The 144,179-nt window shown below is 38.2% G+C and overlaps 3 protein-coding genes across 3 annotated transcripts; 2 read left to right on the top strand and 1 right to left on the bottom strand.

Moving 5' to 3' along the window:
* Positions 1-5,603: 5,603 nt before the first annotated feature.
* Positions 5,604-10,862, top strand: LOC137251779 (protein obstructor-E). Its single transcript, XM_067786593.1, has 3 exons — positions 5,604-5,676; positions 5,759-6,339; positions 10,619-10,862. Exons 1-3 carry the CDS (start codon positions 5,661-5,663, stop codon positions 10,841-10,843), a joined length of 822 nt encoding a protein of 273 aa, XP_067642694.1. The 5' UTR covers positions 5,604-5,660; the 3' UTR covers positions 10,844-10,862.
* A 24,598-nt stretch (positions 10,863-35,460) lies between these two features.
* LOC137251778 (putative uncharacterized protein DDB_G0277255) lies at positions 35,461-115,796 on the top strand. The gene is made up of 3 exons (XM_067786591.1): positions 35,461-36,021; positions 111,820-112,763; positions 115,109-115,796. The coding sequence occupies exons 2-3, from the start codon at positions 111,847-111,849 to the stop codon at positions 115,794-115,796; spliced, it is 1,605 nt and encodes a 534-aa protein (XP_067642692.1). The 5' UTR covers positions 35,461-36,021; positions 111,820-111,846.
* On the bottom strand, positions 64,540-69,201 carry LOC137254476 (collagenase-like). The gene is made up of 2 exons (XM_067792173.1): positions 68,923-69,201; positions 64,540-68,792 (listed from the first exon to the last, which is right to left on the bottom strand). The coding sequence occupies exons 1-2, from the start codon at positions 69,189-69,191 to the stop codon at positions 68,204-68,206; spliced, it is 858 nt and encodes a 285-aa protein (XP_067648274.1). The 5' UTR covers positions 69,192-69,201; the 3' UTR covers positions 64,540-68,203.
* Positions 115,797-144,179: the final 28,383 nt, after the last annotated feature.

The following is a 144,179-nucleotide window of genomic DNA, read 5'->3' on the forward strand; positions in this document are numbered from 1 at the left end:
TGGGCGTGGATTTAACCGATTTCGCCCATTTTCACAGAAAACAGTTAACGTCATAAAATCTATGCCCCTACCAAATTTCAAAAGGATTGGTAAATTTTTGTTCGACTTATGGCATTAAAAGTATCCTAGACAAATTGAATGAAAAAGGGCGGAACCACGCCCATTTTGAAATTTTCTTCTATTTTTGTATTTTGTTGCACCATATCATTACTGGAGTTGAATGTTGACATAATTTACTTATATACTGTAAAGATATTAAATTTTTTGTTAAAATTTTATTTAAAAAAAAAATTTTAAAGTGGGCGTGGTCCTTCTCCGATTTTGCTAATTTTTATTAAGCGTATATGTAGTAATAGGAGTAACGTTCCTGCATATTTCATCATGATATCTTCAACGACTGCCAAATTACAGCTTGCAAAAAATTTTAAATTACCTTCTTTTAAAAGTGGGCGGTGCCACTCCCATTGTCCAAAATTTTACTTATTTTCTATTCTGCGTCATAAGTTCAACCCACGTACCAAGTTTCATCGCTTTATCTGTCTTTGGTAATGAATTATCGCACTTTTTAGGTTTTTCGAAACTTTCGATATCGAAAAAGTGGGCGTGGTTATAGTCCGATATCGTTCATTTTAAATAGCGATCTGATATGAGTGCTCAGGAACCTACATACCAAATTTCATCAAGATACCTCAAAATTTACTCAAATTATCGTGTTAACGGGCGGACGGACGGACGGACATGGGCTCAATCAAATTTTTTTCGATCCTGATGATTTTGATATATGGAAGTCTATATCTATCTCGATTCCTTTATACCTGTACAACCAACCGTTATCCAATCAAACTTAATATACTCTGTGAGCTCTGCTCAACTGAGTATAAAAAAAATTTTTTTTGTTTTTTTGTGAAAGTTGGCGGATATAAATGTTTTTCGAAATGCCTATTTTTAGGCCCTTTTTAAAACTTTGATGGAAAAAATAAATAAATGTTAAAATATGTGCTCCGTCATATTAACAGTAGTTATTTGCGAAATATTCAGTTACCTAAATTCATAAAATCTACCTGCGTCCAGCTGCAACTTCACTTTTTACATCAAATAAAGTTAAACAACCTTGGGCATAAATACGCGCCTGGGCAGGTATATATAATTCAGTACGGCCGTAAGGTCGTTTTTGTTATTGGAACTTGTTTTGATTTTAATAAATTGAGTAGGTATATGAGGCTATCCTTCATACAATGCACATTATCATTCGTTTTTTGTAGATTAAGGAACTAAGTATTCTGTTTACTTGAAGTGGCTAGCTGAGAAAACTTTATTGGACGAAGAAACGCCTAGCACGTCAACCAATCCAACTAGAGGGAGACCAACAAAACCCATAGAAGAGTGTTCTACCTACGCAAGGAGAAGGAAGCTGTCTGATACCACAAAAGCTATGGCCACGACTCATCTTTCAGAAGCACTGGCTATTAAAAAAGGCAAAGAAAACGTGAAGTCTCATATAACAGAAGCAGTTGCGGTAGCAAGTCCAGTGCGACTGATGAGGATCAAAAACAGCATACCCACACCACCAAATGCGCTACCTAGGAAATACACTCCCGAAGAAGCTTTGGCGCTGTTTATAGATCTCGGTTTAACGAAGAAAAAATATATTATATTGCGTAAGTCATTACTGCAACGTAATGCCGATATTTTACCTGGATACAAAAAAATTACTCAAGCCAAGAAAGAAGCAGTTCCTCTAAGTCCCATACATCTACATGACTCTTTCAAAGTTTTACTGAAGAAAAGTTGAAAGCACTGCCAAAGGAGCTAGCATTGATAACTAAGTGGGGCTGTGATGGATCATCAGGACAAAGCGCATATAAACAAAGAATAAATGTAGACGATGATCCAATTAGAGATAGTAATATGTTTATGGCTTCTTTTGTTCCATTACAACTAAAAGATGAAGCTTCAGAATATTGGAAAAATCCACGTCCGTCATTAACTATATTGTGCCGCCCGATATTATTTAAATACGAGAAGGAGTCTTCGGAACTCATAAAAGCTACAGTGAGTGATATAAAAAATCAAATTGCCAAATTAGAACCAACAATAATTGAAATTGAAGAGGGGAATGTTATTACAATAAAGCATGATTTTCTTCTAACAATGGTCGATGGAAAAGTTTTGAACTTAATAACAAATACGACATCTAAAATGAAATGTCCAATTTGTAAGAAGAGCCAAAAGGACTTTGAAAATCTTGATGATTCAATAACTGACGAACTAAATTATGAGTATGGAATATCTCCTTTGCATGCTAGGATAAGACGTATGGAATTTGTTTTGAAGCTGGCTTATACACTACCACAACAAGGAGAAGCTTTCGACGATAACACAACATGTAAGGAGAAACAAAACAGGAGAAAAAAATAATTCAGGATGCATTCTGTAAAGAGATTGGACTTAGAGTTGACTGTCCGAAGTATGGATACGGAAATACAAATGATGGAAACTCCTCAAGAAGATTTTTTGAAAACGATGAAGTGACTGCTCGCATAACAGGAGTTGATAGAGATATTGTGAAAAGACTGGGAGTAATTTTATATATTTTAAACTGCCATGAACCAGTTAATGGACCCAAATTTGGAGAATATGCATCTAAAACTACAGAGTTTCTGCACCAAAAGTATCCTGAGAAGAAACTTACACCAACGGTACATAACATTTTAGCACATGGAAAAGATTTAAAAGGGTACCAGTGGTTACCATTAGGAGAATTGTCTGAAGAAGCTCAAGAATCTAAGAACAAGGACTACAAAAGATATAGATGTATGAACACCTGCAAAGTATCACGAGTTAGACAAAAAATACTTTTTCAACATGTTAGCTATCTCTTCTGATCCAGTCATATCATCTATGAGGTATGTAAGAGCACAAAAAGATCTTACAGATGCGTATAGCTCAGAAATGGTTGCTTTGTTAGATATATGTTCCAGTGACGATGACTATGTTAAGATAAAATACGTTTCTCATTTCTTTTCACAACAATGGAAAACAGATTTACTAATCAATTTTGTTACTTTATTGAAAAATAAGATATCTATGTACAAGTTAATTTTTTATTTAAAATAAAAGAATTAATTAATTTAGTAATTTATAAATATATACTTTTCGTTATTGCATTTCTCTAAAGTTTATCAAATTTATTTTTAAGCTTAGGCATTTCGCCTTCAAACAAGTATTAAATTTTTATAGAAATCAATACGTCTATCGAGTTTGGTACAAATTGGTAAAGCGGTTACTAAGATCAAACTTTTTAGCATAAATGGGCAGTGCCACTCCCCTTTTCCAAAATTCGTTGGCTGTTTAATCTTGAGCTCAAATAAAATTTCATTGAACCACTTTCAATAACTTTTAGTTATTAATAAAATACATATTTGGCGTGTAAATAAAAAAAAAAACATGTAAAATTTTACGATGAATTTTGAAGCACCTTGTTATTGTGGCACCAAAAACGGACATTTGAGTTTTATAAGAGTATTGCCATTTAAAAGAAACAATACGTCTATCGATTTTGGTAGGTATTGATTACGTGACTACTTAGATACAACTTATTATCAGCGGGCAGTGCCACGCTATCTTATCAAAATCATTATTTTATCTTATTTAATGCTTAAATACGTCATTATAAGACAAATATCATTTTATTTTTTTTATTTTTTACTAAAAACATTTTGTTTTTGCATTTTTCTAAAAATTTTCGAGTTTGACGAATTTTTTTGAAGCACCGTTTATCTGTGACATTCTGAGCTTTCACACAATAAAACTTCAAATAATTAGATTACATTTGCATTTAAAATTTTTAAAATATCTTCATTGGTTCAAAAGTTATGATTTTTGCAAAGAAAAAACTCAAAAGGCGCCACTGTGCGACGTTAGACTCACAAAGTTGCTTATATCACTAAACAGAATGACTTGAGGCTGAAGATGGGCATACTAGCCGGACAGTTGCTTATATCATTAAAGAGAATGACTTGAGGCTGAAGATGGGCATACTAGCTGGACACTGCCTTCTGGCGTCATATGCTTATAAGTTAGGCCACGACAGTGACAGAAGATGTAGGAAGTGCAAGCTGCAGGAAAAAACGCCTGAATACGTTCTGTGTTCGTGTCTTGCGCTCGCGAATTCAAGCCACTAGGGACGGCGGAGTTGCCAGATCTCGCAGTAGCAATCAAGCTAGGCCCTAAAAAACGTCTAGTATTTATCAAGAGGACGGAGTTATTCTATAACATATGTTCTAATGCCTATTTTACATATTTGACGAATATTAGCATCACTAAGCGGCGGCCGCCGTGATGTGATGGTAACGTGCTACCACACCGAAGATGCTCGGTTCTCGCCCCGGGCAAAGCAAAATCAAATTTTCAGAAACATTGTTTATCAATTAGAATACACTTTTTCTAAGCGGGGTCGCCCCTCGGCAGTGTTTGGCAAACACTCCGAGTGTATTTCTGCCATGAAAAGCTCTCAGCGAAAACTCATCTGCCTTGCAGATGCCGTTCGGGATCCGCATAAACCAAGTAGGTCCCGTCCCGCCAATTTGTAGGAAAAATTAAAAAGAAGCACGACGCAAAGAGAAAGAAGCTCTGCCTAAAATCTCTTCGAAGGTTATAGCGCCTTAAATTTTTTTTTAAGCTGATACTAAATAAATAATCCCGGGCAAAGCAACATCAAAAATTTTAGAAATAAGATTTTTCAATTAGAAGAAAATTTTTCTAAGCGGGGTCGCCCCTCGGCAGTGTTTGGCAAGCACTCCGGGTGTATTTCTGCCATGAAAAGCTCTTAGTGAAAACTCATCTGCTTTGCAGATGCCGTTCGGAGTCGGCATAAAACATGTAGGTCCCGTCCGGCCAATTTGTAGGGAAAATCAAGAGGAGCACGACGCAAATTGGAAGAGAAGCTCGGCCTTAGATCTCTTCGGAGGTTATCGCGCCTTACATTTATTTATTTTTTTAAATAAATAATCACACAACAACAATAAAGCAAGCTGCCACTCTTAGGTACATCCAATCAATCATCATTTACACACATACATACAAGGCAACGAAGAGATAACTCACACACAGATGTAGTCATCAGCCGAAGTTTTTACTCACACATACACACGCATATATGTAGCTCAATTACCAAGCAGGAGACACAGCAGTTATAGAAGGCGAAACGTCTAGACTTTGGTAGAAATATGCGAATGAAGTAACGTAGAGTATAAAAGCAGCGCAAGCTGAGTAGTCAATAATCAATGAAGTACTCTAATAAAGACCATTTTGCATTACTGAATATTGGAGTTATTTATTCAACAGTTTAGCGATTCGAACGTTATCAGAAGGTTTCAAATAAGCGGAATTTCCCTAAATTTGTTACAATATTCAGTTTGGTGAAGTCTTTATTGACCAGCCAGTTCAAAGTTACATTGCCCGTTCAGAAAACCTTGTTTGTAACTGCAATAGATTGAAACGGTTCTCCAAATTTGCGGAACCGTACATCACTAAAAAGTTGTATATTCTTTTTGTGTAGAACTATATAAGGGGCAAGCCTACTGAATGACTAGCCATTTCAATTATATCACAACGGCGAAAAATATACGAAAATCATATACAAACATACGTTTGTTTATATGTTACTAAAGAAAAGTAAGTAGAGTTTATAAAAAACAGTAGATATAAATTTATGTTTTTATTAACTAACAAAAAACTACCTTATTTCATTGCATAGTGATTTTTATACTAAGGACATTGCTAGCATCCACAATCCTGGCGAAGCTGCATGCCGTCACGAATGTGGTAAACATTTGTAATGGTGTTAGCGATAATATATTTCTACCATATGTCGGAAACTGTTCAAAATACTATATATGCTTGGGTGGTGAACCGATCTTACAAGAATGTGAACATGGTTTTCATTTTGATGCCAAAGATCAGAGTTGTACCTATCAGGCTGTGGCTAAATGTTTGCCAACTTGTTCGAATGCTCTATCGTCATTCTGTTACGATCGCACTTGCACAAAATATGTACTCTGTTATACTGGTATACCCGTTATACGTGAATGTATTGAAGGTCTGCAATATAATGCTCAAACTGATCGTTGTGATTTTCCACAATATGTCGATTGTGTAGATAATATGTGTACGATTTTTAATAATCCCAATAATATCACGTTCCTAACTAGTAAAGGAGCTTGTGATAAATATTATATTTGTATGGATGGCACCGCTTATGCACAGATCTGTTCGAAGGGCTTGCAGTTCAATACGATGTGCAACTGTTGTGATTTCCCCGAGAAAGTTAAGTGTAATGTAAGTTGCTCGAATATGTATTTAAGTTATTAAGTTTTTCTATTTTTTGGTTTATGATGTGTAAACTCACGGTATGGGAGAGTCCTTAATGAAACTGTAAGGTATAAAGTGTAAGCGTAGCCTTTGTAAGTGGTATGCTACATTAGGCATACATATACATGTGGATGTATAATGTAAATATAGGGGCTGTGTGTGGTATTGGTATGCTGTATGGAGTAAGATAGAATGTAAGCAAAAGTGATAGATAGATAGATAGATAATTAATTGAGGATCGCTCTGCGACCATTGGTCTATTGTGCCCTCAGCTGCTTCACAGCACCTCATCCAAGCCGACATCCCTGATGAAGCCTAGCAGTTCACCTGGCTTGATGGATTTGATAATGCTCTGGCCACGATGATCCCATAAACTTAGCCCTACGCCTTGAGATTGCGTCACACTCCAGGAGGATATGGTCTGCCGTCTCCGCTGATCGATCACAAAATCGGCATGTGTTGTTCGATATTATACCCAGCTTTTGCATGTGACTGTTCAGCCTACAGTGTCCTGTAAGAATGGCTGTAGGGATTCTTAGGTTATCTTTCGAGAGGCTTATTAATGCCCTATATAGAGTTGTGCTGTAACCCCCTAATAGTAACTTAGATTGTCTCAGGCCTGGCATATTGCGCCAGTGTTCTTCCCTCTTTTCCCTTTCTTCTACTAATAGATGCCCCCTAATTTCCTACGGGCCTACTGGTAGGAACGGCTCGGAACCAATAGGTCGCGTCGTTGCGGCCTCTCTGGCAAGGCTGCACGCCTGATCATTACCCTCAACTCACCTGTGGCCAGGAACCCAGGCCAGCATTAGTTCGTTGTGTGCTCCTAGTTGATTTAGCTTTTCAACGCACTCAAGGACCAGTGCTGATTTTATTTCAAACGCCGAGATTGCCTTGAGGGCGGCCTGACTGTCACTGAGTATGGCAACTGTTTCATTGGAGTATTTGCGCTGAAGGTTCAGGTCAGCGCACCGGCTTATGGCGAATACTTCCGCTTGAAAAATGCTCGGGTATGCTCCCAGGGGTATTGATATCTTGGCTCTGGGTGCCACGACTCCTCATCTAATCCCCTCTGGCGTCTTCGAGCCATCGGTATACCATACTATCCTATTTAGCTACTGAATGCTATCAATTCTCCTTTCCTCCCATGTACCCTTGTCTCCCAGTTGCACTTTATACCTTTTCTCATACACTATCTGCCTGATGATATCATCCCTCGGGAGTTGAGAGAGTGGGATCTTCTCTCTCAATTCCTCCATGTTCCGGGACGATATGACTTTACCTTTGTCCGAGCCCTCCTTGACGATATTCAGGAGGGTTCGCTTGGCTGACTGCTCTATCGATATATGCAGCGGGGTTAGATCTATCTATCGATCTATCTATCTAAGCAAAAGTGTAGTCACTTTCCTGTAGCGTAATGTGGGAACAATGCAAGTGGTAGAGCTGATATGAGCGAAATCAGACAGCAAATCAAGGCAAGATAAGACAAGGCGAGGCAAGACAAGATAAGACAAGGAAGGGAAAGAAAAGGAATGGAAAGAAAATGAAAAAATAAGAAAGAAAGGGAGGTAAAAGACAGCAAAAGTTTGTTATAGGTGAATTATCGACGAGGTATAGACGGGTTATGGATTTGTTATCGAAGCGTTATAAATTTGGTTTTGCTTATTAAGGTAACCAATGGGTCATAGATTTCATTACGACGAGTTTTAGGTTTGTTATCCAAAAAAATTCCGATTTTTTATCAAAAAGCTGTCGATATGTGGTCGTGATATTATCGATTGAATATGAATGTGTTACCGAAAATTCATGTTTGTTCATTAAAGCTCTCGATAATCTATCGGAAAGTTAGAGACATGTTATCGAAAAGTTAAAGTTGTTTTCGGCAATTTACGCGGAACAGCACTTCTTACAGCAACATTTATACTATCATAGAAGACTTCTATATTTTTGTGAACCTCTTCAGTTAAGACAATATCATTGACATTTGTTGGTAAGCTGTACAGTGCATTTTTGATTGTTCGGCGATAAATACTCCAACTTGTTTTACTGTAATCCATTTGTAAGCTTAGGCATAGTGTGTGGTATTGGCCTATGTATCATGTATGGATACCAAGAGAGTTTATAAGCATAGGCATAGTCAATTCAAGGTATGCGATAGAGTTGGCATGAGAGAAATCGTACACCGACTTAAGGCAAACACGTCCCCTACATATAAATTAAAGCCTCTGAGCACACACATTATTTTGATGCACGCAAGTGCACGAAGAAATGTATATACTGTTGTTTTGTTGGAAATAAGAGCCAGAGATTTAATGGAAAACATGTGCAAATATGTGACTTTTATTACTGATACACAAAGTGTTTACAAAAACAAAGCACATGGTTAGGTTTAACCCTTTCGCCCCTACTGGGACAATACGTCCCAGCGAACTTCAAATATGTGTATAACTTTTAATTTTTATCCAATTACGCATTGAAATAAGCCCAAAAAAACCTTGTGGCCTTCTTTGATGATCAGTAACCGCATTCCGTCATTATTGACATCAAAATTCCCGTTACGCAATATTTTGCACAGAAATGTCGGGAAATTTCATCAGTAACGCGTCTATCTGGTACCGTTTTTATTCGTAATATACCGCTTGATGTAAAGTGAATAAATATTATTCCTTCGAAATTGGAAAAAATTATAATGAAAAAAGTAAATTTTTTATATTTATAATTGCATTGGGACATATAATCCCAATAATGCATTTGTGTGGGATAATAATATCCCAATATTTGTTTATACCCTTAGATGTGTACAAATTTTTGGCCCTTTTGGTATTATTGGGACTTATTCGTCCCACATATAAATGTTAATAAATGTTATTGGGATTGTATATCCCAGGATAACGGTAAGGTTTCAGGTATGCCAAACATCTAATATTTTAGTCATATTACAGGATTAGCTGTCGTAGTGATGAAAACACCGCCCGATTTCGAAAAAAAAACTCAGGGGTGAAAGGGTTAATTTGAATGTTTGAATGTTTTTTCTTTTTAGGGTTTTGTTGGTTGTAACATTTTTGTACAATATTTGGTTAGGTTTATATGTTATAATAAAGTTCAAACAAATAAAATATAAAAAATAATTAAAATAAAATAAATGTAAGGCGCGATAACCTCCGAAGAGATCTAAGGCCGAGCTTCTCTTCCAATTTGCGTCGTGCTCCTCTTGATTTACCCTACAAATTGGCCGGACGGGACCTACATGATTTTATGCCGACTCCGAACGGCATCTGCAAGGCAGATGAGTTTTCACTGAGAGCTTTTCATGGCAGAAATACACCCGGAGCGCTTGCCAAACACTGCCGAGGGGCGACCCCGCTTAGAAAAATTTTATTCTAATTGAAAACCCTTATTTCTAAAATTTTTGATGTTGCTTTGCCCGGGGTTTGAACCCAGGGCATCCGGTGTGGTAGGCGGAGCACGCTACCATCACACCACGGTAAAATAAAGTAAAATAAAATAAATAAAATAAAATAGAATAAAATAAACTTAAAAAAAATATAATAAAACAAAATGATATAATGAATGAATTAAACAAAATTTTTTAAATTTAAAAAAAATTTACTAAAATGGAATAAAGCAAAATTGAATTAAGTTATATAAATTAAAATAAAATAAAACATAATTCAAATTAAGTTATATTGAAATAAACTAAATTTAATTAGTTTAATTTAATTTAACCCAAGTTAGATTAAATTAAGTTAAATTATATTAAACTGAATGAAATTAAATTAAAATAAACTGAATTAAATTTAGTTAAACAACATAAAACTAAACGAAATTAGTATAAACTAAATTAAATTTAATATAATCGATTTTTATCGAAAAAATATCAATATGTTTTCAGAAACTTTAAGGTTTGTTATTGGCATGTTCTCGGTTTGTTAACGTCATCGGTTTGTTATGAAACACATACTTTCAAAACTTCAATATAAAACCGATGACACATTTATAACTTGGTACTTACGTCATTTTTATTTTTTTAAATTTCCTGTTTTCGATTTTTTGTTGAGTTTTTGAAATTATTTTATACTTTCAGAGTTGAAATGTTTTTTTGTTTTTGTTTTAATTCTGCTATTTTTTAGCTTTAATACTTAAAATTTATTTATTTAGTTTGTGTTTTTTTTTTGAAGTTTTTAAGTTTCTAAAACTTGGTTCATATTTTTAAATATATTTATCTTAACCATTTTATTTTTGACAGATAACTTCCGCAGCCACGCGAAACATTATGCCATACTCGAAGGCGCCACCCAGACGCGCCGATATACGTTGCCCATCCGATGGTATTAATTTCAGTGCTCATTCAGATCCGGCAAAGTACTATTATTGCTTAAATGGTTCGGGTGTTGTACTACAGTGTACACCTGGGCTTGTTTATGATCCTAATACGACGACTTGTCGGTTGCCACAATATGTTTCGCAATAATTTGTTGAATAAAAAAGAATTTGATATGAAAATAGCTTTGAGTTCTTATAAAATGGAGCAAGTGTGCAAAAAAAGATAGATATGCAGTTAAATAAAAACCAATTAGAAACAAGTAAGGATGGTTAAGTTCGGGTGTAACCGAACATTACATACTCAGTTGAGAGCTATGGTGACAACATAAGGGAAAATAACCATGTAGGAAAATGAACCGAGGTTAACCCTGGAATGTGTTTGTATGACATGTGTATCAAATGAAAGGTATTAGAGAGTATTTTATGAGGGAGTGGGCCATAGTTCTATAGGTGGACGCCATTTAGGGATATCGCCATAAAGGTGGATCAGGGTTGATTCTAGAATTTGTTTGTACGATATGGGTATCAAATGAAAGGTGTTAATGAGTATTTTAAAAGGGAGTGATCCTTAGCTCCACAGATGGACGCCGTCTCGAGATATCGCTATAAAGGTGGACCAGGAGTGACCCTAGAATTTGTTTGTACGATATGGGTATCAAATGAAAGGGGTTAATGAGCATTTTAAAAGGGAGTAGCCCTTAGTTCTATAGGTCGACGCCTTTTCGAGATATCGCCATAAAGGTGGACCAGGGGTGACTCTAGAATGCGTTTGTACAATATGGGTATCAAACGAAAGGTGTTAATGAGTATTTCAAAAGGGCGTGGGGCTTAGTTCTATAGGTGGATGCCTTTTCCAGATATCGCCATAAAAATGGGCCAGGGGTGACTCAAGAATTTGTTTGTACGATATTGGTATCAAATGAAAGGGGTTAATGAGAATTTTAAAAGGGAGTGGGCCTTGGTTCTATAGGTGGACGCCTTTTCGAGATATCGCCATAAAGGTGGACCAGGGGTGACTCTAGAATGCGTTTGTACAATATGGGTATCAAACGAAAGGTGTTAATGTGTATTTTAAAAGGGCATGGGCCTTAGTTTTATAGGTGGACGCCTTTTCGAGATATCGCCATAAAGGTGGACCAGGGATGACTCTAGAATGTACAATATGGGTATCAAACGAAAGGTGTTAAGGAGTATTTCAAAAGGGCGTGGGGCTTAGTTCTATAGTTGGACGCCTTTTCGAGATATCGCCATAAAGGTGGACCAGGGGTGACTCTAGACTTTGTTTGTACGAAGTGGGTATCAAATGAAAGGTGTTAATGAGTCTTTTTAAAAGGGAGTGGGTCTTAGTTCTATAGGTGGTCGCCTTTTCGAGATATCGCCATAAAGGTGGACCAGGGGTGACTCTAGACTTTGTTTGTACGAAGTGGGTATCAAATGAAAGGTGTTAATGAGTCTTTTTAAAAGGGAGTGGGTCTTAGTTCTATAGGTGGTCGCCTTTTCGAGATATCGCCATAAAGGTGGACCAGGGGCGACTCTAGAATTTGTTTGTACGATATGGGTATCAAATGAATGGTGTTAATGTGTATTTTAAAAGGGAGTGATCCTTAGTTCCATAGGTGGACGCCGTTTCGAGATATCGCCATAAAGGAGGATTAGGGGTTACCCTAGAATTTGTTTGTACTATATGGGTATCATATGAAAGGGGTTAATGATAGTTTTAAAAGGGAGTGGGCCTTGGTTCTATAGGTGGACGCCTTTTCGAGATATCGCCATAAAGGTGGACCAGGGGTGACTCTAGAATGCGTTTGTACAATATGGGTATCAAACGAAAGGTGTTAATGAGTATTTTAAAAGGGCGTGGGCCTTAGTTCCATAGGTGGACGCCGTTTCGAGATATCGCCATAAAGGTGGACCAGGGGTGACTCTAGAATTTGTTTGTACGATATGGGTATCAAATGAAAGGCGTTAATGAGTATTTTAAAAGGGCGTGGGGCTTAGTTCTATAGGTGGGCGCCTTTTCGAGATATCGCCTTAAAGGTGAACCAGGGATGACTCTAGAATTTGTTTGTACGATATGGGTATCAAATGAATGGTGTTAATGTGTATTTGAAAAGGGAGTGATCCTTAGTTCAATAGGTGGACGCCGTTTCGAGATATCGCCATAAAGGTGGATCAGGGGTTACCCTAGAATTTGTTTGTACTATATGGCTATCAAATGAAAGGGGTTAATGAGAATTTTAAAAGGGAGTGGGCCTTGGTTCTATAGGTGGACGCCTTTTCGAGATATCGCCATAAAGGTGGACCAGGGGTGACTCTAGAATTTGTTTGTACGATATGGGTATCAAATGAAAGGGGTTAATGAGAATTTTAAAAGGGTGTGGGCCTTGGTTCTATAGGTGGACGCCTTTTCGAGATATCGTCATAAAGGTGGACCAGGGGTGACTCTAGAATGCATTTGTACAATATGGGTATCAAACGAAAGGTGTTAAGGAGTATTTCAAAAGGGCGTGGGGCTTAGTTCTATAGTTGGACGCCTTTTCGAGATATCGCCATAAAGGTGGGCCAGGGTTGACTCTAGACTTTGCTTGTACGAAATGGGTATCAAATGAAAGGTGTTAATGAGTCTTTTTAAAAGGGAGTGGGTCTTAGTTCTATAGGTGGTCGCCTTTTCGAGATATCGCCATAAAGGTGGACCAGGGGTGACTCTAGAATTTGTTTGTACGATATGGGTATCAAATTAAAGGGGTTAATGAGAATTTTAAAAGGGAGTGGGCCTTGGTTCTATAGGTGGACGCCTTTTCGAGATATCGCCATAAAGGTGGACCAGGGGTGACTCTAGAATGCATTTGTACAATATGGGTATCAAACGAAAGGTGTTAATGAGTATTTTAAAAGGGCGTGGGGCATAGTTCTATAGGTGGACGCCTTTTCGAGATATCGCCATAAAGGTGGACGAGGGGTGACTTTAGAATTTGTTTGTACGATATGGGTATCAAATGAAAGGGGTTAATGAGAATTTTAAAAGGGAGTGGGCCTTGGTTCTATAGGTGGACGCCTTTTCGAGATATCGCCATAAAGGTGGACCAGGGGTGACTCTAGAATGCATTTGGACAATATGGGTATCAAACGAAAGGTGTTAATGAGTATTTTAAAAGGGCGTGGGGCATAGTTCTATAGGTGGACGCCGTTTCGTAATATCGCCATAAAGGTGGATCAGGGGTGACCCTAGAATTTGTTTGTACTATATGGCTATCAAATGAAAGGGGTTAATGAGAATTTTAAAAGGGATTGAGCCTTGGTTCTATAGGTGGACGCCTTTTCGAGATATCGCCATAAAGGTGGACCAGGGTTGACTCTAGACTTTGCTTGTACGAAATGGGTATCAAATGAAAGGTGTTAATGAGTCTTTTTAAAAGGGAGTGGGTCTTAGTTCTATAGGTGGTCGCCTTTTCGAGATATCGCCATAAAGGTGGACCAGGGGTGACTCTAGAATTTGTTTGTACGATATGGGTATCAAATGAAAGGGGTTCATGAGAATTTTAAAAGGGTGTGGGCCTTGGTTCTATAGGTGGACGCCTTTTCGAGATATCGTCATAAAGGTGGACCAGGGGTGACTCTAGAATGCATTTGTACAATATGGGTATCAAACGAAAGGTGTTAAGGAGTATTTCAAAAGGGCGTGGGGCTTAGTTCTATAGTTGGACGCCTTTTCGAGATATCGCGATAAAGGTGGACCAGGGTTGACTCTAGACTTTGCTTGTACGAAATGGGTATCAAATGAAAGGTGTTAATGAGTCTTTTTAAAAGGGAGTGGGTCTTAGTTCTATAGGTGGTCGCCTTTTCGAGATATCGCCATAAAGGTGGATCAGGGGTGACTCTAGAATTTGTTTGTACGATATGGGTATCAAATTAAAGGGGTTAATGAGAATTTTAAAAGGGAGTGGGCCTTGGTGCTATAGGTGGACGCCTTTTCGAGATATCGCCATAAAGGTGGACCAGGGGTGACTCTAGAATGCATTTGTACAACATGGGTATCAAACGAAAGGTGTTAATGAGTATTTTAAAAGGGCGTGGGGCTTAGTTCTATAGGTGGTCGCCTTTTCGAGATATCGCCATAAAGGTGGACCAGAGGTGACTCTAGAATGCGTTTGTACAATATGGGTATCAAACGAAAGGTATTAATGAGTATTTTAAAAGGGCGTGGGCCTTAGTTCTATAGGTGGACGCCTTTTCGAGATATCGCCATAAAGGTGGACCAGGGGTGACTTTAGAATTTGTTTGTACGATATGGGTATCAAATGAATGGTGTTAATGTGTATTTGAAAAGGGAGTGAACCTTAGTTCCATAGGTGGACGCCGTTTCGAGATATCGCCATAAAGGTGGATCAGGGGTTACCCTAGAATTTGTTTGTACTATATGGCTATCAAATGAAAAGGGTTAATGAGAATTTTAAAAGGGAGTGGGCCTTGGTTCTATAGGTGGACGCCTTTTCGAGATATCGCCATAAAGGTGGACCAGGGGTGACTCTAGAATGCGTTTGTACAATATGGGTATCAAACGAAAGGTGTTAATGAGTATTTTAAAAGGGCGTGGGCCTTAGTTCCATAGGTAGACGCCGTTTCGAGATATCGCCATAAAGGTGGATTAGGGGTTACCCTAGAATTTGTTTATACTATATGGGTATCAAATGAAAGGGGTTAATGAGAATTTTAAAAGGGAGTGGGCCTTGGTTCTATAGGTGGACGCCTTTTCGAGATATCGCCATAAAGGTGGACCAGGGGTGACTCTAGAATGCATTTGTACAATATGGGTATCAAACGAAAGGTGTTAAGGAGTATTTCAAAAGGGCGTGGGGCTTAGTTCTATAGTTGGACGCCTTTTCGAGATATCGCCATAAAGGTGGACCAGGGTTGACTCTAGACTTTGCTTTTACGAAATGGGTTTCAAATGAAAGGTGTTAATGAGTCTTTTTAAAAGGGAGTGGGTCTTAGTTCTATAGGTGGTCGCCTTTTCGAGATATCGCCATAAAGGTGGACCAGGGGTGACTCTAGAATTTGTTTGTACGATATGGGTATCAAATTAAAGGGGTTAATGAGAATTTTAAAAGGGAGTGGGCCGTGGTTCTATAGGTGGACGCCTTTTAGGGATATCGCCATAAAGGTGGACCAGGGGTGACTCTAGAATGCGTTTGTACAATATGGGTATCAAACGAAAGGTGTTAATGAGTATTTTAAAAGGGCGTGGGCCTTAGTTCTATAGGTGGACGCCTTTTCTAGATATCGCCATAAAGGTGGACCAGGGGTGACTCTAGAATGCATTTGCACAATATGGGTATCAAGCGAAAGGTGTTAAGGAGTATTTCAAAAGGGCGTGGGGCTTAGTTCTATAGTTGGACGCCTTTTCGAGATATCGCCATAAAGGTGGACCAGGGGTGACTCTAGACTGTGCTTGTACGAAATGGGTATCAAATAAAATGTGTTAATGAGTCTTTTTAAAAGGGAGTGGGAATTAGTTCTATAGGTGGTCGCCTTTTCGAGATATCGCCATAAAGGTGGACCAGGGGTGACTCTAGAATATGTTTGTACGATATGGTTATCAAATGAAATGTGTTAATATGTATTTTAAAAGGGAGTGGTCCTTAGTTCCATAGGTGGACGCCGTTTCGTGATATCGCCATAAAGGTGGATCAGGGGTGACCCTAGAATTTGTTTGTACTATATGGGTAACAAATGAAAGGGGTTAATGAGAATTTTAAATGGGAGTGGGCCTTGGTTCTATAGGTGGACGCCTTTTCGAGATATCGCCATAAAGGTGGACCAGGGGTGACTAGAATGCGTTTGTACAACATGGGTATCAAACGAAAGGTGTTAATGAGTATTTCAAAAGGACGTGGGGCTTAGTTCTATAGTTGGACGCCTTTTCGAGATATCGCCATAAAGGTGGATCAGGGGTGACCCTAGAATTTGTTTGTACTATATGGGTATCAAATGAAAGGGGTTAATGAGAATTTTAAAAGGTTCTATAGGTGGACGCCTTTTCGAGATATCGCCATAAAGGTGGACCAGGGGTGACTCTAGAATGCGTTTGAACAATATGGGTTTCAAACGAAAGGTGTTAATGAGTACTTTAAAAGGGCGTGGGCCTTAGTTCTATAGGTGGACGCCTTTTCGAGATATCGCCATAAAGGTGGACCTGGGGTGACTCTAGAATGCATTTGTACAATATGGGTATCAAACGAAAGGTGTTAAGGAGTATTTCATAAGAGCGTGGGGCTTAGTTCTATAGTTGGACGCCTTTTCGAGATATCGCCATAAAGGTGGACCAGGGTTGACTCTAGACTTTGCTTGTACGAAATGGGTATCAAATGAAAGGTGTTAATGAGTCTTTTTAAAAGGGAGTGGGTCTTAGTTCTATAGGTGGTCGCCTTTTCGAGATATCGCCATAAAGGTGGACCAGGGGTGACTCTAGAATTTGTTTGTACGTATGGGTATCAAATGAAAGAGGTTAATGAGAATTTTAAAAGGGAGTGGGCCTTGGTTCTATAGGTGGACACCTTTTCGAGATCTCGCCATAAAGGTGGACCAGGGGTGACTCTAGAATGTGTTTGTACAATATGGGTATCAAACGAAAGGTGTTAATGAGTACTTTAAAAGGGCGCGGGCCTTAGTTCTATAGGTGGACGCCTTTTCGAGATATCGCCATAAAGGTGGACCTGGGGTGACTCTAGAATGCATTTGTACAATATGGGTATCAAACGAAAGGTTTTAAGGAGTATTTCATAAGGGCGTGGGGCTTAGTTCTGTAGTTGGACGCCTTTTCGAGATATCGCCATAAAGGTGGACCAGGTGTGACTCTAGAATTTGTTTGTACGATATGGGTATCAAATGAAAGGTGTTAATGAGTATTTTAAAAGGGCGTGGGGCTTAGTTCTATAGGTGGACGCCTTTTCGAGATATCGCCATAAAGGTGGGCCAGGGGTAACTCTAGAATGCGTTTGAACAATATGGGTTTCAAACGAAAGGTGTTAATGAGTATTTTAAAAGGGCGTGGGCCTTAGTTCTATAGGTGGACGCCTTTTCGAGATATCGCCATAAAGGTGGACCTGGGGTAACTCTAGAATGCATTTGTACAATATGGGTATCAAACGAAAGGTGTTAAGGAGTATTTCATAAGGGCGTGGGGCTAAGTTCTATATTTGGACGCCTTTTCGAGATATCGCCATAAAAGTGGACCAGGTGTGACTCTAGAATTTGTTTGTACGATATGGATATCAAATGAAAGGTGTTAGTGAGTATTTTAAAAGGGCGTGGGGCTTAGTTCTATAGGTGGAAGCCTTTTCGAGATATCGCCATAAAGGTGGACGAGGGGTGACTCTAGAATTTGTTTGTACGATATGAGTATCAAATGAAAGGGGTTAATGAGAATTTTAAAAGGGTGTGGGCCTTGGTTATATAGGTGGGCGCCTTTTCGAGATATCGCCATAAAGGTGGACCAGGGGTGACTCTAGAATGCGTTTGTACAATATGGGTATCAAACGAAAGGTGTTAATGAGTATTTTAAAAGGGCGTGGGCCTTAGTTCTATAGGTGGACGCCTTTTCGAGATATCGCCATAAAGGTGGACCAGGGGTGACTCTAGAATGCATTTGTACAATATGGGTATCAAACGAAAGGTGTCAAGGAGTATTTCAAAAGCGCGTGGGGCTTAGTTCTATAGTTGGACGCCTTTTCGAGATATCGACATAAAGGTGGACCAGGGTTGAGTCTAGACTTTGCTTGTACGAAATGGGTATCAAATGAAAGGTGCTAATGAGTCTTTTTAAAAGGGAGTGGGTCTTAGTTCCATAGGTGGACGCCGTTTCGAGATATCGCCATAAAGGTGGATCAGGGGTTACCCTAGAATTTGTTTGTACTATATGGCTATCAAATGAAAGGGGTTAATGAGAATTTTAAAAGGGAGTGGGCCTTGGTTCTATAGGTGGACGCCTTTTCGAGATATCGCCATAAAGGTGGACCAGGGGTGACTCTAGAATTTGTTTGTACGATATGGGTATCAAATGAAAGGGGTTAATGAGAATTTTAAAAGGGTGTGGGCCTTGGTTCTATAGGTGGACGCCTTTTCGAGATATCGTCATAAAGGTGGACCAGGGGTGACTCTAGAATGCATTTGTACAATATGGGTATCAAACGAAAGGTGTTAAGGAGTATTTCAAAAGGGCGTGGGGCTTAGTTCTATAGTTGGACGCCTTTTCGAGATATCGCCATAAAGGTGGACCAGGGTTGACTCTAGACTTTGCTTGTACGAAATGGGTATCAAATGAAAGGTGTTAATGAGTCTTTTTAAAAGGGAGTGGGTCTTAGTTCTATAGGTGGTCGCCTTTTCGAGATATCGCCATAAAGGTGGACCAGGGGTGACTCTAGAATTTGTTTGTACGATATGCGTATCAAATTAAAGGGGTTAATGAGAATTTTAAAAGGGAGTGGGCCTTGGTTCTATAGGTGGACGCCTTTTCGAGATATCGCCATAAAGGTGGACCAGGGGTGACTCTAGAATGCATTTGTACAATATGGGTATCAAACGAAAGGTGTTAATGAGTATTTTAAAAGGGCGTGGGGCATAGTTCTATAGGTGGACGCCTTTTCGAGATATCGCCATAAAGGTGGACGAGGGGTGACTTTAGAATTTGTTTGTACGATATGGGTAACAAATGAATGGTGTTAATGTGTATTTTAAAAGGGAGTGGGCCTTGGTTCTATAGGTGGACGCCTTTTCGAGATATCGCCACAAAGGTGGACCAGGGGTGACTCTAGAATTTGTTTGTACGATATGGGTATCAAATTAAAGGGGTTAATGAGAATTTTAAAAGGGAGTGGGCCTTGGTTCTATAGGTGGACGCCTTTTCGAGATATCGCCATAAAGGTGGACCAGGGGTGACTCTAGAATGCATTTGGACAATATGGGTATCAAACGAAAGGTGTTAATGAGTATTTTAAAAGGGCGTGGGGCATAGTTCTATAGGTGGACGCCGTTTCGTGATATCGCCATAAAGGTGGATCAGGGGTGACCCTAGAATTTGTTTGTACTATATGGCTATCAAATGAAAGGGGTTAATGAGAATTTTAAAAGGGATTGGGCCTTGGTTCTATAGGTGGACGCCTTTTCGAGATATCGCCATAAAGGTGGACCAGGGTTGACTCTAGACTTTGCTTGTACGAAATGGGTATCAAATGAAAGGTGTTAATGAGTCTTTTTAAAAGGGAGTGGGTCTTAGTTCTATAGGTGGTCGCCTTTTCGAGATATCGCCATAAAGGTGGACCAGGGGTGACTCTAGAATTTGTTTGTACGATATGGGTATCAAATGAAAGGGGTTCATGAGAATTTTAAAAGGGTGTGGGCCTTGGTTCTATAGGTGGACCCTTTTCGAGATATCGTCATAAAGGTGGACCAGGGGTGACTCTAGAATGCATTTGTACAATATGGGTATCAAACGAAAGGTGTTAAGGAGTATTTCAAAAGGGCGTGGGGCTTAGTTCTATAGTTGGACGCCTTTTCGAGATATCGCGATAAAGGTGGACCAGGGTTGACTCTAGACTTTGCTTGTACGAAATGGGTATCAAATGAAAGGTGTTAATGAGTCTTTTTAAAAGGGAGTGGGTCTTAGTTCTATAGGTGGTCGCCTTTTCGAGATATCGCCATAAAGGTGGATCAGGGGTGACTCTAGAATTTGTTTGTACGATATGGGTATCAAATTAAAGGGGTTAATGAGAATTTTAAAAGGGAGTGGGCCTTGGTGCTATAGGTGGACGCCTTTTCGAGATATCGCCATAAAGGTGGACCAGGGGTGACTCTAGAATGGATTTGTACAACATGGGTATCAAACGAAAGGTATTAATGAGTATTTTAAAAGGGCGTGGGGCTTAGTTCTATAGGTCGTCGCCTTTTCGAGATATCGCCATAAAGGTGGACCAGAGGTGACTCTAGAATGGGTTTGTACAATATGGGTATCAAACGAAAGGTATTAATGAGTATTTTAAAAGGGCGTGGGCCTTAGTTCTATAGGTGGACGCCTTTTCGAGATATCGCCATAAAGGTGGACCAGGGGTGACTTTAGAATTTGTTTGTACGATATGGGTATCAAATGAATGGTGTTAATGTGTATTTGAAAAGGGAGTGATCCTTAGTTCCATAGGTGGACGCCGTTTCGAGATATCGCCATAAAGGTGGATCAGGGGTTACCCTAGAATTTGTTTGTACTATATGGCTATCAAATGAAAAGGGTTAATGAGAATTTTAAAAGGGAGTGGGCCTTGGTTCTATAGGTGGACGCCTTTTCGAGATATCGCCATAAAGGTGGACCAGGGGTGACTCTAGAATGCGTTTGTACAATATGGGTATCAAACGAAAGGTGTTAATGAGTATTTTAAAAGGGCGTGGGCCTTAGTTCCATAGGTAGACGCCGTTTCGAGATATCGCCATAAAGGTGGATTAGGGGTTACCCTAGAATTTGTTTATACTATATGGGTATCAAATGAAAGGGGTTAATGAGAATTTTAAAAGGGAGTGAGCCTTGGTTCTATAGGTGGACGCCTTTTCGAGATATCGCCATAAAGGTGGACCAGGGGTGACTCTAGAATGCATTTGTACAATATGGGTATCAAACGAAAGGTGTTAAGGAGTATTTCAAAAGGGCGTGGGGCTTAGTTCTATAGTTGGACGCCTTTTCGAGATATCGCCATAAAGGTGGACCAGGGTTGACTCTAGACTTTGCTTTTACGAAATGGGTATCAAATGAAAGGTGTTAATGAGTCTTTTTAAAAGGGAGTGGGTCTTAGTTCTATAGGTGGTCGCCTTTTCGAGATATCGCCATAAAGGTGGACCAGGGGTGACTCTAGAATTTGTTTGTACGATATGGGTATCAAATTAAAGGGGTTAATGAGAATTTTAAAAGGGAGTGGGCCGTGGTTCTATAGGTGGACGCCTTTTAGGGATATCGCCATAAAGGTGGACCAGGGGTGACTCTAGAATGCGTTTGTACAATATGGGTATCAAACGAAAGGTGTTAATGAGTATTTTAAAAGGGCGTGGGCCTTAGTTCTATAGGTGGACGCCTTTTCTAGATATCGCCATAAAGGTGGGCCAGGGGTGACTCTAGAATGCATTTGCACAATATGGGTATCAAGCGAAAGGTGTTAAGGAGTATTTCAAAAGGGCGTGGGGCTTAGTTCTATAGTTGGACGCCTTTTCGAGATATCGCCATAAAGGTGGACCAGGGGTGACTCTAGACTGTGCTTGTACGAAATGGGTATCAAATAAAATGTGTTAATGAGTCTTTTTAAAAGGGAGTGGGAATTAGTTCTATAGGTGGTCGCCTTTTCGAGATATCGCCATAAAGGTGGACCAGGGGTGACTCTAGAATATGTTTGTACGATATGGGTATCAAATGAAATGTGTTAATATGTATTTTAAAAGGGAGTGGTCCTTAGTTCCATAGGTGGACGCCGTTTCGTGATATCGCCATAAAGGTGGATCAGGGGTGACCCTAGAATTTGTTTGTACTATATGGGTATCAAATGAAAGGGGTTAATGAGAATTTTAAATGGGAGTGGGCCTTGGTTCTATAGGTGGACGCCTTTTCGAGATATCGCCATAAAGGTGGACCAGGGGTGACTAGAATGCGTTTGTACAACATGGGTATCAAACGAAAGGTGTTAATGAGTATTTCAAAAGGACGTGGGGCTTAGTTCTATAGTTGGACGCCTTTTCGAGATATCGCCATAAAGGTGGACCAGGGGTGACCCTAGAATTTGTTTGTACGATATGGGTATCAAATGAAAGGTGTTAATGTGTATTTTAAAAGGGAGTGATCCTTAGTTCCATAGGTGGACGCCGTTTCGAGATATCGCCATAAAGGTGGATCAGGGGTGACCCTAGAATTTGTTTGTACTATATGGGTATCAAATGAAAGGGGTTAATGAGAATTTTAAAAGGTTCTATAGGTGGACGCCTTTTCGAGATATCGCCATAAAGGTGGACCAGGGGTGACTCTAGAATGCGTTTGAACAATATGGGTTTCAAACGAAAGGTGTTAATGAGTACTTTAAAAGGGCGTGGGCCTTAGTTCTATAGGTGGACGCCTTTTCGAGATATCGCCATAAAGGTGGACCTGGGGTGACTCTAGAATGCATTTGTACAATATGGGTATCAAACGAAAGGTGTTAAGGAGTATTTCATAAGAGCGTGGGGCTTAGTTCTATAGTTGGACGCCTTTTCGAGATATCGCCATAAAGGTGGACCAGGGTTGACTCTAGACTTTGCTTGTACGAAATGGGTATCAAATGAAAGGTGTTAATGAGTCTTTTTAAAAGGGAGTGGGTCTTAGTTCTATAGGTGGTCGCCTTTTCGAGATATCGCCATAAAGGTGGACCAGGGGTGACTCTAGAATTTGTTTGTACGTATAGGTATCAAATGAAAGGGGTTAATGAGAATTTTAAAAGGGAGTGGGCCTTGGTTCTATAGGTGGACACCTTTTCGAGATCTCGCCATAAAGGTGGACCAGGGGTGACTCTAGAATATGTTTGTACAATATGGGTATCAAACGAAAGGTGTTAATGAGTACTTTAAAAGGGCGCGGGCCTTAGTTCTATAGGTGGACGCCTTTTCGAGATATCGCCATAAAGGTGGACCTGGGGTGACTCTAGAATGCATTTGTACAATATGGGTATCAAGCGAAAGGTGTTAAGGAGTATTTCATAAGGGCGTGGGGCTAAGTTCTATATTTGGACGCCTTTTCGAGATATCGCCATAAAAGTGGACCAGGTGTGACTCTAGAATTTGTTTGTACGATATGGATATCAAATGAAAGGTGTTAGTGAGTATTTTAAAAGGGCGTGGGGCTTAGTTCTATAGGTGGAAGCCTTTTCGAGATATCGCCATAAAGGTGGACGAGGGGTGACTCTAGAATTTGTTTGTACGATATGAGTATCAAATGAAAGGGGTTAATGAGAATTTTAAAAGGGTGTGGGCCTTGGTTATATAGGTGGGCGCCTTTTCGAGATATCGCCATAAAGGTGGACCAGGGGTGACTCTAGAATGCGTTTGTACAATATGGGTATCAAACGAAAGGTGTTAATGAGTATTTTAAAAGGGCGTGGGCCTTAGTTCTATAGGTGGACGCCTTTTCGAGATATCGCCATAAAGGTGGACCAGGGGTGACTCTAGAATGCATTTGTACAATATGGGTATCAAACGAAAGGTGTCAAGGAGTATTTCAAAAGCGCGTGGGGCTTAGTTCTATAGTTGGACGCCTTTTCGAGATATCGCCATAAAGGTGGACCAGGGTTGAGTCTAGACTTTGCTTGTACGAAATGGGTATCAAATGAAAGGTGCTGATGAGTCTTTTTAAAAGGGAGTGGGTCTTAGTTCTATAGGTGGGCGCCTTTTCGAGATATCGCCATAAAGGTGGACCAGAGGTGACTCTAGAATTTGTTTGTACGATATGGGTATCAAACGAAAGGGGTTAACGAGAATTTTAAAAGGGAGTGGGCCTTGGTTATATAGGTGGACGCCTTTTCGAGATATCGCCATAAAGGTGGACCAGGGGTGACTCTAGAATACGTTTGTACAATATGGGTATCAAAAGAAAGGTGTTAATGAGTATTTTAAAAGGGTGTGGGCCTTAGTTCTATAGGTGGACGCCTTTTCTAGATATCACCATAAAGGTGGACCAGGAGTGACTCTAGAATGCATTTGTACAATATGGGTATCAAGCGAAAGGTGTTAAGGAGTATTTCAAAAGGGCGTGGGGCTTAGTTCTATAGTTGGACGCCTTTTCGAGATATCGCCATAAAGGTGGACCAGGGGTGACTCTAGGCTGTGCTTGTACGAAATGGGTATCAAATGAAATGTGTTAATGAGTCTTTTTAAAAGGGAGTGGGAATTAGTTCTATAGGTGGTCGCCTTTTGGAGATATCGCCATAAAGGTGGACCAGGGGTGACTCTAGAATATGTTTGTACGATATGGGTATCAAATGAAATGTGTTAATGTGTATTTTAAAAGGGAGTGATCCTTAGTTCCATAGGTGGACGCCGTTTCGAGATATCGCCATAAAGGTGGATCAGGGGTGACCCTAGAATTTGTTTGTACTATATGGGTATCAAATGAAAGGGGTTAATGAGAATTTTAAAAGGTTCTATAGGTGGACGCCTTTTCGAGATATCGCCATAAAGGTGGACCTGGGGTGACTCTAGAATGCATTTGTACAATATGGGTATCAAACGAAAGGTGTTAAGGAGTATTTCATAAGGGCGTGGGGCTTAGTTCTATAGTTGGACGCCTTTTCGAGATATCGCCATAAAGGTGGACCAGGGTTGACTCTAGACTTTGCTTGTACGAAATGGGTATCAAATGAAAGGTGTTAATGAGTCTTTTTAAAAGGGAGTAGGTCTTAGTTCTATAGGTGGTCGCCTTTTCGAGATATCGCCATAAAGGTGGACCAGGGGTGATTCTAGAATTTGTTTGTACGATATGGGTATCAAATGAAAAGGGTGTGGGCTTTGGTTCTATAGGTGGACGCCTTTTCGAGATATCGCCATAAAGGTGGACCAGGGGTGACTCTAGAATGTGTGTGTACAATATGGGTATCAAACGAAAGGTGTTAATGAGTATTTTAAAAGGGCGTGGCCCTTAGTTCTATAGGCGGACGCCTTTTCGAGATATCGCCATAAAGGTGGACGAGGGGTGACTCTAGAATTTGTTTGTACGATATGGGTATCAAATGAAAGGGGTTAATGAGAATTTTAAAAGGGTGTGGGCCTTGGTTCTATAGGTGGATGCCTTTTCGAGATATCGCCATAAAGGTGGACCAGGGGTGACTCTAGAATGCGTTTGTACAATATGGGTATCAAGCGAAAGGTGTTAAGGAGTATTTCAAAAGGGCGTGGGGCTTAGTTCTATAGTTGGACGCCTTTTCGAAATATCGCCATAAAGGTGGACCAGGGGTGACTCTAGAATGTGTTTGTACAATATGGGTATCAAATGAAAGGTGTTAATGAGTATTTTAAAAGGGCGTGGGGCTTAGTTCTATAGGTGGAAGCCTTTTCGAGATATCGCCATAAAGGTGGACCAGGGGTGACTTTAGAATGCGTTTGTACAATATGGGTATCAAACGAAAGGTGTTAATGAGTATTTTAAAGGGGCGTGGGCCTTAGTTCTATAGGTGGACGCCTTTTCGAAATATCGCCATAAAGGTGGACCAGGGGTGACTCTAGAATTTGTTTGTACGATATGGGTATCAAATTAAAGGGGTTAATGAGAATTTTAAAAGGGAGTGGGCCTTGGTTCTATAGGTGGACGCCTTTTCGGGATATCGCCATAAAGGTGGACCAGGGGTGACTCTAGAATGCGTTTGTACAATATGGGTATCAAACGAAAGGTGTTAATGAGTATTTTAAAAGGGCGTGGGCCTTAGTTCTATAGGTAGACGCCTTTTCGAGATATCGCCATAAAGGTGGACCAGGGGTGACTCTAGACTGTGCTTGTACGAAATGGGTATCAAATGAAAGGTGTTAATGTGCATTTTAAAAGGGAGTGATCCTTAGTTCCATAGGTGGACGCTGTTTCGAGATATCGCCATAAAGGTGGGTCAGGGGTGACCCTAGAATTTGTTTGTACTATATGGGTATCAAATGAAAGGGGTTAATGAGAATTTTAAAAGGGAGTGGGCCTTGGTTCTATAGGTGGACGCCTTTTCGAGATATAGCCATAAAGGTGGACCAGGGGTCTTTTTAAAAGGGAGTGGGTCTTAGTTCTATAGGTGGTCGCCTTTTCCAGATATCGCCATAAAGGTGGACCAGGGGTGACTCTAGAATGTGTTTGTACAATATGGGTATCAAACGAAAGGTGTTAATGAGTATTTTAAAAGGGCGTGGGCCTTAGTTCTATAGGTAGACGCCTTTTCGAGATATCGCCATAAAGGTGGACCAGGGGTGACTCTAGAATTTGTTTGTACGATATGGGTATCAAATTAAAGGGGTTAATGAGAATTTTAAAAGGGAGTGGGCCTTGGTTCTATAGGTGGACGCCTTTTCGGGATATCGCCATAAAGGTGGACCAGGGGTGACTCTAGAATGCGTTTGTACAATATGGGTATCAAACGAAAGGTGTTAATGAGTATTTTAAAAGGGCGTGGGTCTTAGTTCTATAGGTGGACGCCTTTTCGAGAAATCGTCATAAAGGTGGACCAGGGGTGACTCTAGAATGCATTTGTACAATATGGGTATCAAGCGAAAGGTGCTAAGGAGTATTTCAAAAGGGCGTGGGGCTTAGTTCTATAGTTGGACGCCTTTTCGAGATATCGCCATAAAGGTGGACCAGGGGTGACTCTAGACTGTGCTTGTACGAAATGGGTATCAAATGAAAGGTGTTAATGAGTCTTTTTAAAAGGGAGTGGGAATTAGTTCTATAGGTGGTCGCCTTTTCGAGATATCGCCATAAAGGTGGACCAGGGGTGATTCTAGAATTTGTTTGTACGATATGGGTATCAAATGAAATGTGTTAATGTGTATTTTAAAAGGGAGTGATCCCTAGTTCCATAGGTGGACGCCGTTTCGAGATATCGCCATAAAGGTGGATCAGGGGTGACCCTAGAAGTTGTTTGTACTATATGGGTATCAAATGAAAGGGGTTAATGAGAATTTTAAACGGGAGTGGGCCTCGGTTCTATAGGTGGACGCCTTTTCGAAACTTTAGAATTTGTTTGTACGATATGGGTATCAAATGAAAGGTGTTAATGAGTATTTTAAAAGGGCGTGGGCCTTAGTTCTATAGGTGGACGCCTTTTCGAGAAATCGTCATAAAGGTGGACCAGGGGTGACTCTAGAATGCATTTGTACAATATGGGTATCAAGCGAAAGGTGTTAAGGAGTATTTCAAAAGGGCGTGGGGCTTAGTTCTATAGTTGGACGCCTTTTCGAGATATCGCCATAAAGGTGGACCAGGGGTGACTCTAGACTGTGCTTGTACGAAATGGGTATCAAATGAAAGGTGTTAATGAGTCTTTTTAAAAGGGAGTGGGAATTAGTTCTATAGGTGGTCGCCTTTTCGAGATATCGCCATAAAGGTGGACCAGGGGTGACTCTAGAATTTGTTTGTACGATATGGGTATCAAATGAAATGTGTTAATGTGTATTTTAAAAGGGAGTGATCCTTAGTTCCATAGGTGGACGCCGTTTCGAGATATCGCCATAAAGGTGGATCAGGGGTGACCCTAGAAGTTGTTTGTACTATATGGGTATCAAATGAAAGGGGTTAATGAGAATTTTAAATGGGAGTGGGCCTCGGTTCTATAGGTGGACGCCTTTTCGAAACTTTAGAATTTGTTTTTACGATATGGGTATCAAATGAAAGGTGTTAATGAATATTTTAAAAGGACGTGGGGCTTAGTTCTATAGGTGGAAGCCTTTTCGAGATATCGCCATAAAGGTGGACGGGGGGTGACTCTAGAATTTGTTTGTATGATATGGGTATCAAATGAAAGGGGTTAATGAGAATTTTAAATGGGAGTGGGCCTCGGTTCTATAGGTGGACGCCTTTTCGAAACTTTAGAATTTGTTTGTACGATATGGGTATCAAATGAAAGGTGTTAATGAGTATTTTAAAAGGGCGTGGGGCTTAGTTCTACAGGTGGAAGCCTTTTCGAGATATCGCCATAAAGGTGGACGAGGGGTGACTCTAGAATTTGTTTGTACGATATGGGTATCAAATGAAAGCGGTTAATGAGAATTTTAAAAGGGTGTGGGCCTTGGTTATATAGGTGGACGCCTTTTCGAGATATCGCCATAAAGGTGGACCAGGGGTGACTCTAGAATGCGTTTGTACAATATGGGTATCAAACGAAAGGTGTTAATGAGTATTTTAAAAGGGCGTGGGCCTTAGTTCTATAGGTGGACGCCTTTTCGAGATATCGCCATAAAGGTGGACCAGGGGTGACTCTAGACTGTGCTTGTACGAAATGGGTATCAAATGAAATGGTTTAATGTGTATTTTAAAAGGGAGTGATCCTTAGTTCCATAGGTCGACGCCTTTTCGAGATATCGCCATAAGGTGGACCAGGGGTGACTCTAGAATGTGTTTGTACGATATGGGTATCAAATTAAAGGGTTTAATGAGAATTTTAAAAGGGAGTGGGCCTTGGTTCTATATATGGACGCCTTTTCGGGATATCGCCATAAAGGTGGACCAGGGGTGACTCTAGAATGCGTTTGTACAATATGGGTATCAAACGAAAGGTGTTAATGAGTATTTTAAAAGGGCGTGGGCCTTAGTTCTATAGGTGGACGCCTTTTCGAGAAATCGTCATAAAGGTGGACCAGGGGTGACTCTAGAATGCATTCGTACAATATGGGTATCAAGCGAAAGGTGTTAAGGAGTATTTCAAAAGGGCGTGGGGCTTAGTTCTATAGTTGGACGCCTTTTCGAGATATCGCCATAAAGGTGGACCAGGGGTGACTCTAGACTGTGCTTGTACGAAATGGGTATCAAATGAAAGGTGTTAATGAGTCTTTTTAAAAGGGGGTGAGAATTAGTTCTATAGGTGGTCGCCTTTTTGAGATATCGCCATAAAGGTGGGCCAGGGGTGACTCTAGAATGCGTTTGTACAAAATGGGTATCAAACGAAAAGTGTTAATGAGTATTTGTGTGTACTATATGGGTATCAAATGAAAGGGGTTAATGAGAATTTTAAAAGGGAGTGGGCCTTGGTTCTATAGGTGTACGCCTTTTCGAGATATCGCCATAAAGGTGGACCAGGGGTGACTCTAGAACGCGTTTGTACAATATGGGTATCAAACGAAAGGTGTTAATGAGTATTTTAAAAGGGCGTAGGCCTTAGTTCTATACGTGGACGCCTTTTCGAGATATCGCCATAAAGGTGGACCAGGGGTGACTCTAGAATGCATTTGTACAATATGGGTATCAAACGAAAGGTGTTAGAGTGTAGAATGTGTTTGTACGATATGGGTATCAAATTAAAGGTATTAATGAGGCTTTTAAAAGGAAGTGGTGGTAGTTGTATATGTGAAGGCGTTTTCCAGATATCGAGCAAAATGTGGACCAGGGTGACCCAGAACATCATCTGTTGGATACCTCTAATTTATTTATATATATAATACCACAAACAGTATTCCTGCCAACATTTCAAGGGTTTTTTATTTCGCCCTGCAGAACTTTTTCATTTTATTCTACTTAATAGTGGTAGGTGTAACACCCATTTTACAAAGTTTTTTTCTAAAGTTATATTTTCCGTCAATAAACCAATCCAGTTACCATGTTTCATCCCTTTTTTCGTGTGTGGTATAGAATTATGGCATTTTTTCATTTTTCGTAATTTTCAAAAAAGTGGGCGTGGCCATAGTCGGATTTCGGCCATTTTGTATACCAATACAAAGTGAGTTCAGATAAGTACGTGAACTGAGTTTAGTAAAGATATATCGGTTTTTGCTCAAGTTATCGTGTTAACGGCCAAGCGGAAGGACAGACGGCCGACTGTGTATAAAAACTGGGCGTGGCTTAAACCGATTTCGCCCCTTTTCACAGAAATAAGTTACCGTCCCAGAATCTAAGCCCCTACCAAATTTCACAAGGATTGGTAAATGTTTGTTCGACTTATGGCATTAAAAGTATCCTAGACAAATTAAATGAAAAAGGGCGGAGCCACGCCCATTTTGAAATTGTCTTTTATTTTTGCATTTTTTGCACCATATCATTACTGGAGTTGAATGATGACATAATTTACTTATATACTGTAAAGATATTAAATTTTTTGTTAAAATTTAACTTTAAAAAATTTTTTTTTAAAAGTGGGCGTGGTCGTATTCCGATTTTGCTAATTTTTATTAAGCATACATATAGTAATAGGGGTAACGTTCCTGCCAAATTTCATCATGATGTCTTGAACGACTGCCAAATTACAGCTTGCAAAATTTTAAATTACCTTCTTTTAAAAGTGGGCGGTGCCACGCCCATTGTCCAAAATTTTACTAATTTTCTATTCTGCGTCATAAGTTCAACTCACCTACCAAGTTTAATCGCTTTATCCGTCTTTGGTAATGAATTAGAGCACTTTTTCGGTTTTTCGAAATTTTCGATATCGAAAAAGTGGGCGTGGTTATAGTCCGATATTGTTCATTTTAAATAGCGATCTGAGATGAGTGCTCATCAAGATACCTCAAAATTTACTAAAGTTATCGTGTTAACGGACGGACGGACGGACATGGCTCAATAAAATTTTTTTTCGATCCTGATGATTTTGATAAATGGAAGTCTATATCTATCTCGATTCCTTTATACCTGTACAACCAACCGTTATCTAATCAAAGTTAATATACTCTGTGAGCTCTGCTCAACTGAGTATAAAAAATCCAATTTGAGATACAGGTTTCCTCAAACAAGTTCTGAAATAAGAAATTTTTGACCCGCCTGGCAAGATTATGCAATATTGCACTTGGCCGTAGATATGGGGTGAAGATATACATACATATTGTAACGAATTTGGTGCAGTTCCGCTTATTTGCAACCTTCTATTAACGTTCGAATCACTAAACTGTTGAATAAATAACTCCACTATTCAATAATGCAAAATGGCCTTTATTCAAGTACTTCACAATAACACTACTACTTCCTGACAGATAGCGTGCTTAAATCAACTCATTCTCGTGCCTCAGCTACCGCCGCTTTTTATACTTTTTGGTTTCCTCGTTGACATATTTCTAGGCGTTTCTATTTCTAGAATTTGCTACCAGCTATAACTTGTAGTTATGTGCACGATATAGCTTCTCATATGCGCGTGTATATGTCAGTGATACTTCCACAGATAATTTCCTACTTTTGGGAGCATCTGAGATAAGATATATGTATGTGTTTGTGCGCCTCTCTCCGCTGCGTGTACGTACATATATGTAGCCATAATGATTGGTTCGTTTATGTAGATACAAGTGACTGCCTGCTTTATTGTTGTTGTGACTTCATTTACTTAGCATCAGACTAGTGATGTGATAAAATTGGCAATCGTCAAAAAGTGTAGACATTTTTTTTTAAACCAGGCTTTATTTAAAGGTAAATGAAAAGAAACACAAATTTGGTACAAAAATTAAAAAAAAAATAATAAAATTTTCTACACTTTTTGACGATTGCCAATTTTTGGCGAAAATTTCGTATATTTGCCCCATGTACAAACATCAATAACTTTCCTTTCGTGAATATTCCAAGATGAGGCAATTGATGGTATACTACTGTGCTGTAGAGAAAAATTAACAAACGGTTATGAAATATTTGACGGTTACCCGGTTTCATATTTTTGCCGATATCTCTGAAACCGGGTTTCGGGTATCAACAAAATTTTACCTAAATATACCCCACATAGTTATGTACATCCTGATCAAATTTCAACACAATCGGTTAAGAATTTAAATAAGTAAAAAATTTGAGGTTTCCGGGTTTATATTATTATCAATATCTCCAAAACCGGATCTCCGGTATTAAAACTCTTTTTACCTAAATATACTTCGTTCACATATTTATATGTTTTTAAAGTTTCAAAAGAATCGGTAGAAAGGTGTTAAAATAAATGTGTTGCAAACTTTGCAATAAAAAATATTTGGCAGTTATTCGGTTTTATATTTTTACCGATATCTACAAAACCGGGTCTCGTGTATCAAAAAAGTTTTACATAGCAAACAGCTGCATATATCTCCATATTTTGTTAAAATTTCGATATAATCGGTACAGAAGTGTTGAAATAAATGTATATTTAACATTGCGACCTCAATTTATATATATTTTGCTCGATCTTTTGACTATATCTTTTTGAGGCATTATGTAAGACGAGTAACGGCGATGCACTATAGCTCCAATTTACCCCTCAATGTTCCTAACAAAAAGATATTTGCGTGATACCATGTTTCAAAAAAAAATTATTTTCTCCAAAAAACCAAAGTTTGGCGGATTTCCCCATATATTTGATATCTTATACAGCCGATTATTTGGATATTACGAATGGGATGAAGTTATTGTTCAGCCCCATTCATGAACGGCATGAAGTCCCGTTCTTACTTGTTTCATATCAATTCAGCATGACTTGCGTATTAATGTTATAGGAAGTCTGTTAGTTCAATCGTCTTGATCATGTTAAATTCATAATATTGCATAATGTTTACGTGACATGTGGGAGCAGTGGAACGGTTAATTCTATGTTGGAAAATAATAACCTGAAAAGTGTTAACAAAAAATGTTAATATAATACAAACATTTTTCTGGGTGAAGATATAAGTGCATCAAGAACCGATGTAGGTAGAGCTAAGTTATCAGTCAAAACGAACCAGGCATCTTCTGTTTTTATAAGCTGTTCTAGCTCTAGGTCGATTTGAACTATACCAATGATATTTGATTTATGGGCCATATAAAGCTAGACTTAATATGTTAGGAGAACAGAACAGTTCAAGGGGGTATGAACCATTTTATTAAGTGTCATAACTCTGTATCAATTTGGGTTAGAAAAATTATGCTTAGTTTATGGGCCACATAAAGCAAGGTCTAGCCCTGAAACTTTTTTCCTAAATCGGCATAACTCTGGGTAGTTTAGACGTCTATATGTATGCATGACTCATAACTTATATAGATTTTGGTATAATTGGTTATGAAAAAAGTCAGTTCTCTGGTTACTTACAGCGTGATTTCGGAATCATTCCGGGACCATAACTGGATAATTTCCAAGCTAGTACCGAATCTTCTCACGGGTTTCTCTTAGTTGTTTTGGGACTATTTCTGAATTGCAACCGTGGTTTTAGGGTAATTTTTGTACGCTTTCGGGATAATTTTCGGATTGTTTTCGGAATAATTTCGAGAATAGTTACAGATTACATCAGAATTATTTCGGTATTTTTTACGAGGTGGTGTTTGGAATTTTTCGGGATCATTTCTAGATTACTTTAGCAACACATTGGGACTCTTTGGGGATTATTTTAGAAAACTCTTCGAGACAATTTTAAGATATTTAGAACTATTCTGGTACCGGTTGTGCTCTAGATCTACTCGAAACTGTTTCCAGTCAGTTTTCGTAAGACTTTTGCCGAAACCATTTAGTGACTTTTTTGGAGTTAACTTCATAAAGTTTCGAGATCATTTTCGAGAGTATTTCAGAACTCTTTCCGACTGTTTCTTGCATGTTTTCAAAGTTGTTTTGAGGCTGTTCGAGAATCATATTTGAAGGACTGCTACGGAATATTTTCGTTTTGATTATTTTCGGAAATTTTTCAAGAAGTGTTTTGGACTAGTATTCGACCTTACCTTTTTAAGAAATCCAGTATATTCTTCTTTCTATGGATCATTGCGAGATTATTTCCGGACTTTTTCGCGTTTGCGTGCGTTATAATATTGGGATCTTTATGGGATTGTTTCAAGTTTATTTTCTGAACTGTCTGGAACTGTTTTCAGCATCATATCGGGGTATATTGCAATAGTTTTCTACGTATTTTCTTCGTGCTGACTGGGCCACGGATACAGGCTAGTTTTTCTTTAATTCTAACTGATATTGAACAAAGCTCAGTTTTTAAAACATTGCGTGAAATAGCGCATGCGCGGAAATTAAGCATATAAAAGCTGGGCAAGAAAGCGCTTTTACTTGATAACAATAATCATAAAGTCTAGCAAACATTTAGCACACGAAGCAGAAAATGCGAACAACAATAAAACAGCATCGCAACTATAATTCGTCGGTACATCGGATAAAAAATCGAGAAACATCGACATCGCCCACTCCTAACTATTTATAGAAAAAAACGCGCTTTGGAAATATGAATTGGGCATGAAACATGCCTCACCTTCTGTTTCGAAAAATGCTGGTGAAACTGAAGTTCATATGTACCTCTCGTCTCCTGTTACACCAACAAAAGCATATGGTATTGAAATTTGGGAGGATATGAAATCCGTGTTTCCAAAACTTGCGAAGATTGCAAGGATATACCTCCCCATCGTCGCCACATCTGTGCCAAGTAAACTGTCCTCAGAAGCTGCCGAAACCGTCACTCAGGATAGGAATAGGCTTTTAGGAAGTAGATTGTCAAAGCTTATTTTCCTAAACTCGATCTCAAAACTTTTTATGTAATTAAACAAGCAACATTTGTACCTGGGCATCACAATCATATTGATGAGTGCAATTAATGTTAAAGTTCCTTGAAGGAAATTCCTAAAAATACATATGTACATAAAAATTTTCCTATTTTATTAAGAATATGTGTGTTGTTTTTAAACCCATTGGCTTGTAAGTTTTGATAATTTTAAACCGACATTTGCGTAATACTAAAGGGATTTACCATTCAAACCATATTTTCCTCTAACGCGAGCTAGTATGGAAAAGCCCGTACTTTCAAAGTTAAAAAGAAATTTCTGGCAATACTTTATATAGGTGGTTTGATTTAAAATGAAAACATCGGAAAAACATCGATGTTTAGACCGATGTTTTTTAACATCGATGTTTTTTGGCGATGTTGCATCCCTAACTATAGCAGAAGCAGTAGCAGCATCAACAATGTACAACAACATACACGCATACATACATAGATGCTAAAATACCCACGCTAAGCTTTCAAGGAGAGTCAAAACAACGAGAAAAGATTTAGTCCTTTCGCTGATAGACGACCGACAGTAACGCGAGTAAGCTTAACAGAGTGAGATTCCACTAAGTAGTGTACAAAAGTGATACGCTTGGGAAAAAACATTTTTTTTTTCAATAACTAATTTCAAACTAAATACTTATTAAGGACAAAAAACTATATATATATAAAACCATTATTAGACTGACACCTAAGGTTAGATTGTATGCAATGTTGATTTTCATAAATTTTATGGCAATATTTAAATATCAAGTATGTAAAAGCCGAGAGAAATTTTCAAGGACTCGTCGGGACAATCGAAATACACACGCACACATATGCCAATTTGATTTTGCGTGAAAAGCGACCACCAACCAACAACAAAAGCAAACAGCGAGCGACACCCATTGCGTTCAAAATGGTGTTAAATAAAAGCAAAAAATAAATATAAACAAATGTGCTAAATATTTATTTGTGTGTATTTTTGCGTTCATCAAATCAAACAAACACCAAAGAGAAAACGACGACGACAAAGACGACCGAGTCAGTGTCAGAAAGAAATGTGGAATTTCTCAAAACAAAAAAGAAGAATGCATGAAAGTAATACAAAATAATTGGCAACGTGCTAAATAATTATTTAAAGGCAAAAGTTGTAGAAGACGTGAAAGTGTGATTAAAATAAGAGTGAGTACATACATATAATAACATATACAACAAATATGTTATTTAGAAACAAAAAAAAAACTAAGCCTGGTATAATTTAATACCTGTGTTTGGTATGAAGCCTGTCATCAAATACATATGAGATTTATGCTAAATAGTGCTGTGGCGTATGAGTAATATTTTGTATTTCAACAAGTAAGGAAGGTTAAGTTCGGGTGTAACCGAACATTACATACTCAGTTGAGAGCTATGGTGACAACATAAGGGAAAATAACCATGTAGGAAAATGAACCGAGGGAAACCCTGGAATGTGTATCAAATGAAAGGCATTAAAGAGAATTTTATAAGGGAGTGGGCCATAGTTCTATAGGTGAACGCCATTTAGGGATATAGCCATAAAGGTGGATCAGGGTTGACTCTAGAATGCGTTTGTACGATATGGGTATCAAATGAAAGGTGTTAATGAGTATTTTAAAAGAGAGTAATCCTTAGTTCCGTAGGTGGACGCCGTTTCGAGATATCGCCATAAAGGTGGAGCAGGGGTGACCCTAGAATTTGTTTGTACAATATGGGTATCAAAATAAAGGTGTTAATGAGTATTTTAAAAGGGAGTAATCCTTAGTTCCATAGGTGGACGCCGTTTCGAGATATCGCCATAAAGGTGGACCAGGGGTGACTCTAGAATGAGTTTGTACGATATGGGTATCAAATTAAAGGTATTAATGAGAGTTTTAAAAGGGAGTGGTGTGAAGGCGTTTTCCAGATATCGACCAAAATGTGGACCAGGGTGACCCAGAACATCATCTGTTGGATACCGCTAATTTATTTATATATGTAATACCTACCAAGATTTCAAGGGTTTTTTAATTCGCCCTGCAGAACTTTTCATTTTCTTCTACTTAATATGGTAGGTTTCACAACCATTTTATAAAGTTTTTTCTAAAGTTATATTTCGCGTCAATAAAACAATCCAATTACCTTACCATGTTTCATCCCTTTTTTCGTATTTGGTATAGAATTATGGCATTTTTTCATTTTTCGTAATTTTCGATATCGAAAAAGTGGGCGTGGTCATAGTCGGATTTCGTTCATTTTTCATACCAAGATAAAGTGAGTTCAAGTAAGCACGTGAACTAAGTTCATTAAAGATATGTCGATTTTTGCTCAAGTTATCGTGTTAACGGCCATGCGGAAGGACAGATGGACGACTGTGTATAAAAACTGGGCATGGCATCAACCGATTTCGCCCATTTTCACAGAAAACAGTTAACGTCATAAAATCTATGCCCCTACCAAATTTCAAAAGGATTTGTTAATTTTTGTTCGACTTATGGCGTTAAAAGTATCCTAGACAAATTAAATGAAAAAGGGCGGAGCCACGCCCATTTTGAAATTTTCTTTTATTTTTGTATTTTGTTGCACCATATCATTACTGGAGTTGAATGTTGACATAATTTACTTATATACTGTAAAGATATTAAATTTTTTGTTAAAATTTTACTTAAAAAAAATTTTTTTTTTTAAAGTGGGCGTGGTCCTTCTCCGATTTTGCTAATTTTTATTAAGCGTAAATATAGTAATAGAGGTAACGTTCCTGCCAAATTTCATCATGATATCTTCAACGACTGCCAAATTACATCTTGCAAAAGTTTTAAATTACCTTCTTTTAAAAGAGGGCGGTGCCACGCCCATTGTCCAAAATTTTACTAATTTTCTATTCTGCGTCATAAGTTCAACTCATCTACCAAGTTTCGTCGCTTTAGTTGTCTTTTGTAATGAATTATCGCACTTTTTCGGTTTTTCGAAATTTTCGATATCGAAAAAGTGGGCGTGGTTATAGTCCGATATCGTTCATTTTAAATAGCGATCTGAGATGAGTGCTCAGGAACCTACATACCAAATTTCATCAAGATACCTCAAAATTTACTCAAGTTATCGTGTTAACGGACGGACGGACGGACGGACGGACGGACATGGCTCAATCAAATTTTTTTTCGATCCTGATTATTTTGATATATGGAAGTCTATATCTATCTCGATTCCTTTATATATGTACAACCAACCGTTATCCAATCAAACTTAATATACTCTGTGAGCTCTGCTCAACTGAGTATAAAAATATGTTTTCCTAATTGAACCGAATTTAATGAAAAAAAGGCGTGAGCACCAAGTACGAGTGAAGTTCGATCGCTAAATATACAGGTGTACGTCTAGAAAACCAATGTTTTTAAGTTAATCAGAACTCACCTAGGGGTTGAAGTTAAGCCGCAATAGAGATAACTTTACGAGAAACAAGTAGTTTCGGGATTTTTTAGAAGAGCTTTGTCGGCTTCTTATTGTGAACAGCCGATACCGACAAGTTATTGTTTTACTATCGGTTTATTATTTATAGCGAACTATTATCTACGAGTTTTCAATTTATTTTCAGCTTACTTTCGTTTTCCTATCATCATGGTAATAATAATGTGATTTCCTTCTTGTTGGTTTCTTATCAGCTTTTTATCGAAGGGTTATACATGTGGTACTGATTTTTATTTCAATTGTTATAACAAACCGATGAGTTGCCGTAAACAAATCGATAATATGCCCGTAACCTCAGATAAGAAATCGATAACTTCTCGATAAAAAATTGATACATTTTTCATAACAAAATCGATAACTTCGATAGCACGCCGATAACAAATTGGTAGTACTCCGTTAAAGAAATCTATAAGTTTCTGAAAACAAAGAGATTTTCTTTAATTAGCGAGCTTTGCTCATATTGCTTTATACAATGGTTTTTGTAATTGATATTAGAGAAAAATTGTAAGTTTACAAACGGCGATGCTTACTAGCACATGTTTCTGAATTTCTGATGAAGAAGTGAAATTCAGAAACATGTCCTAGTAACCATCGCCGTTTGTAAACTTACAATTATTCTCTAATATCAATTACAAAGAGATTTTCTTTTGATGATATATCGATACATTTTCTGTAAGTAATCGATAACTTTGTGATAACAAATCGATAATCTTTCGATAATACTCCGATAAGAAATTGGTAACACTCCGATAACAAATCGATAACATATTGTAAACACATCGATAATTTTTCGATGATAAATCCAAAACTTTTCGATAACAAACAAATAAGTCGTCGATTAAAAATCGATTTGATTTAATTTAACTGAATTTATTCAAATGTAGTCTAATTTTATTTCATTAATTTAATTTAATTTCATCTAATTTAATTAAATGTAACCTAATTTAATTTCATTCAGTTTAATTTTATTTAATGTTGTTTTACTTTATGTTACTTTATTTTATTGGGATTTGTCTCATTTATTTCAATTTATTTTTAGTTTATTTTATTTTATTATTTTTTATTTTATTTTATTTTTATTTTTATTTTATTTTTTAATTTAATTTTTTTGTTTTGTTTTTTTAAATTTAATTTAATTTAATTTTATTATATTTTGTTTTATTTTATTTTATTTATATTTTGTTTGTCTTTACTTTATTATTTCATGTAAATCCAACCAAATAGTGTACAAATATATTACAACCAACAAAACCCCAAAAATTAACCAATTGCCACTAAAACCTGAATACCAAACCACTTGTTTTGTGTATCAGTAAAATAAGTTACGCTTATGTTTGTCATTATTTCGCTGGCTATTTATTTCCAACAAAAGATTAGTGCAAACATCTCTTCGTGCACTTGCATGCATAAAAATTGTGTATATCGACTGCTGAATTCAATATCACCCTATCTCCGCTACCAATTCGGAAACGCCCCATCTAAAAAAACTTTTGAATAACGCCCTATTTCAGAATTTTTTTCTGAAGCACCCTTTATCAGAATTTGGTTGAAGAACTCATATCTCAGAACATCTTTTTCATAAACGCTTCTGTTTATGTCAAAATGTATTGAATCAGTAGCAATAGAATGCTTTTGAAACAAATTCCAAATGAGGCTTTTTCCAGCCGAATTCTGAGATAGGGTATTTTCGAAACAAATTCTGAAAGAGCTCGTTATTCAAAAGTTTCCTGAGATAGGTGTAGGGTTATATTTATATTCAACTTTAAATGTACCTACTTTAAATAAATTGAATTTTTTTTCTTGTTAATTTTTATATTTCAATTTTGAAATGATTGTTTCAAAAATTTTCATTCAGATATAAATTTTTAAAACGAATTGTTAGCATACATTTAGGAGTTAATATTAAAAGATATTTTTTATATAAAAATAAATAGTGGCATATTTATTGCATACTACATTGGCGATCAGCCAGACCTTTTCTTAAAAAACCTACAGCAAGAAGAAAAATGCTCATCGTTAATTAAAACTAAGGATCACACTGATTTGTTGGAAGTACTTTTAGAAGTTCTATTGGAATGATCAAAAATCGAAGCTAAAACAATGCTGTCTTATGTTGCGAATAATGAAAGCGGAGAATCTGATATATCAATTTATTAAGTTATCGAGTATATTGAGCCAACTAATACAAGAGTTTATATGTGACAGTTTATTTTCGTTCCAAGCATTTGGCAACGGCAAATGATTCATCTATACAACAAGCTGAAATAAATGCAACCAAACAGGCATTAGAAAATTAGCGTGATTTATTCCCTCGATTGGATCATCAAAAATGTGTTATTGCAAAAGTATTTAAAAAGCAAAAATTAGATACAAACAATAAGCAGTGCGATTTTTAATAAGATCCTGTATATAATTAAAATAATTTAAAAATAAAATCTTAATTTAACCAAAATATTAATGATTCAAGGTTTATAGGATAAAAACAAAAACAATTGCTAAAAGATTAATTTAAAATAAAGAGTAGAAAATTTACAAATGCTCAGTGCAATTACTTGTTAATATTTTTTAGATACTGAACGCTGAATATATTAAAGCTAGAAAGCAACCAAGCAAATATTAAGCAATAACACCACAAAATCGTGTAAGAAAACAAGCAGCAACAAAAATAACTACAATAGAAAGCAGGAACAAATAACAACAAATATAATAGGAACAACAGCTCACTTGCGAGTGCAGAGAACGTGTGGAGAAGGAACTTAAGAATTTGTTATGAAATTTTGGATCTTCTGGACAAACATATTATTTCGAAATAGGTAAAAAATATTCAATTGCGACAAATATTTGGTGAGCTGTATCTAGCATTAATATTATTTATATGTATATGTATATGTATCAAAATAGATTAAACATTTTGGTTTTGTAAACGCTCCTTTCCGGACATTTTTATTTCTTCCTATAATATAATTTTTGTAATTATTTTTATTAACAATGTTTCATTCACGATAATACACGTACATCTACACCACGAAATCAATTAAATTATTCGCTTATTGATTTGGATAATGAAAACTATCAAAATGATTTACCAAATCCATATGCGAATCAAACTCACGAAATTTTTGCTACATCGGTAAAACTTCCCCAATTTTGGACTAATTGCCCTGAAGCATGGTTCATCCACGCTGAAATTCAATTTAGTCGAAAGAACATTACTCAGGAAGGAACAAAATATGAATATGGCATAACTGCAATTCCGCAGGATGTAATTATGACAATTCTTGATTTTATTCAAAATCCTCCTGAAGATGACAAATTTTCTGCATTAAAGAAAATTTTAATTGAACGGCACTCATTAAGTGAGAATGCCAAGTTAGATCGAGTGTTATCCGATTCAGAAATGGGAGATCGTAAACCTTTTGAGTTTTATCGGTCTCTAGTGCTACTCTCTGGAAACAATTTTAGCAAGGAAATTCTTAAAAAGCTTTGGATAAGGAAGTTGCCAAAAATTTTAAGTATTACTCTTGCTAGTTCGAATTCGACTGAAATAAGTGAATTAGTTAAATTAGCCGATAATATTTGGGAAGCTTATAATAAAAATGAAATAGCTTCAGTTAGTAATTTTCCAAATTCTAAAAGCGAAAATGCAATTATTTCAAATTTGGTTCAAACAACTAACATTATTTGTAAAAATTTTGAAAAATTATCATTAGAGATCAGCGAAATAAAAAATCAGATGAGTTAAAATCATTCAAGGTCCCGATCTTTTAGTAGGAATCGTTTTAGAAGTCCCTCTAGACATCGATCAAAATCTCGCGACAAACCAAATTATAAGTTCGATAATCAGGCTTTGAAGTGCGAACAACCATGCGCTTTTAAAAATAACAATAGTTCGTCAAACTAAAGTCATCCGTTGTTGCCGCGACAAACAACGGAAATTTAGACACCTTTACACGTCGCTTATTTATTTTTGATAAAACAAACAAATTGAATTTTTTAATAGATAGTGGAGCAGAAATTTCAGTGCTTCCGGTTCCAAAATCTTCATGTTCGAAAAAGCCATCAGATATTATTTTAACGGCAGCTGACGGTTCAACGATTTCGACATACGGTAAAAAACTTTTAAATATAAATTTAGGACTGCGTCGCGAATTTCCGTTCACGTTTTTAATAGCAGATAAAGCCAAACAAATTATTGGTGCTGATTTTCTGTGTAAATATGGTCTCTTAGTTGATGTTAAACGCAAATGCTTAGTAGATCCGGTAACAAGTCTTTCAGTTAACACAATTTCATGTGTTTGTAATGTTTCGCTACCAAAAGTTTTCACTGTTGATAACAAATTTACGAAGTTAGACATACAACAGTTCACAGACTAGTCACTGAAAGAAATTTGCCATTTTCCAAACCAAGCGTTTAGACCCTATTAAATTCAAAGTAGCTAAAACTGAATTCGATTTTTTAGTAAAGACAGGGATATGTAGGCCTTCTAATTCAGCGGTAGCATCTCCTTTGCATCTTGTACCCAAGAAGGAGTTAAATTACTGGCGTCCTTGTGGAGATTTTAGAAGAGTAAACGTTGTAACAGTCCCTGATCGTTATCCTTTGCCCCATGTTCATGACTTCAACATGAATCTCAGAAATAAGAAAGCATTTTCGGAGCTAGATTTGGTAAGAGCTTATCACCAAATTCCAATGGCAGAAGAGGATATCTATAAAACTGCAATCACTACGCCTTTTGGCATGTTTGAATTTGTACGAATGCCTTTCGGGCTTAGAAACTCCGCGCAAACTTTTCAACGATTTATTAATGAAGTATTTAATGATTTAGACATATATTGATGATCTCTTAGTGGCAAGCGAAAATGAGGTACAATATTTCAAAGATCTTCGTGTACTATTTCAGCGCCTCACGGAGTACGGTTTAAATATAAAACCAAGTAAATGTACTTTTGGCGTAACAAATGTTGACTTTTTAGGACATAATATTTCTGAAACGGGAATTAGGCCGCCGGAAGAAAAAGTTCTAGCCATTCGAAATTTTGATCGTCCAAAATCTATTACACAGGCACAAAAATTTATTGGTATGGTTAATTATTACCATCGATATATACCAAAATTAGCAGAGTTTACGACAGTTATCTATGATTTAATTAATAGAACAAATAAGAAGCGAGACAAGACTTTAATTTGGGACGATAAATCTAATAAAGCTTTCAAATGCATAAAAGAAAAGTTTAGATCTGCGATATTGTTAAATCATTTTAACAAAGATGCAAAACTTTCTTTAAATGTAGATGCATACAATACGGCAATAGGTGGTGTCATACATCAAACGTTTAGTAATAAATCAGAACCACTTGCATTCTTTTCAAAGAAATTGTCTCCATCCGAACTTAAATATAGTGCATTTGATAGGGAACTATTAGCTATTTATTTGAACATTAAACATTTTCGTTACCTTCTAGAAGGACGTCAATTTACGGTTTTCACAGATCACAATCCTCTAGTATTTCCTTTAATTCAAAAACAGAACGCAGTCCAAGACAAACTAGACATATGGAATTCATTGCACAGTTTACGAATGACATTAGGTATATTAAATGACAGGAAAATGTTGCGTTTGAAGTAGAAGCGATTAATAATTCCGACATTAATTTAAAAATTTTACAAAGTGAACAGCAACAAGACAATGAATTAGGCAAGGTAGGTAGGTTGAACTGGCCGGTCCATGAGGACCTCACATAGACTGATTGAGTCCGTAGTGTTACCAGAAGTTTGTTTTAACGACCAAACTGAAAAACCCTATCAAAAACCAGGACCTATGTTATAAAATAACTCCGTCCTCTTGGCAAATCCTAGAAGCTTCCTAGGACTTAAGCCACTTGCTGCTTGTAGATCTGACAGCTGTATCACTCCTAATATCTGGAGTCTTAGCCTGGCAAGTGCAGGGCACGAGCACAGAACGTGCTCGATCGTTTCCTCCTCCAACCCGCACTTCCTACACCTGCTATCACTGACCAAGCCTAATTTAAAGGCATGTGACGCCAGAAGGCAGTGTCCAGTCAGAATACCCGTCATGAGTCTACAGTCCTCTCTTTTTAATGATAGAAGCAACTGTGTTAGTCTAAGGTTGTAAGACCTACACATAATCTTCGACACTTTACAGCCCCGCGCTTGAACCCACGCCTTTTCTGCTTGGTCGATCATGTGCACCTCTCGCATTCGCTTAATATCGCCCAATCTAATTGGGACGTCTACGGAGCAAGCTTCAAGGGATGCGCCCTTTTTAGCTAATTCGTCCGCTTTTTCATTCCCATCTATTCCCATATGCCCTGGGACCCAATATAGATGTATGCTTCTCCCTGTCCCGATTCTCTCCAGAGACTGCTTACACTCTAACACGCATTTAGATGCTGTGCTATGCGAGATTATTGCCTTAATTGCTGCTTGACTGTCAATATAAAAGTTAACACGGTTGCAGCTTAAGCTATTCTCTTCCAGGGTTTCTACTGCTTTGGTTACGGCTAATATTTCCGCTTGGAAAACGCTACAGTAATTAGGCAAACTTACATCAGAAAAACATTTTTAAATTTGAAACTAATAAAAATTCCTGTTCTTAACTTTAATATATGGTGCGAAGTGTCAGGGGAAAATCCTAGGCCATTCATTCCAAACAATTTAATAAAATATTTGATATGTTACATCGGATTTCACATCCTGGTAGTAGAGCTACACGTCGTTTAATAGTTAAGAAATATTTTTGGCCGAAAATGAATAAAGACATCAATACTCGGTCCAAAGAATGTATAAGTTGTCAAAAATCGAAAGTATATCGTCATACACAATCTCCAGTTGTGAAAATTCCAATTCCAAAAACAAAGTTTGAACACATTCACTTAGATATTGTCGGACCCTGGCCTGTTTCAAAGGGATATCGTTACATACTAACTATAATTGATAGATTTACACGTTGGCGAGAGGCATTCGCGCTAAGAGATATTTCTGCAGTTACGGTTGTAAATAAATGTTTAAGGAATATATTCCACGTTTTGGGGTTCAATTGGAAATAACAACGGATCAGGGATCTCAGTTTACTTCAAACTTGTTTTTAGAATTAACGAAACTTCTTGGAAGTCATCAAATAACGACTTCTTCCTATCATCCCCAAGCTAATGGAATGATATAACGTTTCCATAGACAGCTTAAATCTTCAATAATGGCTAGGAATGGGTCCAGGGATTGGTATGAAGAGTTACCAATAGTGCTTATGGGTTTGCTACCGATTTTTAAGGAAGATATTTCGGCAACACCAGCTGAAATGGTTTATGGCCAAAATTTAAGATTACCTCGTGAATTATTTGTTTCAACTACAGAGAATGTAACTTCAGCGGATGTTTTAAGTAATTTGCGTGAACATTTTAAAAATTTTAAATCAAATTTGGAACATCATCAAAATTCTAGCGGTATGTTTGTTCCAAAATATTTAAAAGATTGTCATTTTGTTTTTGCACGTGTAATAAACAAACATTCCTTGTAGTATCCGTATTAAGGTCCTTATAAAGTTATTGAAAAAGATTTAAAATTGAGATAAATTATGAAATTAAATCTATTCCTATTGATCGTTTAAAACCAGCAATGATTGATAAAATACAGATACCTAAAACAAAATCAAAAAAGAAAGTTACTTTTAATTTATTTAACGTTAAATCTCCGGAAGGGGGAGTATTGTAGGGTTATATTTATATTCAACTTTAAATGTACCTACTTTAAATAAATTGAATTTTTGTTCTTGTTAATTTTTATATTTCAATTTTGAAATGATTGTTTCAAAAATTTTCATTCAGATATAAATTTTTAAAACGAATTGGTAGCATACATTTAGGAGTTAATATTAAAATATATTTTTTATATAAAAATAAATAGTGGTATATTTATTGCATACATAGGGCTTTTTTGAAAGGGATGCGATATAGGGTGATATTCCATTCAGCAATCGATATGCTCAGAGACTTTAATTTATATTGTGGGGAATATTAACATCACTATGCTGTTAGTAAATAATCACAACAACAAAAACAGCAAGTAGCCAAAACTATGTACATGTACACATTAAAGCAAGCAGCCACACTTATGTGCAAGGCAACAAAGAATATTCGATTCACATACATATGTGTATGTAGCCGGTAGCTAAGGACAGAAGTTGTTACTCACACAAACACATGCATATGGCTAGAAAAAGCATAAGCTACATGTATATAGCTAAATAACCAAGCATGAGATAAAAATGTTCTATAACACATGTTCGTGAAACTACTGGACCTTAGGAGAAATGGGCAAACGAGGTAACCGAGAGATAAAAGCAGCGCAAGCTCAGGAATCAGTAATCAGTTTGATTTAAACACGCTTTGTGAAGTACGTGATAGTTGCGAAGTACTACAAGTAGTCTAATAAAGACCATTTTGCAATACTGAATATTGAAGTAATTTATTCGACAGTTCACCGATTCGAACGTTAGCAGAAGTTGTATAATTATCAGAAATCCTCAAAATTCGTCAGAATTGGTGTCAGAAGTGGAACTGTTGAATAAATTGCGAAGATTTCGAATACAACTTAGACATGGCAAAGTTAAGTGAATTAAAGATCCACAACAGAAAAAGGAGTTGGAGACCCGTGGGTTGACTACAACCGGTAATAAAACCGAACTTCAAGCACGAATACGAGAGGTTATGGAATCGGAAGGCATTAATGTGAGCGAGTATGTCTTTCGTTCTGATGGGGACGAGATATTAACAAAATTGGAAGAGAAAAACGGAAGTCCAAATCCAGTCGCAAGCGGAGAATTTAATTCGATATTGGCTTTGTTAGGAAACACGTATAACAGAAAGTATAACATCTCAACTGGAAGAACGGAAGACATATATGACATCTCAGTTGGTTGAGCAGTTGAAAGCATAAGAGGCCCGCATATCCTCGCAGCTGGAAGCACAGGAGATAAGGGTATCATCGAAGCTGGAGGCACAGGATACGAAACTTTTAGTATTTGCCAAAGGGGCGGAGTTAATCGTTAGCATAAGTCCTGCTGCCTAAATGGGGTTTTCTGTTTGGTCGTCAAACAAATTCTGGTAACACTATGGACACTTTCAGTCTATGAGGGTCTTTATTGACCTGCCAGTTCAACCTAACCCAACCAGCGTCTAAGTCAGAAATTATGTTGTTTTTGCCGCTTTAACCGCTGGATAGCTGTTTGTGTGTGCACCTAGGGATGTTTTTGTTCTTCTTGTTTCGAACTTACCTAGTCAGTCTTAAAAGGTAAAGCTAAAGTCGTTGTTTTAAATCCCAAAACATTTCGGTATTAAGAATTCAAAATTTTTCAGGTATGGGGAAGGTTTTACCACATTCTAATTTTGTAAATGTAAATGTGTGCTCATCAATGATCTTTCTCAATAAGTTACTGCCATCAGAAGCTACAATTATGGAGACAAAAGATTTATGCGCTGAAAGCTTTTCTCAACTGAGGCAAAAAATAATCAAAGTAGGATATTCAGAACCCTGTAGCCTTGCAGGTCTGGAGCTAGGGATGAGAATTCTGATATCCGATGTAGCAGGGGCGATCCCAGTCTATACACATTATATGCCATTTCTACATGGGCCTGTTATTAGAGGTTGCGTTCAGCCACACGTTCCAAACTAAAGACCGTGAGAAATATCACGCCCTTGCGCTTACAACAAGGGCATCCATCCACACAGTGCAGACTTTAGGGTATACTTTTTCTCAATATCCCCAACATTATAAACCAAATGCCTTGAGAAAACTCCCCCGAAAGACTTGATAAGTGGCATGGTAAAAGACCATGAGAAATTGCTTGTCTTACTGGGTATCTTGCCAGTGCTCAAACCACTGGGAAATATTTTTGCCTTGTGAAATATGTGAAAATATACGTGTTTCTTTCCATATTTTTTGCATGTTTAAAACATTTATAAAAGTTCAAACTGGTGGCGTGGTCTTACTTACAAGTAAGGAAGGGACGGTTTTATTGTATGTATAATATATATATGATCGATATTAATGATTTTTTCAGACAATAACATATGCTGTATTTGTGAGCATCTGGGAAAATTTGAAGCTTTTAGCGCTTAAAATGAAGAAGCAATTTTGTTAAACCTCCTGTCTGAACAATCGGTTGTATGAGATATATATTATATATATGACCGATCTAACACATTGAAAAAAAAAAACAATGTCAGTTCCGACAAATGATTAATTGGTCACCCAAATATACCAGCTCACCAAATTTCATCGAAATATCTCAAAAATTGAGGGATTAGTTTGCGTTCAAATTGACAGACGGACGGACAGACAGACGGACATGGCTAAATTAACTCAGCTCGTCATTCTGATCATTTCGGTATACTTATTGGTGGGTCTATCGTGTAATTTTAAGTACATACAATTTTGAGATTCGTGACAAACTAAATATACCAATTCATTTTCATGAATGGTATAAAAACATGACAAAAAGTGGAGACAGTGTAGATTCAAATATAATATTAATAATGCCTTAACTCATGAAACATTCAATGTAGACATAATTTTAACAATTAATATCAGTCGTTTGAACTCGGGAAAATATTTATTTAAGAACAGCTGAAAATTAGACAACGGTACCTGGTAAAAATTTGCCTCTAACAAAAAATAAAACTTATAAAATTGAAATTTTTTCAATTCTGCGTCAAATTTTTTTAGATCTAATCTTTAAATTACTGTTAAGGTTTCTTTGTAAATATTTATGCTAGGTTTGAATATAGCAGACAATTATTTTCAAAACATATACATACATATGTACATTTATATGCACACAAAAAAATTTAGTGTAGTGTTAACACTTTTCGGAGAATTATCAAAACTTATTTGTATTCGTTGTATTGAGTAAGGGTAGATGTGAGCAGCAAGTCGCAGTGGTGTGGTGGTAGCGTTATTCGCCTTTCGCACCGAATATCCTGAGTTTAACTCCCGGCCGAGTCAAATTAAACGTTTTTTCTTTATTATTCTAGCATTCACGAAATTGTATATTTAGTTTGTCACGAATCTCAATATTGTAAGACCATAAAGGAGAAGAGATGGACCCACCAATAAGTATACCGAAATGATCAGGATGACGATCTAAGTTGATTTGAGATATCTTGATGAAATTTGTGAGCGGGTATGTATTTGTTGCCGATCAGACATTATATCATATATCCTCCATATAACCGATTTTTCAGAACAGAAACTTAACATTTTGGGGTATAAAAACGAAAAATAGATAAGATCCGATTCTAAAACCCACTCAATATGGTCACAAAATTTCATTAGAATCGACCGTTTCGAAGGAGTTCAACCAAAAACGCTGTGTCACGAGAATTCACACTGTTTTGGTTTTTATGTAGAACAACACCACAAAGTGCGGTTTTGAAACCAAAATTATTTTGTGTGTTTATATGTATATCTGTAGCTTCCCGGCATAACCGAAAAAAATCACTTAGAGCTGTTTTAGAGAAAACGAGCCTTCAAGTTTTTAAAGTGTTTTACAAGAGCTCCAAATTTTCATAACGTTTTTTTATAACATCACTGTTTGGGTTAAATAAATAAATGTAAGGCGCGATAACCTCCGAAGAGATCTAAGGCCGAGCTTCTCTTCCAATTTGCGTCGTGCTCCTCTTGATTTTCCCTACAAATTGGCCGGACGGGACCTACATGTTTTATGCCGACTCCGAACGGCATCTGCAAGGCAGATGAGTTTTCACTGAGAGCTTTTCATGGCAGAAATACACCCGGAGCGCTTGCCAAACACTGCCGAGGGGCGACCCCGCTTAGAAAAATTTTCTTCTAATTGAAAAATCTTATTTCTAAAATTTTGATGTTGCTTTGCCCGGGAGTTGAACCCAGGGCATACGGTGTGATAGGCGGAGCACGCTACCATCACACCACGGTGGCTGTTTGGGTTGCCAAAGTTAATATTAGAAAGAAAAAAATGGATGGTTGGGCATCATAGTGCAAATCGATATTTTCTGGAAAGGTTAGCATTTGCAGATATAATAAATAATAATAATTGGACGTTGTGGCAGCGTACTGCCCTCAAGTGGCTTAATGAAACCAGGCTAATCCTGATAATTTTTTTTTGCGAATTTTTGTCATTTAAATTTTTTCAGCTACAGCAGAAATATCACTAGAGAACGAGCTATCGAAAAAAATATCCGATTTATTCGGTAGCCACTATCGATTACTTAAGTCAACCGGGAAATCGGTAGTCTCAACAGACGATGTTGGCATTGCTCGTCCATTCATTGGTCTATTCGTCAGTCTATTTGTCCGTTGGGTCATCATCACACGTTTTTTTTTTCTATAACTGTTATTTAAAGAAATGTATTGTAATGAAATTCAACACACTGCTTTTTTTGACCGCGACTAATGAAAGAAAATATAATTCTGTGATAATTCAATACTTTTCGAGACATTTACGACATTTATAAGGCTACACTTCTAAATTTATATATGATCAACTTCATAAGGTTGACTTAAAAACTGTATTTAACTTTCTTGAAAAAAGTCATGGTGACGCCTACTAAAGCCACCCGAAAATCTTTGCATCTTCTTTAAAAACGGTTGAAGATGTTGTGATATTATTGACGAGTATAAAGGTCTTTACTTTTCAAAAGACAATTGCCCTAGACAAGGAGTGAGGCTCATCGACTTCGCTATATTCCGTAATATTTTCATATCCAGCTCAAAGTTAAACATTTAAAAATCCATAAAGTTACATGGCAGCCACCAGAATGAAAAATACGGCACAGGGTATTGTAAAAAAATTTTAAATTTTACCGGAAATTCGGCCAAAGACGGAAGGTTTCAAACCCGGGTTAAATTTTTGCCAGAACGAAAAGGGCGATCTGGCTACTAATGTTCAGGGAGTGCTCAGATTCTATAGGGAAGTCATATACGTCTTCTTAAATAGAGGCACCGTTCAGCACCTAGCGATGTTGATAATATTAAATCCGCTCTTCACAATAATTGCTACTGGAGCATTCCACGGTTGGTACGGGACAAATTGTACAATTTTTTTTCCTTTTTAAGTCTTAACTAAAGAAAAGCTATAACTTTTTCAGACAAAGCTTTTAGTACATTAGGGTTGCATAGTACATGTGCAAATAAAATTAGAAAACTGCTCTTGCAACCTTTGTATATGTGCGTGAAAAATAGCAAAAAGCATCCGTTTGTACGGGACACCAGTAAGTCAGGTGAAACTTCAACGAATTTATTAGTATTAACAAAAACCTAAAGCAAACATATTTGGTAGTAGTTGTAAAAAGGTTCGTTAAAATAACAAACAAAATTTAAAACCGTTTATACGAAAAAAAAAAAATAAAAAATGTTTAAAAATAAATTGTTTTTACGGGACACATGTGCACTTTTCAAATTCGAATTCCCGTACACTATATCTCGTAGTGTGCTCCACCTTCTCCAAAATCCTGGGCTCAACCCCGGGCTAAGCAACTTCAAAAATTCAGAAACAAACTTTCTTAATTAGAAAACTTTTTCTAAACGGAGTCGCCCCTCGGCAGTGATTTCGAGTGTATTTCACCAGTCCCACCAATTTCTAGGAGCACGACGTAAATTAGAAGAGAAACTATGCCTAAATTCTCTTCTGGAAATTTATTCCAGTTTACTATATTCACACTAGCAGACCCGGCAGACATTGTTCTGCCCTAAATTTGGTCTATCTGCATACGTTTTAATAAGCTTTTTCTGCCTAACTCTGCCCTCCACCCTCTTCACTGTTTCTTAATCCTTTTATTCACTCCTCCCCCCGTATTTTTCGCTTCATCTATCTTTATCTTCGTCTCACTCTATCTCTTTCTCAGTCTCCTTCTCCTTCCCTCTTTTCTCATATCTAAAGTTCTTCTCATTCTCCTTCATCCCTTATTGCCAGTCCAAGAGGGTGGTATCTATTTTGTTCCAGTCCCATTCCGAGTCCCAGTCCCACTCCGAGTCTCAGTCCCAGCCCGGCTCTGGTCTACTTCCCGGAAAAAAGGATCGTAAATACTAATATAGGTAAATTTATATACCAAATTTCAGGCAAATCGAATAGTACGTATGTAAATAGGTGGGTATTATTAATCCATGTCTTTGTTTCGGCTTCGCATGCATATTTATCAATATTGCCGGGTTGATGCGACTAAATCGAATATCACAATGAAAATTACTTTAAAGCTCTCAGCAACAGGTTTCATTTGATATCCATATTACACACACATTCTAGGGGTATCCGGGTCCACGTTTTGGCCTATATATCGAGACCATATTCACCAATAGGTATGAAAACTACCCTGTATAAAGCACTCATCAACAGCTTTCATTTGTTATCCATATTGTATAAACATATTCTAGGGGTACCCGGGTCCACGTTTTGGCCTATATCTCGAGACCCTAGTCACCCAGGGGTACGAAAAATTCCCCGTATCAAAGTACTCAAAAACAACTTCCATTTGATAGCCATATTGTACAAACACATCCCAGGATTACCTTAGCATAAAAAATATATTGAAGAATAAAATTTCCTTAGTGCACAAATATTGCCATATATGTACATGCAAAAATACCAAAAAATAAAACTTTTGTTTAAGAATTTTAAGGAAATGTTCAATATTTTTAAGGAAGGAGTGTTTTTCAAGAGATATTTGCATTTTTGTTCCCATTCGGAATGGGACTGGTGTTATTTATTCAACAGTTTAGCGATTTGAACGTTAGCAGAAGGTTGCAAATAACAGGAATTGCACTAAATTCGTTACAATTGGTGTCAGAGGAGGAATTGTTGAATAAATTCCGAAGACTTCGAATACATTTGGAAATGGCAAAGTGGAGTGAAGTGAAGATCCAGCAACTGAAGAAGGAGCTGGAGAGTCGTGGATTGAATACAACTGGTAATAAACTCGAACTTAAGGCACGACTACGAATGGCAATGGAATTACAGGGAATTAACGTGGAAGAGTATGTTTTTCCTCTTGATGGCGAGGAGACAACAAAAATTGAAGAGAATGATGAAATATCGCAGACAGTTACGAACACAGACTTGAACATGACATTGGCTACAATATCTGCACAAACATCGACAGTAACATCAATGTCGTCACAAATGTCATCTCAACCGGAAGAACAGAAGACATATATGGCATCTCAACTAGAATCCCAGGAGAACCGTATAACATCCAAGATGGAAGAACAGAACACATATATGGCATCCCAACTGGAATCGCAGGAGACACGCATAACATCAAAGATTGAAGCACAAGAAATGCGTATTTCAGAAAAGTCAACACAGATTACATCAAAGATGGAAACACAACTGCAAGAGCAAGAGGCACGCATAATAGTACAACTCGAAGCGCAAGAGGCGCATATATCATAAAAACTCGAAGCGCATATGGACGAGAAAAAAACGCAGTTTGAGGAAAAAATAGAAGCCGAGGTGGATGCTTTGAGAGGTTACAGGAGTTGCAATTAAATCGCCCAGCTGTTTCAGCAAGCAATACGAAGGTAAAAACTCCATCTTTTGACGGCTCTGTTCTTTTCCAGGTCTTTAAGCTACAGTTTGAGAAGACCGCAACAGTGAACAACTGGAATGCTGAAGATAAAGTTGCTGCATTGTTCGTAGCTTTAAAAGGACCAGCTGCGGAAATCTTACAGAGTACGAGCGGAACAACCACGAAATATTGATGAGCGCTTTAGACAGACGTTACGGAAGCGAGCATAGGAAACAGATCTACCAAATAGAATTGCAAAACCGCTACCAGAAATCTAACGAGAATTTGTAGGAGTTTGCTTCAGATATTGAAAGATTGACTCATCTTGCAAATGCGGACGCACCTGTGGAATACACTGAAGGGGTAAAGATTCAGAGTTTTATAAATGGCAATATGGGCCGTCGAAACAAAGCGAGTTACATACGCAAGCCCAAAGCAAACATTTGCTGAAACAGTATCCTATGCACTAACTCAGGAAACTGCCTAACTTTCGAGTAAGCCAGCGTACAAAGCTCATCGCGTGGAAGTGGAAAGGCCCGACTGGGTAGACACAATTTTAGAAGCATTAAAAGGAACGCAGCAGAAAAACGATGGTGCCGTCAAATGCTTTAAGTATGGAAAGCCAGAGCACATTTCACGTTATTGCAGTACCAATCCCAATTGGTCCAACAATGTGGTTGGCCGTAAACGCAGAGCTGAATGAGACGACCAAATCTCCAAATCTACTCAGTCGTTAAACTAAAGGGAGTCAGCCGCAAGGCTCCCTCAATTGAATGCCCCATAATCTCTATCTCTCAAATTGGAAGAAGGTCAAACAATCTTACTGTCGGAGGACATGTGGATGGAAAGGAACGTTTACTGACTGTAGATACGGGTGCATCTCATTCCATCATTCAAGCGGATTTAGTCAACAAGAAGATAAGACCATTGCGTACAGCCACTGGAGAAGACAGCACGGTTCTAGGAGAAGTAGCATGTGAAGTTGCAATTGGGAACGTCACGGTAGTACACAATTTTATGGTGGCAGGGATTGTTGATGAAATCATAATTGGAGTGGACTTATTAATCGACCAGGGTATCAAGATCGACATGCAAAGTAAGACGATGCGATATAAGAGCATGGATGTACAACTTAATTTCGGCTACGAGAGAGGCTACAGCAGTAAACGAGTGCTGGTGGAAGAGAGTCAGCAAATACCACCAAAATCCAAAGCATTTATCTGGGCAAAGGTTGATGGAGATTGTGGGACAAACAAATTGTGGGTTGTCGAAGCAGCAAACAAATCAGCACTGAACATACTTGTAGGAAAAACCCTGGCTATTTAATTTAATTTAATTTATTTGGATTAAAGTCGACACAGACACAATGCGGTCGACTACTAAGATATATAAAACATAAAATTGATGTTATAATTAAAAATATTTAAATTCAACCATACATAGGAAAGAAAGTACAAAATATCAGGGCAGACGTGACAGTATTGAATTATGCAACTCGGAAAACGAACATTCAAAACTGATGCAGTTATACAAGTTGTTGTAGTGCGAACACCAACTTCGCAGTGGATTATTTTTGGCAAAATTTTGCCGGCAAAGTGGTAAATAAAAAGGCACAAAGTGCCTGGACGTTCTACCAGGAACAGCAAAATTTAGTCGACTAACAAGATCAGATGAGTCGATCTCGCCCATAATGAGCTTGTGAATGAACAATACCCCGAGTAAAGTTCTTCGATTTTCTAAAGTTGGCAGATTTATAAGGAGAAGCCTATTTCTATATGGTGGCAAATGCACACTAGAATCCCAGTTAAGACCACGTAGTGCAAATATAATGAATTGCTTCTGTACTGACTCAATACGCTTTATAAAGTTTTGATACCCTGGGCACCAGACACACGAACAATACTCTAAGATTGGTCGTACCAACGATGTGTAGAGGGTCTTAGTCGGATACGGATCATTAAACTCCTTAGCCCATCGCTTCACAAAACCGAGTATACCCGTTGCTTTGCTTACCATTGATGAGATATGCGTATTAAAAGTCAGTTTAGGATCAAAAAGAACGCCTAGATCACTTACGACAGATATACGCTCCAAAGGCGTGCTGTTTAACGTATACGATGTCAAACTTGGCTTCACTCGGTGAAATGTCATTAGTTTACACTTCGAGCAATTCAAAACTAGTAAATTTGCAGTACACCAACATTGAAATGAGTCCAAGTCTGCCTGAAGAAACTCCACACGGGAAGACTCCGAAGGCAAGTATGAGTAACAAAGTTTAACATCATCTGCATACATAAGAGTTCGGGAATGTATGAGAGTTTGTGGTAAGTCATTTATAAACAAGGTAAAAAGTAACGGACCCAAATGACCACCCTGAGGCACACCAGACGTTACATCAAACAACCTAGAAAAGCTGTTTTTAAACAAAACTTGTTGAGTCCGATTCGCGAGATAGCTTTCGAGCCATGCAAGCAAATGCTTTGGAAATCCAAGTAAATCAAGTTTGTAAACTAAAAGCTCATGATTGACAGAGTCAAACGCTTTACTGAAGTCGGTATAGATCACATCCGTTTGCCTATTGTTTAAAAATCCATCCATTACAAAAGAAGTAAACTCTAGCAAGTTGGTAGTAGTTGATCTACGCGGCACAAACCCATGCTGGCAGGGCGATAATATGGAGCTACACATGTGTTGAAGTTGACATGTAATTATTCGCTCAAATGTTTTGGGAATAGCTGAAAGCTTAGCTATACCTCTATAGTTCTCGATACTAGACCTACTACCTTTTTTGTGTAAAGGTATAATAAATGATTTCTTCCAAATCAATGGAAAAGTGGCAGATTCCACAGATAATTGGAATAATTTATGTATCGGCTCAGATAAGTTAACTGCACAGTATTTGAGTACACAACTAGGAACACCATCTGGACCCGGAGAAAAAATCGGTTTCAAACCGAGAAGGCTTTGAAGAACAGTATTCTTATCAATTACTGGATTAGGAATGCAATTAAAACTTTCCAAGTTGTAGGAGTGTTGACCGGGTTGAAAACGTTTAGATGAGTAGGTCGACCTGAAGAATTCTGCAAATAATTCCGCAATATCATTATCAGAACTAGCGTTCTTGCAACCAAAAGAAAAAGTAGCTGGAAAACCAGATGTTTTCCTCTTGGAATTAACAAAACTGTAAAATCTTTTCGGATTGTTGAAAAATTGAAATTTACAACTGCTTAAGTACAATTTATAACATTGTTGGTTTAGACAATGAAAGTTGCAACGAGCAACCGAATATTTAGAAAAATCGGCAGACGATCCTGATCTCTTGAAACGTTTATAAAGCCTAGATTTAACATTATTGAGTCTAATAAGTTGTCTTGTGAACCAAGGTGGTTTACTTGTTCCAGCACTAACACATCGAAGGGGGACACAGCTATGACATAACAAGATGGACGTATTCCGGTAAGAGTACTCAATGAGTTCAAGTTACCATTCAATTTGACCAAAGGAGCTATTTTGGGAAGATGCCAAGAGGCTGAAGTAGTTATTAACTGTGAACAGCTCCAGGAACACATTTCATCTAGTAATACTGATCTTTCAAATGACATCACGGCATGGACGGAGGGGCTAGGAAGATTATCAGAGTAAGGTAAAGCAACTGCTCCTAAAGTACGCAAACATATTTGACCAGGATGGTTCCAAACCAGGACGCACCAATATTGTGAAACATCAAATTGACACTGGAGACGCGAGGCCGATACGTCAAGCTCCTCGTAGTGTTCCACTGGCGAAACGGGAAGTTGTGAGTCAAATCGTACAAGAAATGAGCGACAGCGGCGTGATCGAACCATCAGCTAGTCCACGGAGCTCACCTGTGGTACTTGTAAAGAAGAAGGATGGGAAAATGAGGTTTTGCATGGACTACCGCAAGTTGAACGACGTCACGAAAAAGGATAGCTACCCATTGCCAAGAGTTGACGACACTCTGGACTCGCTCTCTGGTACGAAATAGTTTTCCACACTGGACTTGAAAAGTGGCTACTGGCAAGTGGAGGTGAAGGAGGAAGACAAAGAAAAAACAGCCTTCAGCGTCGGAGATGGTCCTTGGCAATTTACAGTAATGTCCTTTGGAAAGGAAGTAAGTAAGTAACGACAGAAGGCATCTGTACTGCGAATGAAAATATAGAGGCAGTAAAGGATTGGCCAAGACAACTGAACCAGTATGAATTGAGAAGTTTCCTTGGGCTGTGCACATATTACCGCCGATTTGTGCCAAACTTTTCCAGCGTATCCCATTGCCTCCATGAGCTTACAAGAAAAAAAAGCTTTTGAATGGAAGAAGGAGCAAAAAGTGGCTTTCCAAACATTGAAGGAGCGTTTGTGAACTGCCTCAATGTTGGCATATCCGATTCCAGGAGCAACATTTATTATAGAAAGAGATGCGAGGGGATATGCTATAGGAGGCCTTTTATCTCAACTGGTCGATGGACAGGAGAAGGTAGTTGCATATTACAGCCGTTCGATTGCAAAACCAGAGAGGAATTATTGCGTTACCGGAAAGAGCTGTTGGCATTAGTAGAGTACATTAAACATTTACACAAATACCTCTACGGCCAGCGATTCCGCGTCAGGACGGGTCACGCAGCGTTGAAATGGCTTTTGCAGTTCCGTAATCCGTAAGGATAATTGGCACGATGGATTGAGCGACTACAAAGCTATGACTTTTCCATTGAGCATCGAAAAGGTAGTACCGAAGGAAATGCTGATGCAATGTCACGAAGACCATGTAGTTTGGAATGCAAGCACTGTTCAAAGGCCGAGGCTAAAGAAGACATTATAGATGTCCGGCTAATGACTATAACGTGTACTGAAGAATGGGACAAGGAACAACTAAGAAAGTGTCAGCTAGAAGATACAGATCTGTCACATGTTATGCAAGGGCTCGAACGAAACGAAAGACCAAACAGAGAGGATGGTCAATGCAAGAAGAAACTGACAGCTGTTCCCAGAAAGAGGATTCCTGACGTGCTCAGCGGGCTGCATAATGGTCCAAGTGGAGGTCATCTTAAATTACGAAGACCCTCGAGAAAATTAAGCAGAAATTCTATTGGGTTAGTCACCGAGTGGATTGCAAACTGCGAAGTTTGCAACAGAGCAAAAGGGCCCAAAACACGAAGTCATGCCCAGATAAAGCAGTATATTTCAGGCGCACCATTTGAAAGGATGTCGCAGGTCCATTTCCTACTAGCAACCACGGAAACAAATACGTACTGGTGGTTATGGATTATTTCAGTAAATGGCCAGAGGTATACCCAATCCCAAACCAAGAAGCGGAAACAGTAGCAGAAGTGGTTACAAACGATTGGGTTGCAAGGTATGGTGTACCAATGGAGTTACATTCTGACCAAGGCAGGAATTTTGAATCAGCTGTGATCCAAGAAATGTGTAAGAAGTTGGGCATTCGAAAAACACGGACAACTGCATTGCATTCTCAGTCTGATGGTATGGTGGAACATTTCAATAGAACATTGGAGGAGCATTTAAGGAAAGTAGTAGACAAGTACCATAAGGAGTGGGATACACACATATCATTATTCTTGATGGCTTACCGATCGGCGGTATATGAGACGACGGGCCAAACTCCCGCAAAGGTAATTTTTGGAAATGACCTTCCACTGTCAGCTGATTTGAAGTATGGGATAGATGCCGATGCGGAGAGAAATGTCAAGAAATCCACTGGTATCTTGGAAGAAGAGCTGAGAGAGATACACGATCTGCTAAGGCAACGAGCAAAGATTATGAGTGACAAGATGAAAGCCAGATACGATAAAGCAATTAATTCGGAAGGGTTTCAGGAAGGAGATTTGGTGCTGTTATACAACCCACAACGAAAAAAAGGTTTTTCCCCGAAATTGCAGTGTAATTGGGAAGGCCCATACAAAGTTGTAAAACGGATCAACGATGTAGTGTACCGCATACAAACCGTTGGCAAACTACGAACCAAAATGAAAGTAGTTCTATTGGAAAGCCTGGCAGCGTTTAGATCGAGAGATTTGTCTTATCGGGACGATCAGACATAGGTGGAGGGCAGTGTGACGAATATTAGCAACATTAAGGGATACCATCATCTCTAAGCCGATGCTAAACAGTGACTTGTATGCACATAATTAAATCAATCATTATGTCTACCCATATGTCCATATGAGCAGCGGAGAAGAGACGCACAAACACATGCATATATCTTATCTGAGATGCTCACAAAGGAGGCAATAATTTGTGCAAGTATCATTCACATATACACGCGCATATGAGAAGCTATAAACGTAGTTATAGCTGGTAATTTTATAGCTAATAACTAACTAGTGAATTCTAGATTAGAAAAGCCTAGAAATATGCAGCGAGGAAGCCAGACAGTATAAAAGGCGGCAATAGTAGGGACACGACAATCAGTTTGATTTAAGACGCTATCTGGCGAGAAATAGAAGTGTTATTTTATTTATTTATTTATTTATATTATATTTATTTATTTTAGTCTAATAAAGGTCATTTTGCATTATTGAATAGTGGAGTTATTTATTCAACAGTTTAGCGATTCGAACGTTAGCAGAAAGTTGCAAATAAGAGGAATTGCACGCATCCCGAAGTTAAATAACGCAGCGAATGCTATGTGTTGCCTCACTCAAAGCAATTTGCGCACACAGTTGACACCGAACAATCACACAAACGGATTTTTCGGTAAAAATGTTACTTTTTTTAAACAATTTGGCTGATATAACAAAGGAATCAAGTATTTTTTTTGATGCAGAACGAAGGTAAATATTTCAAAGTTTTACTGAAAAGTAGAATTTTTAAATCCATCCATCCGTTTATAAGTTATAGCTGTGTAAACAGTTTCCCACGCCCCTATAATATATACCTTCAAATTATATTAACTGTACCATCTCACGTAGCTAGGCTTTCAAACGTAAAAAACCGTTTTAAAATCGGAGCATTTTGTGTGAAGTTATGTTCGTACATGGCATTTAGCGACTTTCTTTTAAAAGATTTATAGACATAGATATAGATAGATAGAAGATAGATACATATTCCAGGTACAGGCTTAGTCCATGTACAGAAATAAAGTGTTAATTTTTTCAGCTAATTAATATGAAGGTATAATAAAAGGGTTGCTAAGGAGTTTTTGAAAACTATTGATTTTTCAGTTAAATTTTCTATACCATTTTTGTTTTTAATTTAAAAAATTACTATATTTTAATTATTCCACTTAAGTACACATTTAAAATATATTAGCAGTGAAAATTAATAAGGAGAGCAGTTCGAAAATCGGCGAAAATTAACGATTTTCCATGGAATGCCCCTTACTATTGACTTTGTCATTGTATTTCTAAGCAAGATTTTCATTCGCCACGTAAGCAAAATACGTTCAAGCATTAGCGGTCGTGGCTACCAATGTTTTAAAATATGAAATAAACACTCAAAAAAAATTAATTAACTCAAAAAAAACTTTTTCTGAAGATAAACATTGGAGGGATTTTTTGCAAGAGGCAAAGGCATTTTTGCTCCATTTATGATATGAATTTTTATAATAAACTAGAAAACCCGGCAGACGTTGTCCTGCCCTAAATTCGGCCAATCTGCATACATTTTAATAAGCTTTTTCCATCTAACTCTGCCCTCCCCCCTCTTCACTTTTTCCTAATCGTTTTATTCACACCTCCCACCATCTTTTTCGCTTCATCTATCTCCATCTTCGTCTCATTCTATCTTTTTCTCAATCTCCTTCTCTCAATTTCTTCTCATTCTTCTGCATCCCTTATTGCCTGTCCCAGAGGGTGGTATGTATTTTATTCCAGTCCCAGTCCCAGTCCCACTCCGAGTCTCAGTCCCAGTCCGTCTCTGGATAATATATTACTCTGTACTAAAGCACTCATCAATAGCTTTCATTTGATATCCATATTGTATAAACACTGCCTAGGCATTTACTGGACCACGTTTTGGCCTATATCTCGAGACCCTGTACGTCGATCGCAACCAAGCCTATGTAGTAACCACCGCGTGAGGTTTACGCAACTTGTGTGAAAGCTCACAGAGTATATTAACTTTGATTGGATAACGGTTGGTTGTACAGGTATAAAGGAATCGAGATAAATATAGACTTCCATATATCAAAATCATCAGTATCGAAAAAAAATTTGATTGAGCCATGTCCGTCCGTCCGTCTGTCCGTTAACATTATAACTTGAGTAAATTTTGAGGTATCTTGATGAAATTTGGAATGTAGGTTCCTGGGCACTCATCTCAGATCGCTGTTTAAAATGAACGAAATTGGACCATAACCACGTCCACTTTTTCGATATCGAAAATTTCGAAAAATCGAAAAGGTGCGATAATTCATTACCAAAGGTGGATAAAGGGATGAAACTTGGTAGGCGGGTTGAATTTATGACGCAGAATAGAAAACTAGTAAAATTTTGAACAATGGGCGTGGCACCGCCCACTTTTAAAAGAATGTAATTTCAAAGTTTTGCAAGCTGTAATTTGGCAGTCGTTGAAGATATCATGATGAAATTTGGCAGGAACGTTACTCCTATTACTATATGTGTACTAAATAAAAATTAGCAAAATCGGAGTACGAACACGCCCACTTTTAAAAAAAATTTTTTAAAGTAAAATTTTAACAAAAAATTGAATATCTTGTTGATGGTTAAACAAAATAAAAATATAAAAGAAAATTTCAAAATGGGCGTGGCTCCGCCCTTTTTCATTTAATTTGTCTAGAATACTTTTAATGCCATAAGTTAAACAAAAATTTACCAATTCTTCTGAAATTTGGTAGGGGCATAGATTCTATGACGATAACTGTTTTCTGTGAAAATGGGCGAACTTGGTTTAAGCCACGCCCAGTTTTTATACACAGTCGACCGTCTGTCCATAGGTTCGGCCATTAACATGATAACTTGAGCAAAAATCGATATATCTTTACAAAACTTAGTTGACGTACTTATCTGAATTCGCTTTATCTTGGTATAAAAAATGGCCGAAATCCGACTATGACTAGGCCCAATTTTTCGATATCGAAAATTACGAAAAATAAAAAAAATGCCATAATTCTATACCAAATATGAAAAAAAGGATGAAACATGGTAATTGGATTGGTTTATTGACGCAAAATATAACTTTAGAAAAAAGTTTGTAAAATGGGTGTGACAACTACCATATTAAATAGAAGAAAATGATGATGTTCTGGGTCACCCTGTTCCACATTTTGTTCGATATCTCGAAAACGCCTTCACATATATACTTAAGGGCCACTCCCTTTTAAAACTCTCATTAATACCTTTAATTTGATACCCATATCGTACAAACACTTTATAGAGTCACCCCTGGTCCACCTTTATGGCGTTATCTCGAAAAGGCGTACACCTATAGAACTAAGGCCCACTCCCTTTTAAAATACTCATTAACACCTTTCATTTGATACCCATATCGCACAAACACATTCTTGAGTCACCCCTGGTCCACCTTTATGGCGATATCTCGAAAAGGCGTCCACCTTTAAAACTAAGGCCCACACCCTTTTAAATAATCATTAACCCATTTCATTTGATACCCATACCGTACAAACGCATTCTTGAGTCATCCCTGGTCCACCTTTATGGCCATATCTCGAAAAGGCGTCCACCTATAGAATTATGGCTCACTCCCTTTTAAAATACTCTTTAATACCTTCCATTTGAAACCCATGTCATACAAACACATTCCAGGTTTACCCTAGGTTCACTTTCCTACATGGTGATTTTCCCTTTTTTGTCTCCAAAGCTCTCAGCTGAGTATGTAATGTTCGGTTACACCCGAACTTAGCCTTCCTTACTTGTTATATGTATATAGATTTTTATTTTTCACACTTCACTATAATATTAAAACGAAATGCAGATTTTCGTTGCTTTTGAAGTTCGGCTTAAAATTTGCACATGGAACAACTAAAGACTCTCCTGAATTAAAAAAAATGGCATAGTACCTCTAAATCGCGGGCCCCGTCAGATACATACCACCCTCTGGGACTAGCAATAAGATATGAAGAAGAATGAGAAAAACTTGAGAAAAGAGAAAAGAGAGAAGGAGACTGAGAAAGAGATAGAATCAGACGAAGGAGCAGTGAATACAAATATTAGAAAAAAGTGTAGAGGAGCGAGGGCAGAGTTAGACGAAAAAGCTTATTAAAATGTATGCAGATAGATATAATTTAGGGCAGAACAACGTCTGCCGGGTCTACTAGTTACGTATAAACAAATAAAAAAATTTGCAATAAAATAATATTGCGACTATAAACTATATATATACAGATATAACCTATTCTGTATTTCAAGTTAGATCAAACTACATACGGGGTGCAAAACAAATTCAAAATCGGTTCAGTAGTTTAGAAGTCCATCGCGGCCAAAAATTTGTGACACGTGTTTTTTATATATTAAGATAACCATTTAGTTGCAATAAAATATCTTCAGGTCATAAATGTGGAGCAGAGATTGAGTTACTTGAGTGCAGTTTATAAGGATATTTCCCAGGCGAAGCAGCCTAACCGCAATAGTAAAAAAATGTTATCTGTAAGCTTTATAGCGCAAGGAAAACCCTTTATTATTATTATTATTATTATTATTATTCTTTATTCGGTCTATGATAACAATATCTTACAGACTAGAAATGTACAAGAAATTACTTACTGACTAAATTGGCTGGAATTGAGTACTAGGAATAAAATGAAGTAATCCTATCGACGAACTGGGATCTCGGCTTTGCGAAATCGAGATCAAGCGGTTTGTAAATATTGTTAATTTCACTGACAGCCCTAGTAATGGGCGCGAGATAGTGGTAATTAGATTTAACTGTAGTAAGATGGAAAGGGTAGTGGGAACGTAGGATGCGATTTGGGACATTGAAGCAAAGTTGATCGAGCAGATTTACGCAATCAATTAAGCCATTAACAATGTCGAAAATAAACATTATCGAATGGATTGTGCGCCTACTAGAGAGAGATTTCAAGTTTATGAGCAAACACCGTGCAGTATAGGATGGAAAGGGATCGACGAAATGAAGTGGATAGAGAGCAAAGCGAGTAAAGCTACGCTGTACACGCTCGATTCCGTCCCAATGAGAACTATATAATGGCTTCCAGATAATTGAAGCGTACTCCAACTTAGACCGGACAAGACAAGTAAAAAGGGATTTTCTTGTATAGGGATCTTTAAAATCTTTCATATAACGATTCAAAAACCCAAATTCGAAAAGGCCTAACTGTATTCACATGACTGACAAATGTAAAACCAGAGTCAAACAGAACGCCTAGATCAGAAAATACCTCAACTGAGGACAGTTGAGTGTTAAGAATCGAGTAAGTTGAATTTATACGATTACGCCTACGCGACAAAGTTAAGTGAAAGCATTTTTGTATGTTAAGCAACCGCTTGTTTTTGAGACTCTAATCAGTAAGATTGTTGAGTTCATTTTGAAGCCGAAGCGCGTCAGCCACGCAGGTAACTCTAGAATACAATTTCAAGTCATCAGCATAGAGAAGAAATTGCGGGTGATTAAAGCAGGACCGGATATCATTGATAAACAGAACAAAAAGAAGTGGGCCTAGAATACTACCCTGCGGTACTCAGGAGGTTACCACAAAAGAGTAAGACGCAGTACCATCGATTTCTACAAACGTTGTTCTGTTCGTGAGATAGGATCGCAACCACAGAAGAAAGACTGAATGGAAACCAAGGAGCTCAAGCTTGTGTAATAAAATATCATGAGATACTTTATCGAGGACTTTAGAGAAATCGGTGTAAATGGTATCCATCTGAGGCGACAGACAGTACTCTGAAAAAACCGTAAGATTGATTACGGTGGAACGACAGACAAAACATGTTGGTTGGGATCAATAATTTCTTTAACTGCGAAGAATAACTTATCTTTTACAACCTTTTCAAAAAGTTTAGAGAAGGTGGTTAATTTTAAGATTGGACGGTAATTTTTGACATCAGTCTTGTTACCAGATTTGTGGATGGGTGTAATAGAGCTCACCTTCCATTTGTCGATGAAAATACCGGAGGAAAGGGAAAGGTTAATTGTCTGAGATAAAGGGACTAGGGATGAGCAGCATTTCTTAAGGAAAAAAGAGGTGAGGCTATCGGAATGATTTTTATAAGACAGTCTTAAAGCAGAGATACCATTCTGTATATCCAAGTCAGTGATGCAAATTTACAAACCACAAAACGCGTTGAAAATAAATTTCTTTCTAATTTTACAGAAGTAAGCTTTATAGCACTTTTTATTAAGTTCAAAATACTTATGACGCAGTTTAGTATAACGAACGTAATCCGAATGTAAACCAGTCTTATATAATTTAAAGTAACATGACTTTTTGTTATGCAAAGACTTTAGTTCTTTAGTGATCCAGGCTTGCATTGATTCATCGTATGAACAAATAGTTTGGGCACATACTTTTCATATAAAGTATGAATGATACCATTAAAATAGAAAATGTTCTAATTGACGTCCGCATTATGTTGAGTCCAAGTGGCCAAGTTATTTTAGAAGCTATTGCGCACTAAGTACACTCAGAGAAAAACGTCGTTCTAATATCCAGCACCACCGGACTTAATTCAAGCTCTTCATGTTCTTAATTTTTTGTTCTTGAAAAATGAACAATAAAAACCTTGTTCTTGAACTGACACCATTTTCATGAAAAGAGAACGGTTGGTCTTAAATTATGAACAAATGTTCTATTAATAAGAACGCATGGTCTTAAATTAAGTACAATGTTCTTAAATTAAATTCAAGAGGAAACGGTACAATTCGTGTGCACTACAATGTTAAATACAACATTTGGCACAAACTATCAAGCGGTTGTAGTGGCCTTGCGGCTATGATGTTGCGGTTATGATCGTGTGGCGCGAGTTCGATCACCGTCAAACTCTAAATTTTTTTAAAACAATTTGTTTATGTTCTACTTTTTTCACTCTTATTTTTCGTTCAGTTCCATTCACATATGCACAGGTAATTCTCAAACTTGTTATGAAATGTTTTAAGTATATATGCAAATTACGCCTTCAAATAAAAATAATTTCTCAACAAGAGAAATGTATGAAAGAATGCATATTGTAACGAATTTACTGCAAATCCTATTATAAGGTTGCAGCTTCTGCTAACTTCGTATCGCTAAACTGTTGAATAAATAACACCACTATTCAGTAATGCAAAATGGTCTTTATTAAAGTACTTCACAATAAATAACTCTACTATTGCTCGACAGATAGCGTGCTTAATCAAAACTGATCTCGTGCCTCTACTGTTGGTGCTTTTATACTCTGTGATTTCCTAGTTGTATCTTCTAGGCGCTTCCAGAATTTACTTAGTTACTGCTAAAAAATTATAACTACCACTAGGCCATCCTGCTGGTATTTGTTTTCATGCTTAATTCAGTTTTTCTCATTTCTACACTAACAACACAATTGAGACATTTTGTCTCTATATTAATTCGTGTGCCATGTAGATTTGCAGTTTCACCATGTGATTCACGGTTCGAATCCCGGTGAAACCTTTGACTACATTACAAAATTGCCTGATGATGATTACGTTGGCGGTTTTCAAAATGGTTCCATAGCAATATGCCAGTAAATATTTCATTCTTTTCAGTTTCTCTTAGAAAACATAATAATTGAAATTCAATTATTATTAGCCGGTGTTAAGCTCATGAATTCTTAAATATAAGTATAAACTGAACACACCATTAAACAAACATACATAAATTTAAATTTGTTTGTTATAAATAATTTTTATTTATGAAAAATAAATTATTAATAATAAAAATAAATGGGTACGTATTGAAAAAAATACTTTCCGCTCCCACCAAAGATCAAGCACGAACCGTTCTTGAATTGAGACCGAAAAATGCTAAATCGACCCCAAATCGTTCTCGAAGCGTGAGAACGAAAAATCCTAAATCAAGCCAAAGTAGTGAATGAGCACAGAAGTCATCAAACCACACATCAACAACAAACTGGTCATAAAATACGAACTTCCTGCTTGGAAAAACTGTTCTTAAAACAAGCCCATCGGTCACGAGTTAAGAAAAAATGTACTTAACAGACTTTTGTCAACGAATGTTTTTAATTTTGAACTTGTTACATTCGTTTTAAAACAATTTTTTTCTGAGTGTACTTCAATTTCGAGAAAAACGTGACTTTTTTGGTTATGCCGAAAAGCCAGGTATATATGCAAGAGTGCCGTGATGACTCAACCCTGTCAGATTAATTATTTTTTATAATTTGTACTTACAATTACTAATTTTGAGGTCAATATTTTTTAGAAACACAAACACTTTTTTTCATTAAGCCTAAGCCCCGTATTTTCTTGAATCCAATCCAAGTAGGAAGTGACACGAGTATGTCCAGCTGGTGAATCACTTTCACATCCTTTGTGTGAATAAAAAGATATAATACCAATTTGAAGCTTTGAAGCTGCTAACACCAATGGGCCTCCAGAATCACCAACACAAATTCCAATATGATTGATAGTGGAAGTACACATTTTTCCGGTATCGACCTTAGATGAACCATATTCTTCAGCACATACTTTGTTCGAGATCACTTTCAAATTGCCAAACTGTAAAACAGGAGAAAACGACTTGGATGTATCAGAGGTATAACCCCATCCAGAAGCCACTACAGTTTTATCAACGTAAGTGGGATAGCCTGAAGCACATTTTGGTAGGGAAACCGGCCGAATGGCATCTGAATATGTTACAGCTGGAATTTTTATCAAAGCTATATCATTTATAAGAGTTTTCATATCGAATGCGGTATGAACTTTAATGTCACATTTGTCCACCTCCAGGCGTGCGATGGGATCTAAGTGAGTGATGCTGCCTAAGTATACGGTCCCGCTAATAGCACTGTAATTGAAAGGATTGAAGATCTGATTGCGTATTGAAAGTACGTTGTTGGGTGATTAAATTATTAATTTTTCTTTTCGCCAATTCTCTCACACCATAAAACATACAGTACATATAATTCAAAACTTACTTTAAAGTACAATGAGCAGCCGTCAGCACCCATTCATTGCTTATTAGAGATCCACCACAAATGCGAACATTTTCACCATCAAATAACAACAAACCAGCTTGATAAGGAAATTCATTAACAGCAGCCGTTTGACCTTTTACTATACGTGGACTTACAGCTACCTTTTGCACCATATACCCCAAGCGTTCACGTTGTGTATTTCTAGGTTCCCGACTTTCAAGCGCCGAGGCGGTGCATAGTAGGAGTGACAAAGCTATCAACAATTTCATGTTGCTGCTATTCAAGCAAATTTAGACTGACTAAAGCCTAAGCTATTTTGGTTTATTTGTAGTATAGTTCAATAGCGTACTATGGGATAGTTTGCAATATTTTGTCATAGATTCATATATTTCGGCAATTCACAGTATATGGGTATTTGGCTGCGCAAAAAGCGAGATTTTTATTTTCTATCGATTACGGATACTTCGGATAGATTTTAACTTTTCACTTCAACTCCAAAGTTTCAATCGGTCAGGAAAGAACAGAACAGTGATCTTATTGTGGCGAATATTAGCATCACTATGCTGTAAGTAAATAATCACAACAACAACAACTAAATAAGTCTAAGTTCGGGTGGAACCGCATATTACATACACAGCTGTACACTTGAAATGCTGTTGTTGTTTGTTTTGTGTTTTATTTACTAAATAATCAGGTTTTTTGTGTTTGCCAAAATGTTATATATATAAAAAGTGGGCGTGGTTATCATCCGATTTCGGCCATTTTCAATACCAATCTATCCTGGATCCAGATAAGCTCGTGTACCAAATTTGGTGCATGTATCTGAATATTTCCTCAAGTTTTCGTATTACCGGACAGAATGTATTAACGGACAGAACGTATTAACGGACAAAATGTTATATATATAAAAAGTGGGCGTGGTTGTCATCCGATTTCGCTCATTTTCAATACCAATCTATTCTGGGTCCAGATAAGCTCGCGTACCAAATTTGGTGCATATATCTCAATATTTACTCAAGTTTTCGTATTAAAGAAATGACGGGCATGGCTCAATGAAATTTTTTTCCGATACTGATGGTTTTGATATATGGAAGTCTATATCTAGCTCGATTCCTTTATACCTGTACAACCAACCGTTATCCAATCAAAGTTATAATACCCTGTGTACAGTACAGCTGGGTATAATAAGCAAAAACACTTTCTTCTAGATTCCAGGAATTTGAACAATAAAAACCCTTCCTCATTTGAAATAAAGCAAGTTAGAGAACGGAAAATTTTTTCTTTTTTTATCACTCAACCCATTTAACCTTGAGTAAATTTTTGGTTAGAAGTGCCTAATTAAAATCTCAATGCCCTTAATGATGAAAAATACAAAATATTTACACAGCTTTTTAAAATGAGCGCTATTTATACACAGTTGGGTCGTGTGAATAAAATATAAGCAAAAACGTTTGCTTCTAGATTCCAGGATTTTGAACAATAAAAAAACTTGTTAATTTGAATTAAAGCATTTCATAGAACGGAAAGTTTTTATTTTTTTCATTCAACCCATTTAACTTGAGTAAATTTTTGGTTAGAAGTGGCTAATTAAAATCTCAATGCCCTTAATGATGAAATAAAAAGGTGATACAAAAATTTTAAGGACTACCTTTATATAAATGGACGAAAAAATAGAAGGCAATTTTTCCTTTAATACAGACATAGTCTTCTTGAATTTTGACTAAAAAACGTATTTATGTCTGCTTGTTTAATGGTGTGTTCAATTTATACTTATTATTAAGAATTCATGAGCTTAACACCGGCTTATAATAATTGAATATTCAATTACTATGTATTTTTCTTAAAAGAGAAACTGAAAAGAAGGAAAGAAACATTTACTGGCGTATTCCGATGGATCCATTTCCAGTAGATCCCTGTACTCGTCCCGACACGCTTCGCTTTCCGCGGTCTTTGCGAGCTTAAACATTTCTTTTACCTGTCTTCTTAGAAGACTCAGCTCATTGCTCCACCATGGCGGCATTGCTTTTCCTCTTAATCTTCTTAGAGGACAAGCTTTGTTATACGCAGTTAAAAGCGTCCTTGTTAGGAATTCAATCGACTCCTCCAGTTCCTCCACATTGGCAACCTCATTGGGTTGTCCCAGTTTTGTTTCTACATGTTTCTGGAATTTAGTCCAGTTCGTTGACCTAGGGTTTCTTACGGTTTCTCCCTTCTCTACCCTCTTTAGGGGGATGCTGAAGCTGATATACTCATGGTCGGAGAAGGATGGTCTATCAAGAACCATCCAATCATACCTCGATATATCACGCTCGGAGCTCAATGTAATATCCAGAACATTGCTGAATGTTGGACCAATGTATGTAGGGACATTTCCCCTGTTGGAGGGAAGAGAGATTCCACCCTCTCGTTCGTATTTGCTCCTCCCCACGCATTGTGGTGCGCATTTGCATCTGCGCCTATGACCAACCGCTCTTTCCGCCCTTCCTCCTGTACTAGCCTTTTGTACTCCATCGGTGGAACCTCCGCAGCATGGGCCATGTAGCAGGACGCCAGAATAAATACCTGCTTATTCTTTTGCTCAACGGCCACAGCTACGAGGTCCTCAGTGGTGTAATTAGGCAGCATATATGAATGCAGCTGTTTCCTTACCATTACTACAGCTCGCACCCGTCCTTCCGTTTGCGCGTAGTAAACGTCAAACCCGCGCGCGCTAAGTCCAGAAACCTTTCCTCCCGATGAGAGCCACTGCTCCTGAATCAGCGCCACGTCAAACGAACCCTCCTCAAGGGTTAGGAGGAGTTCGCTCGACGCCACTTTACTGTGTTGGAGGTTTATCTGTAGGACTCGCAGCACCATTGGGCTGTTTGTCCCCTCCAGCACCTTCGTCGTGACATCGTCGTCCTTCCCTTGCCCTTTTGGTTTAGAGTATTCGAGGCCCTCTTCATTCTCTCGTAACTGTTGTGCCGGGTGTGCGAGTCACAGCACCATTTGGCGGTTGGTCCTCTTCTAACACCTTCGTGGTGACGTCGGGGACATCCACCTGTCTTTTTCTCCTTAGGCTTTTGAGGCCCTTTTCGACTTCGCCCACCTCAAGCGTGGTCGGATTTTTATCTCCGGGGCTTTTTTCCTGAGTCGCATGTAAATTTTGCCAGTGCCAAAGGACATTTTACCAAGCTGCGTGTAAAAAATATCCTCCGCCTGCTTGTTTACTTGGAAGATATAGAACTGACCTTCCTCCGTAGGCCGAGATACAGTAAATACCTTCCAATCCTGTGTCGGTATGTTCGGATTCTGATTCTGCAGAAGTCGCAGTGTATCCCCCCACTTCATCACGCATGGTATCCATACCTTAAATTTTGGTACCGTGGGGATTTGCGCTTTATCCACCACCTCAAACCGCGCGTTCGTGCCTTGCCTTTGGAGGTTTGGAACCACTTCCTCCAGAAACCGCAAGCTCGCGATGTTGCGCACGCTATCATCGTCACACCATTACACCATCCCCCCAAATCAAAGGTTGGAAGGGGCTTACTTGGTTGTTCCCGCTTCATCTTAAGCAATACGCTAATAAGCACCCTTTCCACAGATATCCACCTTTCAGTAGCTATTTGTCCGAAAGGACTGCTACGATTAACCAGCGCCACAGTCAGTGACTGCTTTGCCATATCACTCATCTTCTCGGGCAAATCCGGAGTGTTAGTGTTATCTCCCTTTGGCACCTCCGAGAAAGCCGGAGTCTTAGCGTTAACTGCCTTTAGCACCTCCGAGAAAGTCGGAGTCTTAGCGTTATCTCCCTTTGGCTTATCTCCAACTTCCGTAGTTGGAACTTCCCTCTGACCCGCAGCTTTCGAGGTAGTTGCTACCTCGCTATTGGGGCCCATCTGTCTGACAGCTTTGGGCCCATTTGTCTTGTCTATGCGACTGCCCTGTCTCGCGTCTCTAGGACTGGGTCCTTTCCGCATCTTGAAAGCAGGCTTGTTGCCTTCCGCCGAACATTGCCTCTTCATTCTGCCATTCGACGCTTCTTCCTCCTCGTACCGGTTGCAGAACCGAGGGTTTCTCGCAGCAAACCCTTTGAACTACCATTGACCTACTTCTACCGCTTCATGGGCCCATTCCAAGCGCTCCATCTCCACTTCTGTTGGGTCGACCACTGGTCCCAAGCGTTGTACAATTCTTAGTGCTGCACGGTACTGCGAGAGAGCTCTTTTACTTCCTCTGCTCCGTACCCTTCTCCACTCTTCTACTCCGTTTTCATTTGTGTGCTTCTCCAACACGGAGTTTATTGAATCAGCACTACTCTCGCTCCCCGAGTCCGACGCATCGCTTAATGCGTATTTGTCGTCCTTGGATTGCGAGTCAGTCCTCCTCTTTACATCGTCCTTATTATAATCAGGTAATGAGTCGTTCATCTTGGTCGTACGACCACCTGCCCGACAAGGCGGGATCAGCGGTCCAGTATTATATACGGGGAAAGAACCGTCCGCCACAGCAGCGCCCTTACTGTGGTAAGGCCATAAATACTTCCCGAGGTGGCCCGGTATCGGGAAGGCTGCGTTCGAATACAGCCGAATTTATCCCCTGGCTGCAAATCGTCCAATAGGCACGGTCCGCATAACACCCTCGATTAGGGGGTTGGCAGTTCTTGGTTACTGACATTCCGCCGCCCTCCTATGATGCGAAACGGCGTAGATGTCAGTCCTAAACAGCTCCGCCTCATAGTAGGGCGCTATGGAGTTCGGCTAAGCCCCACACCAACGACAAGGTGCCTACCCTAGTGAGGGCACTACGCCACTAATTTCTTATTATATAAGCTTTATATTTTTATGAAAAGAACAAAGCGTACACTTAATTATCACTTGTTTCCAATCTGATTTTATGCTCTATCGTATACTATCACATAACCAGAGTTGGGAGAAGTGCAGTACATTTTGAGTAACAACACTGCTCGAACTTAAGTGGGATGACATAATCAAGATCTTGTTCAAAGTGTTAATGAGCTCTTAATTTGTAATGGATTAAAGCATATTTCTTATATTCGAAATGAATATGTTTTGGACGGAATTTTACGAATTTGGAAAATGAGTTTACGTCACACGGTGGGTATTTGGTAAATCTAGCTGGCCAAAATTAAAACAGCAGTTATTTCTGCTAAAAAACAAGTGGTTGTCTCACTTCAGTGTCATGAAAGGAAAAATTCAACAATAAATTCACTGTGTTCCACGCAGAATTACTATGGATCGAGCCCCGGTTTCGGAGGGACCAGTGGTCAATTCTTGGCATTACATGAGATATGTATGTCAATATGGGTATTAAACGAAAGGTATTCTACTCCGCATTTCTATTGACACTAAGTAGGTTTTCCACTTAGGGTTGCCGCCTCACCTTCTTTTTTATATTTCTTTGTAATCCCCTATCATCTCGGAAACAGCTTAACCGATTTGAATCAAAATTGGTACATCGATATAGTATTACATTTTGAGCATGTTTTCACAAGATTGTCTCCTCTTTTAATGAAAATAACACGATATATGCCAATAAGGGTATCCATCTCTTACAAAATTGATCACCACTCAAAAAATCGCGGGTATACGAAGCCGTTTTTGTTATTAAACTTTGAAATTACACGAGCTTATGTTTCGCCAAAAAATTACTGACATGATATGCCATGAAAAAGAGATATATCTCTTTGTTTGCAAGGTTTTTAAAAAATGTAATATTGAAAAGTGGTAGCATTGCAAGCAGAATAACTCAGTTAAAACATGCGGTATATAAAATCAAACAAATGAATTAAAAAGACATTTATTAAACCTCCTGTCTGAACAATCGGTTGTATGAAATATATATTATATATATGACCGATCTAACACATTTAAAAAAAACACAATGTATGCTTTGTATGTAAATATCCTGCGAAGCTTCAGTCTTCTAGCAGTTAAAAAGAGAAATAAATGACAAAAACCCCTGTTATTTGAAAAATCGGTTGTATGGGGGATATATGCTATAGTGGTCCGATCTAGTCAATTCCGACAAATGATTAATTGGTCACCCAAATATACCAGCTCACCAAATTTCATCGAGATATCTCAAAAATTTGGGGACTAATTGCGTTCAAACAGACAGACGGACGGGCAAAAATATAAAATATATAAAAAATATAAAATGAACTATAAAAACAGTATTATTTATGTACCTCTCTTGTACCTTTTATTTTTAGTTAAAAAAAAAAAATTTAAGGCGCGATAACCTCCGAAGAGATTTTAGGCCGTGCTTCTCTTCCAATTTGCGCCGTGCTCCTTTTTAATTTTTCCAACAAATTTTTTTAGTTTACTGTACCTTTTTCATAACTTTATTTAAGTTTGATTTGAAATAAATGTCAACACTTACATTGCAAAATATACATATACCTTTAGCTCTTTTTTTTCTACATTCTAGCCCCAAAGAAATATTTTTCCTAGCAACACTGCTCTCAACATCCAATCGTAATCAGGCCGTGTTTTTCCCAACTTCTCATTGAATGCCGCGTCACAATCAATTATTTCATATATAAATGTTGAATGCATCTTATGCATGATCAGTAGATTGCACGTATTTTTATGCAAAACGGCAGATTGAACGACACTAGTAGCGCCACCTGACATACAAAATTTGGCAATCTTCAACTTTTGCTACAGGTAAAGCATAAGAAAAATAATTGCATATTTGCTTTGCATTTGCCAAGTCTGAAGTACCTTTATATTTACAAACGCAACATCTTGGTTGATTGTGGCGATGTTAGTGGAATATATATATAAGATTGCGTTGAACGGATCTATATGAAAAAGTTCATGCTGACGCGGTCATAACGTATTTTAGTAGGAATTGGCAAATGACGCCTTAAAATATGCTTCTTAAAATGATTGTGACTCTCTAATTCATGTAACTCGGCGATTTTCAGTTTATGTTTATAAATTTGGCGACCTCGCAGCCCGTGATGTCATCGAATCGAGGAAAAAATGCCATGAAATTTTATCCTTTTGCCTTATTCGATTAAAAAAATCTTTCACTTTTTTCATCCACGGCCTCAGTGTGGTGATAGCGTGCTCCGCCTACTGCAACGAAGATCCTCAAGTTTTCAGCGACGAGGTCAACTTTCAACGAGGAGGTCAACGCAACTGGCTTTCATGGTAATATAAATTCTTCTCTAAAACAGGATATCAAAAAATAATTGTTTAAATATTCATGTTTTCATTTACTTATTTATTCAAACATGTAAATTTTGGTAGGAGGGTGGGGCCGTGTGTAGAAGTCCACGAAAGTGGGGAAAGCTTCTGACCGCCATTCACCTGGGAATGGCCAGAGCGATTCTTTTGCATGCGGTTCAAGCAGCTCACTACTGCCGGTCGCTTGCGGCCAAGTATCCTCTGGGTAGCCGCTAAACACCCGTTTAGCGGTGAGCTAATGTGAGAAGGCGACAACCTGGCTAGGCCACTCTGACATAATCGGTTTAAGGGCTAGCCGGGGGGAGATTTCATCGGCAGCGTCTGTACACCTCTAGGTGCGGCTGCAAGTGGGCGTCTGTCTTGGAGCAAGCGGCTCGCTATATAAACGTGCCAAGTAATATTTTCACCCCCGCTGAGCGGGTTGTGCGCTGGGCTTGGGACCCGCCACGTAAAACCATACTCCAATGAAATATAACAACAAGCCTCGGATAAATACACTCTCTATTGATGACGACCATGGCAAACGTTTGAAGGACAATGAATTGAGGGCATGCACCTGGAACGTCCGCTCCCTGAATGGGATTGGTGCAGATGCCCGGCTGGTTGATGTCCTCGTCAAAGCAAAATCTGACATCACCGCCATCCAAGAAATGCGTTGGACGAAGCAAGGAAGAAAGAAGATCAAAAATTGTGACATATATTGGAGTGGCCATGCGAATAAGCGCAGTTTCGGCGTCGGATTCGTGGTGGGAGAGAGACTTTGTCGCCAAGTGCTGGCGTTCACGCCTGTGGACGAGCGTCTCGCCGCTATTCGAATAAAAGCAAAATTTTTTAATATATCATTCATCTGCGCCCATGCGCCGACAGAGGAGAAAGACGATGAGGTGAAAGACACTTTTTATGAACAATTAGAACGCACATACGAGCGCTGCCCCCGTCATGATATAAAAGTCGTGCTTGGCGACTTTAACGCCAGGGTGGGCAAAGAAGGTGTTTTTGGCCCTACAGTCGGAAAGTTCAGCCTACACAATGAAACTTCTCCTAACGGACTGAGGCTGATTGACTTTGCCGGTGCTCGAAACATGGTCATATCAAGCACGAGGTTCATGCATAAAAAGATACATCAAGCTACATGGCTGTCTCCTGATCGAAATACTCGCAATCAGATCGATCACGTTGTGATAGACGGACGGCATGCCTCCAGTGTTTTAGATGTGCGAACGATCCGAGGACCTAACATCGATTCGGACCATTATCTCGTTGCAGCCAAAATACGCACCCGCCTCAACGCGGCTAAAAACAAGGAACAAAAAACACAAGGAAAGCTAGACGTCGAAAAGCTTCAATCACAACAGACTGCCAATGATTTCGCAACTCGACTCTCACACCTGCTCTCTGAGGGCACAACTCATCCTGAAGGAATACAGGAGCAGTGGGAGCATATCTCCAAAGCACTTCATACTGCCGCCGAGGAAAAAATTGGTTACCGGCGGCCACGAAAAAACAACTGGTATGATGAAGAATGCCGCGTTGCAACCGAAAGAAAAGACGCTGCCTACAGGGCTACGTTAAAGCGAGCGCGACAAGAGGAGTGTGTGAACGCTATCGTGAGTTGAAAAGGGAAGCGAGACGCCTTTTCAGGAAGAAAAAAGCAGAAGCAGAAAGGCGTGAGTGCGAGGAGCTTGAGCTGCTAGCCACCAGGAATAACGCCCGAAAATTCTACCAAAAAATACGGCGACAGACGGAAGGTTTTAAGACCGGGGCAAACTCCTGTAGGAATGAAAACGGCGACCTTGTAACTGATGTCCAGAGAGTGCTTAGATTATGGAGGGAAGACTTCTCTGCTCTCCTAAATGGAGGCAGCAATTCACCGCGCAGAGATGAAGAACCCGATCCCGCAATCGATGATGATGGAATATATGTCCCCCCGCCCGATTATGACGAAGTTAGAATAGCAATAACCAGATTGAAAAACAACAAGGCCGTGGGCGCTGATGGATTGCCTGCGGAGCTATTCAAGTTCGGCGGCGAGGAGTTGGTAAGGCGCATGCAGCAGCTTCTTAGCAAAATATGGGCGGACGAAAGCATGCCCGACGGTTGGAATCTAAGTGTTCTTTGCCCAGTCCACAAGAAGGGGGATACTGCAAAATGCACCAACTATCGTGGAATCAGCCTTCTTAATATCGCATATAAGGTCCTTTCAAGTGTATTGTGCGAAAGATTGAAGCCCACCGTGAACCGGCTGATTGGACCTTATCAGTGCGGCTTCAGACCTGGTAAATCTACCATCGACCAGATTTTCACAATGCGCCAAATCTTGGAAAAAACCCGTGAAAAGAGAATCGACACACATCACCTCTTCGTCGACTTTAAAGCCGCCTTCGACAGCACGAAAAGGAGCTGCCTATATGCCGCTATGTCTGAATTTGGTTTCCCCGCAAAACTTATACGGCTGTGCAAAATGACGTTAAGCAACACCATCAGCTCAGTCAGAATTGGGAAGGACCTCTCCGAGCCGTTCGAAACTAAACGAGGTTTCAGACAGGGTGACCCCCTATCGTGCGATTTCTTTAATTTGATGCTGGAGAAAATTATACTAGCTGCAGAACTTAACCGCACTGGAACAATATACTATAAAAGCGTGCAATTACTGGCATATGCTGATGACATTGATATCATCGGCCTAAACACCCGCGCTGTTAGTTCTGCTTACTCCAAGCTGGAAAAAGAAGCGGTAAAGATGGGTTTGATGGTGAATGAGGACAAAACGAAGTACCTGCTGTCATCGAGCAAAGAGTCAGCGCATATGCGCCTTGGCAACCACGCTACTGTTGGCAGCCATAATTTCGAAATAGTAAAAGACTTCGTTTATTTGGGAACCAGCATCAACATTAGCAACAACATCAGCACTGAAATCCAGCGAAGAATCAATCTTGCCAATAAATGCTACTTTGGACTAGGTAGGCAATTGAAAAGTAAAGTCCTCTCTCGGCGAACGAAAATCATACTCTACAAGTCACTTATCGTACCCGTCCTGCTATATGGGGCAGAAGCATGGACCATGACAACAGCAGATGAAGCAGCTTTGGGAGTGTTCGAGAGAAAAGTTCTTCGAAAGATTTATGGACCTCTACGCGTTGGCGATGGCGAGTACCGAAGAAGATTTAATGATGAGCTGTACGAGCTATACGCAGACATCAACATAGTCCAGCGAATTAAAACGCAGCGGCTGCGCTGGCTAGGCCATGTTATGCGAATGAAAGATGATGCTCCGGCCAAGAAAGTGTTTCTATCGGAACCCGCCTATGGAAGCAGAGGTAGAGGGCGGCCCCCACTCCGTTGGAAGGACCAGGTGGAAAACGATTTAAACTCCCTTGGTGTGACCAATTGGCGCCGGTTGGCGGAGCGAAGGAGCGACTGGTGCGCCTTGTTGGACGGCCATAACCGTTTAGACGGTTAAGCGCCAATTAAGTAAGTAAGTAAGTAAGTAAATTTTGGTATCCCCTTTTTCACGCTTCACAAACAATGAAATCATTATCCAAACATTGTCACCAGCTGTCATCCACTTATACGCAATGTAAATATTTGCAAATGCAAATATTAATACTCTTTATACTCAGTTGAGCAGAGCTCACAGAGTATATTAAGTTTGATTGGATAACGGTTGGTTGTACATATATAAAGGAATCGAGATAGATATAGACTTCCATATATCAAAATAATCAGGATCGAAAAAAAATTTGATTGAGCCATGTCCGTCCGTCCGTCCGTCCGTCCGTCCGTTAACACGATAACTTGAGTAAATTTTGAGGTATCTTGATGAAATTTGGTATGTAGGTTCCTGAGCACTCATCTCAGATCGCTATTTAAAATGAACGATATCGGACTATAACCACGCCCACTTTTTCGATATCGAAAATTTCGAAAAACCGAAAAAGTTCGATAATTCATTACAAAAGACCGATACAGCGACGAAGCTTGGTAGGTGAGTTGAACTTATGACGCAGAATAGAAAATTACTAAAATTTTGGACAATGGGCGTGGCACCGCCCACTTTTAAAAGAAGGTAATTTAAAATTTTGCAAGCTGTAATTTGGTAGTCGTTGAAGATATCATTATGAAATTTGGCAGGAACGTTACTCCTATTACTATATGTACGCTTAATAAAAATTAGCAAAATCGGAGAAGGACCACGCCCACTTTAAAAAAAAAAATTTTTTTTAAGTAAAATTTTAACAAAAAATTTAATATCTTTACAGTATATAAGTAAATTATGTCAACATTCAACTCCAGTAATGATATGGTGCAACAAAATACAAAAATAAAAGAAAATTTCAAAATGGGTGTGGCTCCGCCCTTTTTCATTTAATTTGTCTAGGATACTTTTAACGCCATAAGTCGAACAAAAATGAACCAATCCTTTTGAAATTTGGTAGGGGCATATATTTTATGACGTTAACTATTTTCTGTGAAAATGGGCGAAATCGGTTGATGCCACGCCCAGTTTTTATACACAGTCGTCCGTCTGTCCTTCCGCATGGCCGTTAACCCGATAACTTGAGCAAAAATCGACATATCTTTAATGAACTTAGTTCACGTGCTTACTTGAACTCACTTTATCTTGGTATGAAAAATGAACGAAATCCGACTATGACCACGCCCACTTTTTCGATATCGAAAATTACGAAAAATGAAAAAATGCCATAATTCTATACCAAATACGAAAAAAGGGATGAAACATGGTAAGGTAATTGGATTGTTTTATTGACGCGAAATATAACTTTAGAAAAAACTTAATAAAATGGTTGTGACACCTACCATATTAAGTAGAAGAAAATGAAAAAGTTCATTAACACCTTTCATTTGATACCCATATCGTACAAACACATTCTAGAGTCACCCCTGGTCCACCTTTGTGGCGATATCTCGAAACGGCGTCCACCTATGGAACTAAGGATTACTCCCTTTTAAAATACTCATTAACACCTTTCATTTGATACCCATATCGTACAAATGCATTATAGTCACCCCTGGTCCACCTTTATGGCGATATCTCGAAAAGGCGACCACCTATACAACAACCAAACTCCCTTTTAAAACCCTCATTAATACCTTTAATTTGATACCCATATCGTACAAACGCATTCTAGAGTCAACCCTGATCCACCTTTATGGCTATATCTCCAAATGGCGTCCACCTATAGAACTATGGCCCACTCCCTCATAAAATACTCTTTAATGCCTTTCATTTGATACACATGTCATACAAGCACATTCCAGGGTTTCGCTCGGTTCATTTTCCTACATGGTTGTTTTCCCTTATGCTGTCACCATACCCCTCAACTGAGTATGTAATGTTCGGTTACACCCGAACTTAACCTTCCTTACTTGTTTTTGTTTGTTATTGTATAATTTGGCAATTATTGTCAACAACACCAACTGACTCAAGTTTGACCTTATGAATGTACGTACATATATATGGTGTGTGTGTTTATATGCAAATATGTTAGGTTAGTTACCAAGGAGTGGGAAAAATAATTTCACTTGCAAAGTGTGCCAGCACCCTTAGCCAAAGCAAATGTCAAATTCTTCTTTTTATTTATGCGTTGCTTGCAACAAAAGTTGCAAGTTTGTAACGTTTTCATGTCAGATGGCGCCAGTGTCGCTCAATCTACCGTTCTCCATAAAAATACGTGCAATCTACTCATAATGCATAGGATTGAGTTAAACGCATCTATATGAAAAGCTGTTTATGTGACGGGGCTTTAAATAGAAGAGTAAAGGAAATTTACGCTATTTCACCCACGGGTGTATTTTGTGGGCGGTGACTGCTGAAATATCAGAGAATTTTTAGCCGATTTTATTCAATACGAGTTGCCCCTACGCATACCACATAACCGGATAGTGAGATATGAGAAGCGGCACTATCGTAGCAATCTTATAAACTCCACAATTCACTATCTTTTAAGATACCTAAACGGGTTCCAGGTACCGAAAAAATATTTCGTCATAGTTGGATTCTTGATATGTTATGATCGGAATCATTTAAAACAAGTAAGGAAGTCTAAGTTCGGGTTGAACCGAACATTACATACCCAGTTGTACATTTGAAATGCTGTTGTTGTTTGTTTTGTGTGCTGCGCAATAATACAAATACACGTGGTTCTATTCTGAACTAATTTTTCTTCGAGTTATAGCTCCCAAAACATAGAAAATTGTTTAGTCATAAAAGGGGCTGTGCCACGCCCATTTTTTAATTTGAAATTTCTCCTATTTATTGTTATAAATCCACTTGGGAAATGAAATACCATTAATATAAAGCTCTTTTTTGCAAAGATATAGCTTATTGTATTCGTCCACGACCCTTTCAAAAATCTTTCATATAAAAGTGGGTGTGGTCCTTAACCGATTTCGTTAATTTTTCTTCGTAGCATTCCTTACAGTAAAGGCAACCTTTCTGCCGAATTTTGTTGCGATAGGTTTAACGATTTTTGATTTATGATTAATAATATTTTTAAAATTGATTTTATCACAAGTGGGCGGTGTCGCCCACATTTTAAAATTTTTTTTTCAAATTCTTATCAAGAGACTCAATATCAGTCCACACGTTCAATTTCATCATTCTAGGTGTATTATTTACTAAATAATCAGGTTTTGTGTGTTTTCCAAAATGTTATAATATAAAAAGTGGGAGTGGTTATCATCCGATTTCGATCATTTTCAATACCAATCTATTCTGGGTCCAGATAAACTCGGGTACCAAATTTGGTGAATATAACTAAATATTTACTCAAGTTATCATGTTAACGGGCAGACGGACAGACAGACGGATGGACGGACGGACGGACATGGGGCTTAATCAATAATTTTTTTTTTTTTGATACTGATGATTCTCATATAAGGAAACCTACATATATCTATCTCGATTCCTTTACACCTGAAGAAGAAAAAATAAACCCGAACAAGGCAACTAATAGCTTACTTTTCCTGGTTATTCCAGCTTGAATATGAGTTAAGAAATCTGTGGAAGTAAGATACGCAATACAAAACAAAGTAGCTACAATTAAAATGATAACGTAATATTTAATAATATTATAAACCCACAATGGTTCTTCTTCCTTGCCTCTAGCGTTTAGATAACAGCCTGATTCCAAATTATCACCAGACTTCAGATCTAATAGACTCTGAAGAGAAAATCACGATCGTGGCCATATTTTGACATAGCAGAATAACTGCAATTGATTGACAGGTTTACGGTTTCGGTAAGCGTTGTAGAACTGCATTTCATCTGAACCAGAGATGTTTGCTACTTGAAATTAAAAAATTTGGAACGCATTGTGAAAGGTTTGACTCCTCATAGGTTCCAAGACAGCAACTTTATCGGAAGCTCATGCTAGTTGCATTTACCTTTAACAAGCAAATTTTGAAGGGTGAAAAGGCTTCCTTGTCATATGTATGTGCTATCTAGCGCCGATTTTATATATAGGTATTTCAATCGAAATTTTTATAACGTTGAGCAACTCCCTTTTGGCTCATTGTAAAACTGTGAGATCCTAGCGAAATCTTTGAATTCTGCAGACAGAAAAGTAATTGGTTCACAAGACTTCGAGCCCATGTTATAATTGTTAGGCCTCGATGCACTGCAACCTTTATTTAGATCTATTGTGCTTGACCTTTTAGCCTATTACTGTACGCGCACTTTTTTATGTAGATATTTAGATACCTCTTCAGGCTTTTTACTCCATATCACGAAATGATTAAGAGTCACGCCACCTATATGGGAGAGTCTCTGCTTTGCCAGAGTGAGGCATTCGCAGATAATGTGAACCGGCGTTTCATCCTCCAGCTCACGAAAGCAAAAATGAAAAATCGACTTAGGTGAAATCGTAGACTACAGTGTCACGTATAGTAAACTCAGTGAGAGTTCGCAGGTCCTAGGTAGATTGAGTTTAGCTGATACTCTCTTTGCTGGAGTGTCGTATGAACTTTGTTTTCCAGTAACTTATGGTTTCTCTAGTGTGTGCCCTTGTGAGTAAACATATGGCTTCTAGACCATATAATGCTGGTAAACCACCCTTCACGGCTAGGTAGTATGGCTGTTTATTGCCTTCATTTCCCTAATGCCCGGTAACGTATCCTAACAAAACCAAAAGTTACACGAGATTCTCAGCGCAGGGGCCATTTCTTCGCGCAATTGCAATATGGGATTTCCTATGAATTTTCTTACAAGCTTTATATGCTCTGCTATTTTTCCGGTCTTTAGCTCAGAAATATTTTGAAGTCTTAGCGCAGCAAGATTAACTTGTTTTCTATTCAATTAGGGAAGGGAGGTATTCTCCTACTAAGGCAGTAAGTTCATCAGCAGCAGAAGTCATCATCGCAGCCGTTATGCCAATACAAACTAGTCGATGTAGTTTACTTAATTTTACTATTGCTGTTCTCTACGTGGACTTCGGACATCGAACTGAGAAAGCATAGTTGATTATTGGCTTCACAACAGCATAAATTCCGGTATACTATTTTGAGAGATAGTCACCGTGTTTTGCCATAGAGTCAAGTGCAGGCGAATAAAACTCTTGTTGCTTTGTTCAAGGTAGCATCCAGATGATAATGATTCTGTCGAGTGTTACCCATAGGTATTTTGCTTCCATCGAAAATCTGATTTTGCTGCCATCTAGGAATGGTTCTGACATTGATAATATTCTCCTCAGTTTTGTTAGGATTGCTAGACAGTCATTTGGTATCACACCACCTTCCAATGATGCGCAGGGCTTATTGCATGTGATGGATATTGTTTCCTCGGGCATCCGTCGTGCATATTACCCTCAAATCCATTGGACTTCAGTAAGAAGGAGGCCATCTATGCCGATGGTCCACATGAAAGGAGTGCACTCTCTACCTTGAGGGCATCCCGTAGTGGCCACTAATAGCCCAGCTGTCCCTCCCAGCTCCAGACTGATTTTTCTTCGCTTTAGCAAGGGTAGCACCTAGAGAATAACCATTGGACTTATATCCCTGCCAATCATAACTTCAAATATTGAAAAAAATAATTTTGTGCGATGTTTCCATATCAATATTGGCCAAATCTTTCTTTTTTTTGTAACAAGTTGGTCATTTTAGAAGATCTTAGTATCAATAAGAAAATTCTGGTGGTTAGCTGTATTGTTTACTGACTTGTTTGGTGTCTTACTGCATGTTATTGGCCGTGTTGCCAGAAAAAAATTTCTTTGGGGCTAGTATCTAGAACAAAAGTGCTAGAAGGAGTTAAATTTCTTCAAGAAAATCCAAAACCCGTTGCAACAAGAGCTAAAAGTATATGTATATTTTTCAATGTAAGTTTTCACATTTATTTCAAATCAAACTTAAAGAAAGTTTTAAAAGAGGTACAGTCAACTAACAAAAAAAAAAAAAAAAAAAAAAAAAAAATAGGGTACAAGAGAGGTACATAAATAGTGCTGTTTTTATAGTTTGTTTTATATTTTTTAATAACAAAAATACGTTTTTTTAACTTTAGTTTTGCCATTTGGCGGTAAGGTATCGTTCACGGGAAAAAGTATTTTTCACATTACTACAATGACGGCACGGCTATAAAAATAAAAAAAATGTAAGGCGCGATAACCTCCGAAGAGATCTAAGGCCGAGCTTCTCTTCCAATTTGCGTCGTGCTCCTCTTGATTTTCCCTACAAATTGGCCGGACGGGACCTACATGTTTTATGCCGACTGCGAACGCCATCTGCAAGTCAGATGAGTTTTCACTGAGAGCTTTTCATGGCAGAAATACACCCGGAGCGCTTGCCAAAAACTGCGAGGGGCGACCCCGATTAGAAAAATCTTCTTCTAATTGAAAAACCTTATTTCTAAAAGTTTGATGTTGCTTTGCCCGGGGTGTGAACCTAGGGCATACGGTGTGTTAGGCGGAGCACGCTACCATCACACCACGGTGGCCGTCGACGGCACGGCTATAGGTTCACCAAAAATACGACTTGCCCAAATGTTTGCCGATTTAAATTTTTTAAAATTTTTTTATTAAATTTTTAACGTCTACGGGTGTACGAATCACCATTAAAATACACGAGTGCGATATTCAAATTTATGTTGGGACGAGATATGGATGAAGGGCCTTAGACTTCAAAATCTAAGATTTCGTCCTCAGAAGATGAATTATTATTATTGCTACACTCAAATATATTTTGCGTTCATTAATTTTAAGACATAGTTATTTATTTCAAAGTCATGCCAGCATTTATTCAGCCGTTTAAGACCACTTCTTATTAACAGAAGCGAATTCAACATAACTAAGCTGATTTTGTTTCTGTGTTTGCTTTTAATCAAACTCATGTTTGAAAACATTCTTTCAACTTCAGCATTACTTTGTGGCAGCACAAGAAATGTAAGCACAAAATCGACTAGCTTTTGGAACTGTACTGTTATACTCTTTAACATCAAACCAAAAACTTAATGTTGAAGTCCACTTCATTTGTAATCTCGTTATTTCATCAGTGCTATACTAGTTTTTATTTTTTTTTTCATTTGTGAAATAGTTTACAATTCTCAATGTGCTTTGAACCGAAAATAACTCTATTTTGCTAAGCGTTTTTATATTGTGCGGCAAGCATTGCCTTAATTACGCTATTAATTTAATTATGAAGTCGCGACATATATCACGTATCTTTCTTTCAATCAATTCGTCTATACATTTATCTACTTTTTTAATTCGTATATATTCTTGAAAGGTATAATCTAAATAAGGTACGGGAGATAAAAATGTATTATAATCTGAAGTTTGAGGGTCGAAACTCTCAGAAGGTGACACTATGCTGTTGCACAAAGTGGAAAGACCCTCATGATACAGTTTATCGATTAAAGTTTTTGTTATCAGTGAGTACCGAGTTGTCACATCATACATAACGAAACAAATAAAATAAAACTTCGACACACATAAAACACATTACAAATTTCACAATACGTATTGCCGAAATAGGTTTGGAGGCAAAATGGGGCACACATTTTAAAGAGGTACAGAAAAAGAGCTAGGGGCTAAACAGGAATTTTTGGAGCTAACGCAAAAAAAGGGCTAGATCTGGCTCCAAAACACCAAAATGGCAACACTGGTTATTGACATTTGATTTCTGTAATTTCGGCTATTCTAACCACATATGCACAAATATACCTAAGTACATATACATATGTGTATATGAATGTGTTTGTACCTAACAACAACGAAACAGCTGCCATTAGAGTACAAGCGCAATACCAAACCATTTAAGCTAAAGTATCAAGCACTTGGTGCTCATTGACCTTGCGATTGGGAATTCGGTTTTGTGTTCACTTTTTTGATTGTGTGCTTTTTCTTCTTAATAAGCATGCAACGACCTTTAACTATGATTCTAAGTCTAGTGAACCTGGAAGCGAGGGTGTATAGAAAAATTTTGTAAAATGAGCAGTTGGTGACTTTCTATTTACTACGCAATGAACTTTTTTGTTAACTCTTAGCCGTGCAGGGTCGTCGGCTCACATGCACATCTTCTATATCGCGACTCAGACAAAGAATTTTACAGTTACTAGACTCTTTTATTTAAGTTGGCCGCTATTAGTTGCTTCCGTTTGTGACACTAGCGCTTCTTTGTTCTATTGTGAAATTCAATCCAATTTTAACATTTCTTTGTCCTTTGGTAAAACTTGAAACTAAATTTAATGTAATACTGTTTTCACACAGGCGGCTTATTGAATAATAAAGGCAGTTTTCTACATTAAGACGTTTATTGAGCTCAATCTTCCCTACAAAATTCGAATCTATTATTATTTCATTAGTAGCTAATCGAATGCCTAATGAAGTCAAAAGCACAATGCAACTCTGTTGGCAGCGTTCCGCTTCCGTTTCCGTTTCTTAGTTTTTGGTGTGTTCAGTGCTTAAAAATGTCATTTGTCAAAGCAAATGTCATTGTCTGCATGGCGGAACGATACAAGGTGGCCGCATCGAACAGCTGATTATAACCTTATTTATTTGATTTGATACATCAACTACCGGCGCAGTACGATTTTGACATTTGTCCATCGAATTTACAAGTACATGAAATTTTGTTTGTTTGTAGGTATGTCACCATGCTCCCACCTTGTATCGTTCCGCCATGATTGTCTGTCTTATACTTCATACTAATCGAGCAGTTACTTCTGTGTGAAAGCAAAAAATTTACGATTTCATTAGCAGGTGAAATGAGATCATTAAGTTTCTGTGTGAAAACAGTATAAAGGAAACCTATATATCTGAATAATTTTAAATGACATTCGAGGCGATACACGTGTACACCGATGGTTCCAAGGCAATTGAAGGAGTATGGTCTGCGGTTTACTGCGCTGATACGAAAATAAACAGATGCTATAACTGCCGGATCACTAGAAGAGGTAGACGTAAGGCGGTGGAAACACTGCCATATGGAAAATCGTAGAACAACTGCTGATTAAAAATGGTTTTTTCAATGTCGCTACTGGCATGCTTTTTTTATTTTAATCAATAGTTTAAGCACCAAACTAGAGTACAATATCAAAAAATTATACATATATATTATATGAAATGATTTTACAACATCACAAACTTTATAGTTTTGACGGACGTCCATGTTAAGCCCGTTCCCTTCATCACTTTCAAATTGATTTTAATGTTTTACGTTACAGGAAAAGGTATGATGTGTTATATATTTCTCGTTTTTTGAAGAATATGAAACCACCATTAAATTTTTATACTCAGTTGAGCAGTTGAGCAGAGTATATTAACTTTGATTGGATAACGGTTGGTTGTACAGGTATAAAGGAATCGAGATAGATATAGACTTCCATATATCAAAATCATCAGTATCGAAAAAAAATTCGATTGAGCCATATCCGTCCGTCCGTCTGTCCGTCCGTCCGTCCGTCCGTCTGTCCGTTAACACGATAACTTGAGTAAATTTTGAGGTATCTTGATAAAATTTGGTATGTAGGTTCCTGGGCACTCATCTCAGATCGCTATTTAAAATGAACGATATCGGACAATAACCACGCCCACTTTTCCGATATCGAAAATTTCGAAAAATCGAAAAAGTGCGATAATTCATTACCAAATAAGGATTAAGCGATGAAACTAGGTAGGTAAGTTGAACTTATGATGCAGAATAGAAAACTAGTAAAATTTTGGACAATGGGCGTGACACCACCCACTTTTAAAAGAAGGTAATTTAGAAGTTTTGCAAGCTGTAATTTGTCAGTCGTTGAAGATATCATGATGAAATTTGGCAGGAACGTTACTCTTATTACCATATGTCTGCCTAATAAAAATTAGCAAAATCGGAGAACGACCACGCCCACTTTTAAAAAAAATTTTTTTTTAAATTGAAATTTTAAAAGAAAAGTTAATAACTTTACTGTATATAAGTAAATTATGTCAACATTAAACTCCAGTAATGATATGTTGCAACAAAATACAAAAATAAAAGAAAATTTCAAAATGGGTGTGGATACTTTTAATGCCATAAGTCGAAAAAAAATTTACCAATCCTTGTGAAATTTGGTAGAGGCTTAGATTCTAGGACGATAACTGTTTTTGGTGAAAAAGGGCGAAATCGGTTGAAGCCACGCCCAGTTTTTATACACAGTCGACCGTCTGTCCTTCCGCTCGGCCGTTAACACGATAACTTGAGCAAAAATCGATATATCTTTACTAAACTCAGTTCACGTACTTATCTGAACTCACTTTGTATTGGTGTAAAAAATGGCCTAAATCCGACCACGCCCACTTTTTCGATATCGAAAATTACGAAAAATGAAAAAAATGCCATAATTATATACCAAATACGAAAAAAGGGATGAAACATGGTAATTGTATTGGTCTATTGACGCAAAATATAGCTTTAGAAAAAAACTTGGTAAAATGGGTGTGACACCTACCATATTAAGTAGAAGAAAATGAAAAAGTTCTGCAGGGCGAAATAAATAACCCTTAAAATCTTGGCAGGTATTACATATATAAATAAATTGGGGTTATCCAACAGATGATGTTCTGGGTCACCCTGGTCCACATTTTGGTCGATATCTGGAAAACGCCTTCACATATACAACTACCACCACTCCCTTTTAAAACTCTCATTAACACCTTTAATTTGATACCCATATCGTACAAACTCATTCTAGAGTCACCCCTGGTCCACCTTTATGGCGATATCTCGAAAAGGGGTCCACCTATAAAACTAAGCCCCACGCCCTTAAAATACTCATTAACACCTTTCATTTGATACCCATATCGTACAAACAAAGTCTAGAGTCACCCCTGGTCCACCTTTATTGCGATACCTCTAAAAGGCGTCCACCTATAGAACTAAGGCCCACTCCCTTTTAAAATACTCATTAACTCCTTTCATTTGATACCCATATTGCACAAACGAACTCTAGAGTCACCCCTGGCCCACCTTTATGGCGATATCTCGAAACGGCGTCCACCTATGGAACTAAGGATTACTCCCTTTTAAAATACTCATTAACACCTTTCATTTGATACCCATATCGTACAAACAAATTCTAGAGTCAACCCTGATCCATCTTTATGGCGATATCCCTAACTGCCGTCCACCTATAGAACTTTGGCCCACTCCCTCATAAAATACTCTTTGATTCCTTTCATTTGATACACATGTCATACAAACACATTCCAGGGTTTCCCTCGGTTCATTTTCCTACATGGTTATTTTCCTTTATGTTGTCACCATAGCTCTCAACTGAGTATGTAATGTTCGGTTACACCCGAACTTAACCTTCCTTACTTGTTTTTATTTGATTATGTTTATGGATATTTAGGCTAGTATAAATAAATACATAAATGTAAGGCGCGATAACCTCCGAAGAGATCTAAGGCCGAGCTTCTCTTCCAATTTGCGTCGTGCTCCTCTTGATTTTCCCTACAAATTGGCCGGACGGTACCTACATGTTTTATGCCGACTCCGAGCGGCATCTGTAAGGCAGATGAGTTTTCACTGAGAGCTTTTCATGGCAGAAATACACCCGGAGCGCTTGCCAAACACTGCCGAGGAGCGACCCCGCTTAGAAAAATTTTCTTCTAATTGAAAAACATTATTTCTAAAATGTTCATGTTGCTTTGCCCGGGGTGTGAACCCAGGGCATACGGTGTGGTAGGCGGAGCACGCTACCATCACACCACGGTGGCCACGCATTAAATGTGAAGCGTGGGTAAACGTGGCCAACTGTCAAAATCCTCGATGAACTTAAAAAAAACTTTTTTTCACCATATTTTATTTTGCAGTTATTATAACATATTATTAACAAGTAAGGAAGGCTAAGTTCGGGTGTAACCGAACATTACATACTCAGTTGAGAGTTGTGGAGTCAAAGTAAAAAGAACCTAGGGTAACCCTGGAATGTGTTTGTATGACATGTGTATCATATGGAAGTGGGCCATAGTTCTATAGATGGACGCCATTTAGGGATATCGCCATAAAGGTGGACCAGGCCTGACTCTAGAATTTGTTTATACGATATGGGTATCAAATGAAATGTGTTAATGATAATATTAAAAGGGAGTGGGCCTAAGTTCTATAGGTGGACGCCTTTTCGAGATATCGCCATAAAGGTGGACCAGGCGTTACTCTAGAATTTATTTTGTACGATATGGGTATCAAATGAAAGGTATTAATGGGTTATTTAAAAGGGCGTGGGCCTAAGTTCTATAGATGGACGCCTTTTCACGATATTGCCATAAAGATGGACCAGGGGTGACTCTAGAATTTGTTTGTACGATATGAGTATCAAACTAAAGGTATTAATGAGGGTTTTAAAAGGGAGTGGTAGTTGTTGTATAGGTGGTCGCATTTTCGAGATATCGCCATAAAGGTGGACCAATGGTGACCCTAGAATTTGTTTGTGCAATATGGGTATCAAATGAAAGGAGTTAATGAGTATTTTAAAAGGGAGTGGGCCTTAGTTCTATAGGTGGACGCCTTTTAGAGGTATCGCAATAAAGGTGGACCAGGGGTGACTTTAGACTTTGTTTGTACGATATGGGTATCAAATGAAAGGTGTTAATGAGTATTTTTAAAAGGGAGTGGGCCTTCGTTCATGGGTGTTAGCCTTTTCGAGATATCGTCATAAAGGTGGACCAGGGGTGACTTTAGAATATGTTTGTACGATATGGGTATCAAATGAAAGGTGTTAATGAGTATTTTAAAAGGGCGTGGGGCTTAGTTCTATAGGTGGACGCCTTTTCGAGATATCGCCATAAAGGTGGACCAGGGGTGACTCTAGAATGAGTTTGTACGATATGGATATCAAATTAGAGGTATTAATGAGAGTTTTAAAAGGGAGTGGTATGAAGGCGTTTTCCAGATATCGACCAAAATGTGGACCAGGGACGACTGTGTATAAAAACTGGGCGTGGCATCAACCGATTTTTCAAAAGGATTGGTTAATTTTTGTTCGACTTATGGCGTTAAAAGTATCCTAGACAAATTAAATGAAAAAGGGCGGAGCCACGCCCATTTTGAAATTTTCTTTTATTTTTGTATTTTGTTGCATCATATCATTTTACTGGAGTTGAATGTTGACATAATTTACTTAAATACTGTAAAGATATTAAATATTTTGTTAAAATTTTATTAGCGAGCTTTGCTCATATTGCTTTATACAATGGTTTTTGTAATTGATATTAGAGAAAAATTGTAAGTTTACAAACGGCGATGGTTACTAAGACATGTTTCTGAATTTCACTTCTTCATCAGCTAGCTTTTCGGGAGCTGAGCGTTGAACTCGAATCTCCAACATTCATATCAGTGCAAGCCTTTAGCTGCTACGCCATATGAATGTTCCGTTGTTCGCTGTACAATTGGTCTCTAAGAGTTGCCTTTTTTGTTTGTATTCCTTTTGATCACCACAGGCACATACACTCTCTATGTGGTTTATTCCTAATGGTGTGGATATGATTTTTAGGCGCTTTTGAAAGCTTAGTAACATTTGTTGGGATTTTTACAGTATTTGTTTTTAATACTTCCGCTGTTACTATTATATCAACATGATCATATTTAATTAGCGAGCTTTGCTCATATTGCTTTATACAATGGTTTTTGTAATTGATATTAGAGAAAAATTGTAAGTTTACAAACGGCTCGCTCAGCTCCCAAAAAGCTAGCTGATGAAGAAGTGAAATTCAGAAACATGTCCTAGTAACCATCGCCGTTTGTAAACTTACAATTTTTCTCTAATATCAATTACAAGTTAAAATTTTACTTAAAAAAAATTTTTTTTTTAAAAGTGGGCGTGGCCCTTCTCCGATTTTGCTAATTTTTATTAAGCGTACATATAGTAATAGGAGTAACGTTCCTGCCAAATTTCATCATGATATCTTCAACGACTGCCAAATTACAGCTTGCAAAAATTTTAAATTACCTTCTTTTAAAAGTGGGCGGTGCCACGCCCATTGTCCAAAATTTTACTAATTTTCTATTCTGCGTCATAAGTTCAACTCATCTACCAAGTATCGTCGCTTTAGCTGTCTTTTGTAATGAATTATCGCACTTTTTCGGTTTTTCGAAATTTTCGATATCGAAAAAGTGGGCGTGGTTATAGTCCGATATCGTTCCTTTTAAATAGCGATCTGAGATGAGTGCTCAGGAAACTACATACCAAATTTCATCAAGATACCTCAAAATTTACTCAAGTTATCGTGTTAACGGACGGACGGACGGACATGGCTCAATCAAATTTTTTTTCGATCCTGATTATTTTGATATATGGAAGTCTATATCTATCTCGATTCCTTTATATATGTACAACCATCCGTTATCCAATCAAACTTAATATACTCTGTGAGCTCTGCTCAACTGAGTATAAACAAGTAAGGAAGGCTAAGTTAGGGTGTGACCGAACATTACATACTCAGTTGGGAGCTATGGAGACAAATTAAGGAAAATCTCCATGTAGGAAAATGAACCGAGGGTAACCCTGGAATGTGGTTGTATGAAATGTGTATCAAATGGAAGGTATTAAAGAGTATTTTAAGAGAGAGTAGGCCATTGTTCTATGGATGGACGCCATTTAGGGATATCGCCATAAAGGTGGACCAGGGCTGACTCTAGAATTTGTTTGTACGATATGGGTATCAAATGAAAGGTGTTACTGAGCATTTTAAGAGGGAGTGGGCCTTAGGTCTATCGGTGGACGCCTTTTCGAGATATCGCCATTAAGGTGGATCAGGGGTGACTCTAGAATGTGTTTGTACGATATGGGTATCAAATGAAAGATGGTAATGAGTATTTTAAAAGGGAATGGGCTTTAGTTCTATAGGTGAACGCCTTTTCGAGAAATCGCCATAAAGGTGGACCAGGGGTGACTCTAGAATATGTTTGTACGATATGGGTATCAAATGAAAGCTATTAATGAGTATTTTGAAAAGGAGTGATCCTTAGTTCCATAGGTGAACGCCGTTTCGAGATATCGCCATAAAGGTGGACCAGGGGTGTATCTAGAATGTGTTTGCACGATATAGGAATCAAATGAAAGGTGTTACTGAGCATTTTAAGAGGGAGTGGGCATTAGGGGTATAGGTGGACGCCTTTTCGAGATATCGCCATTAGGGTGGGCCAGGGGTGACTCTAGAATGTTTGTACGATATGGGTATCAAACGAAAAGTGTTACTGAGCATTTTAAGAGGGAGTGGGCATTAGGTCTATAGGTGGACGCCTTTTCGAAATGTCGCCATTAGGGTGGGCCAGGGGTGACTCTAGAATGTGTTTGTATGATATGGGTATCAAATGAAAGATGGTAATGAGTATTTTAAAAGGGAGTAATCCTTAGGTCTATAGGTGGACGCCTTTTCGAGATATCGCCATAGAGGTGGACCAAGGGTGACTCTAGAATGTTTGTACGATGTGGGTATCAAACGAAAGGTGTTACTGAGCATTTTAAGAGGGAGTGGGCATGAGGTCTATAGGTGGACGCCTTTTCGAGATATCATCATTAGGGTGGGCCAGAGGTGACTCTAGAATGTGTTTGTACGATATGGGTATCAAACAAAAGGTGTTACTGAGCATTTTAAGAGGGAGAGGGCATTAGGTCTATAGGTGGACGTATTTTCGAGATATTGCCAATAGGGTGGGCCAGGGGTGACTCTAGAATGTTTGTACGATATGGGTATCAAACGAAAGGTGTTACTGAGCATTTTAAGAGGGAGTGGGCATTAGGTCTATAGGTGGACGCCTTTTCGAGATATCGCCATTAGGGTGGGCCAGGGGTGACTCTAGAATGTGTTTGTACGATATGGGTATCAAATGAAAGGTGGTAATGGGTATTTTAAAAGGGAGTAATCCTTAGTTCTATAGGTGGACGCCTTTTCGAGATATCGCCATAAAGGTGGACCAAGGGTGACTCTAGAATGTTTGTACGATATGGGTATCAAACGAAAGGTGTTACTGAGCATTTTAAGAGGGAGTGGGCATTAGGTCTATAGGTGGTCGCCTTTTCGAGATATCGCCATTAGGGTGGGCCAGGGTGACTCTAGAATGTGTTTGTACGATATGGGTATCAAGTGAAAGGTGGTAATGAGTATTTTAAAAGGGAGTAATCCTTAGTTCTATAGGTGAACGCCTTTTCGAGATATCGCCATAAAGGTGGACCAAGGGTGACTCTAGAATGTTTGTACGATATGGGTATCAAACGAACGGTGTTACTGAGCATTTTAAAAGGGAGTGGGCATTAGGTCTATAGGTGGACGCCTTTTCGAGATATCGCCATTAGGGTGGGCCAGGGGTGACTCTAGAATGTTTGTACGGTATGGGTATCAAACGAAAGGTGTTACTGAGCATTTTAAGAGGGAGTGGGCATTAGGTCTATAGGTGGACGCCTTTTCGAGATATCGCCATTAGGGTGGGCCAGGGGTGACTCTAAAATGTTTGTACGATATGGGTATCAAACGAAAGGTGTTACTGAGCATTTTAAGAGGAGTGGACATTAGGTCTATAGGTGGACGCCTTTTCGAGATATCGCCATTAGGGTGGGCCAGGGGTGACTCTAGAATGTTTGTACGATATGGGTATCAAACGAAAGGTGTTACTGAGCATTTTAAGAGGGAGTGGGCACTAGGTCTATAGGTGGACGCCTTTTCGAGATATCGCCATTAGGGTGGGCCAGGGGTGACTCTAGAATGTGTTTGTACGATATGGATATCCAATTAAAGGTGTTAATGAGGGTTTTAAAAGCGGGTGGCCCTTAGATGTATGTATATGTGAAGGCGTTCTCGCGATATCGACCAAAATGTGGACCAGGTGATCCAGAAAATCATCTGTCGGGTACTGCTAATTTATTTATATATGCAATACCACTAACAGTATTCCTGCCAAGATTCCAAGGGCTGTTGATTTCGCCTTGGAGAACTTTTTCATTTTCTTCTACTTAATATGGTAGGTGTCACACCCATTTTACAAAGTTTTTTCCAAAGTTATATTTTGCGTCAATAAACCAATCCAGTTACCACGTTTCATCCCTTTTTTCGTATTTGGTATAGAATTATGGCATTTTTTTCATTTTTCGTAATTTTCGATATCGATAAAGTGGGCGTGGTTATTGTATTTCGGCCATTTTTTATACCAAGATATAGTGAGTTCAGATAAGTACGTGGGCTAAGTTTAGTAAAGATATATCGCTTTTTGCTCAAGTTATTGTGTTAACGGCCGAGCGGAAGGACAGACGGTGGACTGTGTATAAAAACTGGGCGTGGCTTCCACCGATTTCGCCCATTTTCACAGATAACAGTTACCGTCATAGAATCTATGCCCCTACCAAATTTGAGAAGGATTGGTAAATTTTTGTTCGACTTATGGGCGGAGCCACGCCCATTTTGAAATTTTCTTTTATTTTTGTATTTTGTTGCATCATATCATTACTGGAGTTGAATTTTGACTTAATTTACTTATATACAGTAAAGATATTAAATTTTTTGTTAAAATTTGAATAAAAAAAAATTTTTTTTTAAAAAGTGGGCGTGTTCTTCATCCAATTTTATTAATTTTTATTTAGCACATATATAGTAATAGAAGTAACGTTCCTGCCAAATTTCATCATGATATCTTCAACGACTGCCAAATTATAGCTTGCAAAACTTTTAAATTACCTTCTTGTAAAAGTGGGCGGTGCCACGCCCATTGTCCAAAATCTTACTAATTTTCTTTTCTGCGTCATAACGTCAACCCATCTACCAAGTTTCATCGCTTTAACCGCCTTTGGCAATGAATTACCGCATTTTTTAGGTTTTTCGAAATTTTCGATATCGAAAAAGTGGGCGTGGTTATAGTCCGATATCGTTCATTTTAAATAGCGATCTGAGATGAATGCCCAGGAATCTACATAGAAAATTTCATCAAGATACCTCAAAATTTACTCAAGTTATCGTGTTAACGGACAGACGGACGGACGGACGGACGGACATGGCTCAATCAAATTTTTTTTCGATACTGATGATTTTGATATATGGAAGTCTATATCTATCTCGATTCCTTTATACCTGTACAACCAACCGTTATCCAATCAAAGTTAATATACTCTGTGAGCTCTGCTCAACTGAGTATAAAAAGCTGCGGAAATTTGCGATTTTCGGAGTAACTAGTAAAAATGTGATAAAAGTCAGAAAACGAAAAGCCGCTCGCTATCTATTGGGGTTTTAAATGTTGTTGTTTACATCAATAGTTTGGGGTAAGTTTTGTAATTATACCTTTCATGAACATGAAATGGTATATTAACTTTGGTCCGATGTTTGTAACGTTGAGAAATATAGAAGATACACTCACCATTAAGTATACCGAATTGATCAGGGCGACGAACTGAGTTCATATAGCCATGTCCATCTGTCCGTCCGTCCGTCTGTCTGTTTGAACGCAAACTAGTCCCTCAAATTTTGAGATATCTCAATGAAATTTGGCACAAGGATGTATTTTTGTAGGTATTATATTAGACATTTGTCGGACCCGGTAGGATCGGACCGCTATAATATATATCTCCCATACAACCGATCGTTCACATAAGACGATTTTGGTTATTCCTGCCGCAATTTAGAAAGTATAAACATGAAACTTGGCGATATATATTCTAATATATCATAGAAGATATCCTGAAAAAATTACTTTGATCGGAGCTATATATAGTTATATCCCATACAACCGATCGTTTAGATAGAAAGATTTTTGGCCATTTCTTCCTTAATTTAGAAAGTATAAACGTGAAACTCGGTGATATATATTTCAATATATCACATAAGATTTTCTGAAAAAATCACTTTGATCGGAGCTATATATAGTATATATCCCATACAACCGATCGTTCAGATAGAAAGATTTTTGGCAATTTCTCCCTTAATTTCCAGTATAAAAACGTTAAACTCGGTGATATTTATTCTAATATGTCATAGAAGATTTCATGTAAAAATCATTTCGATCGGAGCTATATATAGTATATATCCCATACAACCGACCATTCAGATCGAAAGATTTTTGACAATTTCTCCCTTAATCTAATATATAAAATTCTTCTGTCACGGTTTTAGAGGCTGAAGTCCTCCGAAACGGCTGAACCGATTATCATGAAATTTTGTGAGCATATTGAGTAGGTCTGAGAATCGGCCAACGTCTACCCTTTTTTCGCTACGTGCCTAGGGTTGAGATCAAAACGTGGACCCGGGTACCCCTAGAATGTGTTTATACAATATGAATACCAAATTAAAGCTGTTGATCAGTGCTATAGCACAGGATAATTTTCGTACCCCCGGGTGACTAGGGTCTCGAGATATAGGCCAAAACGTAGACCCGGGTACCCCTAGAATGTGTTTATACAATATGGATATCAAATGAAAACTATTGATGAGTGCTATAGTACAGGATAATTTTCATACAACTAGGAGGATAGTGTCTCGAGATATAGCCCAAAACGTGGACCCGGGTACCCCTAGAATGTGTTTATACAATATGGATATCAAATGGAAACTATTGATGAGTGCTATAGTATAGGATAATTTTCATAAAACTGGGAGGCTAGGGTCTCGAGATATAGCCCAAAACGTGGAAAAGGGTACCCCTAGAATATGTTTATACAATATGGTTATCGAATGAAAGCTGTTGAGTGCTATAGTACAGGATAATTTTCATACAATTGGGAGGCTAGGCTCTCGAGATATAGCCCAAAACGTGGACCCGGGTGCCCCTAGAATGTGTTTATACAATATGTATATCAAATGAAAACTATTGATGAGTGCTATAGTTCAGGATAATTTTCATACAACTGGGCGGCTAGGGTCTCGAGATATAGCCCAAAACGTGGAAAAGGGTACCCCAAGAATGTGTTTATACAATATGGATATCAAATGAAAACTATTGATGAGTGCTATAGTACAGGATAATTTTCATACAACTGGGAGGCTAGGCTCTCGAGATATACCCCAAAACGCGAACCCGGGTGCCCCTAGAATGTGTTAATACAATATGGATATCAAATGAAAACTATTGATGAGTGCTATAGTACAGGATAATTTTCATACAACTGGGAGGCTAGGGTCTCGAGATATAGCCCAAAGCGTGGACCCGGGTACCCCTAGAATGTCTTTATACAATATGGATATCAAATGAAAACTATTGATGAGTGCTATAGTACAGGATAATTTTCATACAACTGGGGAGCTAGGCTCTCGAGATATAGCCCAAAACGTGAACCCGGGTGCGCCTAGAATGTGTTTATACAATATGGATATCAAATGAAAACTATTAATGAGTGCTATAGTACAGGATAATTTTCATACAACTGGGAGGCTAGGGTCTCGAGATATAGCCCAAAACGTGGAAAAGGGCACCCCTAGAATGTGTTTGTACAATATGGTTATCGAATGAAAGCTGTTGATGAGTGCTATAGTACAGGATAATTTTCATACATTTGGGAGGCTAGGGTCTCGAGATATAGCCCAAAACGTGGACCCGGGTACACCTAGAATGTGTTTATACAATATGGATATCAAATGAAAACTATTGATGAGTGCTATAGTACAGGATAATTTTCATACAACTGGGAGGCTAGGGTCTCGAGATATAGCCCAAAACGTGGAAAAGGGCACCCCTAGAATGTGTTTATACAATATGGTTATCGAATGAAAGCTGTTGATGAGTGCTATAGTACAGGATAATTTTCATACAATTGGGAGCCTAGGACCTCGAGATATAGCCTAAAACTTGGACCCGGGTACCCCTAGAATGTGTTTATACAATATGGATATCAAATGAAAACTATTGATGAGTGCTATAGTACAGTATAATTTTCATACAATTGGGAGGCTAGGCTCTGGAGATATAGCCCAAAACGTGGACCCGGGTGCCCCTAGAATGTGTTTATACAATATGGATATCAAATGAAAACTATTGATGAGTGCTATAGTACAGGATAATTTTCATACAACTGGGAGGCTAGGGTCTCGAGATATAGCCCAAAACCTGGAAAAGGGTACCCCTAGAATGTGTTTATACAATATGGATATCAAATGAAAACTATTGATGAGTGCTATAGCACAGGATAATTTTCATACAACTGAGAGGCTAGGGTCTCGAGATATAGCCCAAAACGTGGACCTGGATATACCTAGAATGTGTTTTTACATTATGGATATCGAATTGAAGCTGTTGATGTATGCTTTAGTACAGAGTAAGTTTTACACCGCTGAGTGACCACGGTCTCGAGATACAGGTCAAAACATGGACCCGGATACACCTAGAATGAGTTTTTATATTATGGGTATCAAATTGAAGCTGTTGATGTGTGCTATAATACAGAGTAAGTTTTACACCGCTGAGTGACTAGGGTCTCGAGATATAGGATAAAACATGGACCCTGATACCCCTAAAATGTGTGTGTATTATGGATATCAAATAAAAGATGTTGCTGAGAGCTCTAAAGTTCATTGTGATATTCGATGTAATCGCATCAACCTGGCAAAACTGATAAATATGCATGCGAAGCCGAAAAAAAGACAAGAATTAATAATACCCACATACCTATTTACATACGTCCTATTCGATTTGCCTGAAATTTCGTATATAAATTTACCTACAAATAGATTTACGATGCTTTTTTCCGGGAAGTATACCAGAGACGGTCTGGGACTGGGATTATGACTAGGAATGGGACTGAGACAGAGACTTGGAGTGGAACTGGGACGTAGACTCGGAATGGGACTGGAACAAAATACATACCACCCTCTGGGACTGGCAATAAGAGATGAAGAAGAAGGAGAAAAACTTGAGAGAAGAGAAAAGAGAGTACACTGAGAAAGAGATAGAATGAGACGAAGATGGAGATGAAGCGAAAAAGAAGGAGGGAGGAGTGAATAAAAAGACTAGGAAAAAGTGTAGAGGGGTAGGGCAGAGTTAGACGGAAAAAGCTTATTAAAATGTATGCAGATAGACCAAATTTAGGGCAGAACAACGTCTGCCGGGTTTGCTAGTTTCCAATATAAAAACGTTAAACTTGGTGATATTTATTCTAATATATCATAGAAGATTTCCTGAAAAAATCACTTTGATCGGAGCTATATGTATATAGTATATACCTATCCCATATAACCGATCGTTCAGATAGAAAGATTTTTGGTCATTTCTCCCTTAGTTTCCAATATAAAAACGTGAAACTTGGTGATATATATTCTAATATACCACACAAGATTTCCTACAAAAATCCAGCATTATCAGTGATTTGCACCAGATGGCGCAACACTGAATGAATATAGTTGGTAAAAGGAATAGAAGTAGCAAATTTGCCAGTAAAACAAACCACCGCTGTATAGCTAAATGGTTAGCGCAGCGTGCCTAAAGCGTACTGATGATGAAGGCTTAGCACCCTTCGAAATGGATCTATCTGCGCAGCTATGGCAGGTTGTCTGAAAAATTTTCTACTTACTATTCCAAAAACAAAATACAATTTTTCAAATTTAGAAAAATTAAAAAATAACAATAACTATCATTAGAAAAAAAATTATTTTTCTGGCCTTGAGCTCGAATCGAACCTTGAATCATAGAAGATTTCCTGTAAAAATCATTTCGATCGGAGCTATATATAATATATATCCCATTCAACCGATCGTTCAGATAAGGGGGCTTTTTGCCAATTTTTATTTTATATTTATCTTAAAAATCGTTAAGGTATGTAGATCTGTTCACTATATATTTTTTATTTTATACATCCGATTATTCGGAGATTACGAGCGGGATAAGATTATTGTTCAGCCCCATTTATGAAAGGTATGAAGTCTTCGGCACAGCCGAACACAGTCCCGTCCTTACTTGTTTTTCATTGATATTAGGACGTTTGTCTTTTTTGCACTCATGTAGCGTGTGAAACTACTAATAAACAAGTTGCCCACCAGAGAACAGCGATGAATGATTCTTCTTTCTTATCAATAAAAATCCCAATTTTCTCGAGTGAGCGTGAGGGTTGAATACAGGTTTAAACAATAAAAAAAGTAAAGCATTATCTTTTCAAACATCATAACAAAAACAATAAATGCAGTTTTGCCAAAATTTTTGAATTTCAGTGGACGGAAATATATTATTACTATGTATTATTCCTATTATTTATCAATAAAATTCCAGTTCTCCCGTGTGACATTGAGCGTTGAATCCTATTTTAAACAATAACAAGTAAAGAAGGTTAAGTTCGGGTGTAACCGAACATTACATACTCAGTTGAGAGCTATGGTGACAACATAAGGGAAAATAACCATGTAGGAAAATGAACCGAGGGAAACCCTGGAATGTGTTTGTATGACATGTCTATCAAATGAAAGGCACTAAAGAGTATTTTATGAGGGAGTGGGCCATAGTTCAATAGGTGGACACCATTTAGGGATATCGCCATAAAGGTGGATCAGGGTTGACTCTAGAATTTGTTTGCACGATATGGGTATCAAATGAAAGGTGTTAATGAGTATTTTAAAAGGGAGTAATCCTTAGTTCCATAGGTGAACGCCGTTTCGAGATATCGCCATAAAGGTGGACCAGGGCTGACCCTAGAATTTGTTTGTACAATATGGATATCAAAAGAAAGGTGTTAATGAGTATTTTAAAGGAAGTGATCCTTAGTTCCATAGGTGGACGCCGTTTCGAAATATCGCCATAAAGGTGGACCAGGGGTGACTCTAGAATGTGTTTGTACGATATGGGTATAAAATTAAAGGAATTAATGAGGGTTTTAAAAGGGAGTGGTGGTAGTTGTATAGGTGGTCGCCTTTTCGAGATATCGCCATAAAGGTGGACCAGGGGTGACTCTAGAATGCGTTTGTATAATATGGGTATCAAAAGAAAGGTGCTAATGAGTATTTTAAAAGGGAGTGGATCTTAGTTCTATAGGTGGACGCCTTTTCGAGGTATTGCAACTTAGACTTTGTTTGTACGATATGGGTATCAAATGAAAGGTGTTAATGAGTATTTTTAAAAGGGAGTGGGTCTTCGTTCTATAGGTGCTCGCTTTTTCGAGATATCGCCATAAAGGTGGACCAGGGGTGACTCTAGGATATGTTTGTACGATATGGGTGTCAAATGAAAGGAGTTAATGAGTATTTTAAAAGGGCGTGGGGCTTAGTTCTATAGGTGGACACCTTTTCGAGATATCACCATAAAGGTGGGCCAGGGGTGACTCTAGAATGTGTTTGTACGATATTGGTATCAAATTCAAGGTATTGATGAGAGTTTTAAAAGGGAGTGGTGGTAGTTGTATATGTGAAGGCGTTTTCCAGATATCGACCAAAATGTGGACCAGGGTGACCCAGAGCATCATCTGTTGGATACCGCTAATTTATTTATATATGTAATACCTGCCAAGGTTTCAAGGGTTTTTTATTTCGCACTGCAGAACTTTTTCATTTTCTTCTACTTAATATGGTAGGTGTCACAGCCATTTTACAAAGTTTTTTCTAAGGTTATATTTCGCGTCAATAAACCAATCCAATTACCATGTTTCATCCCTTTTTTAGTATTTGGTATAGAATTATGGCATTTCTTCATTTTTCGTAATTTTCGATGTCGATATCGTCGGATTTCGTTCATTTTTTATGCCAAGATAAAGTGAGTTCAGATAAGTACGTGAACTAAGTTTAGTAAAGATATGTCGATTTTTGCTCAAGTTATCGTGTTAAGGGCCATGCGGAAGGACAGACGGACGACTGTGTATAAAAACTGGGCGTGGCTTCAACCGATTTCGTCCATTTTTACAGAAAACAAGTAACGTCATAAAATCTATGCCCCTACCAAATTTCAAAAGGATTGGTAAATGTTTGTTCGACTTATGGCATTAAAAGTATCCTAGACAAATTAAATGAAAAAGGGGGGAGCCACGCCCATTTTGAAATTTTCTTTTATTTTTGTATTTTGTTGCACCATATCATTAGTGGAGTTGAACGTTGACATAATTTACTTATATACTGTAAAGATATTAAATTGTTTGTTAAAATGTTACTTTAAAAAAAAAATTTTTTAAAAGTGGGCGTGGTCCTTCTCCGATTTTGCTAATTTTTATTAAGCATACATATAGTAATAGGAGTAACGTTCTTGCCAAATTTCATCATTATATCTTCAACGACTGCCAAATTACAGCTTGCAAAATTTTAAATTACCTTCTTTTAAAAGTGGGCGGCGACACGCCCATTGTCCAAAATTTTACTAATTTTCCATTCTACGTCATAAGTTCAACCCACCTACCAAGTTTCATCGCTTTATCTGTCTTTGGTAATGAATTATCGCACTTTTTCGGTTTTTCGAAATTTTCGATATCGAAAAGGTGGGCGTTGTTATAGTCCGATAGCGTTCATTTTAAATAGTAATCTGAGATGGGTGCTCAGGAACCTACATACCAAATTTCATCAAGATACCTCAAAATTTACTCAAGTTATCTTGTTAACGGACGGATGGACGGACGGACATGGCTCAATCAAATTTTTTTCGATCCTGATTATTTTGATATATGGAAGTCTATATCTATCTCGATTCCTTTATACCTGTACTACCAACCGTTATCCAATCAAACTTAATATACTCTGTGAGCTCTGCTCAACTGAGTATAAAAAGGTAAAGCATTAAGTGCAGTTTTGCATAATATATGTACTTGCAATTCGAAACTTTGTGGGCGGATAATACATTAAACGAATAATTTTTAGTTTTTTAAAGGTAGACTGAATGAGTGTGAAGTATGTGCATGGGACATTTGGTTTCTACCTACTTGCGCAAGAAACTTAGGCATATGTTTAGGAGTACTTATATGTACGAATAAAAATAACTACGTCTTTTGTAGCCCCTTCAAAATGTCTACTTTCAAGGGTTTTAAACGTGAAATAATACTTTCGTATATCGAAGGAGGAAAATCATTGGAGGCATTATCAGCAGTTGTAAAAGAAAATTATCATGTATCTGAAGACAACTTATGTTTCATCCTCAGTGATTTTCAAAGACATATTATTCCTACTTTTAATAAACGATGGATAGAAGCTTCACGGAAAAATGATACATTTTTAATAAAAAACAGCAATTGGCTAGAATCAAAGTATTCAGTAACTTTACCGAACTCTGAAGACGTTCCAACCGACTCCACACCATCTACTCCTTCTAAAAAACGTCGGAGACCATGCTATCTTATCCATATTTGTCAGAATCCAGTAAAAGAAGAAAAACTACAATGCTACTTAATGACCATGCTCTGCTGAAATTACAGGAGTGGATATAAATTTGAATAAAAGACTACATAATTCTGTAAGCTCTTTCATCGGGTGTAATGATAAAAGCTGAAAAATTTGGCAGTTATGCTATGGATACTGCCAGGATCTATGTGAGCAATTATGAATGGTACTACATGCCATCTTCACAAAATTTTGATTAATGGAGAAAGTGTCATAAAGCAGTACTTCTATCAACTTTTGGAAGATGCACAAGAGTCCCGTATTAAAGATTATAAAAAATTTCGTCTACATCATGCTAGAAAATGCTCAAGATCCGCTACAAACCAGGACATATTTCATACTCCTCTTTATACTTCAGATCCTTACATAACCAGCATTAGAAAACTGTATACTAAAAACGTGAAGGAACTTGATGAAGACACCTTAAATCTTTTGAAAGTGAATGAATTAATTTTAGACCCCGAAGTTCATCAAGTATAAATAACAGTACCTGGGCGACCGAGCTTTGCTCGGAAATCTTCGCGTATGCCGCATAACATACTTTGTTCTACATGTCTTCATTAATCAAACCCTATGTTTTTTATATGTACATATATTATATATTTTGATTTCCTTAAAAATAGGTAGCAAACTACCATGGTGAGATATCTTTTTGCTATGGTGAGAAATCTTTCTAATATTAATATGTGAGAAATTGCAAATTATTCATTTCATATTTGCCAAAAATATGCATTTAAATATATTTTGCTAGAATTTGCCACGCTGCCTTGATATTGCATTTCAAATTTATTAGCGTGTGTGAAATTAAGAAAATTAAGTCGAATCATGTGAAGATTTTTAACTTTAATGTTCTCCTTTAAAGCTTTAATAGAATATGAGTAAGTAGAGTACTATTTCGTCTAACTACCCCAACCCTAAATGGCAACCCTACTCAAGAATGTCCCTATTGCAACGCTGAGTGTAATACCTTTCGTTTGATATCCATATCGGCATATCTCATGCAATTGTTTTGAATTTCGAATAGGTGGCAACCGTAAATGGCAACCCTACTCAAGAACGTCTCTATTGTAATGCGGAGTGAAATACCTTTCGTTTGATACCCATATCGGCATATTTCATGCAATTTTTTTTTTTAATTTCATATAGGTGGCAACCCTAAATGGCAGCCCTACTCAAAAATGTACCTCTTGTAATGCGGAGTGAAATACCTTTCGTTTGATACCCATATCGGTATATCTCATGCAATTTTTTTTAATTTCGAATAGGTGGCAACCGTAAATGGCAACCCTACTCAAGAATGTCCCTATTGCAATGCGGAGTGAAATACCTTTCCTTTGATACCCATATCGGCATATATCTGCAATTTTTCTTAATTTCGAATAAGTGACAACCCTAAATGGCAACCCTACTCAAAAATGTCCCTATTGTAATGCGGCGTGAAATAGCTTTCGTTTCATACCCATATCGGTATATCTCATGCAATTTTTTTTAAATTTCGAATAGGTGGCAACCCTACTCAATAATGTCCCTATTGTAATGCGGAGTGAAATACCTTTCGTTTGATACCTATATCGGCATATCTAATGCAATTTTTTTTTAAATTCGAATAGGTGGCAACCCTAAATGGCAACCCTACTCAAGAATGTTTCTATTGTAATGCGGAGTGAAATACCTTTCGTTTGATACCCATATAGGTATATCTCATGCAATTTTTTTTTAATTTCGAATAGGTGGCAACCTTGTGAAACATTCTGAGTGGCAACACCTAGGTAGAAAGTCTTAGAAGGTGATACATTATCTCTGTGCCAAATTTTATTTAAATCGGTTGAGCCGTTCCCGAGATCGTTCGGCTATACAAACAAACAAGAACTGCTCGTTTAAAGTTATAATAAACATATATGTACAATAACAATAGTAAATATTACAATTAATTATGTAAGTAATTTTTTTCAATTTGAATCACCATTTTTTATGTTTTTATTATTTAAATTTATTTTTATTTTGATGTACTATTTGATATTTGGTTTTTGTAGGCATTAAAATAATAGTATTCATTTAAAAAAAATAAATATTGGATATTTTTAATAATTTTGAATTTCTTTTATTTTTTAAGGTATGGTTTTAAATTAAATCATAATAAATTACATTCCATTTGAAGCCATATACCCTATTCTATACTTGTATAAAATTTTAGAACATAATATTCAGAAATAAAAAAGTTATTGATATTTAATCAGAAACTGACCTTTATTTTCCATAGTGCGCTGGAGAAAAATCGCTTATACTGCAGCCGCGTAAATTTATACATTGACAGTCAAGCAGCAATTATGGCAATAATCTCCCATAGCACATTATCTTAAAGTGTGTTAGAGTGTAAGCAATACAGAGATATATGTACATCCTTATTGGGTCCCTGGGCATGTGGGAATAGATGAAAATGACAAATCGGATGAGCTAGCTAAACAGGGTGAATCCTTCAAAGCTCGTACCGTGGACCTCCCAATCAGCTTGGGGGATTGACTGGGAAAGGCGTGGAACCAATTGCGGGGCTGCAAATGTCGAAAATCATGTGCAGGTCATACAACCTTAGACTAAAAGGTTGCTTTTATCACTGAAAGGAGAGGACTGTAGGCTCATGATGGGTATTCTGACTGGACACTGCCATTTGGCGTAACATGCTTTTAAAGTAGGCCTTTTCAATGATAGAAGATGTAGAAAGTGCGGGTTGAAGCTGGAAACAATCGAGCACGTTTTGTGGTTGTTATTGTTGTTGTAGCGATAAGGTTATCGATGTGATGGTCCTTTGCCGGATACAGATCAGGTACGCTCCGGTAACACAGCACCATTAAAGTGCTAGCCCGACTATCTCGGGAACGATTTATATGGCCACATTAAACCTTCAGGCCATCCCTCCCTCTCCACCACCAAGTTCCATGAGGAGCTTGGGATCGCCAGAGCCTCGACTGTTAGTGAAACAGGATTCGCCGCGGATAGGTGAGGTTGACAATTGGGTTTCGAGAAGCTATATACTGCGCTGGCAGCCTGAAAGGGTTGCGCTACACAGCCCCTTGAATCTGGTATTTTAGTCGCCTCTTACGCCAGGCATACCTACCGCGGGTATATTCTGACCCCCTAACCCGCTTGGGACACGTTTTGTGGTCGTGCCCTACAGTCCCAGACTATGACTCCAGCTGTTTGCAGTGGCACAGCTATCAAATCTAAAAGTAGTATGTAAAAGACGGAGTTATTTTATTACATATGTAGGTTCTTGTTTCTGATACGGGTTTTCTGTTTGGTTGTTGATCAACCTTCTGGTAACACTATGGACTCATTCAGTCTAAGGGAGGTCATCACGGCCTGCTAGTTCAACTTAACCTAACCAAAACGAAACCTTAGCAAGGCTCCGGCCAATTCTGGAGCAGGATTTTGGACAATTACATAATGCTGTATGTCCTACTTTTAAAATTATAATTTGCGAGGATGGCCACCACCCCTAATTATTCTATTTATGTAAACTATAACTCTTTTGCTGACATCTCAGCACAATTATTTTCTGGATAAAAATACGAGAAATTTCAAGATTTCCTAATCTTTCAAGTATGTATCTAAAGGTATTTTACTCGAATTTATTAACTCTATTGAGCTAATCTACTGAAATGATACAATTACAACCAACATTTCCCTATTATATAGACACATCTTGGAACCAAGGCTATAAGTCCGGGCTCAAGTCCGGTTAATAAATATCATGGCAATGCCTAAACCAGGCATGCTTAACGAACGAAACGAAGTGACTTCGTTTCGTTTATTAGCGTTGATTATCGTAACGAAATGATATCGTTTCGTTCGTTAAGCATGCCTGGCCTAAACATTCTCAACGTTTCCTGAAGAAATAAATTCCGAGAAAAGGCAACAAGTAAGGACGGAAATGGAGCTGAGCAATAATCTTATCCCATTCGTAATATCCAAATATCGGCTGTATGAGATGTGAGTTATATAAAGAGAAAAGATGGATATAAGCATGACTATCTTATCTGAACAATAAAATAAAAATTTTCATAAATGTAATACTATGTTCAAACAGAAAAATAAATTGAGGAAATTTCGATTTGAATTGAGTGCTGTTCATACAACTCGATTTAGCTTACACATTAGTAATTTGATAGCTGGTTGGCTCATCTCTACAGCAAGAACATACCTTTGTTCAGACTGTCAAAATGAACACGCACATTATTAGGCGAATGAAATGGAATGAAAACATAAAACTTTGAAATTTTTGTGTGTTGTAAGAAAATGTGTTCAATGTTTTGGTTTCATTTTGAGTTTGCCATCTTCTTTTGACAATCCCTACTCCAGTGAAAAGAAAGACATAAAATCAGCTGATGAGATGAGCCAACCACATAGTTCAGCCATGCGTAACTGACGTTAAAATATACTCAATAAACACACTTTACAATGTTGCATTTGCAGTTTGAAACAATTTATTACGCAATTTTTTTTAAATTGGCAATTTATTATTACAATTTATTATATGACAAATTGCGTAATAAATTGCCCAAATAGTATAAATTGCCAATTTGGTGTGTGTTTGAACCTAGTATAAGGCGCGATAACCTCCGAAAAGATTTTAAGCCGAGCTTCTTTTCCTAATTGCGCCGTGCTACTTTTGATTATTTCTGCAAATTTGCGGGACAGGACCTACATGTTTTATGCCGACTACGAATTCGGTGTGGTAGGCGGACTACGCTACCACGGCAGCCGCAGTTTTAGATGTTGCCGTAGGTAATGCACAGCCGTATATTTTGTTCGTGTACTGTGTTAATATACTACACCAGCTTGCAAATACAATGAAGCTAGACCAATTGTACAAAATCTTGAACACTCCGTAAACCTTTTAATAGTCATTCAATTAAAAAAATACTTCTACAGAACATGGAAAATGGAATTGAATTTTCGCCCGGGAGTTTTTTAAAGTAGAAGAAAGTAGTAGGTGTTCTTGTTGTCAGAAAAACTTCATTCATATGACGAAAAATCAAGTCCAGACTGGTAAAAATTTTTTTAGCATAGTACAGGTTTACAAGTATGATATGTATGAGAGGGAAACAATTCCTTTCACGAAGTGTCAAAATTACCAGGGTTGCTGTCGTGGAAAGCGACACAGGGAAACAAAAAAGGGAGCGGAATATCAGATATGGGTTGCTGTGATGGTAAATTTTTTTGAACGAATTTAGCATGAAAATCTAGTGCACCTATATGGGTCCTACAGAAAATTATACAAAAGTCTTGAATTGGGGTATCTGAGGACGCGTAGTTATTCCAATATTAAGAATACAAACACAGGTGCTAAGTTTTTCTGCCCGTTAAAAAGTTCTACGTGAAAAACAGTTTGAAACCGAGGTCGACTGCAATAACCCGTCCAAAAATGTAAAGAGAAATGAAAAGACGCGTTTTGTCTTGTTATCAATAGTCCAAAGGCGAAAAAGTATTCGAATTATTGGAAGCGAGGCAAAAACGCGTCTATTAATACTTCCCCCAACGGTTTTGGTCATGTTTTAACAATCGTCCCCGGTAATAAAGTATCACAATTTGTTAATTAAAATTGTCCACAACATATGCATTTTAAAGAGAGATGTAATTAAGTGCTCGTTTAAAAGTAAATAAGGATATTTCTTTGTAATTTGACAATAAAAATTTTACGCAGTTTTCGTTAGCTGCTACTACACTTTTCTTGGGCCTAAGAAGTACAACAATGCCAAATAGCTTCCACAAAAAAAACGAAAGAGAACAAGCATTTTATCAGGTGAGCGTGGCTGTGTATGTGCGTTCTGCTACATATCCTACTTGTAGACCTGTACTATGTTTTTTAGGTGTTCCCCTGAGAACGGTAGCATTTGTTCCTTGCTGCTATCACGGATACTCTTTTATATATATATATAATAGGTTCGACTCCAGCTTTTTTCTTTTTCTTTTCCCTTTTTCAGACATCCTAAGCAATCAGTGATCTTGAAATGCATTTTTGGATCGACAAACGCTCTCAACAATGCGGGTTCGGAAGATCACGCGTGGCAGCTTCGCTTTCAAGTGCTGGTGGATCCGGAGTGGGGCTTAGTTTCGGACACCCGCCACGTCGTATAAGTAGCAGCAGCGCTAGTAAATCGAGTAGTAGAAACACATTGCCGGATTGCCATCACAGCAATGCAGCTGGTAGCAGCGGCAGCAGAAGTCACCAATATCAGCTTCAAAATCATCAGCAGCAACAGCATCAGCAAGTTCACAATAACAACAACTTTAATATTGGCCATCAGAATCATGAACAAGCACATGCTCACAGTAGCAGCCCAAGCAATTGTACCAGTAACAGCAACATCGTCAACGCTGGAGCAACACCATCTGCCACCTCGGTGACTTTAAATAATAACCCCCACCATAATGCTTATCTGCAAGCGCATCATCACGCCAATGCTACGCTACAAAACCAACATGCTTCTGGCAATACAAATATAATGAACAATAACAATTCTACTATTTCTTCTACGTCCACGGCAATGTCAGGTGATGCGCGCGTTATTATGCCGACATCTCATAACTTCAATCAACGTGGTGCTGCATTGCTACAAAATAGTGTTGGCACATCAAATGCACCACTCTATCAACAGGATCATATCAATCAATGCTACGACATGCGCAGCTATCATCATCCTCAGTTTGGTAACATGTCGGTGCGACATTATCAACATCCAAGTAGGAATTACAACGGTCCAACGCACGCCACTGCAAACTCCGCCACTCAATCTTATCGCGGTGGTGGTGTTGCCAGCCAAAGCAGTACAAGAACAATAGTTGGCTCTACAAGTGCTGCTCCATCTGTGCCCACAATGCAACATATGGATCAAATGGCATATCGACAAACACATGGTTATAGTGGGTAAGAGAGAACATACATATGTACATTGGTACTATAAAATTTTGAACTAATTGAAAGAATAACACGACGAATTAGAGCCATCAATTCGCTATAAAGTAATTCACCACAAATACTTTTATTACACAACATTCGCGATACGCCTATTTTGTAACTTTCAGTTGTTGTCGTAATCGGATATGAAGCCAATAAACATACATATGTATCTGTCGTGGATTGGAAAATTTGATGTTCAAAGATCCAAAATATTTTTAATTGATTACAGCAATATTTATTAGTTCTGTATCCGATTCCGACACAAATTGGATTCCATGACATCCGTGTGTAAATTTGCCTTTTTACAAATTATTCCTCAAAACTTTGTACTTTTTTCAAACCTTATAAGAACATTATATTTCGTTGTAGTGGTCGTGCAGTGTCATCCTCGGCTCGACTGTAATTTGTAGGGCTTTTTTGGTTGAGCAGAAAATTTACATAGGCCTCAAGCTTGGCTTTGTGCTTCCTTCTAGCATTTTGGCGGAGTTGGGAGATGCAATGCTTCCCTGACCTGCAGTCAGGGTGGTGGATTTGCACTCCTAACAGGAATCAGTGAATTCATATTGAAGTTTAGAAACTGACGTGGTGCCATATAAAAACCAAATTACTATTGATTTTGTGCCTGGCGTGGTGCCATTTAAAAATCAAATTAATATTGATTTTGTGCCTAGCGTAGTGCCATTTAATAACCAAAAAAATTAACATTTCGAGAAATAGCGGAACTTAAATATTGTTGAATAACGGAGCTATTGCGAATAACGGAGGAACATGTGGAATGAAACGACAATGTAGAAATACCATTTTGATTTTGTACCTAGCGCTATGGTCATAGAACCCTGCCATTAATCCCAAATCTCAAAAAAAAAAAAAAAAAAAAAAATATGCACATTATTGTTTGTATATAACGCAATCTAAGCCCCATTGTGCAACATTCTTTTGAAGTGGGTTAGTACCATTTTCCACTCCTGTATAAAAACAACACACATATTAGTTTTTTTCTGACCACACATTTTCAAATCTGTTTTTATACTCAGTTGGGCAGAGCTCACAGAGTATATTAATTTTTTTAAAATACTCATTAATACCTTTCTTTTGATACCCATATTGTACAAACAAATTCTAGGGTCACCCCTGGTCCACCTTTATGGCGATATCTCGAAACGGCGTCTACGTATGGAGCTAAGGATTACTCCCTTTTAAAATACTCATTAACACCTTTCATTTGATACCCATATCGTACAAACGCATTCTAGAGTCAACCCTAATCCACCTTTATGGCTATATCCCTAAATGGCGTCCACCTATAGAACTATGGCCCACTCCCTCATAAAATACTCTTTAATGCCTTTCATTTGATACAAACACATGTCATACAAACACATTCCAGGGTTTCCCTCGGTTCATTTTCCTACATGGTTATTTTTCCTTATGTTGTCACCATAGCTCTCAACTGAGTATGTAATGTTCGGTTACACCCGAACTTAACCTTCCTTACTTGTTACTTATTATAAGTGTCCTAAAAAGCGCTTAAAAATAGAGCTTACGATTTCTTCTCGAACACAAGCGAGATTTGCGAGACCCGAGAAATCGAGAACTCGTAAATCTCGCGAGCTTCTCGACATAAACTTAGTTCCTGTATGGACAGTATTTATACACGTGGTTTTTTTTACTTGTGAATTTTTTTTATTATATTGCTAACGAGACATCGAGAACACGGCTTATCGCGAGATTCTCGAAATAGTCGTAATATTCGCAAGCTTCTCGACTTTGAATTCAGTCGCTGCATTGGCCGTATTCTATACATTTCGGTGTTTTTTAGTTGTGGTTTTATGGAAATTTTTGCTTGTGCTCAAGAAGAAATCGTACGCTCTATATAAAACAGCCATTGAATCGATTAAATTGAATGTCGAGAAGCTCGCGAGTATTACGAGTATTTCGAGATTCGAGAATCTCGCGAGAATTGAAAGTCGAGAAGCTCGCGAGTCTTACGGGAAATTCGAGATTCGAGAATCTCGCGAGAAGGCGAGACTCGCGCGAAATCTCTTCTTGAACAAGTTCGGGAAATCGTACGCTCTACTTAAAACAATATATGTATACAAAAAAAAAGAAGAAAAATAGCATATTTTAACTTTAATATTACTTAAACTTACAGGGATGAGTTACCTAGCACAGATTTCAAACCTTACGCTGATATTCGTCGAGGATATTCTCTTTACTCGATGTTCCCTGAAGATACATACATAAATATTCCACTTCTGAACATATGAATTTATTTCACTTCTGACATTTTTTAATATTATTTATTTTTTCAGTCATTCCGCAGCTACTCAATCAAATGAATCCATCATGGGTGCATCTGCACCTCTTTGCACTAATACCACAAACACGACAAGTTATGCTGTGGCTAATACAGCGCATCGGTATAGCTCAGCTGCTACAAATATGCGCACGAGCAATATGACTATGGATGCTGGTAGTGGCGATGCGCAACTTTTACCATCACATCTAAAATGCGGCATGTGTGCATCACTAGTATTGGCTTCAGTATTTGTGGCAGGTGCAAAATTTTATTTAGATCATCAAGGTACTGGTTTGGAAGTCTTAATTTTTTGCGCTTTCTCTGCCACATTTTTCTTGGCCGCTTGTACTGTATCGCTTTGCCGCATACCAAAGGGTTTATTGCCGGGTGGACGCAATGTTGTATTGGGTGCACAGCATCATGTTGATGCCGTGAGCACAATGCACTGTACACGTGCTCCTTACGGCAGGCGCGACATTGTAAGCGGAGATGGTGGTGGAGGTGATTTGGTAGGCGCCGATGATATACATGGTGCACCATTGTGTGGTCAATTACAGCTAATTGAAGATTCGGCGAGTGCTGGACCACCACCATATCATATAGCAATCTATTTTCCGGAGACAGAGAACAGTAGCAAGAGCAAAGAAACACCAAATGATGATGAATCACCGCCGCCGTCCTATGATAAAATACTTATATAAACTTATGGAATGTATGTACTAAGTATTATAAGCAAATGTAATCTAAGTATAGAAGAGACGAGTGTATTTGGCCTAAAAAATCTAATATGACGGTGTCATACATTAACAACTCAAGTTATTATAAGAGCAATTGGGCTTAAGCTATAACAATTGTCAGTATCTGCCAGCCAGAATAGATCAAAGTCACATAATTTTCATTTGTATCACATTCCGAGAGTGCACTATTTCAAGTATTTCATGATAAGTCTTCCCAGCATGGATCTGAAACTAACATGATTTGTGTGTAGCTAGAATGTACTGAAATTAACTTATTATTTGCTAAGACGTCCATGCGATCTCTAAGCTTTTAATGCTTCCAAGAAGATTAGCATTTATTAAAATCTAACATTAATTTTGAGCTTTGGTCATTGTCAGAGGCCGGCGTTGTTTTCACACGCAGTCATTGCACTAAGTATTTTATAAATGTGGATGAAAGCGCGGCATCTAAATCACAAGGAAGAAAAACGCTCAAGATATGGTCAACAAAATTTCATTTGTCAAATAGCATCCACATCATCAAGAAAACTCATAAGCTTACTGCTACCTTTTTCTAGAGATTTTATATAAAACGTGAACAGGTGAGCCCTGGTTTCGCCAAGAAATATATATGTACATATATGCATGGCTCAATTCTATGGTTGGCTCATCTCATCAGCTGATTTTATTTGTTTCATTTCACTGGTATAGGGATTGTCAAAGGGAGATGGAAAACGCAAAATATAACCAACACATTGACAATTATTTACTGCCGACGTGCCCAATTTATTATAACAAAATAGTTTCACATCACTTTAAGTTATTTCTTTAATAAATGCATCTAATTAAGCGCATTATTTTCACACAACACACAAGAATTGCAAAGTTTTATGTTTTCTCTCCATTCCATTCGCCTAACACCAACACCCAGATTTTGACAATCTGAACAAAGGTATTTTGTTGTTGTAGAGATGAGCTAACCATATAGTCGAACCATGTATGTATGTATATGCATCTCATTCCCCGAGTTCCAATGGACAGTGGTCCAGGTACCGATACAGCGCGAAGATATTACTGTATTTATGAGTTTTTTAAATTAAATTTCTAAAAACCGCTCACGAGAAATTGCGTATATATTTTTAGTGTAAAAAATAGTAGGAGCCAAGTAATATATATATTTCCTCCATCTCTCTGTTCTTTTTTTCTTTGAAACGGCGTCACTTCTTTGCAAAGACATGAAAGTCAAATTCAGCATTGCATTAAAAGATAATGTAACGAATTTCGGGGAATTCCGCTTATTCGAAACCTTCTACTAACGTTCGAATCGGTAAACTGTTGAACAGATCACTTCAATATTCAGTATTACAAACTGGTCTTTATTTAGATTACTTTGGGAGTAGTACTTCACAATTATACTTCACAACCCATAGCGTGTTTAAATCAAAACTGATTAGGTATTACTCAGCTTGCACTGTTTTTAAACGGTTTTATTTATCTTGACTTGACAGGCAGGCCGCACGGCCGCATGCACGGCCGTTGTGAACGAATTTTGTAACTGAAATTTAAGTAACTTCCCGATAAGCTACAAGCCTGAAACTTGGAATATAGTTCAGAACCCGATGACAATGCAATAATAGGAAAAAAATCGCCGCTAGGTGGCGCAAGGATCGAGATATTCACAAAAATCGTATTTGTGGTCCGATTTGGCTCATATTTGGAACACATAATAGATACAAGAATAGAAAGCGACCTATGAAAAAAAAATCTCCCCTAGGTGGCGCAAGGATCGATATATTCACAAAAATCGTATTTGTGGTCCGATTTGGTTCATATTTGGACACATAATACATACAAAAATAAAAAGCGACCTATGAAAAAAAATCGATGCTAGGTGGCGCAAGGATCGAGATATTCACAAAAATCGTATTTGTGGTCCGATTTGGCTCATATTTGGAACACATAATAGATACAAGAATAGAAAGCGACCTATGAAAAAAATCTCCCCTAGGTGGCGCAAGGATCGATATATTCACAAAAATCGTATTTGTGGTCCGATTTGGCTCATATTTGGACACATAATACATACAAAAATAAAAAGCGACCTATACAAAAAATCGCTGCTAGATGGCGCAAGGATCGAGAAATTCACAAAAATCGTATTTGTGGTCCGATTTGGCTCATATTTGGAACACATAATACATACAAGAATAGAAAGCGACCTATGAAAAAATCGCCGCTAGGTGGCACAAACATCGAGATATTAAAAAGTCGTATTTGTGGTCCGATTTGGTCCATATTTGGAACAAATAATACATACATGAATAGAAAGCGACCTATGATGTCCGATTTGGCTCATATTTGGAACAAATATTACATACAGTCCGGTAGAAGTGACATCAAAATATTTTGGAGTTGGAGGAGGGACAAGCATGCGTGGCGCAGAGTCGAGAAAAGTCTTTGGAAGGATTATGTATTGAGAACTTAGATTGTAACAAATTGTCAGGAAGGATTCCTTGTAGTAATGAGTCACTAAATGAACTAAATAGAATGAGAAATAAGAGACAATTAAATAAAGACTAAAAACTTGAAAATAAAATAATAAAAAAAAAAAATTTAAGTTAAACGGTTTTATTGAAAACAATACTTACATGAAGTAATAGTAATACTAAATGCTAGAAAATAATTAGGTAGATCCTAGGTATTAGTCATCACACTCCTCATCAATCTAGGGCATTGATCAGGCAATTAAATAAAAGCGTTGGACGCGTCAAATTTCTATTAATAGTCATATATAAGACCAACTGAACCGTAATCAGGTTATGCTACGCCTTACATTTTTAGAAATTTCACGCGCCCAACGGTTTTATTTAATTGTCTGATCAACGCCCTAGATTGACGAGGAGTGTGATGACTAATACCTAGGACCTACCTAATTATTTCCTAGCTTTTAGTATTATTATTATTTCATGTAAGTATTGTTTTCAATAAAACCGTTTAACTTAAACACTTTTTTTAAATTATTTTAATGTACTCTCCGTTTCCTCGTTCACTCATTTCTCCTAAGGTCTAGTAATTTCGCGAACAGTTGTATCTCATGCCTGGTTAGTTACCAGCTATATACATGTATATCTATAGTCCACGCCTCTCTCATAGTCATGTGCGTGTGTATGCGTGAGTAACTACTTTGTGTGTGAGATATCTCTCCGTCGCCTTCTACATAAGAGTGCCTGCTTTATTGTTGTGGTGCATTTATTTAGTAGCAGCTTAGTGATGCTAATATTCGTCACATTATATTTCAAAATTAACATATTCGAATGAAAATTTACTTAATACCCATATGAGAAAAGTAGTGTCATATAGGTATAAGTTAAAGAAAATACACTAATACGGGAAAAAAATACTTCTGCTCAGAAATAATTGCAAATTTCATTCAAAAAACTCATAAATACAGGCGTTGTTATCCTTGGTATTTAAACGACTACATTCTTCCAAGGTCGTTGTTCAAATATTGAGACGCACATATACTTCTTGGCAAAACAGACCCCTGTGTACGTTTGCTGAAAAAAAGTTTTGCGGGGAAACCAAATTCATACATAGCGGCATATAGGCAGCTCCTCTTCGTGCTGTCGAAGGCGGATTTAAAATCGACGAAGAGGTGATGTGTGTCGATTCTTTTTTCGCGGGTTTTTTCCCAGATTTGGCGCATTGTGAAAATCTGGTCAATGGTACATTTACCAGTTCTGAAGCCGCACTGATAAGGTCCATTCAGTTGATTCACGGTGGGCTTCAATCTTTCGCACAATACACTTGACAGGACCTTATATGCGATATTAAGAAGGCTGATTCAGCGATAGTTGGTGCAGTCTTGTGAACTGGGCAAAGAACACTTAGATTCCAATCGTCGGGCATGCACTCGTCCGCCCATATTTTGCGAAGAAGCTGCTGAATGCGCCGTACAAACTCCTCGCCGCCGTATTTGAATAGCTCCGCAGGCAATCCATCAGCGCCCGCGGCCTTGTTGTTTTTCAATCTGGTTATTGCTATTCTGACTTCCTCGTAATCAGGTGGGGTACATTTATTCCATCATCATCGATTGCGGGATCGGGTTCGTCATCTTTAAATCGGTAAATCGTTGTCTCCATTTAGGAGAGCAGAGAAGTGTTCCCTACATAATCTAAGTACTCTCTGGACATCAGTTACAAGGCCGCCGTTTTCGTTCTTACAGGAGTTTGCCCTGATCTTAAAACCTTCCGTCTGTTGCCGAATTCAGCTAATAGAGGAGCCAATATGTCCAGGCGTGAGTTCCCTAGTTGTTATTGACCAACACTGACTGACCGAAAAAAGCAACTATATAAACAGTCTAAGCACCTTCATGTCATATTTCTCTACTTACTTTCAATTATCTATATTATTACACTATGAAAACTTAAAAATTACACATAAAATCGTCGAAGCATGTTAACTTTGTGTTGGTTGTAGATTAAAAATCCTTCTATTGATGGCATTTTTTTCGAAGCATTTCGATTTAGAATTATCATTCTATCAATTCAACATACTTCTACTTCTTGTAGCTTCATCGCGAATAATTCCTTTCTTTAGAAAGTGCAAGTCGTATAAGAATCATTTCATCATTTCGCTCAAAAAAGCATCTCTTTTATCCGTACACCTTTTTTCCATTCCGGAAGTACTTGCAAGAAACGTCAGATAGCATACGCTGCTTTGTCGAACACTCGGTTTTAAATGGAGAGCCTCATAGGACTCGTGCGCTTGTCGCACGCGTTCAAAAATTCTTGCTCCACTACGACTATCCTAAAGCATGGTTATCATTTTGAAATGCAAACAAAATATTTGAAATAAAGATTTTATTTTTTTTTTTTGCGTGAAGTCTTAAATATGACTGGTTTGCCGAATAAAGTCGTCGTTCTCGATGGTCGAGGCCGTTGCCCGTTTGGAGTCCGTGATCCTTATCACTTCCTTGCTTCCTCTCGGAGCTTCTACCAAGCTACGAGGTATGATTCCACAGAAAACTAAAAATGTTCGAGCAGCTCTTACTCGCCTCCGCGTTTTCGATGGCATTCCTCCATACGATAAACGTTGATGTTTTTGTGTAGCAATTGCTATGCTACGGCTTCGATTTTTGAATAAGTTTTAAGACAAGTTGTATTAAATGAGGAGATTTCCAGGAAATATGTGATTCAAGAGTTAAGAAGAGCCTGGTAATTAGGAGAAAAAAGCGAGATCAAGTCTTCCTTCACCTAGTTCTCACAACTCAGTGACGGTCCCCCCTTCCTACGGTTCCAAATGCGGGTGTCGTTAGAACCACTTTCTTGGTCGAAGCGTCTTCGTTCATTCGAATAACATGACAATTCAATGATGATATTAAATCACCAGCATGCGCCACAAATTGTGCGCTCTTATGATACATAGTACCATCAAGTTTTAATCCTCTTACTATAATTATGTTCTCCAACATTAGGTTAAAGAAGTCGTATGATAGTGAGTTGCCTTGTCTGAAGCCCCGTTTGTTATCGAATGGTTCGCAGAAGGTGCTTCCTAGTCTATACTCCAATGGCAAAGTTGTATTAGCTTTGCAGGTAACTAAAGATAAGACATAGAAGCGTACAAATAATTCCACTCGCTGTGTCAAACGCTGCTTCAAATCGACAAAATGAAAGTTCCTGTCTATTATCTTATAGTGAGCCTTCTCCACGGTCTGACGCCTCGTGAAAAGCCGTTTGATAGTAGATTTTCCAGGTATGAAGCCGTACTTTAAGGGTCCAATCTGTTCTTTGACTTTAAACCTCAGTCTTTTTCTCAAAAGACTAGAAACTTATATGAGGTATTAAGTAGGCGAACACCTCGACTGTCTCTTACACTTAAACAGCTCGGCGGGCTACTTTCGCTATTTTTTAGCTGAGATATTGCTTTTTTCACTTTGTCGCACTCGGAAAGCGGCGGAAAGTGGCGGAAAGTATATTCTTGCATCAATGACTTGGGTATCGGGCTAGTCGTGACCCTGGGTGGCTAGTTATGAGAGCGGCTCCCAATATACATATGTAACTTAAGCACATGGTTACCGACGTACAAAGTCGCCGTTATCATTCCTGCAGTAATCTGCCCCGGTATCCTCTCAATTGATCGTTCAGATGTCGGAAGACTGACCGCGGATTTGACAAATCCAGCATTCCGCCCTTTCATGGTACTTCTGCATATAACATGAATATTGTAACAACTGATCTTTGGATTAAAAAGCGGCATGTCCTGGATGTGAACTGTCTCCACATGAGCCAAACCATCTCTTCCATTGTAATGTGAGACCAGTGCCCCTATAAAGCACGAATGCGTCCGTTGCTTCCCTTCTCTTAAGAAAATTTTACGAAATAAATTCATTAGTCTACTAGACAACTTGTACTTTGATAATCGTGTTTCGCATTGTTTCTAGATCTGTAAGCGTGTCGTCAACGTTGCTTGATGAAAAATACGAGTACGATACGATGACGGGATCACTCGAAAGCGGCGTACATATTTGTACATATGTATTTACTTTTTTATATGTATAAAAGTACTGCAAAAGTCATAAACTTTTCTTTCACATAATTTGTATGAAACACAATTTTATATTTCAAAACTTACACTTACATCATCCTGAGCCAGATTCTCTTTATTAAAAACATAATTCTTCGTGCTGTTGATATAACCTAGTACTCGATACCTGTACTCATTTCAAAGGATCGCAGAAAGTCAACTATATCAAAAATGTATCGATGGAAAGCACTCAATACTCAAAGTAGCAATTACCTCGTAACCATGGAAACGAGAACAACTCTTGCCAACAAGTGCTACTTTAGACTGAGTAAGCAACTGAAAAGTAAAGTCCTCTCTCGAAGAACAGAAGCCACGCTATGTAAGCCTCTCGTGATACCTGTCCTGATATATGGAATCATGGACGATGTCAGGAGATAATGGATGATTCTTGGGGTGTTCGAAAGAAAAGTTCTCAAGAAGATTTATGGACCTGTACGTGATGCCGAGGAACTGTATATACCGAAGGTAGTTTAATGATGAGCTGTATGTGCTTTGCGTTCTTAGATATAAACATAGTGCAAGGAAAGCAGCACGTAATGCTAAGCGACTGGGTAAGGACGCTCCGGCTCAGAAATTACTCCGATCGGTGCGCGTATTTGGAAGCAGAGGACTTTTGGATTGGATTTTTATGTAACGGCCAAAATCGCCTAAGTGGTTAAGCGACAATTAATGACGATTTTTTCACGAGAAGTAAAAATTCCCCAATTATTTTTTCTGGAAGCTAATTTATGAACGGAATGTAATATTTTTTGGGTAATTTTTATATGGGAACTCAAAATTGCCAAGTGTATCAAATCTTAAAATAAAATTTGGTAGGAGTTGTCAAAGCAAAATTTGCAAAAATATAGGGGGCTTTATTCGACATGAGTAATCGGCACCTCGATACTGTGCCCTTGTACTCGACACCGAATAAGGTACTTGTAAGAGGTAATCGACTACGAAAAATACTAGGTATTTAAGCAAAATACTCGAGTATTTTTTACTCGTAGTGTCTCGAGCGGAACAACACTGGTCCTTAAAGTAGTTAAATATACTTATATTCGAAATATCATGCCAAAATTACCTAACTGATAACCTAATGATTATTTATATAAATTCATAATCTACAACTAAACATAAATACTTTAGTGCTGTGACATATTCTTATGTCAATTCGGAATGTCACATTCTATATACAGTCTTATATGTATGAATACGCACTATGTATAAACTCAATATTTTTATACACATTTTTTATTCAAACTTAAGCCCTAAAAAATAATCTACTGAATCTATCAATATATTTATACTTTCATATATTATATGTGCTCAAATTGTATACTTAAGTATTTGTAAGTTTATCAAAAGAACATTTTAATAAGAAAATGAATTATGTAAAGGAAATATAAATAGAATTAAACAAATATCTAATAATAGCTTTAAGTTTACTTTTAGCTCAACCACATGTAAGATATAAAATTAAATTTAAAGACTAAGGCTACGCAAAGCAGACATACATTAATAAATACATTAAATGTATTTTAAACAAGTAAGGTAGGCTAAGTTCGGGTGTAACCGAACATTACATACTCAGTTGAGAGCTATGGAGCAAAATAAAGGAAAGTCACCATGTAGGAAAATGAACCTAGGGTAACCCTGGAATGTGTTTGTATGACATGTGTATCAAATGGAAGGTATTAAAGAGTATTTTAAGAGGGAGTGGACCATAGTTCTATAGGTGGACACCATTTAAGGATATCGCCATAAAGGTGGACCAGGGCTGACTCTAAAATTTGTTTGTACGATATGGGTATCAAATGAAACGTGTTAATGAGTATTTTAAAAGGGAGTGGGCCTTAGTTCTATAGGTGGACACCTTTTCGAGATATGGCCATAAAGGTGGACCAGGGGTGACTCAAGAATTTGTTTGTACGATATGGGTATCAAATGAAAGGTGTTAATGAGTTTTTATAAGGGCGTGGGCCTTAGTTCTATATGTGGACGCCTTTTCGGGATATCGCCATAAAGGTGGACCAGGGGTGACTCTAGAAGGCGTTTGTACAATATGGGTATCAAACAAAAGGTGTTAATGAGTACTTTAAAAGGTAATGGGCCTTAGTTCTATGGGTGGACGCCTTTTCGAGATATCGCCATAAAGGTGGACCAAGGGTCACTCTAGAATTTGTTTGTACGATATGGTTATCAAACGAAAGGTGTCACTGAGCATTTTAAGAGGGAGTGGGCATGAGGTCTATAGGTGGACGCCTTTTCGAGATATCGTCATTAGGGTGGGCCAGGGCTGACTCTAGAATGTGTTTGTACGATATGGGTATCAAACGAAAGGTGTTACTGAGCATTTTAAGAGGGAGTGGGCATTAGGTCTATAGGTGGACGCCTTTTCGAGATATCGCCATTAGGGTGGGCCAGGGGTGACTCTAGAATGTGTTTGTACGATATGGGTATCAAATGAAAGGTGGTAGTGAGTATTTTAAAAGGGAGTAATCCTTAGTTATATAGGTGGACGCCTTTTCGAGATATCGCCATAAAGGTGGACCAAGGGTGACTCTAGAATGTTTGTACGATATGGGTATCAAACGAAAGGTGTTACTGAGCATTTTAAGAGGGAGTGGGCATTAGGTCTATAGGTGGACTCCTTTTCGAGATATCGCCATTAGGGTGGGCGAGGGTGACTCTAGAATGTGTTTGTACGATATGGGTATCAAATGAAAGGTGGTAATGAGTAATTTAAAAGGGAGTAATCCTTAGTTCTATAGGTGGACGCCTTTTCGAGATATCGCCATAAAGGTGGACCAAGGGTGACCCTAGAATGTTTGTACGATATGGGTATCAAACGAAAGGTGTTACTGAGCATTTTAAGAGGGAGTGGGCATTAGGTCTATATGTGGACGCCTTTTGGAGATATCGCCATTAGGGTGGGCCAGGGGTGACTCTAGAATGTTTGTACGATATGGGTATCAAACGAAAGGCGTTACTGAGCATTTTAAGAGGGAGTGGGCATTAGGTCTATAGGTGGACGCCTTTTCGAGATATCGCCATTAGGGTGGGCCAGGGGTGACTCTAGAATGTTTGTACGATATGGGTATCAAACGAAAGGTGTTACTGAGCATTTTAAGAGGGAGTGGACAATAGGTCTATAGGTGGACGCCTTTTCGAGATTTCGCCATTAGGGTGGGCCAGGGGTGACTCTAGAATGTTTGTACGATATGGGTATCAAACGAAAGGTGTTACTAAGCATTTTAAGAGGGAGTGGGCATTAGATCTATAGGTGGACGCCTTTTCGAGATATTGCCATTAGGGTGGGCCAGGGGTGACTCTAGAATGTGTTTGTACGATATGGATATCAAATTAAAGGTATTAATGAGGGTTTTAAAAGCGAGTGGCCCTTAGATGTATATGTGAAGACGTTCTCGCGATATCGACCAAAATGTGGACCAGGTGATCCAGAAAATCATCTGTCGGGTACTCCTAATTTATTTATATATGCAATACCACTAACAGTATTCCTGCCAAGATTCCAAGGGCTGTTGATTTCGCCTTGTAGAACTTTTTCATTTTCTTCTACTTAATATGGTAGGTTTCACACCCATTTTACAAAGTTTTTTCCAAAGTTATATTTTGCGTCAATAAACCAATCCAGTTACCATGTTTCATCCCTTTTTTCGTATTTGGTATAGAATTATGGCATTTTTTTCATTTTTCGTAATTTTCGATATCGATAAAGTGGGCGTGGTTATGGTCGGATTTCGGCCATTTTTTATACCAAGATAAAGTGAGTTCAGATAAGTACGTGGACTAAGTTTAGTAAAGATATATCGGTTTTTGCTCAAGTTATTGTGTTAACGGCCGAGCGGAAGGACAGACGGTGGACTGTGTATAAAAACTGGGCGTGGATTCCACCGATTTCGCCCATTTTTACAGAGAACAGTTAACGTCATAGAATATATGCCCCTACCAAATTTGAGAAGGATTGGTAAATTTTTGTTCGACTTATGGCATTAAAAGTATTCTAGACAAACTAAATGAAAATGGGCGGAGCCACGCCCATTTTGAAATTTTCTTTTTTTTTGTATTTTGTTGCAATTTTGACTTAATTTACTTATATACAGTAAAGATATTAAATTTTTTGTTAAAATTTGAATTAAAAAAATTTTTTTTTTTAAAAGTGGGCGTGTTCTTCATCCAATTTTGCTAATTTTTATTTAGCACATATATAGTAATAGTAGTAACGTTCCTGCCAAATTTCATCATAATATCTTCAACGACTGCCAAATTACAGCTTGCAAAACTTTTAAATTACCTTCTTGTAAAAGTGGGCGGTGCCACGCCCATTGTCCAAAATCTTACTAATTTTCTATTCTGCGGCATAACGTCAACCCATCTACCAAGTTTCATCGCTTTAACCGCCTTTGGCAATGAATTATCGCATTTTTTCGGTTTTTCGAAATTTTCGATATCGAAAAAGTGGGCGTAGTTATAGTCTGATATCGTTCATTTTAAATGGCAATCTGAGATGAGTGCCCAGGAATCTACATACCAAATTTCATCAAGATACCTCAAAATTTACTCAAGTTATCGTGTTAACGGGCAGACGGACGGACGGACGGACGGACGGACGGACATGGCTCAATCAAATTTGTTTTCGATACTGATGATTTTGATATATGGAAGTCTATATCTATCTCGATTCCTTTATACCTGTATAACCAACCGTTATCCAATCAAAGTTAATATACTCTGTGAGCTCTGCTCAACTGAGTATAATAACGGATCTTAATAAAATTGGGTACACAAATTTTCCCTACAGCAAGAAATGTTTCTAGAAAAAATGGACGAGATCGGTTAAAGGCCACGCCCACTTTTATATAAAAGATTTTTAAAAGGGTCGTAGACGAAAATAATAAGCTATATCTTAGAGAAAAAAGCTTTGTATCAATAGAACTTTACTTTCTAAATTGAATTATAACATTTAATTGGAAAACAGTTAAATTAGAAAAAATTTTTTGTCTAAGCAATTTTCAATGTTTCGGGAGCCACAATTCGAAGAAAAGTTTACATATCGGAACAAAATTGGGTACACATATTTTCCTTATAGCAGAAAATATTTCTAGTAAAAATGGACGGGATCGGTTAAAGACCAAGGCAACGTAGATATAAAACAGGTTTAAAAGGGTCGTAGACTAGAATAATAACGTATAACTTAGCAAAAAATAGTTTTGAATCAATAATATTTCACTTATCAAGTTTTATTGTAAGAGGAAATTGGGAGACATTTTTTTTAAACGGGCGGTGCCACGTGTTATGTAGAAAAGTAATTTACCTGAAATGAAATGTGCAATTGAAGCTCACGCTGAGTATATAATGTTCGGTTGCACCCGAACTTAGACACCTTCCCTTTTTAAATCTAATCTTTGTAAGAGTACTAGTTTTAAGTAAAATATATATCATATACATTACACCTGGGGATGAAATGATATTAGTAAATACATCCGTACTATTGATCCGGTACCAAGAAAATTTGTAGTCGATACTGAGTAGGTATCGGAATAAAGTTTTTGTATAGAAACACTATTTATTTAAGTTAAAAAATAATTTACCCCGGACCGCTTTAAACCCGCGGTCGCTCTTTTAAGCAGAAATCTGGGTTAGCCCAACACCGGCTACGCGAACCCTTGTATTTCTCCACGGAACACCTTTCTGCATAGGAATAAAATCATAAAAAATACAATAGCCACATGAAATCTTATGTTTTTAACAAATATCTTTTTACAGACGAACAATTTTTGATTTCCGCCTAGGGGGTATTGATACCAATGCTAAAATCAGTAATACCTGTCCCAACATTTTTGAATGTGTTTAGCTGTCAATCCTGTTGTAAATTGTGTTTTATAAAAAAGTACCGATATAAATAACAATCAACACTTTCATTCCCATACGTATACTATGTCCAAACAGAAAAATAAATTGAGACAATTTCCATTTAAATTGAGTGGTGTTCATACAACTCAATTTAGCTTACACAATAGTAAATTGATAGATGGTTGGCTCATCTCTACAGCAACAACATTCAGACTTTTAAAATGTGCGTGTTGGTATTAGGCGAATGGAATGCAATCAAGACATACAATTTTGAAATTTTTGTGTGTTGTATGAAAATGTGTGCATTTCTGGTTTCATTTTGAGTTGCCATCCTCTTTTGACAATCCCTACTCCAGTGACATGAAAAAATAAAATCAGCTCATGAGATGAGTCAGCCATATAGTTAAGCCATACGTATCTGACGTTTAAATCTACTCAATAAACACACTTTGTAAGGTTGCATTTGCAGTTTGAAACAATTTATTACGCAATTTTTTTTAAATTGGCAATTTATTATATGATAAATTGCGTAGTAAATTGCCCAAATGGTATAAATTGCCAATTTGGTGTGTGTTTGTACATAGTATTAATAAGTATCGATGCTTCTTACAAATACAAGTATCTATACTTTCATAGTACCTTTTTTATCCCTGATTACATCGCAACAAATAGAACTAAAATTTCGCCACAGGCGAACGTCACACGATGACGCAATGCTGTCAATTCTGGATCAGGACCCCTATTAATGGATTTCAAAATGTCTAGATACTTTGCGATACGGACCACAAACGTTTAGCAAGAACGTGTTGACAGCATTGCTTCATCGTGTGACACTCGCCATACGGTTATGCTGACTCCGAACGGCATCTGCAAAGTAATGAGTTTTCACTGAGGCAGAATACACTCGAAGTTCTTGCCAAATCACTGCTGAGGCGCGACCCCAATTAGAAAAACTTTCTTTTAATTGAATAAACTTGTTTCTAAACGTTAACCCACGATCTTCGGTGTGGTAGGCGGAGCACACTACCACCACACCACGGCGTTAGTTTTCCAAATAAAACAGTTATTAAATGATCACTCTTTAAATTACTGTTAAATGCCGGTACTGCTGGTCTCGGTTTCTTACAGAAAACAAAGCAGTGCACGAGCACAACTGATTACAGAAAAATTACAAATCACGTTCTGTTAAGACGTACATATGCTTGTATGTATCAGCTTACAGAGTTGCTGTAAATGAATAACATCCTTATAGAAAAAACGAAAGGAAAGCATGGTAAATTAAGGGTGGGAAAAGGAAAGGAAAGGCAAGGAAAGAGCAAGGATAACTACCGTTATCGATGAGCTATCGGATTGTTATCGACAGTTTATGGACGTGTTATATATTTATTGTTATGGGCGAAGTTTAACAAGCTAGCGATTTGTTATCGAAGATTTATAAATATGTTATCAATAGCAAACGATTTCGAAAAAATTTGTATTGTTATAAAAACTACACTTTTTTTTGTAAAAAAATCTCTATTTATTATCGAAAATATCGATTTGTTATCGAAGAGTTATAAATATATCATCGCACAGTGTTTCGTGTAGAACAAGCTAGGATAGGATAGGTTAGGTGGTAGCTTCCCTGATAAGGATAGCTCACTTGGACAACACGAAGGTCCGTTGTGATACCACATACACCAAAAATAACGGTGACCTAGATCCAGCTACTTAGAGAATCGTTGGGTAGCAACGATAAAGCTCCGAATGATACCGATCTCAACTTTGGATATATCCTCGGGAGATCCAAGTGAGTCGCGACCGAAGTACTTTCGCCTAATTCTGGCAAAAGCTGGACAATCAAGCATAAAGTGATTTGGTGATTCCACCTCATCATCCTCCATACAGCTGCAGCAGGATGGAGTTTCCAGTATATTGAGACGTACCGCATGGATACCCATGGGACAGTGCCCTGTCAAAACCCCAATGACCATTGATAGGTGAGCCTTAGTGAACCCAATTATTTCAGCAGACCTCCTGCCATCCACTTTCGGCCAGAAAGATCTTGCTACCCTGCAAGACGTGGTATCCGCCCAACGTTTGCTGAGCTGATTCGAGGCCCAGCTATGGAGGAGCAATCCACAGGTGGCCAGCGGGATCCCGAAGTCCCTACAGCCATCTTCATCCGGTTCAGTTGTACCGATGCGGGCTAAGAGATCCGCTTGACAGTTACCCGGGATATCACTATGGGGTATCTGAGAGATGATGGTGGGGACTGGTCGATGTGTAGCGAGGAGTCCCTAAGGCTTTTACTGGACAATCATTTTCCCGATGTCCGAGTTGCGCAGGGATCTTCGCCTGCATGGTCGGCGGTCGTTGGCCATGCAGAAGTGCCTGCCATTCCAATACGGGAAAGTCAGATAACCTGGGCTATAGGGTCGTTCAAGCCCTATAAGTCTCCGGGCCCGGATGGAATCATTCCTGCGCAGCTTCAAAGGTCTTTGGGGATTTCCTGCCGCTGGTTGGCCATCATATATACTAACTGCCTCAGGCTTAACTATATCCCGAAGTCTTGGCACACGGTTAGGGTTATTTTCATTCCGAAGGCCGGCAGAAGCTCTCATGTATCACCTAAGGATTTCAGGCCAATCAGTCTCTCGTCGTTTCTTCTTAAGACGTTTGAGCGGTTGATTGACCTGTACCTACGGGAAAGGATACCTCGGGGGTTACTGTCGGCTTCACAACATGCGTACTGCAAGGGCAGATCGACGGAAACGGCTCTCCATTCGATTGTAAAGCAAATAGAGGGGTCCCTAGAACACAAAGAGTATGCTCTGGGTGCCTTTCTAGACATCGAGGGAGCTTTTAACAATGTCTTACCGGGGTCAATCGAAAGAGCTCTGGTGGGTTTAGGAGTCGAGGCGGCTCTGGTTGAATTTATTAGCAAACTTCTATGCGGCAGAATTGTCGCAGCGGAGTGGGGAGGGGCCATAATTAAGAGGAAGGTGTGCAGGGGCACGCCACAGGGGGGTGTCCTATCTCCTCTCCTCTGGGTTGTGGTAGTCAACGAGCTTCTTGTGGAGCTGGAAGCCAATGGTTGTCGGGTGGTTGCCTATGCAGATGACCTCGCTATCCTAGTCAGAGGCAAATTTCTGGGCGCCCTGCCCGATGTTCTTCAGGGCTACCTGGATACTGTGGCTAGGTGGGCTGAATCATGTGGGTTGGCGGTCAACCCGGGAAAAACGGAATTGGTCCTTTTCACAAGAAGATATAAGGTGCCCGATTTCAGAACTCCCTCGATTGCAGGGGTACCGTTGGTACTTTCTGATAGGGTTAAATATTTGGGGATTGTTTTGGACAAGAAACTGTCCTGGAGACCCAATGCGGAAGATCGGGCCAGGAAGGCCGCCATTGCCTTGTACTGCTGCAGAGGAGCTATCGGAAAGAGATGGGGACTCTCGCCAAGAATAGTACACTGGCTTTATGAGATGGTGGTCAAACCGATTCTGCTATATGGGGTGCTGGTCTGGTGGAAAGCACTGGACACGGCGAGCACCTCCAAAATGTTAGTGTCAGTGCAACGGACGGCGCTGATCGGTATCAGTGGCGCTCTCAGAACAACGCCTACCTTGGCACTGAACGTCATGCTGAACATATACCCAGTAGATATTGCGGGAAAGGCGGCCGCGGCAAGGTCGTTGGTCAGGCTTCGTGATATGGGATATAGACTTTCTGACCGCGGACACTCTAGCCTTCTTACCAGTTTCGACTTCATCCCGGACAGAACGGACTACTGTATGCCGATAACAGCTCCCTATACAACCTTCACCCCAGTTATTCCAGAGAGAGAGGATTGGGGAAGAGGAATTATCTGGGGCATGGGACCGGTTAACTTGTTCACGGATGGGTCAAAGCTGGATGGAAAGGTTGGTGGGGGGGTCTTTTGTCAAGAGCTAAATTTAAGCCGCAAGTTTAAGTTGGCTGATCACTGCAGTGTATTCCAAGCGGAAATTGCTGCGATTAAGGATGCGGTGGATGGAATGCTATCCAGTGCTACCACGGTTAGGGAATTTAACATCTACTCTGATAGCCAATCGGCTATCAAGGCCTTGAGCTCAACTACAGTGCGATCGAGGGTGGTCTGGGAGTGCCTGACCTCGCTTGCGATTGCATCGAATTATTTTACAATTAAGATTATCTGGGTCCCGGGCCATAGTAGAACAAGCTAGCTGGACAAAATTATTTTATGAGATTTTCCGTTTCATATGCAGTCATTTATTACAACTACGTCATTTTTTTCAGCCATATGTTCTTTTTTTTATTTTTTTCCAAAATTTTACTTCATATGCATACATTTGCTTATTTCATATGCAGTAACTCATGTGAATAAGTGACATGATCCAAAAAAATTTAAAGGACTTAAGAATATTACTTTATTGTACTTAAATTGAATGGAATACAAATCTCAATACTCTAAAAAATTCTAAAAATTCGGAAAAAAAATTAAATTTTTTTATGAAAATTCGTCGAATTTTTTAAATATAATTTAGTTTTTGTTATAGATCGTGACAAATTTTCTTATGGGAAATTAGTTAAAATAAATTTGCGAAAGCGAAAATTGTAAGAATTATCCAAAAAGGGGTGTCTACTTATTTATGTGAGTGACTGTACATATGTACATACATATTTTGTATTTATTTGAGTATTTATCCTGGCACTACAATTTTCACAAAATTATTTTATAGTACCAGTCAGGAATGTAAAAGTGAATTACAATAATAATAATAACAATGTAAATAATTAAATTAATTATGTCAAAATTACTTATTACAAAAACTTAAAAGTAAAGTATCAAACAAAGTAGAAAATACAATAGATTTAAATTGAATAAAACCTGATCCAACAAAAAGTTATAGGGTAGGTTATCTTTTATAATTATGTTATTATTCGCTATCATCACTTTCATTGGATGAGTCACTTGTGGAATAGTCATGAACACCAGCAACACTACTGTGAAAGCTTGAAACAACTGGGGTATTTATTGACTCCTCAACATTATCGGGGGACAGTAAATTTAAGACTTCTGAAGTCAGACTTTTAAATTTTTTCTTAGGTATCTCACTAAAACTGTTAACTAAAGGATCCGATGTTATAAGCAACATATTCATAAGATCTCTATTCGTGGCTTCACGCGTCTGCTTTTGTGTGTTATAATCCCTGAATCGTCTCAAACCTTTGTTACGGGCTTCCTGTGCTTCCTCGGAAAGTTGACCAATAGGTAAAATTGCTGATTTTATAATTTCAGTACTATGCACTAAGAATTTATGAACTGTAACAGGCATATTAAACCATGGATAGAGATCTATGTATAGTTGTTTAGTCTCGACCGCAAATTTTTCAAATCTTTGGATATTTATATTGTACCCAGATGCTAATGCGCGAAGGAGACTGTCGAATCTTTTGATGAGCGTTGCATCCAATCCCGTAATCTCAGCACTAGCCTCAGAATTTTCGAAAAACCTACGAGCAGTGTTGCCGTCATTGGTATTGCCGAAACCTGGTTTTGGTTTATCTTCATCAATCCATTGTATGTACCTGTTTTTATGCCTTGGTGACTGGTGCGGTAGGTTGTGGCAGGTTGAAGTCAATGATCTTCGCCTTTTTGCTTTTGGTGTGATCTTGTTGACCTTGCGCGTTTATTTTTGTATGTTTTATGGCTACGTGTTTATTCCCTGTACCAGGGAATTGGTTTTGCCGTTTGTAGATCAGCTTTAAAGGTTCAAATATCTCGTCGGAGCTGGTACGTACATACATCCTATTTGATATGTAAAGATAACTAAATCTACAAAAAAAAAAAAAATTAAAAATAGATGTGCAAAGAATTCGCAATGGTTTTTTCTTTCGATTATTAGAGAATACTTGCGACTATAACATATGTAAAATTAAGGCCGGATGTCCGCGGATGTATGTAACTTTTTTGTCCCTAAATTTAAAAATATAGGGAAAAAATACTTTTTCTTCTTAATAACGGAATGTTAAATATTGTAACGAATTTTACTTGCAATTCCTCTTACTTGCAATCCTCTGCTAAGTTCGAATCACTAAACTGTTGAATAAATAACTCCAATATTGAATGATGGAAAAATGGCCTTTATTAAGTACTTCACAATAACACTCAAACTGTGCAACGAATAGCTTAATAACCAAACTGATATCTTAAAGGAAACTGACTTTCAAAATAATAGTGCTATTGCTCGCTAGATATCGTCTTACTCGTAACTGCTTGACAATTCAAATCAAACTGAATTACTTCTTACTCGCTGGCGCCGCTTTTATAGTTTACGCTGCATACTTCTAGGCTCTTCGATTTCCAGAAGTTACTAGTTGTTTCGGCTACAAAATCGCCAGCCACAACTACGTGCACAAATTATTGCTCTCTCTTGTGACAACTCAGATAAGGTATATGCATGTGTTTGTAGTTTACAGTCTCCCGCACACACATAAGCGTATAAGTAAATTCATCGGTGTGTGACATCTCATCTTTCGCTGCCTTGTATGTAAATGTTGCTCGTCGGAATGTGTACATATGTGTAGACGCAATTATTGATTCGTTTATGTAGATACATAATGATTGAATTATTGATGTGCATTCACGTCACTGCTTAGATCGGCTTAGAGCTGGCAGCACTCCTTAGTTTTGCTAATATTCGTAACACTGCCCTCCACCTAAGTCTGATCGTCCCGATCAGACAAATCTCTCGATCTAAACGCTGCTAATCTCTCCAAATGAACCACTTTCATTTTGGTTCGTGGTTTGGTAGTGGTTTGTATGCGGTACACTACATCGTTGATCCGTTTTACAACTTTGTATGGGCCTTCCCAGTTACACTGCAATTTCGGGGACAAACCTTTTTTTCGTTGTGGGTTGTATAGCAGCACCAAATCTCCTTCCTGAAACCCTTCCGAATTAATTGCTTTATCGTACCTCGCTTTCATCTTGTCACTCATAATCTTTGCTCGTTGCCTTACCAGATCGTGTATCTCTCTCAGCTCTTCTTCTAAGACATCAGTGGATTTCTTGACATTCCTCTCCGCATCGGCATCTATCCCATACTTCAAATCAGCTGGCAGTCGAAGGTCATTGCCAAAAATTACCTTTGCGGGAGTTTGGCCCGTTGTGTCATGTACTGCCGATCGGTAGGCCATCAAGAATAATGATATGTGTGTATCCCAGTCCTTATGGTACTTGTCGACTACTTTCCTTAAATGCTCCTCCAATGTTCTATTGAAACGTTCCACCATACCATCGGACTGAGGATGCAATGCAGTTGTCCGTGTTTTTCGAATGCCCAACTTCTTGCACAGTTCTTGGAACACAGCTGATTCAAAATTCCTGCCTTGGTCAGAATGTAACTCCATTGGTACACCATACCTTGCAACCCATTCGTTTTTAACCACTTCTGCTACTGTTTCTGATTCTTGGTTTGGGATTGGGTATACCTCTGGCCATTTACTGAAATAATCCATAACCACCAGTACGTATTTGTTTCCGCGGTTGCTAGTAGGAAATGGACCTGCGACATCCATGGCGATCCTTTCAAATGGTGCACCTGAAATATACTGCTTCATCTGGCCACGACTTCGGGTTTTGGGCCCTTTCGCTCTGTTGCATACCTCGCAATTGGCAATCCACTCGGTGACCGACTGACGGCAACCAACCCAATAGAATCTCTGCTTAATTTTCTCGAGTGTCTTCGTGATTTCAAGATGGCCTCCACTTGGACCATTGTGCAACTCGCTGAGCACGTCAGGAATCCTCTTTCTGGGAACAACTATAAGTTTCTTCTTGCACTGACCATCCTCACTCTCCCATACTCGATGCAAGCAACCGGATATCAATTCCAAACTGTTCCACTGTGCCCAATATGACTTCGCAATGGGACTCTCTGCTGACATATCCTCTCTGCTTGGTCTTTCGTTTCGTTCGAGCCCTTGCATAACATGTGACAGATCTGTATCTTCTAGCTGACACTTTCTTAGTTGTTCCTTGTCCCATTCATCCGTACACGTTATAGTCATTAGCCGGACATCTATAATGTCTTCTTTAGCCTCGGCCTTTGAACAGTGCTTGCATTCCAAACTACATGGCCTTCGTGACATTGCATCGGCATTTCCATGGGTACTACCTTTTCGATGCTCAATGGAAAAGTCATAGCTTTGAAGTCGCTCGATCCACCGTGCCAATTGTCCTTCCGGATTACGGAACTGCAGAAGCCATTTCAATGCTGCGTGATCTGTCCTGACATGGAATCGCTGGCCGTAGAGGTATTTGTGAAAATGTTTAATGCACTCTACCAATGCCAACAGCTCTCTCCGCGTAACACAGTAGTTCCTCTCTGGTTTCCCAATCGAACGGCTGTAATATGCAACTACCTTCTCCTGTCCATCGACCAGTTGTGATAAAACGCCTCCTATAGCATATCCACTTGCATCTGTATCTAGAATAAATGTTGCTCCTGGAATCGGATATGCTAACATTGGGGCAGTGCACAAACGCTCCTTCAATGTTTGGAAAGCCACTTCTTGCTCCTTCTTCCATTCAAAAGCTTTGTTTTTTCTTGTAAGCTCATGGAGGCTATGGGCTACGCTGGAAAAATTTGGTACAAATCGGCGGTAATATGTGCACAGCCCAAGAAAACTTCTTAATTCATGTAGATTCTGTGGTCTTGGCCAATCCTGTACAGCCTCTATTTTTTCGTTCGCAGTGCAGATGCCCTCTGTCGTTACCTTGTGACCCAAATAATTGACTTCCTTTTTAAACAGCGCACACTTTTTGGGACTTAACTTCAGACCAGCGCCAGCTATTCTCTGGAAAACTTCCTCCAAGTTCTTAAGATGTTCATCAAAGTTCTTGCCCAATACGATGATGTCGTCCAGGTACACCAAGCATGTTTTCCAATGTAGTCCTTTCAGTACCTGGTCCATGAGTCTCTCAAAAGTAGCTGGTGCATTACAAAGTCCAAAAGGCATCACTGTAAATTGCCAAAGACCATCACCGACACTGAAGGCTGTTTTCTCTTTATCTTCCTCCTTCACCTCCACTTGCCAGTAGCCGCTTTTCAAGTCCAGCGTGGAAAACCATTTCGTACCAGATAGCGAGTCCAGAGTGTCGTCAATTCTTGGCAATGGGTAGCTATCCTTTTTCGTTACGTCATTCAACTTCCGGTAGTCCACGCAAAACCTCATTTTTCCATCCTTTTTTTTTACAAGTACTACCGGTGAGCTCCATGGACTAGCTGATGGTTCGATGACGCCGCTGTCGTTCATTTCTTGAATGATTTGACTCACAACTTCCCGCTTCGCCAGTGGAACACTACGTGGAGCTTGACGGATCGGTCTCGCATCTCCAGTGTCAATTTGATGTTTCACAACGTTGGTGCGGCCTGGTTTAGAATCATCCTGGTCAAATATGTTCGCGTACTTTAGGAGCAGTTGTTTTGCCTTACTCTGATATGCTTCCTCTAGTCCCTGCATCCATGCCGTGATGTCATTTGAAAGATCAGTATTACTAGCTGAAACGTGTTCCTGGAGCTGTTCACAGTTAATAACCACTTCAGCCTCTTGGCATCTTCCCAAAATAGCTCCTTTAGTCAGTTTGAGTGGTGACTTGAACTCATTGAGTACTCTTACCGGAATACGTCCATCTTGTTTTGTCATAGCCAGGGTTTTTCCTACAAGTATGTTTAGTGCTGATTTGTTTGCTGCTTCGACAACCCACAATTTGTTTGTCCCACAATCTCCATTAACCTTTGCCCAGATGACTGCTTCGGATTTTGGTGGTATTTGCTGACTCTCTTCCACCAGCACTCGTTTACTGCTGTAGCCTCTCTCGTAGCCGAAATTAAGTGGTACATCCATGTTTTTATATCGCATCGTCTTGCTTTGCATGTCGATCTTGATGCCCTGGTCGATTAAGAAGTCCACTCCAATTATGATTTCATCAACAATTTCTGCCACTATAAAACTGTGTACTACCATGACGTTCCCAATTGCGACTTCACATTCTACTTCTCCAATTACCTGGGTGTCCTCTCCCGTGGCTGTACGTAATCTTGCTCCAAGCAATGGTCTTATCTTTTTGTTGACTAAATCCGCTCGAATGATGGAATGAGATGCACCCGTATCTACAGTCAATAACCGTTCCTTTCCGTCCACATGTCCTGCAACAGTAAGGTTGCTCGATCTTCTTCCAATCTGCGAGATAGAGATTATGGGGCATTCAATTGCGGGAGCCAGCTGTCGCCCCTTGCGGCTGACTCGATTTAGTTTAACGATTGAGTGGTCTTGGATATTTGCTCATCACCTTCTGCTCTGCGTTTACGACCACCCACATTGTTGGAGCTATTGGGACCGCTGCTGCATTGTCGTGCAATATGACCTGGGTTGCCGCACTTGAAACATTTAATAACTCCGGCATTTTTCTGTTGTGATCCCTTCAGTGCTTCCAAAATAGTGTCTACCCAATCTGGTCTTTCCACTTCTACACGATGAGCTTTGTATGCTGGTTTACTCAATAGTGAGGCCGTTTCCTGAGTCAATGCATGTGATACCGTTTCAGAAAATGTCAGCTTTGGGTTTGCGTATGTAGCTCGCTTCGTTTCCACGTCCCGTATGCCATTTATGAAACTCTGGATTTTTACCCTTTCAGTGTATTCCACGGGTGCGTCCGCATTTGCAAGATGAGCCAATCTTTCAATATCTGAAGCAAACTCCTGCAATGTTTCATTTGCTTTTTGGTAGCGGTTTTGCAACTCAATTTGGAATATCTGTTTCCTATGCTCGCTTCCGTAACGTCTCTCTAAAGCGCTCATCAATGCATCTCATCTTTCGCTGCCTTGTATGTAAATGTTGCTCGTCGGAATGTGTACATATGTGTAGACGCAATTATTGATTCGTTTATGTAGATACATAATGATTGAATTATTGATGTGCATTCACGTCACTGCTTAGATCGGCTTAGAGCTGGCAGCACTCCTTAGTTTTGCTAATATTCGTAACAATATATTGAAAATACTCCAATTATGAAAGAATTACTATTAAACAATTTTACTTACCTTCGAGCTTAGAAACCATCAAAAAAATGATGTAAAAGTGTTCACTTAAAAGAAATATCAATCTTAATATTCAACAAGAATTTTGCAAATTAATCAATGCATTTTACGGCCACTACTGCCTTCTTACTTCAATTACTTAATATATATGAGCAAAAATCTCAAAAAAAAGCAAAAATCCCGTTATTTTGTTTGTTTTCTTTCATTTCTCATTACACTTTTCTTGGAATAAGAATTTTGTTTTTGTCCAGCTAGCTTGTTCTACACGAAACACTGTGCATCGATAGCAAATTTTATCGATGACTTATGGGCTTACTATCGAAAAGTTATTAAAAAAATAGATTTTTTACAGAAAAAAACTCAAATTTGCTATCGAAAAAATATCAGTTATTTATCGAAAAAGTATAAATTCTTTAACAAATAATTTCAATTTGCTATCGAAAAGTCATCGGTATTTTTCAATAAGAAATCGATATTTTTTTTTTTAACAAATGGATTTCGATGACATATCGTTATTGCTTCAATAACAAATCGTTATTTTTTCGGTAATAGTTGTTATCGATAACAAGCCATTAACACGTCGATAACAAACCAAGGACATGCCGATATCCGTGTCCGATAATAATAAAAGCACGATAAACTTACGTATTCATAAATGAGTTTTCCCCATTAGCCCCGAAATAATGCCGAAACAGTCACTAACATAACCCCGAAACTATCTCGAAATGGCTTCGGAATGATCTGATGATGATCCCGAAATAATCCGGAAATAGTCCCGAAACTCGCAAAATGATCTTGAAATAAATAGTACCTAAAAGAATCCCGACAAAACTCAAAACAATCCAGAAATTATCTAGTCCCGTAATGATCCCAACATTACTTTAAAAAAGTTTCATATGATCCCAAAATTATTCCCGAAAAGTCCAGAATTGATTTCAAAATGGTCCGAGAAATAGTACGCCCAAGCGCGGTAGGCAAAGTGTCGAAAATCATGTGCAGGTCTAAAACTTTAGACTAACATCGAAAAGAGGCAGAAAACAGATGAAGAATGTGCGGGTTGGAAGAGGAAACTATCGTGCCCTCTCTGCTTTCTGGGTATGTACATATGTATGGCTTCTGAAAATGATCCGTCTTTTGGGTCTGTGATACTATATTGACGACTAAATAAAATAATTTAAAAAAATGTTTAAGTTAAACGGTTTTATTGAAAACAATACTTACATTAATTAAAAATAATACTAAGATTTCTATTGATAGTCATATATAAGACCAACTGAACCTTAATAAGGTTATGCTACGCCTCACATTTTCAAAAATGAAATACAAAGTATTTATACAGCTTTTTAAAATGCGGGCTATTTATACATAGTTGGGACGTGTGAATAAAAAATAAGCAAAAACATTTCCTTCTAGATTCTAGGAATTTAAACAACAAAAACATCTCCTTATTTGAATTAAAGCAGTTCATAGAACGGAAAGTTCTTTTTTTTTCATTCAACGCATTTAACCTTGAGTAAATTTTTGGTTAGAAGTGCCTAATTTATATATTCCAATGCTCCTAATTATGAAAAATACAAAATATTTATACCGCTTTTTAAAATGGCCGCTATTTATACAGAGTTGGGTGGTGTTAATAAAAAACAAGTAAGGAACTCTAAGTTCGGGTGAAACCGAACATTACATACCCAGCTGTACACTTGAAATTGTGTTGTTGTTTGACTTGTGTGCTTAATAGTGTTACAAGGCTGCGCAATAATACATATACATATGGTTCTATTCTGAACTAATTTTTTTCGTGTTATGGCTCCCGAAACATAGAAAATTGCTTAATCATAAAGGGGGCGGTGCCACGCCCACTTTTTTTAAATTTGAAGTTTTCCCTATTTATTGCTATATATCCACTTGGAAAATGAAATACCATTGATATAAAGCTCTTTTTTTGAAAGATAAAGCTTATTTTATTCGTCCACCACCGTTTTAAAAATCATTTATATAAAAGTGGACGTGGTCCTTAACCGATTTCGTTAATTTTTCTTCAAAGCATTCCTTATAGTAGAGGAAGTTGCCTGCCAAATTTTGTTACGATAGGCTTAACGAGGTCCACCGTGGTGTGATGGTAGCCACCGTGGTGTGATGGTAACGTCCTCCGCCTACCACACCGCATGCCCTGGGTTCACACCCCGGGCAAAGCAACATCAAAGTTTTAGAAATAATGTTTTTCAATTAGAAGAAAATTTTTCTAAGCGGGGTCGCCCCTCGGAAGTGTTTGGCAAGCGCTCCGGGTGTATTTCTGCCATGAAAAGCTCTCGGTGAAAACTCATCTGCCTTGCAGATGCCGTTCGGAGTCGGCATAAAACATGTAGGTTCCGTCCGGCTAGTTTGTAAGGAAAATCAAGAGGAGCACGACGCAAATTGGAAGAGAAGCTCGGCCTTAGATCTCTTCGGAGGTTATAGCGCCATTTTTGATATATGATTAATAATATTTGTAAAATTGATTTTTATCACAAGTGGGCGGCGCCACGTCCATTTAAAAAAAATTTTCAAATTTTTATCAAGAGTCTCAGTATCAGTCCACACGTCAAATTTCAACATTCTAGTTGTATTATTTACTAAATAATCAGGTTTTTTGTGTTTTCCAAAATGTTATAATATAAAAAGTGGGAGTGGTTATCATACGATTTCGCTCATTTTCAATACCAATTTATTATGGGTCCAGATAAGCTCGTGTACCAAATTTGGTGAAGATATCTCAATATTTACTAAAATTATCGTGTTAACAGACAGACGGACAGACGGACCGATATGGCTCAATCACATGTTTTTCGATACCGATGATTTTGATATATGGAAGTCTATATCTATCTCGATTCCTTTATACCTGTACAACCAACCATTATCCAATCAAAGCTATAATACCCTGTGTACAAGCACAGCTGGGTATAAAAACAGCAATCAACCACACGTATGTACAAGGCAATGAAGAATATTCCATGGCTTGAATCTGAGAGATTATTTCACATACGTATATGTAGCCGGCAGCTAAGACCAGAAGTTGTTACTCACACATACACACGCATATGGCTAGAAGAAAGGCATAAACTACAGATATACATGTATATAGCTAAATAACTGAGAATGCGATACAACTGTTCTAGACGGCGTGCTCGTGAAGCGTCCTACGGAGAAACGGGCGAGCGAGGTAACCGAGACTATAAAAGCAGCGCAAGCTGAAGAATCAGTAATCAGTTCGCTATTTCTTGTTAAGTATAGCGACCAAGTGAAGTAATTGTACTATTCCTAAAGCAGTTTAAATAAAGACCATTTTGCAATACTGAATATTGGAGTTATTTATTCGACAGGTCAGTGACTCGAACGTTACCAGAAGGTGTATAATAATCAGGAACTCCCCAAAATTTGTTACAACTGATGCCAGAAGAGGAATTGCTGAATAAATTCCAGAGGACAACAAGGACATGACCATGTTAAGTGATTTGAAGATCCAGCAACTGAAAAAGGAGTTTGAAGCCCGTGGATTGAATATTACTGGCAATAAATCCGAGCTACAAACACGACTAAAGGAAGCTATGGAATTGGAAGGAAGCGACGTTGATGAAACACTTTTCATCCAGATGTGGAAGACTCAGCGACTAAAATGGGGGAGAAGATAGAGACTCCGTATCCATTGGCAAGTGTTGACACTAACGCGATACTAGCAGTACTGAAGCAAATGTCGTTACAAATATCAACCGATATCTCAGCACGGCTCGAAGTACAGGATACAAGTTTAACATCCAAGATGGAAGACACGTATAACATCGAAGATTGAAGCAAAAGAAACGCGTATTTCAAATATTTCGACACAAGTTACATCCAAGATAGAAACACAACGAGAAGAACAGAAGATATAAATGGCCGAGCAGTTGAAAGCACAAGAAGATCGCATATTCTGACAGCTGTCATAACAGGAAGCAGGGGTATCATTAAAACTGGAAGCGCAGGATGAAAAATCGCTCAATTTCAGGCAGAAGTGGATGATTTAAAATGACGAGTGCAGGAGTTGCAGCTAATCGCCCAGCAGTTTCAGCGGGTAATCCAAAGGTAAAAACACCATCCTTCGATGGTCTTGTTCATTTTCAGATCTTTAAGCTACAGTTTGAGAAGACCGCAGCAGCGAGCAACTGGAATGCTTAAGATAAAGTTGCTGCTCTATTCGTAGCAATGAAGGGGCCAGCAGCCGAAATCCTACTGACGATTCCCGAAGGATTGCGAAATAACTATGAAGCCTTGATGGCTGCTGTAGAACGACGTTACGAAAGCGAACGCAGGAAGCATATAACCAAATAGAATTGCAAAACCTCTACCAAAAAGCTAATGAGACGTTGAAGGAGTTTGCGTCAGAAGTCGAAAGGCTTGCACATTTGGCGGATGCCAACGCACCCGTGGAATACACCGAAAGAGTAAAAATTCAGAGCTTTATCCATGGAATACGGGAGGTTGAAACGAAGGGAGCGACATACGCAAACATAAAACCTACATTCGCAGAAACGGTATCCATGCATTGACTCAGGAACCTGCCTCACTATTGAGTAAACCAGCGTACAAAGCTCATCGTGTGGAAGTAGAAAGGCCAGATTGCGAAGACACAATTTTAAAAGCACTGAAGGGATCAGAACAGAAAAATGCCGGAGTTATGAAATGTTTCAAGTACGGCAACCCAGGTCACATTGCACGTCATTGCAGCACCGGTTCTAATAGTTCCAACAGAGCTGAAGGAGATGAGTAAATCTCCAAGTCCACTTAATCGTTAAACTAAAGCGAGTCAGCCGCAGGGGGCAAC

The sequence above is a fragment of the Eurosta solidaginis genome, chromosome 5 (assembly GCF_040869045.1).
Source record: "Eurosta solidaginis isolate ZX-2024a chromosome 5, ASM4086904v1, whole genome shotgun sequence".
In the NCBI taxonomy this organism is placed as follows: domain Eukaryota; kingdom Metazoa; phylum Arthropoda; class Insecta; order Diptera; family Tephritidae; genus Eurosta; species Eurosta solidaginis.

What these genes read in the sequence shown, in the direction of transcription:
- LOC137251779 (XM_067786593.1), top strand. An exon ending in CCGAGAAAGTTAAGTGTAAT is followed by an intron (nt 6,340 to 10,618) that starts GTAAGTTGCTCG and finishes TATTTTTGACAG; the next exon opens with ATAACTTCCGCAGCCACGCG.
- LOC137254476 (XM_067792173.1), bottom strand. Translation starts at nt 69,191, where the DNA reads ATGAAATTGTTGATAGCTTTGTCACTCCTACTATGCACCGCCTCGGCG. An exon ending in GCTGCTCATTGTACTTTAAA is followed by an intron (nt 68,793 to 68,922) that starts GTAAGTTTTGAA and finishes TTTCAATTACAG; the next exon opens with TGCTATTAGCGGGACCGTAT.
- LOC137251778 (XM_067786591.1), top strand. Translation starts at nt 111,847, where the DNA reads ATGCATTTTTGGATCGACAAACGCTCTCAACAATGCGGGTTCGGAAGA. An exon ending in CAAACACATGGTTATAGTGG is followed by an intron (nt 112,764 to 115,108) that starts GTAAGAGAGAAC and finishes TTATTTTTTCAG; the next exon opens with TCATTCCGCAGCTACTCAAT.